At 59.0% G+C, this 113907-nt stretch overlaps 6 protein-coding genes across 9 annotated transcripts; 5 read left to right on the forward strand and 1 right to left on the reverse strand.

Moving 5' to 3' along the window:
• Nucleotides 1–428: 428 nt before the first annotated feature.
• PIK3R5 (phosphoinositide-3-kinase regulatory subunit 5) lies at nt 429–34460 on the forward strand. The gene is made up of 20 exons (XM_069032714.1): nt 429–507; nt 1987–2133; nt 8971–9080; nt 16836–16936; nt 18203–18271; nt 18937–19075; nt 21926–21995; nt 22609–22783; nt 23283–23436; nt 23898–23981; nt 24558–25314; nt 25388–25538; nt 25650–25775; nt 25990–26115; nt 26913–27006; nt 28257–28333; nt 28741–28834; nt 30181–30263; nt 30463–30572; nt 31890–34460. The coding sequence occupies exons 3-20, from the start codon at nt 8984–8986 to the stop codon at nt 32026–32028; spliced, it is 2646 nt and encodes an 881-aa protein (XP_068888815.1). The 5' UTR covers nt 429–507; nt 1987–2133; nt 8971–8983; the 3' UTR covers nt 32029–34460.
• Nucleotides 34461–39214: 4754 nt separating this feature from the next.
• On the forward strand, nt 39215–65360 carry PIK3R6 (phosphoinositide-3-kinase regulatory subunit 6). Of its 4 annotated transcripts, none has more exons than XM_069032593.1 (20): nt 39215–39280; nt 47202–47298; nt 47923–48006; nt 49017–49108; nt 51078–51146; nt 51674–51806; nt 53153–53222; nt 53594–53777; nt 54455–54602; nt 55519–55605; nt 56165–56618; nt 56823–56922; nt 57700–57816; nt 58258–58368; nt 59884–59974; nt 60302–60372; nt 60604–60694; nt 61110–61180; nt 62171–62283; nt 62931–65360. In XM_069032593.1, exons 2-20 carry the CDS (start codon nt 47286–47288, stop codon nt 63085–63087), a joined length of 2256 nt encoding a protein of 751 aa, XP_068888694.1. In that variant the 5' UTR covers nt 39215–39280; nt 47202–47285; the 3' UTR covers nt 63088–65360. The 4 variants fall into 4 exon arrangements, with proteins under 4 accessions (XP_068888694.1, XP_068888691.1, XP_068888692.1 ...); XM_069032590.1 differs by lacking the exon at nt 39215–39280 and adding an exon at nt 39321–39508; XM_069032591.1 differs by lacking the exon at nt 39215–39280 and adding an exon at nt 43545–43631.
• Nucleotides 65361–65508: 148 nt separating this feature from the next.
• On the forward strand, nt 65509–68133 carry MFSD6L (major facilitator superfamily domain containing 6 like). Its single transcript, XM_069032594.1, has one exon. The coding sequence runs from the start codon at nt 65683–65685 to the stop codon at nt 67666–67668; it is 1986 nt and encodes a 661-aa protein (XP_068888695.1). The 5' UTR covers nt 65509–65682; the 3' UTR covers nt 67669–68133.
• Nucleotides 68134–71461: 3328 nt separating this feature from the next.
• On the forward strand, nt 71462–81557 carry LOC138120243 (bMERB domain-containing protein 1-like). The gene is made up of 7 exons (XM_069032745.1): nt 71462–71855; nt 76347–76467; nt 77938–78011; nt 79310–79424; nt 79555–79628; nt 80144–80297; nt 81030–81557. Exons 1-6 carry the CDS (start codon nt 71462–71464, stop codon nt 80260–80262), a joined length of 897 nt encoding a protein of 298 aa, XP_068888846.1. The 3' UTR covers nt 80263–80297; nt 81030–81557.
• A 778-nt stretch (nt 81558–82335) lies between these two features.
• Nucleotides 82336–85873, reverse strand: CCDC42 (coiled-coil domain containing 42). Its single transcript, XM_069032917.1, has 7 exons — nt 85809–85873; nt 85400–85505; nt 85169–85273; nt 84432–84629; nt 83555–83776; nt 82896–83054; nt 82336–82404 (listed from the first exon to the last, which is right to left on the reverse strand). Exons 1-7 carry the CDS (start codon nt 85871–85873, stop codon nt 82336–82338), a joined length of 924 nt encoding a protein of 307 aa, XP_068889018.1.
• A 6420-nt stretch (nt 85874–92293) lies between these two features.
• LOC138120114 (TBC1 domain family member 24-like) lies at nt 92294–97974 on the forward strand. Its single transcript, XM_069032565.1, has 7 exons — nt 92294–92431; nt 94039–95074; nt 95354–95512; nt 95874–95937; nt 96907–97002; nt 97200–97476; nt 97747–97974. The coding sequence occupies exons 1-7, from the start codon at nt 92329–92331 to the stop codon at nt 97890–97892; spliced, it is 1881 nt and encodes a 626-aa protein (XP_068888666.1). The 5' UTR covers nt 92294–92328; the 3' UTR covers nt 97893–97974.
• Nucleotides 97975–113907: the final 15933 nt, after the last annotated feature.

The raw sequence follows: 113907 nt of genomic DNA on the forward strand, positions 1-113907 counted from the left end.
CACCGCCCATCAGGGCGTGCGGAGACAGAGCTGCCGCAGTTCCTGGAAGGAGTTTTGCAGGCGCAGAGCTGGGGGAGGAGAGCTGAGGTATCTGCGAGATGTCACAGAGCTGTGGCCAGAAGCACTTTGCACTTCACCCACGTGAGAGGTGCCCTCCCCGAGCAGCAGCGGCGGCTCCTCCGCCGCGGACCCACCGCCGGCACAGGCGAACTGCCGCTAATTGGCTGCCCCGAAAGGCACAGGGGCCAGGCCGCTTAATTAGCCGGGTCTTTATACCTCTATACCTCCCCTGTTAATTTGGAGAGTGCGGGATATTCCCGGAGGGAGCTGGGCTTCCCGGGAGGTGACCCCCCATCAGCTCGCGGCGTCTTTTGATCCCTGCCGGGGGCGAGCCGGGAGCTGCGGCTGGGAGCCACCAGCCTGAACTCCGGCAAATAACCTCGCGGCTATTTGGAGTGAACATTTTGGAGTTCAAAAGCACGGAAATAACTTGAGGTCTCCCCGGAGGTAAGTGAGAAGGGGAATAAGTTGCTGCCACCCCGGGAGTGCTGAGGTGGGAAGTCGGGATCTGTCCCGAGCCTCCCTCTGTGCTGGCAGAGTGATCTCACTTGGCTCAACCGGTGCTGTTTCTACTTTTAGAAAATTAAAGAAAGACCATCCAGGCACCTCACAGAAACATCCCCGAGTGCGCAGCTGAACCCAGGTGTGACCTGAGCTGTGAGTGCTGCAGGTTAAAATAGAAAAGGTGGAGAAGCTGAGAAAAGCACAGGATAATTGTGGTGACTGGATTTCACAGCAGCTCTGAGGGGGAAATGTTCAGAGTTTAGGGTGCCCTCGGGATCACAGAATCCCAGGATGGGCCAGGCTGGAAGGGATCCCAGGGGCGCAGCTCCAGCGGGGCCATCCCAGAGCTCAGGGCACAGGATGGTGTCCAGGCAGCTCTGGAATATCCCTCGGGAGGACACTCCAGCCCTCTCTGGTCTCTGCTCAGGGCTGGGCACTGCCTGGGGCAGAAGTTCTGCCTCGTGTGCAGGGCAATTGCTGGGAAGGTCCCGCCCTCTGACCCAGGTGTTTCAGCTGCCCTTACAGGGGGTTAAAGCCTTGTTCCCGATCCCAGGAAGCCCCCAGTGTTTCCATAGGGAGCAGGAATGAGTGGCAGCGACTGGGGAGTCCTGGAGACACAGGAGCACAGTCAGAGTCTGGGGCTTTGGCTGTCTCAGGGATGCTGCAGGAGGGCAAACCAGCACAGGAGCATCCTCAGGGGCAGCTTCCCCTGCGGGTACCACTGGTCCCAGGGAGAGCTGGCCAGCTGGGGGCTTGCTCTTTGCCGTGGGAATCCAAACTACTGTGAGGAGCAAAATGTCTCCTTTGATCAGGAATGAGAAGTTTCATTTTTTTCTGGCTCGATTCTTGCTTTTTGAATCACAGTCAGGTGACGGCAAACGCTGTTTTGAAATGATGAGTTGCAAGGTTTTGTTCTGAGTCCTTGACACCCCCTCTCTCCAGGTCTCTCCTTGTGCACCCTCTGGGCAGATGCATCTTGTTGGAATCCTCTCCATCCACTGAGGAATTCCCTCACCTCAGAGCAGTTTCTCTGTTATTTTGTTCTTTTTGCTGAGTCTCTTGCAGCCCTGGTTTTGCTCCTCCTGTGATTCAGTTTGCTGCTTTGGTTGAACCCTGGGGACAACTTAATCCTAAATTTCAGGTCAAGCATCTCCGTTATCATCAAGGCTGCTCCTGAGGCCGCCTCCTGTGCTGACCTGCAGGAGGGACGTGGCAAAGGTGCCCCCTTGGCAGCTGGTCCGTGATGCTGGGAGCCCCCACGGGCTCGTTTCACCCTGGGAGTGCTGCGAGTGCTGCTGCTGATGCTACAGCAACATCTCTGTGACTTTATCAGCTCGGGGACAGCAGATCCCTGAGCGAAGGACAGCTGAGGTGAGCAGTGCTGGGACCCTGCTCCTGACATGTTGCATTTTTTTCTTTCAGTGGAGCCTTTATCTCCAAATCTCCCAAACAAAGGCGGTTACACTTTGGAGCTGTTGATGTTTGCTTGCACGTCTTGGGTTTGTTTTTTTGGCGTTCACAGAGCCTTCACCTCCCGAGCCCAGCCTTAAGCTCCGGCTGCTAATGCAGGTAATCTTGGGGCTGGGACTTGGGAAATCCCATTAAATAACTCCCCTTTGCAGCGACACCAAGGGCTCGGATGGAGGGCTTTGAGTGGGGCTGACTCGTCTTAGGCTTTTCTGAGCCTCCTGCGGGTTTCCTGCTCGGATCCCGGAGCCGGCGCTGCTCGGGGCCGGCTGAGCGGGGCCAGGCTGTGCCGGGAGGGGCTGGGGCGATAAAACCACTCGTGGTTGGCGAGCAGAGCGCTGCCGCTGCGGGCTCCGCTGCCCTCCCACCGCGGGTTCGCTGCTGAGCCCCGGAGCCTGTCCCGGCTGCGGCTCCGCAGAGGGGTCGCAGCTCAGGGCGGTCCCACACCAGGGCCACCCCTCCCCTGGCTGTGCTCAGGGCGGGGGATTTGGGCGGTTTTGGGTGGCGTTGCTCGGGGTTACGCGATGCTGAGCGCTGCCGGTGTCACACGTGCGGTTGTTTGTCCCTCTCTCCGTCCCCTTTCCCTCTCTCGCCCTCCCCGGGTCTTGCTGCCTCAGAGCTCGCTGGGTTTGCCCTTCCCTGCGAGCGATGAACCGGAGGGACCCTGAGCAAGAACAGTCAGTCCTGCCTGGTCCGGGGAGAGGCTGTGTCTGGATTTGGGATCTTGCCTCTGCCTGGCACCCAGGGCACACAGCTGTCCGTCCCCACCTCCAGGTTTTAGCTGGGGTTTGATGCCTTGGGTGGGTTTGCTGGTGAAGACAAAGGCTTGGACACAGCTGATGACCAGAGGCCGCTCGTTTCAGGCAGACGGCAGAGCACTTCCCTTATTTCTGCCTCTCCTGGATGTTATTTTTCCCTTTGCTTGGATGATGCTCCATCCTTCGCTTGCAGAGTGTTTTTAAGCTCTTTCCTAAGCTGGAGACCTTCCCCATCTGAGTGCAGATCTTTCTTTCTGCCACATCCTGGTGCTCTGTGGCCGTGGTCAGCTCGACAGCCAGAGCAGCACAGAACTGACCACCCAGACATGCAGTTGTTAGGTCAGGCTTCACTTCCCCGCTGTCTGACAGGGATCTGGCCGTGCCCTGGCCGTGGACTGACTGTGGCCACCGTTGTGCCTTCCCACAGAGCCATCTGCTTCTGGGAATGGGAACTGTGAGTTAATTTGTTCTGAGTCCTTGAAACCCCCTCTGGAATCTGTGAGTTAATTTAACTTCTTTGTGCAAAGCAGCATCTCAGGGCTTAGATCTGTGGCTGGGCTCCTCCACTGCAGCTCTGCCACGAGCTGGGTGGTGTTGGGGATGTTGCATTTGGTGGAGAAGGACAGGCAGGGCACAGTGCCCATCGTGGGTATCCCCCACAGGGGCTGAGCAGCCCCAGGTCCGTGGCTCACAGAGCTGTGTGACTGTAGCTGGTGGCAGTTTGGATGAATCACAGCTCACCTTTCAGTTCCTCGGGCTGTGCTCTGCCCCCCTTCCTGCACTGCTGCCAAGGACACCCCCAGCCCCACGGTGCCCACTGTGCGTGCCCAGCTGGCACCTGGGGGAGCAGGAATCCAGCTCTGGGTGTAAAACCTGGGTGCTGCTTGGCCCCTGTTGAGTCACGTTCTGGAAGAGCTGTTTGACACTCACAGGACCCCGAAACTGCTTGTGCACGTTAGGTGCTTTCCCTGCCCCGTGCTGGGAGCCTCTCCCCCAGCCCAGTTCTCAGAGCCAGCGAGAACAGGGAGGGATCTCTGGCTCTGAGGGAGCTCTGCAGTTGTGGCTCTTTGAGATCTCTCAATTCTCGTATTTTTGGTGTAAATGAGGCTCTGCAGCTCAGAAGAGCTGCTGGGGCAGGGCTTGGGCCTGTTCTTTCTCTCCAGGGAGCTGCCAGGCCGGTACCTCTCCTCTTCCCAAAATGCCATTTCCCGCTTGTAAATGAGGATTTAGGTTCCTCCTGCGAGCAGTGGGATGTCCTGTGTCATTCCTGCCCCTCAGCACCATTATCCCACAGGCACAGGTGTTCTTGTTCTTCCAGAAACAGATTTTCTTCTTGTGCCAGGACTTTTATCTTCTGCTGTGAGATGAAATCAGTGCCTAAACCTCTCTTTCCCATTTCCCTTCCAAGCACGGCAGTGTGCTCAGAATCCTGCATTATGTGCCAATCCCAGAGCAGTTTTAAGGTTGATATATATATTTATATCATATATATGATTCATAAGGTTCATATCTCGCCTTGTTGCTCATCTATTCCATCACAGCTTTCTACATGTGCATGTCAAGCTGTCCCAGAGTTGGGGACCAATTGCTGGGAAAATGTTCCTTTCAGAGCTGTTCCAAGTCACTTGGCCCCTCACTTTATGGACAAGCAAAGGGGAAGTCCCATGAGGTGTCCAGGCACTGCTCTGATTGACTCCCGAAGAAATCAGACCTTGGGACAATTTTTTCCATCCTAGTCCTTGCTCTTGAGTGTCTGTCACAACCTGGGAGCAGGAGTGATGCTCCCAGCAAGCCAACGCTGCTTGGATGGGTGAGGTGGGTGCAGGTGGATCTGCAGAGGTGGGAGCAGTGACACATCCGTGGATTTCCCTTTGTGTTCCCCTCTGTGGCCTCGTCAGGGGCTGCTTTTGGTCAGTTTGTCCCTGGTCAGGGTTCAGGGCTTGGTCTGGGTTTTGGGAGTGACTGCGTTCCTTCTCTGCTGCCTCCTCCCTGTTGGCTCAGGGCGTGGGGACTCCCTGGGGGTGAGGGTTTGCAGCCCGAGGAGAGACCGTCCCTCCCGGTCCCTGCTATGGCTTGGAGTGTCCTTATCCACAGCATCACAGCAGCCTCTGCCCCCGCTCAGCGGGACAGGAACCCGGCCCTATAAGGAGCCGTGCGGTGCCGGGGGTTGGCATGGCACAGCCTCCTCTGCAGGTACCCCGGGAGGATGTTTGTCAAACCAGCTGCTCCTGGATCATCTGATACCCTGCCTTGGTGTGGTTTGAGCGAGCACCTTATCGCCCTCATCTCCTGCTCTGTGCAGAGCTCTCGCTTGGCTGATAAACACCCTGAGGCTGAAGATTTTCTTGAAAATCGCAGCTTTCTCCCCGCACTGCCCCGTGTTCTACAAAGGCTTCCTCCAGCTGCTCCCTCCCTCGCTCCGGGTTTCTATCTTTGGTTCCCGTATGAGGTGGAGGTGCAGGGGAGGCAGTAAAATCTTGCAAGCAAAGAGTTGAAACCCAAGATTTTCCTCTGTAATCTAAGAAAAACGTGGTTTCACTGGAGGAGCAGGTACCAGGCGTGTGCTGCTCCACTGCCTGGCACAGCTCCGAATCCAGCTCTTCCTCTGCAGCGAGGACGTGTCTCCCAAAGCTCCTGTGCTGCCCCTTTGGAGGATGAACTGGAGGAGGCAGGAAGCTGAGGTGGAGCTTGAAGGAGATGATGGCCCTGCTGGGGAGCTCATGTGAGGATCTCGCCTTGGAAAGAGCTCTGGGTAGGATCCCTTTGCTTTAAACCAAATTTAGGGATTTTCCTTCTGGTGCAGCATCAGCCCAAGCTCCTGTTTCCTTCAGCCTCATCAGGCCTCTCGTTCTGATCCCCCCAGTGCCCAAAGCCCTCCAGCAGCATCGATCCAGGTGCTGAGCCACGTCCTGGCACCAATCCAGGTGAGGCATCCGTGTCCCTCCACCCGCTGCTGCTGTCCCCAAACCTGGGCAGCGCGTTCAGAGCTGCTCCCGAGGGCCGAGGGCCTTGTTTTTCCTCTGCTGTTTCCTGCCCACGATGCTCAGCCTCAGAACAATCAGGGCAGGAAAGGGCGTTGTCCCGTCCCCGAGGGTACCTGGGGGCTTTCCCCAGCGCCGGTGGAGCGGTGGCTGCTTCCCCGCTGCAGGATCCCCTCTGGAAAGGTCTTTGCCAGGTCCTTTCCTGCCCCTGGCATCTCAGGGAGATGTTGCTGGGATTTGCTGTCGTGGGAGGGGAAATCTCAGCTTGTTCACCTGGGTTTGCTCACCTGGAGGAGTGGATTTTGGAGCATTTGCTGCCTGGGGTGGTGCCTCCCCAGGGCATCGTGGTGAAGCCCCCCAGGCTCCAGGGATTTGCTCCAGGGTGGGTGGGAGGTGTCCTGGGAGGGGGGTCTGAGCCTCTTCACCCCTTGATTTTGGAACACCCACTTTGGACTTGACCTTGGAGCCCTTCCCTCTGTTCCAACCTCCTGGGGGGCTGTCCTGGGCTCCAGCACTGCAGAAGGAGCTCCGAGAAGTCCTTTGAGTGTTGAGGATGGGACTCAGGTGGACCTCAATACAAGCACAGGGTTTTTCCTTGCTGGAAAGGCAGCTCTGAGCCCTGTCCCAGCCGTGCCAGAGCTGCTGATGTCACCTTGGCTGCTGAGGGACCTTCTGCTCCTGGGCATGGAGCAGAGCCTGAGCAGGAGAAAAGCCCTGGGAGGGAAGGGTTCCAGGGCACTGAGGGCAGGTGGGGGAACCCCAGTGGGTCCCAGCGGAGTGGAAAGTCCCCGTCAGGGAGCTGTGGTACCCCAAGGGCTTCCCGTGACCTCCGGTGCCTTCCCAGCTCAGCAGGAAAAGACGTGTTTTTGTTGGTAATTTTTTTTCATGCTATTTAAAAACTTTTTTTTTTTTTTTTTACACAAACTTCTTGCCTCAAGCACGACAAGGGAAAATGTAAAACCAGTGATCAGCAAGTTCCCACTTCCCACCAAGGGGTAAATGTTTACCCAGTTTGGTGTTAATTAACAGAAATATTTAATTTGTCTGATCACCTTTGTGACTGTGACCCACAGAGATGAATGAGGTTTAACTAAGCAATCTTGGATGGAAATTCCCCAGGGATCTGGCACCCGTGCAAGGACAATTGCACAAATGATCTTAGGATACTTCCCAAGCTGAGCTTTGGTGTGCTGGGCCTTTTCTCGCTCACTTTAATCAGTGCTTTTTTTAGAAAATGATTATAAATTAATTATTGTAAATTGCCCTTTTGGGCACTCACACCTTCAGAGGGGATGGGTTCAACCTTGCCCTGAGCCCCGACATTGGGAATTGTTGGGCATCTGTTGAAAATGGGGCAAAACCTTGAGGCTTTGGGTTTCTCTCAGGACATGGGGCTCTTAAAAGCAGCTGTTGTCCCTGCTGTGTGGAGAGAGCTGTGCCACCACTGGGGCGATGTCATGTGAAGGTGCTCAGCACCCTCATAAAAAGCCCAGCATTTTCCAAACCCTTGACCTCAGCACTTGTTTTTCTTGGTGTTCTCGAGATGCTTAACAAGGCCTCCTGAAGGTCAGATTATGTTCTCCAGAACTGTCCCCTGCCCTGTCATCGTGCTCAGCGTGGGTGGCAAGGAGAGGGGACAGCTGGGGGAAGACGCAGCAGGAAAGGTTGCAGGGTTTCTGTTCAGCTGTGGTGGACAAAGAGAGGCCTTTCCCACGGAAAATGCTTCCATAAGCACTGCCCTGGGAGAGGAGGTTTAGGTTCACATGTAGTCCATGGCACAGCAGAAAAAAACCACCCAAAGAGTGCGTTTTGTGGTCTGAAAGTTATGGTGATATCTTGGGTGTATTTTATTTTAAACTCCCTGCCTGTTGTGTGCTGAGATGGGGGGAAGGGATGGTGGACTTGGTGTGGGGTGAGGAGCCCGTTCCCCTCTGAGGACCAAGCTGTGCCGAAACTGAGCTGTTTTTGAGCTGAGTGTTGCAAAGGTGCCTGTGAGTCACTCGGGGCTCTTACTCACCCCTTTCTCCTGCCACAAGCACGACTGAGGTGCTGGGCTGCGATTTCCCCGCTCCTTCGCGCGGCTCCGGAGCGTTTCTCGCGTTCCTCAGATGAAAGTCCTGGTGCAGAGCCCAATTCCGGGCTTTGGCAGGGGCACACAAGAGGAGGAGCCCATGAGCCTCTCTGGGGTGAAGGGGAGCGTGTGCACCGGGCAGGTCAGTGGTGCTCAGGGTGTGTTTGCTGTCACCTCTGGGGAGCTGCTGGTGGATCCAGCGCAGGGGCAAGGCTGGAGGTGGCTCCCTGTGTTCTCAGGGAGCTCCAGCAGCCAGGCACAGCAGTCCTGAGCCCTTCTGGGGGAGTTGCTGGCAATGCAGGGTGGGTGGAGGTGGCTGTGCTGAGTGCCGGGGCAGGGAGGGCTCTGGAGCCTCTGCCGAGGTCACAGCGGCTCCTGCTGTGGGTGGGTGGGGCTGTGATGGGCACAGCCACTGCTGGGTGCTGGCACCAAATGTCGGCCAAGTGAGCAGAGAATTGAGCATTCTGGGGTGGCTTTGGGAATTATGTGGGTGTGTGGCAGAGGTGCTGTGCAGGGTGAAAGCAAAGGCTGCCTCGCAGGTGGTTTTGTACCATTGGCAGCTTTTATTGCTTCTGCCTGGATCGTTTTTGTGCATTTGTGTTGCTTCTAAACGAGAGGCAAAGAGTCTGTGGGATGGACCCATGTCTGTGCTTTGGGACAGGGGGACACCTGCCCCAGGCTCCCTCCGGACTGCAGGGGAGGAGGGAATGTCCACCTGGTCACCTCTGATTGCTCAGATCAGGAACATCGGAGCAGTGGCCCTGGGAAGCGGCTCTAATGTTCCTGCTGTCCCAGGCAGATGGATACGGGCTGGGTGGGATAAACCCTTCCTCCCCTGCCCAGGCTCTGCCAGCCAAGGTTCAGGTTGCACCCTGGGCCCTGGAGGAGAGGTGGGATGTGACATGGCTGCAATCACAATTTCCCAATGTCCTTGCTGGGCTCACGTCCCCTCGGTGTTTCCCACCGTTGCCACAGGGACACGTGGACCTTCCCTTTGTGTCGGCCATGTGGCAGCAAGGGGACACTTCCCTGGCCACTTGGGCTGGGTTTGGGACCATCACCAGTGGACATTGGAGCTGTCAAGGGCAATCCTTTATTGACTCTCCTCCTTCTTTCCTCTTTAATTCAGGAGATGAATTAAAATGCAGCACACCACGTGCACGGAGGACAGGATCTACCACGCACTGGAAAGGTGTCTCCACGGGCTTAGCAGGGACGCTGTGTCCAGCAGATGGGCTGGTAGGTGACCTGTTAACCACGGACTTCTCTCTCTGTGATCCACCAGGGCCCCTGGGAGGGTGTCCCACCCAGGACTCTCTCTGGGTAAGAGGGAACTGCTGGTGCTGCTGGAGGCTTTTCAGAGGTAGCATCCAACCTGGTCAGTCTTCCCAGACATTTTGCTGGAATAGGAAGATGTCCCAAGACCCCAAACAGGTCGTGTCAGGTCTGACCCGTGTAAGGACTCAGCAGGGCAGTCGTGCGTGCTGCCAGCTGTCCCTGAGTGAGCTGGGAGCGGAGAAGGCTTTGTTCAGCAGAGGAGAGGCTCCTTTGTGCAATCAGCCAGCCCTGCCTCGATGCTCGCGGCCCCCAGGCCAGGGGTGTGCTCTGTGCTGCATTGTCGCACACGGCACAGAGATGTTGTTATCAGTTTAACCCTGGCTCAGATACCGTGCTGGCCATAAAGAGCTGAGCCTTGGTCAGGGGGCTGTGAAGGGATTGGGGCTGACGTGGTGAGGGCAGAGCAGCAACGAGCAGAAATAATTTTTGAATGTCGTTTTGACCTTTCTGCCTCATAGCTGTGTCTATGAGCTGTGACTGAATCCCTGCCAAACCCTCTTGTGGATGAAGGAATTGGGGGCTGTCAGACTCTGATCCCTTTTTGTCTGTCAGTTCTTTCAAACCTTCCTGCTTTTCTTTTTCCCTACAAGTCAACAAAGAGTGGCAGAGAGGGTCCCACCTGCTGCCAAATCCCAGAGGAGTCCCTTTGCCATGCCCTCACGCACTGGAGCGATGCCACCTCCACGCTGTAGCATCACCTTGGGGCTTGGTTTGGGCAGTTCTGCCCAAGGTTCCTGTGTCCTTTTCTTCTCACCCACTCTGGGAAGCGGGCCCTGAAGTGTGACCCACATTCCTGGTTCCTGGAAGCGCAGCCTCGTGCTTGGCACGGTGACAGCGCGTGGCCAGAGGAGCCCCTGTGGCCAAGCAGGTCACTGTGTGCCCAGAGCTCACCTCTCCTGCAATTACCAGCAATCAGTTCCCGTGTCACTCACAGCTCTAATCCCAGCCCCTCCGCTCTGCTCTTTGGGGTGGGGAAGCCTTTAAACAACGACTTCATAATTTTTCCGGCTCATTAGCAAAGATTGGGGTGTGCAGGGCAGGGGTGGGGGCTGGGGGCTCTGCTGGGGGCAGCTGTGCTGAGTCCCAGTGAGTCCCATCCCATCCCCAGTGATTCCCTCTGGCTCCCAGGCCCCTTCCTGTGGCTCTCGTGGGCTTTGGCAGAGGGACCTGGCATTCCTGGGAGAATTTCGGGCATTTTGCACCTCAAAAGTCTCCCTTTCATCCAAAGGGTTTGTGCTGCTGCCAGGAATGTCCAGCGTGCCCTGGGTGGGTGTTGGTGGCTTTGCTGTGCCCCAGCCCAGGTGCTGCTGCTGGGGACCCTCAGGGCACCCCCCCAGTGCCCTCCCCAGGGGCTGTCCCTCCTTTCCCCTGCTGGCTCCGAGGAGCTGCTCTCCCCATCGTGCCCCGTGCTGCCGGAGTGGGAGGTGTTTGGTGGCTGTGGTGACACGAGGGATGCAGGGAATGCAGAGCACAGTGCCCACAGCCCAGAGCTGCCCCCTCCTGCCTTCCAAAACCGGAGCAGAGATGTTGTGACATCCCCCCCAAGCTACAAGTGACAGTTTCATTATTGCTGTCCTGTGTCAGGCCCAGGCTGTTGTTTGTGGCAGGGCTGATCCTCACAAGTCAGTGAATCCTTTCATCGTGCTCTTGGCTGGGCTGGAACCTTCCCCTTCCTCATTTTTCACTTCTATTTCCCAGTTTCTTTGCTTTCCCCTCCTCTTTTACCCTTTCCATGCACCAAGATAACACACACCACTCACAGCTTTTTAGGCTGAGACCTTGCTGAATTTTGTTCATTCTTTAATTATTTAAAGCTTTATTTGTCTGTGCTGACTTCACACGAGGTTGCTCCAGAGAAGGTGAGTAATTATTTCCAACGTGTTGTTCCCCCCTGTGTAAGGGATGAGGAGCTGAGGGCTGTGAAGTCAGCAAGGAGGAGCTGTGAGGGTTTGGCCATCGTGGAATTACACCCTGGATGAGGCCCTGCCCAGCTCTGGGGGGTAAATAGAAAATCTTTCTGCAGAATTTATTGGAGGAACCAAATAAAAATGAAGGAACCTCCTCAGGGCAGGCCTTGCTTTGTGCTGCAGGAGAGAGACCGTGGGCAAATTAGAGTGTGAAAAGCAGGAAAAATGTTTTATTTCTTGCTGGGGAGCAGAAAAACAAAAAGAGGAGTTTTTGGTGAAGGAGAGCCCTGGGCTTGGCTCTGGTGGTGCTGGGGGTGCCGTGCTGTGGAGTCAGAGGTGGGAGAGGGGCCTGAGGATCCTGGTGGATGGGAGCTGCTGGAGAGGCTGGAGGGCACCCAGCACCTGGAATGTCCCAGGGGTGGAGTGGAGGGCACCCAGTGCCTGGAATGTCCCAGGGGTGGAGTGGAGGGCACCCAGTGCCTGGAATGTCCCAGGGGTGGAAGGAGATGCTGTGTCTCTCCCACAGGGATCAGAGAGGATGGAGGATGCTGGTGAGGGAGGGTGGTGAAGGTCACAGGTGATCTGGAGGAGCAGTGGTCCATGGCCGGTCCCACCTGGGGCCCGGGGGTTGACTCTGCTCAGCTCTGGGGGAGAGAAGCTCAAGGTCCTGGCAGTCCTCTAAACACCCTCCCAGGGAAGGAGCAGGATCTGGTGGGGGGCCCTTCTGGCTTAGTCACTGAGCAATGTCTGAAACTCTTCCCGAAATCCCAGCATATTCCGAGTTGGAAGGGACCCACCAGGACCAGCCAGTCCAGCTCCTCAGTGAATGGCTCCCACAGGGATTGAAGCACACCCTGGATGTTTTTATCTCTGACCAGCTGAGCTCAGGGTCCTGCAGCTCTGGGTGCACAAGGTTCCTGGTTACTAAATCTGGCAGATTTTACCCTTCGCGCTGATTTCTCCAGGCTTGTGCTGGGTTTTCCTGCTGAAATCTCTGCCCGGGCTGGGTGGAAGTGCCGGCAGGTGCCCTGTGCTGGACATCCCTACCCACCTTCCCTGTCTCATGGATTGCTGTGCTTCCCAAGGGATGCTGTGGCTGCCGGGCTTGGGCTGTCCCTGTCCTTGGGCACCCCCGGCCCCTCTGTGCCAACTGCCCCGAGCTGGCCCTTCCTCTGGGCAGTCCCTGGGAGGAACCACCTCCCTCTGTGAGGAAGTGGTGGCAGCAGGTCTGGGGGAGGTGGAAGCGGAGCCTTCTGCTTTCCACCCACCCCGGGCTGTGTCACTCTGACAGCACCAGGAGCCCGTGCCCGGCTCAGCGCCGTGGGCGAGGGCAGCTCAGGAGGTGCCGTTTCCGACTTGACAGCTGCCCGCTCTGAGGGGAAATGCCACCCCCTGAGGCCAGGAAGGAGCTGGTGTGGGAGGAGGAGGAGGAGGAGGAAGAAGGCATCTTGGGGCACTTCTCAGAAAAGAAATGGCAAAACCTCATCCTTCCGAGGCCGCCCACGGGGCCGCTGTGCCCGGTCCTGGCATCTTTGGTGCTGATAACGATCGAAGCCGAGCCCAGGCTCCCTGTGCCTGCTCAGGGCCTTGCTGTGTTCTGCTCCCAAAGGGGGGTTTTCCTTTGGCTCGGCAGAGGCTTTGCTGGGGCTTTGCCCTCCCGAAGGAGGGGTTTCTGTGGGTCACTGTCATGCTGGGTTCAGTCGAGTCATTCTCTGTGGGGTGCTGGGATAAGCCCAGCATAGCCCTGCCTTTGCCCCAGCCCCACATGTCCCCCAGCTGGGGACAGGGTGTTCCCTGGGCTGCCTGTGCTGCTGGCAGATAAACCTGACTCGTTCTTTATCTTAAGAAAAAATAACTGGTGCTGGGTGGCTGCTTTGGTGGAGCACAGCCCGATGGATGAGCACTGAGGGCAGCAGCTCCTCAGTGTGGGGCTCCCACCGCCCTGCTGGGAGTCTCCTGGGCCTCTTGGGGCAAATTCTTTGGATTTAGGAACTAGAAAGGCAAGTTCTGTACAAGGTGCGTCTCTAATGGTGATCTTGGCCCCTGCAGAGCCATAGACTGCTCTCCTCTCTGCTCCTCACAGCTCCCGGGGATCCCACTGCCCACAGCCAGGCTCTCAGAGGTGAGAGAATCCTGGAATGTTTTGGGTTGGAAGGGACCTCAAAGCCCATCCATTCCCACCCCTGCCATGGGCAGGGACACCTCCCACTGTCCCAGGCTGCTTCAAGCCCCAATGTCCAGCCTGGCCTTGGGCACTGCCAGGGATCCAGGGGCAGCCCCAGCTGCTCTGGGCACCCTGTACCAGGGCCTGCCCACCCTCACAGGGAGGATTTTTTTCTCAATATCTCATCTAGATCTACCTTCCTTCAGCTTCCCCCTTGTCCTGTCACTCCATTCCCTGTCCCAAGTCCCTCTCCAGCTTTCCCAGAGCCCCTGGAGCCACTGGAAGGGGCTCGAAGATAAATCCTCCTCCCAGCTGGAGCAGGATGGGTTTTCCAAGGACCGTGTGGGTCCAGCAGCTTCTTGATGGGGTCAGTAAAGCTCCCAGCAGCTCTGACCACTCCTGCTGGGCCAGTTCTTCCCTGACTGCCTCCCAGGAGCTGGGGCTTTCCCTGGAGGATGCCACACTCTGGGGCAATATCGATTAATTTGATCAGTCTGCTGGAGTCCTCCCATGGCTTTGTGGCATTGCGCTGTCGTGTGGAAGTGGCTCACAGGAAAACTGGAGCTCCACAGAATTCCTGGATGGACGTGGCTGCTCCTCTCTGACAGATACCCCAGGATCTTGGTGGATGGCAGCAGAGCAGAGGCAAATTAAGCATTGCATCTGAGATTACCAGCGAGTGCATCTGAGCCACTTGGAACCTCTCCAGGAGGATCTTTCTCTGCTGGAAATGTTGATTCATTGAAAGTAAAAAGTCGTGTGGCAGCAGGGGGCTTTCCCTGCTGATTCAGCTGCAAGCCTGGCAGAAAGCCACGGCAAGTGTCCCACTGAGCAAATGCTTGTCCCTGCTTGGGGACCAGTGTGGCTTTGCAACCTCTGCCTCGGTTTTGCTTGTCTTGCCATTGGCCTTTCCCACTGGGCCACGGCAGATCTCTCCAGTGGTTTAAATTCACCTTCCTTAGCGCCTGGATGGGGTGTAAAGGTGTTTATATGGCATTTCTGGGTGTTTGGTGGATCTGTAGCCTCCGCAGCTGAAAGAACCTTTGTGGGAGAGGCAGAGAGCCCTGTGGGTTTGTGATGAATGTCCCCTGCCAGCCCCTGGCATTGTCTCTTCCTGGCTCCAGAGTGACAGCCAACACCTCTGCGCTGGTGTTTGTGTCCTGTACTGCTTTTAGGGTGAGTGAAACCCAGCTGGATTTATATTTTTCCTCTCTGATCTTTAGCCCCTCGTTTCTGCAGAGAGAAATGCTCTGTTTCTCTTGGCTTTGCCTTTGAGCTGAGACTGGCAGAGCCCCAGTGCCCCCTGAGCTGTGCCCTGGGTGTCTGCACTGCCTCCTCTGCTGCTGAAATGATCTGTGGCAGAGCAGGACCGGGAGCTGCCAGCGTGGACCTTTCCCAGATATTTGTGAGGCTGTTTGCTTGCAATTTCCCCGTAATTTTCCCCAGGGGTTGTGGCGGTGCCCGGGTCCCTGGGGAGGAGGAGGAGGAGGAGGAGGAGGAGGAGGAAGGGGAGAGGAGCTGCTGCTCCCTCCTCGGGCTGCGGATGCCGCGAGCTCCGGCTCTCCCCCAGGATGCAGCGCTGGGCTGAAGGAGGCTCCTGGCAGCCTTCACACATCGGAGCGTTTCCTCCAGGACCAGCTGCGAGCTGGCCCCGAGCGCCAAGGAGAGCCACGGCCTCGGAAACACCTTGGCCATTGTCACCGGCCGGGACCCTGCAGCCAGAGGCAGCTCTTTGGGGCAGGGGGGCCCTCCGACCCTTGGCATGGCAGTGCCCCTCTCTCAGGGTAATGGTTTGGTGGGGTTTTGATAGATTTAATGAGAATGTGAGGGTGCTGAGAGATGGATTGAGCGCTGGGCAGGCCTGGCAGCGATGCTGGTGCTGCTGCCTTGGGGCATCTCCTGCTGTGAGGAGCTGGGTGTGATGCAGCCAGAGGGGAGGGGTTCCTGCCTGGCAGGGAGCTGGATTTGGCAGGATTTGAGTGAGTTTGGAGCTGGGATAACATCTGGGGTTTGAGCCGGGGTTAGGGTAGGGGTCACATGGGTGGGTTCTGTGCTGGGGCAGGAGGAAGGGGGGGGTCTCACCCTGGCCAGGTGCACCCCTTTGGCCTCTGCCCGCACCTGGCTCTTGGACATCGGGCATCTTGGACACTCACCTGGCACCCGGGCAGAGGCCTCCAGCCAGGTGTGTTGGGCTGAGAAGGGGAAGGTGCCCTGTGGTGCCACTGGGATAAACCGCGGTGTTTGGGGTTAGACCCGGCTCCAGGGAGGGTGTGAGGCTTGTCCTTCCGCCCTGATCTGATACCTGTGGTCAGCACCTCCCTGTGACCCCTTCCTGGTGTTCATCCCCCTCTGTGAGTGCCCACTGCTCTGTGAGTGCCCATGGCTCTGTGAGTGCCCACGGCTCTGTGAGTGCCCATGGCTCTGTGAGTGCCCACTGCTCTGTGAGTGCCCACGGCTCTGTGAGTGCCCACTGCTCTGTGAGTGCCCACGGCTCTGTGAGTGCCCACTGCTCTGTGAGTGACCACTGCTCTGTGAGTGCCCATTGCTCTGTGAGTGCCCACTGCTCTGTGAGTGCCCGCGGCTCTGTGAGTGCCCGTGGCTCTGTGAGTGCCCACTGCTCTGTGAGTGCCCATTGCTCTGTGAGTGCCCACGGCTCTGTGAGTGCCCACTGCTCTGTGAGTGCCCGCGGCTCTGTGAGTGCCCATTGCTCTGTGAGTGCCCACGGCTCTGTGAGTGCCCACTGCTCTGTGAGTGCCCGTGGCTCTGTGAGTGCCCATTGCTCTGTGAGTGCCCACTGCTCTGTGAGTGCCCGCGGCTCTGTGAGTGCCCACTGCTCTGTGAGTGCCCATTGCTCTGTGAGTGCCCACGGCTCTGTGAGTGCCCATTGCTCTGTGAGTGCCCACTGCTCTGTGACTGCCCATGGCTCTGTGAGTGCCCATTGCTCTGTGAGTGCCCGGAGCACTGTGAGTGCCCACTGCTCTGTGAGTGCCCATTGCTCTGTGAGTGCCCACTGCTCTGTGAGTGCCCATTGCTCTGTGAGTGCCCGCTGCTCTGTGAGTGCCCATTGCTCTGTGAGTGCCCGGAGCACTGTGAGTGCCCACTGCTCTGTGAGTGCCCGCGGCTCTGTGAGTGCCCGCGGCTCTGTGAGTGCCCACTGCTCTGTGAGTGCCCATTGCTCTGTGAGTGCCCATTGCTCTGTGAGTGCCCACTGCTCTGTGAGTGCCCACTGCTCTGTGAGTGCCCATTGCTCTGTGAGTGCCCACTGCTCTGTGAGTGCCCACTGCTCTGTGAGTGCCCATTGCTCTGTGAGTGCCCGTGGCTCTGTGAGTGCCCATTGCTCTGTGAGTGCCCACGGCTCTGTGAGTGCCCATTGCTCTGTGAGTGCCCATTGCTCTGTGAGTGACCACTGCTCTGTGAGTGCCCATTGCTCTGTGAGTGCCCACTGCTCTGTGAGTGCCCATTGCTCTGTGAGTGCCCGTGGCTCTGTGAGTGCCCATTGCTCTGTGAGTGCCCACGGCTCTGTGAGTGCCCATTGCTCTGTGAGTGCCCACTGCTCTGTGAGTGACCACTGCTCTGTCCCCACAGCTGGGCTGTGCCTGAACTGCTGGAGCCTGCAGGAGCTGGTGAGCCGGGACGCCGGTAACTACCTCATCCTGGTGGAGAAGATCCTGGGCAAGACCAAAGAGGTGAGTGGGGGCTGTCGGGGGGAGCTGCAGCCCCTGAGGCGTCGGCAGCTCCGGGGCTTGCTCAGGATGGGCTTTGGCAACGCTGGGTGGGGGATTTTGGGTCATAGGATATTGCTGGGCCCAGTGCTTGGGGTCGGGTGGGGCTGGGTCAGCAGGTCCAGAGCTCTGGTGGGCGCAGGTCCCGTGATGAAAAGCCCGTATCCATTGTTTGGGCAGCTCTGCAGATCCCCAGGGATGGGTTTTGATCCCCCAAAGCGCTGCTCGGCCCCACGCAGGGGCTGTGCAGATCCTCCAGCCTTCCTCAGCCCTCTCCTGGCTCCACAGCCGAGCAAATGGAAAATTTCCTGTTGTTTTTGGTGGAAACATCGCTGGGGCTCTGCCGGGTTTCCTGCAGGGCTGGGACGCTGGCGAGCACGGTCAGGATCTGCACTGCACAGCAGCCTGGCAGGTGGCAGTGGGGTCACAGCGAGGGGACAAAGCAGAGCAGGGACAATCAGATGGACCTGCCACGGTCCCATCGTGTGCTGGGGGAGCTCGAGGCATCACTGGTCAAGCAGGGTCATCCTGGGCTGTGGCCAGGAGGGCCTTGGAGGAATCCCTCGCTGTGGCAGGAAATGGGGGTGTGTTTCCCAAATCCCCAGCGCTGGGATTCATGCGAGAGGGCAAATTCTGGCTTCCATTTCTTGGGAAAGAGGCTGTGGAGCTGAGAGCAGTCGAGGTTATTTATGTTTATATTCTTTTACTGGCTGGAACTGCTCTGGGTGCAGAGAGGGGTTTGGTACAGGAGGGTTTAGGTGAGGCTTTATTGCACTTTGGGCTGAGCTCAAAGAGGAGATCATCTGCAAGTGTCTCCTTGAGCCCTCAGAGAGAGCGTTCTGCTGGCTGTTCCCTGGAATAAAGGCTGGGATTCCATCCCCTGGATTCCACCGTGCTGCCCAGCTTCCCCAGCTGCCTGCAGCTCTGAGCCACTTCCATGGAATTTCAAGGATCAGGAGCATCAAAGGGTTGGGTGCTTGGCCAGACCCGGGAGAAGACAGAGCAGGAGGTTGTGCTGCTCTGCCTGTCCCACGCTGGGGGTTAGGGGGGCTTTGGGGGCGGTTTTCCCATGGAGATGAGGGAATCTTGCCCGTGGAGATGAGGGAATCTCCCGGCCGTGCTGATGGGATGGGGGGGCTGGGGGCTGGAGTCTCCCGGCACCTCCGGGGATATTTTGGGCGATGCTTCTGGCCGGCAGCTCACCCCTGTGCCCTCGGGCTTTTCCCGCAGGTGCAGGAGAGGTGTGACTACGACCTGGTGACGCCTCTGGCCCTGCTTTTCTACTCCGCCGTGCTCTACGTAAGTGCTGAGGCTGCTGCACCGATCCCAGCCCGGGGCAGGACCAGAATCGGGGGGCTTTGGCTGGAACATCCCAGTCTGCTTTCATCAGTTCATCCCAGAAAGAAAGATTCTGTAGGAACCCATAGGGATCAGGATCATTGCACAAGTTGAGAGACAAAGAAAATGAACTTCAGGGGTTTGAAGCTATTTTTTTAAGGCTGGGCTAATCAGAAAGGGAGACGGACAATGAAGGGGAATTTTATTCATTACGCTTTATAGTTGGGCAAAATACATGGGCAATGTGAATGGAAAGGAGCAGAGCCTTCCCAGGAAATACTTTTATTATTATTATTATTACCAGCACAATGCGTCGTTATCCTGAGGAAATCATTGCTGCCAGATCCGCACAGGCTGTGTGCAATTCATCCGGACAGCTTGTGGGGCTCAAAAAGGAATTTCTGCTTGGGCTTGGGCATGTCAGCCGAGCTTGGGGAGGTTGGGAAGGAGCTCCTTGGAGCTGTGCCCACCGGGGATCCTGTGGCCCTTCCGTGGGAGGAGATGGGGTGGCACAGGGGGACCTCTGCTTTGCTGCTCCTGCTGCCACTTCCTGCCTAAGCCCTGCAGTTCTCACACAGCTCTCGGGGTCTTTGCTCCTCTCTGACCTCCTGTCCCTGTCCCCGCAGGCTCCTCACCTCCCACCCGGCTCTGAGCTGCTCCTGAAAGCTGCCAGGGTCTACCACAGCTTCCTGACCTGGCCCGTGCCCTACTGTGACACCTTCCGGGAGCTGCTCACCTTCATCAGCAACGAGCTGAAGGCGCCAGGTGAGCGGCCCTGCCCTGCCCGGGGTCTGCAGGCACCCAAACCCAGCCCTGCCCGGGGTCTGCAAGCACCCAAACCCAGCCCTGCCCCGGGGTCTGCAGGCACTCAAACCCAGCCCTGCCCTGGGGTCTGCAGGCACCCAAACCCAGCCCTGCCTGGGGTCTGCAGGCACCCAAACCCAGCCCTGCCTGGGGTCTGCAGGCACCCAAACCCAGCCCTGCCCTGCCCGGGGTCTGCAGGCTCCCAAACCCAGCCCTGCCCTGCCCGGGGTCTGCAGGCACCCAAACCCGGCCCTGCCCCGGGTCTGCAGGCACCCAAACCCAGCCCTGCCTGGGGTCTGCAGGCACCCAAACCCGGCCCTGCCTGGGGTCTGCAGGCACCCAAACCCGGCCCTGCCTGGGGTCTGCAGGCACCCAAACCCGGCCCTGCCTGGGGTCTGCAGGCACCCAAACCCGGCCCTGCCTGGGGTCTGCAGGCACCCAAACCCGGCCCTGCCTGGGGTCTGCAGGCACCCAAACCCAGCCCTGCCCCGGGGTCTGCAGGCACCCAAACCCAGCCCTGCCCCGGGGTCTGCAGGCACCCAAACCCGGCCCTGCCCCGGGGTTTGCCAACCCCAAACCCACCCCTGCCCCAGGGTTTGTCCCCCTGCTGCTCCGGTCTCGTTCTCCCCTTGCTTCCTGAATTCTGGGAGCGCAGTGTCCATCCCAAAGCTCAGCTTTTCCAGGGGTCAGGAGCCTGCCCTCCATCCTCCCTCAGGATGGCGTTCCTGGGTGCTCCAGCACAGGGTGAGACTGGATTCCTCTGCAGGAGCAGGGCAGGATGGTGTCTGGTGGGTGCCCTGAGTGCATGGAGCATCCCGGGCCCTCCCAGCCTGATCAGAGGCAATTAGCCAGCTGGGTCAAGATTTCCTGGCTGGGTTTCAGCCTGGAGGGTCTTTTCCCCAGCAGAGCACGTGCTGGCTGCTCCCCCAGCCTGGCCTTTGTCCGAGGTGCTCAGTGGTGCAGTGGGGGGACAACAGGGGGGCCATTCATGGGCATCAGGGTGGCTGGAGCCTCCGAGCCTGCTCTTCCATGGAGATTTCCATGGGGCTGAGGGACTCCCTGGATTGTTCTTTCCAGCCCAGACGCTCCTTGTGACCCAGCTCTGGGCACATCCAGGGGCAGCACCAGTACTCCTCTTAATTAAGGACTCCTTGCAGATGTCCTGTGGTTCCCAATGGAACAGCTCTTCCAATTATTTCTCAAAGCCCTTTTTCCTAATCTCCCTGCCTTTTGGGGGCTTTTGAAGAGCTGTTATCACACAGAGCACATTGCAGCCCGTGTTTAATCCTGGGCAGGGCTTGGGAGGCCTGGGAGGGGGATGTGGCTGAGGCTGGGGGTGTTCCCCACTTCCTCAAGCTGGGAAGCTGCTTTGGGGAGCCCTGGGGGATGTGAAATGCAGGGTCTCTGTCAGGGCAGCGATCCCTGGGAGATGGGAGCTTGGAGATGGGATGGAAGGTGCTTTCAAAGGAACAAAAAGATGGGAACACCCCCACCTGTGCAGCGGGAGCTCTGGGCTGGCTGCTTTACCCCCAGCACAAATGGCCACGGCCACCACACAGGGTCTGGCTGGGCTCCTGCTGTGTCCAGCTCAGAGCTGCAGGGCCACGGGGACATGGGGACACTTGTGGGGCTCCCCAGCTCCCTCCTGGTCATTTGTTGCTGTGCCCCTGCTCAGGGCTGTGCTTCACACACTCTGGAGAGCTCCGGTGCTGGGTGGGGGTTGCTGCACCCCGTTCTTGTGCCATCCCCCGTGCCCCAGGCTGTGTGAGGGGGGACTTTGGTCCCAAAGCTTTTCCCCTCCCACAGCAGAGTGGATTTCCTCCCCCTGCCAAAGGTACCATGTGGGAGGCGTTGGCTGTGGGGTTTGGGAATCCCTCTCCAGAACCAGTGAGGCTGTGTCCCCTGCTGCTCAGATGCCAGGACCCTCCAGGCTGTTCTAGGCTTGCTGCACGGCCCCCTGCCCTGCTGGGAGCTGAGGCCAAAGCTTTTTATTGGGATGAGGGTAAAGGTTGACGGAGAATGAGCCACTGTCAATATTTGCCAGGAGTGCCAAGGCTTTGATCTGCACGCAGGGGCTGTGCCTCTGCAGGAGGGGTCACTGCTGTCCTGACTCTGTGGGTCAGGGTGGGCCCCTGTGGGTGCTGGGCCCCCCAAGGGTGCTGAGCTGGGTGGGATGTGGCTGCCTGCATGGATAAGGGGGCTGGATCCTGCTGATGCCATAAGGTTTTCCCAAGCTGTGGCCCTGTCCTGCTGGTTGGGGTGACAGGGCTCTGCTGTTGCCACCCAGCCCAGATCCATCTGATGTCACCTGGTGTCCTGGGGACAGTCCCAGAGAGGCATCCAGGGCATGGCTGCCCACAGCAGCCTCCCTCCTGCTGGATCAGCCTGGGCTCCAGCCCTGCGGGAGGGGAGGTGGCAGTGCCCTGCCAGCCCTGTGTGACATCCAGGCTGTGTGGGGCTAAAGCAAGTGGGAGAAGCTGCTAAATGTCATCCATGGAATTCCCGTCCCACTCAAGCAGTGGGGCAGGAGGAACTGGGGCTGGAGCAGTTCTCCTGTCCCATCCTGTGGGTGATTTCCCATCACTCTGGGATTTTACCCTTTCCTTCCCGAGCTCCCCCACTCCTGGACTGGCCCCCTCACTCGGTGGCTGTCCCTTGTCCCCACTCTTGGAGGACTCTTGGTGCTGCCATTCCCACTGCAGGCAGGGGCTCTGCCAGCTCAGGACTGCCCTGGGGGCAGAGCCAGCTCAGTGCCGCTGAGCTGAGCAGCCCGCGGGGACTCTGAGCCTCACTCCTCTGCTCTCTCCCCAGGGATCACTTTCCAGAGGCTGGTGAGGACGGAGCAGGGGCTGCCTGTGAAGAACTACCAGAGCTCCACGGTGTAAGTGTGGCCACGGGCATTGCTGGGGGCTCCCTGTGGCATCCCCATGGGCTGGCACTGCTGCAGCATGTCCCAGGGGCTGGGGAGGAGGGCTGGAAAGCCAGGCTGAGCTGTGGGAAGGGTGAGGAGAGCGGCTGGGGCATTTCCAGAGGCTTGGGATGGGGGTCTGTGGGCTCCCTGTGCCGGTGCTCCCTGTGCCGGCTGAGATGTGGGGAAGGCAAAGTCTCCTCCCCAGGGAGCTGCTGATCTCAGCACATGTTGGAGAACAGCTGGGAGATGCCGTGATCCATTAATTTGGGAGCCACCACCCTGACAGGAGCCAGAAGCGAGTTCATCCCAGCCCCAGAGCAGCGAGGAGGGAAAGCCTTGCAGCTCTGAGCAGTCAGACTTTGCACCTCACTCGAGGGCTGAACCTTTCCCCGCCATCCTCATTTGTAAATAGGGAAATGAGGCTGGGAAGCAGACCTGTGCCATCCTTAAAGCTCCTCCTCTGCGCTGCACCCTCAGGGGGAGATGTTGTGGTGTCACTCGTGTCCAGTGAGGCCAAGTGGCTGCTGGGCTGGAGCCCTGCCTGGGCTCGGTGTCCTGGCCTGACTGGTGTCCCTGTCCCCAGGACGGTGCTGCTGCTGAACCGCTCGGAGGTGCAGAGCGAGTTCCTGTCCATCGCCGAGAAGCTGAGCTCCAGCGAGCCCCCCCAGCACTCCACGCTGGTGCTGCTCCTCGAGCACCTCTACCAGGCCAACTTCGGCACCTGCTGCGACCTGGACAGGCTGCACCCCCTCCTCAAGGTGGGCTGGGGCAGTGCCCACCCTGGGGTGCCACGGGAGCAGTTCAGGGCACTTGGCTGCTGGATTTTGTACCCAAAATAGGGCTGGCTTGGCAAAGGAAAAGAGTTTTGATAATGCTTCTGGGAGGAAAAATAAACATCTTTCCCTTCTCGGGTTAAATCTGAGATCTGAGGTGTTTGGCGAAGTGTGTGCAGGGGGCTCACTCCCCTTTCACCCCGTCACTCCTTTCCCATCCTGAAGGGGAGAGAGGAAGGGCCCCCAGACTTGAAAATCAGCAAAAGTGTTTGAGCAGAGAAACACTTGGGGCAGAGGCAAAAAGTAATGAAGGAAACCCCTGGGGTGTTTTCAACAACATTTTGATTTTCTTCGGAAAAGTCTGGGGGGGTCTTGAGGGGATGGGGGTAGTGGAGGGGAGAGAGTCACCCCGTTAGTGATGCTGCCCGTGTGCTGCCTCAGTGGAGGGACCCCCTGAATGTCTCCCCCTGGCTCTGCTCTGCAGTCCAAGCCCCTGGAGGAGCTCTTGGAGCTCTACGCCAGCGCTGCCGATGCGCAGGAGGCGGCGGCCGCCAGCAGTGACCCCGCGCTGGCCCGGGAGCGGCTCCAGACCGTGCTGCGCGACATCGCCGGGGCCGCCTCCTTTCCTGCCATCACAGGTGAGCATCCCCCCATCCTTCCCTTCCCCAGGGTTTGCTGCCAGCTCAGCCCCGCAGCAGCAGCAGCAGCAGTGGGGAGTGGTTTTGCAGTCTCAGCCAAGGGCGACAGCTGCAATAAAAAAGCACCGCCCCAGGTCCTGGTGAGTAACCACACCGTGAGCCACAAAGGGTTTCAGTAAAACAGCAACAAAGCGAATTGTCCAGCCTTTGAACAACTTAGGGGGAGATGAGAGCGTTCGATCAGATGGTAGCCGTGGCATCTGGTGGCTCGTAAAGGTGTGGAGTGTCCCCTCCTCCCAACCGCACGTGTTTGGGGCTAAGGACAGCCCCATCGGAGCTCTGCAGGGCCTGGGCTGCCCAAAACATGCAGGGGGTGGGTGGCACCTCCCAGGCCAGGAGAGCCGGCAGGGGTGGCACAGGGGGCCCCCGCAAACCAACTCGTGTCCCTCCTCTCTCCCCAGGCGAGGCCCAGCCCCGCAAGCTCCACCCCATCCCCATCCCCCCCGCTCGCTGCTACACCTACAGCTGGGACCAGGACAACTTCGGTGAGTCGGGGGCCTTTGCTGAGCTCTGGGCTGGGCCCAGCAGTTTTGGAGAAGTAGAAGGTTCCCCTTGTGCTGAGCTGGTGTCTCCCTCTTCCCCATTCCTGGAAGAACCTTGTCTGCTCCTGGGCGGGCTCTGTGTTCGTTCCCTGCTGGCCGCAACAAGCGGGAGCAGAGCTCTGGCTCAGGCTTTGCAGTGAATTCCAGCCCTGACAGGGAGCCAGGGTGGCTCAGTTTGGGGTTTGATCAGCCAAAGGCTTGGCTTTGCTCCTGCCCTCTGGTTAAACCTGGATCAGACGTGAGGGTGTGGTGAAAGCTGGGGGGGAAGGAAGCAAAAGCCCAGCTGGAGTTTGCCTTTGGAGAACCCAACCACAACCTTGGGGAGAGAAACACATCTTGCTTTGCATTGCACCTGAGCCTTTTGTGGAAACCTAAAAACATTGGGGAGGAGGTTTCCAGCTCCTTATTTGACACCAGGAGGGAGGAGAGCTTTGGCCACGAGGAGTGGCGGTGGGGTCTGGGGTCACCGCGTTTGCAGTGGCTCTGCTGGAGACACCTTCTCCCTCTGGTTGCTTTCAGACATCCTCAACGATGTCCTCAGCAAGGAGTGCAGCGCTGCTGAGCCCCTGGCCTCGGAGAACGAGGAGGAGGATGAGGAGGAAGAGGAGGAGGAAGAGGATGTGGAGACCGACGGCGGCTCCCCCGAGCAGGACTCGCTGCTGGCCCCGCTCTGTGCCATCTCCAGTGACTCTGTGTACTCGGTGCTGTCCGAGGAGGGCTCCAGGCCCTCGCGGGTGTCCCTCTTCACCTCATCCAAGGACTCCATCTCCGAGCTGACCGTGGTCTCCAGGAAGTCCCTGAAGTCGTTCGTGTCCAGCCTGAAGGACTGCATGGACAGCGGCTACGCCGAGGACAGCGACGAGAGCTCCCTGGACACGGCGGGCAGGACGGAGCCGAAGGCGGACAAGGCCCCCAGGTGCCGGCAGTCGCTGACCAACAGGCTCTACAAACTGTTCAAGAGCAAGAGCCAGCTGGTGCTGCGGCGGGAGCCGCGGCACTGCCCGGGGCCGTGCTCGCTGTCGCTGCGGCGCTCCGAGAGCCTGTGCGCGTCCCCGGCGCAGCCGCGCGTCCCCGCGCACTCCCGCCGCGCGCTCTCGCTGCCGCAGCACGGCCCGGGCCAGCGCGGGGACGCCCCGCTCGCCCCCCGGCCCCTCGGGCTGCCCCGCCGCCCCTTCCTCAGCTATGACGAGGAGGCCAAGGTGGCCACGCTCCGCGTCGTGGTGTTCGGCTCCGACCGCATCTCGGGCAAGGTGGCCCGCGCCTACAGCGACCTCAGGTGAGCCGGGGTGGGCTGGCTGCGGGTGCCTCGCCCCGCCGGGGTGCTCTGCTCAGCCTCTGCACCTCCGCAGGCTCAAGGAGAGCTCCTGCCCCTCCCTGACACGGTACTTCAGGCTGCAGTTTTTCTACGTCCCCGTGAAGAGGAGCTGCGTGGCTCCCTCGACCCCGCAGATGCATCATCACCCCTCGCCGTCCCTGGGGGACCCCTCGCCCCGGGCACAGGTGGGTGTCCCCTCCCCATGGTGTCACCGGGGCTCAGCTTGGCCCAGGGGTGCTGTGTGACGTGGGGCAGGCTGAGGTGGACCCCGAGGTGACCCCAGCATCCGGTTTCAGGACCCTTCCCTGGCTGGGATGGAGAGCAGCACCAACGACATCTCCCACTACATCGGCCTGCTGGACCCCTGGTACGAGCGCAACGTCCTGGGGCTGATGAACCTGCCCATGGACGTCCTGTGCCAGGTGCGTGTGTGCCAGGGGCAGGGCGGGGTGTGCCCCGTGCCCAGGGAACCGGGGAGCTCTTTGGAGAACCTTCTGCTGTGCTACATGGACATGGATGGAGATGGGGCTCCTGGTGGTCAGCAGGAGGTTTCTGGCCCCGGTGGGGTGGGGTGGGCAGTTGTGGCTGGAGGTGCCACCTGCCCCGTCACGTTTCTGACCCGTTCTGCCACCGCAGTGTGCCAAGCCCGAGGCTGAGCCCCAGGAGGACTCCCAGGAGCAGCTGCCCATCCTGGCAGACATGATCCTGTACTACTGCCGCTTCGCCACGCGCCCCGTGCTGCTGCAGCTCTACCAGACCGAGGTGGGCACAGGGCTCAGCCCCAGCCTGGCGAGGGACAAGGGGGGTGGTTCTGCCTGTGCCATCTGTTAGGAGCTGCCTGTGAAGCCCCGGGGGTGTGGCACAGCCACCACGTGCTGCTGAGGCAGAGCTCGGTCCCCTCTCGTCCCCTGGCTGTCCGTGGTGCCCTGGCTGATGCTCCTGGCTCAGGGACTGAGGGCATCCAGGTGCTGCCCAGACCGTGAAGTGCCACGAGCCGTTTTCCAGCCCGGTACCCTTCCCCGTGGCACAAGGCAGTGCCTGTCAGTGCTGCCAGGTTGTTCATGTTGCTGGGATCTCTCCAGAGCTCTGCTTCCCAAACCGAGCCCCTCCATGGGGCGAGTTTTCCACACCCCGTGGTGAGCCTGGGGCAGATGTGGTGGGGAAGGTTGAGTTTGGGGCTGCAACCCCTCCTTTGGGGCTGTGGCTCAGGACAGCTGCAGCAGGGCTTGGTGAGCAGAGCTGCTGCTCTTCCAGGGATTTGTACTCCCAAAGCAATTCCCAGACCCTGCTGTTGGCTCATTGTGGGGTTTTTTTCCGGTGGGCTGTGGAGCTGTAAGTGAACGTGAGGGGTTTGGGTTATTTTGGGGGTCTGTTCAAACAATCTGAAGTCCAGCTAAAGGCGGGCGCCACCCCAAGCAGCTGCTGAAAGGTGCTTTGAAAACATGGAAGGATTTTCCCAAACTGACCCGTGTCCTGTGGGAGGGAGTGAGAGGGATGAAGGCTGCCTGGCATGGCTGGGCCCCCTCACCCCCAAATGTCCCCTCTTGTCCCCCTGGCAGCTCACCTTCATTGGGGGAGAGAAGAGGACTGAGGTCTTCATCCACTCCCTGGAGCTGGGGCACTCAGCAGCCACCAGGGCCATCAAGGCCTCAGGTCTGTAGCTGCTTCTGCACCCCCTGACCTGCTGAGGGTCTGAAACCGCAGCGGGAAGGGAAGGGAAGGGAAGGGAAGGGAAGGGAAGGGAAGGGAAGGGAAGGGAAGGGAAGGGAAGGGAAGGGAAGGGAGGGGGAGCCTGGGCTGCAGGAGGGGTCTGGGCCAGGCTGAGCGAGGATCCAGGCAGCTCCTCACTGGTTTGGGAGCGAAACATCCCAGTGCTGTATTCCCTTTGGAGCAAAACCATGGCAGTGCCTGATTGATCGCGCTGCTCTTTAGAATGAATTTACAATAAAACACCTTCAAGCCTGTTTCCTTCCTCTCATCAGCACCTGCCAAATGCAGCCCTTTATCTTTCCTTTTTGCTGCTTTCTCTTTGTGCTTTGTCCAAAAGTGTCATTTATAAAAACCCCTCATTCCATTTCCTCAGTCTGCTGGGCAAAGCCAGGTTTGTGTGTGTTCTTGGAGCCCTCTGCGTGCAATTTATGTACTTTTAGGTTACGAATTTATAACATTAGTGATATTCAGAGAGCAGAAGCAGTGGCAGGAACATCTGGCTGCAGTTCCTCGCGGGTACCCGGGGCGGGATGCTCTGAAGTGCGGCTCACACAGACACCTCATGGCCAACCCCCACTACTGCACCCGAGCACGTTCTTCAGCTTTGGTGTGAGCTCGCCTTGTCCTTCTAAACAGAGCCCACAAAACACCCCCGTGTGAAGTGTCCCCACCCCACTCCCCCAAAATCAGGCTCGGGCAAAGAGCTCTTCCCTCCAGCTCATGAAGCTGCCGGTGCTGACTCCGATGTTTTCCCCTTGGCTCCTCTGGCACCACTTCACAATAAAAAATTATCTGGGGGGGAAGAAACCAGTTCGGAAGTGTCAGGCCCGGTGTTCCAGGGCTAATTTAACGTGGGCAGAAGTCTGCCTGAGCAAACAGGAGTAGGGAGAGCACCGTGGCCTCGTGGTTGCTCTGTGTTTTCCCGGAGCTCTGACCCCTCTGCACCGGCTCAGCCAGAGCCACTCTCAGTTCTGCAGACTGGTTTTGTGTTGTAATTCCTCTCTGGATTCTTTGCTTTCTGCAGCTTTTAAGCCGCCTTTTATCTTTTTTTTTTTTGCCTTTTTACCCCACAGCTGTGCTCAGCAAACCCTTTCCCCCCTTTCTGCAGGTCCTGGCTGTGCTGCTGTACCAGCAGCCAGGGAAGGCTGGGGATAAAAAGGCCCTGTGTGACATTTGCTCCTTGTTCCCTGCAGGTCCAGGCAGCAAAAGGCTGGGAATAGATGGAGACAGGGAAGCAATCCCACTGACACTACAGATTGCGTACAGCAAGGTGTGTGCTGGCACTGCTGGGGCGCCTCCAGTGCTGGGGACAGCTCTGGGACACTCATGGCAAGGAGGACACTGATGGGCTGGAGCGTGTCCGGGGAAGGAGAAGGGGCTGGAGCACCAGGAGTGGCCCAGGGAACAGGGACAGGAGGAGAGGGAACGGCCTCGAGCTGCACCACAGGAAGTTTAGGTTGGATATTAGAGAATATTCACTGAAAGGGTTTTCTAGCCCTGGCACCGCTGTCCAGGGCAGTGGTGGAGTCACCATCCCTGGGGATGCTTAAAAGATGTAGATGCAGTGCTTAAGGACTTGGCAGGGTTAGATTTAGGGTTAGACTTGACCTTAAAGGTCTTTCCCAAGCTTGAATGGTTCTGTGCTTCTCTCCCCTGGGCTCTGGCTGCTCCCTGCAGACAGCTGCCAGCGGCAGGAGCCACTGGAATGACGTGGAGAAGGTCTGCACGTCTGTCAACCTCAGCAAGGCCTGCAGGAAGCACGAGGAGCTTGGTGGGTACCGGGGTCCTGGGGCTGTGCCCGGGGAAGGGGGGAGGCGCTGGTGGAGCAGGGGAACAGTGTGGAATTCTGGCTGGAGCAAGTGAGGGAGGTGTGAGTGCAGGAGGCACGTGGGAGGTGCCTGATGTCCCCTGGGCTGTACTGCAGTCCTTGGCTGTCCTTAGGACCACATCAGGAACAAAGGACATGTCGTGTCCCACTGTCCTAAAGCTTCCAGCTGGAAAAACATCCACTAGGGATGGGGCTGGGATGGCCCAAACACCGGGATGGTCACTGGAGAGGGATGCTTTCCAGAGCAACCCTTATTTAGCAAGGAGGAGCAACAGGTGAAGCTGTTGCTAAATGAAGCAGGGCCAAGGGCCAGGTGCCTGTCCTGCAGCTGAGCAGGATGGCAGCAGCCCCTTCCTGAGCTGCTGCTCCAGCTTGGTTCCCTTCCTGCAGCTCAGATGCAGCCTCCAGCCACCTGCCTTGGCCTCAGGAGCCTTTTTCCTAACCAGGTTTCCAATTAATCAAGCTTTGAGCCTCTGAAAAGCTCCAAGGCTCTTGGTCCCTGTGTGTATTTGGTTCGTTCTCGTGTAAGAGCTGCTGCTTTGGCCACCAGGCACATCGGGTTCTGAGGAGACTGAGGGGGTTTGGTTCCTTTTTCCTCGTGTGCCTGGCAGGTGTTTGTCAGCAGGATGAACAGGGGAATGGTGGTGTACCCAGCAGGAGGCATCCCTGCATGCTCCATGGAGCTCCCTCCTGTCCCTCCTGTCCCTGCCCATCCATGGAGCCGTGCAGCCAATCCTGGGAGAAAAGCATCAGGAATTGGTTTCTCACCCCCTCTAAATGTTGAGTTGGCTGTTCCTGCTCCAGTTCAGGGTTTGCATCAGGGGTGTCCTCAGCTCCTCTCTGGGGGGAAACCTCTCCATGAATGTCCTTCCTTCCAAGAGGAATCTGATCCCCGGGCTTGGCTCCGTTGGTTCTCCCGTTTGACCACAGGATGTCACTGCGATTCCAGGCGTGAGGAGGCATCTCCAGGTGGGCTCAGGAGAGGCCACGCTGGGACAGCCAGACTTTCCTCACGATGATGGGCAATGGTTTTCCCCTGTTTGCAGCCCAAGGTGGTTAAATGTCCTCTCCTGCCGTGTTTGGAAAGCAGCTGGAATTCCAGAGGACATTTCTCTGTGTCCCTGGTGCTTTCCATGCATTGAGCACGAGGGGAAGGAATTCGGACTGCACTGCATCCCCCCAGCAGTGGGATCCTGCTGGAGCCCCAGTTCTGGGATGCTCTGAGAGGTGCAGGGACCCCTTGGGTTCCCTGCAGAGCCCCAGCTCATGGCAGTTTCCTTCTGCTGCAGCCTCGAAGACAGAATGTCTCAACCTAACCATGACCGAGGTGGTCAAGAGGCAGAACTCCAAATCCAAGAAAAGTTTCAATCAGGTAACTCCAGTCCTGGAGCTTTTATATTTGGGGGGGACAAGGTTGGCCTGGCCCAGCTGGGAGGGGAGCAGGGCTGGACAGAGCAGCTCCTTGCGGGATCCCTTTGCTGCTGGCCCCAGTCCTGCCCCCAGCTCCCCTGCCCAGCCCGGGGAATGCGCTGAGGCAGCAGCTCCCTCACTCCAGCCTTTCCTCTCAGCAGATCAGCGTGTCCCAGATCAAAGTGGACAAGGCCCAGATCATCGGGGTCCAGTCGTCCTTTGCCGTGTGCCTGGACCAGGATGAGCAGAAGATCCTGCAGAGCGTAACCAGGTGGGAACTGCAGCCAGAGCTGCTGGGGTGGTGCATCCTGACCTGTCCCTGAGCCGTGGGTGGGAATGGGGTCCTGCCCCAGGGGGGCTCTGTGCCCCGAGCTCAGCTGGGATGGATGCTCCTGCTCAGATCCCAGCAGGAGTTTACCTTCAGGAAGTCACACAGTCTGAAGGGTGGGCCCTGTCAACTCCTCAACCCCGAAGACTCCTCTTCCAGCAGGAGCAGTCGTGAGCCAGAGGTTGTGGGAGATAAAGCAGGTGTTGGAAGAGCTCTGGGCACATGAGCAGAGCCTTCACCTTCACCTTCAACCCCATTTGGGTCAGCAGAGCCTTCACCTTCTAAACCCCCTTTGGGCTGTCCCCTCCTTTGGTATCCCCATTGCAGAGGGAACTCACAATCCTGATGGGAGAGTCTGGGCTAAACTAGGAATTGTTCATTGGACTGTTCACCCATCTGTGGTGTCCCCAGGGCACCAACCTGGCTCCCCAGGTGACAGAGTTTCCATGAGCACATGAGATCAAACCCACAGATTTAAAAAATATACAACCATTGTAATTCCACCCTCAGATTGAGCAGAACTCTGCAAAGTGATGCTGCCTCCAACAGAAAAATATTTGGTGTCTTATGTCTTTAATAACCCCAAAGAGAAGTGTTCAACTTGTTTGTTGTGAAACTCAGGGGGTTGGTGGAGTTCATGAAATGCTAAAGGAGCTCCTTCCCTCTTCCCGAAACTTGGGGGATGCAGAAGTTCTCATTTTCCCTGGTGAATTTCTGCAAATGCCCTGGGTGGGTGATGCTGCTCGAGGTCCCAGTCTGAGCCAGCTGAAAGTCCTGAACTCAGTGCTCAGCCTCCATTTCCCGTTAAAGATTGGGCTGATTCCCACTGCCCCAGCAGCCCCATTCCCATCCCCGCTGCGCCTGCAGCCCCATTCCCATCCCCGCTGCGCCTGCAGCCCCATTCCCATCCCCACTGCGCCTGCAGCCCCATTCCCATCCCCGCTGCGCCTGCAGCCCCATTCCCATCCCCACTGCGCCTGCAGCCCCATTCCCATCCCCGCTGTGCCTGCAGCCCCATTCCCATCCCCGCTGTGCCTGCAGCCCCATTCCCATCCCTGCTGTGCCTGCAGCCCCATTCCCATCCCCGCTGTGCCTGCAGCCCCATTCCCATCCCTGCTGTGCCTGCAGCCCCATTCCTGTCCCCGCTGTGCCTGCAGCCCCATTCCCATCCCCGCTGCGCCTGCAGCCCCATTCCCGCTGCCCCTGAGGGCTCTCAGCCCACACCTCCCTCAGGGGTTGTTTCCTTGTGCCCCCCTACAGGTGTGAGATCTCCGTGTGCTACAAGCCCAGGGACAGCGACCCCCTGGCCCTGCGAGGGTCCCCAGGGCCTTCCCAGGACTCCGAGTTCCACTCCCTGCTGTGTTTGCCCATTGCCACCTTCAGTGGGGCCCTGCCATAGGGGAGCTGTGTCCTTTCAGACCAGACTCCATCCCACACCGATCCAGGCTCAGGAGAAGGAAAAGGATGCCCAGCCCTGCTTGTCCAAGACCTCCTGCAGCTGAGGAGCCACTGTTGTGTCCGTGTGGTGGCTGAGCTGCTCCTGCTCCAGGCTCAGTGGGAAATGGGATCTTTGTGCTCTGGTGTCTCTCGGAGTTCCTCAGCAAGGGGGGAAGGTGGTTCCTGGATATCCCCCTGTGGATCAGCAGATGCCAGTGCCTGTGTGGGGAGGACAGGGATATTCACTGCCAGAAAACGGTGCAGATGGGACCAGGGGGGAAGGGTGAGCTCCTGGGGGGATATTTGGGAAAAGGAATGTCCTTGCTCAGTGGTGTCAGGCATCCGTCAGCACATGGGAGTTGCAGGTCACCCAACCCGTGTCCTGGTGGTATTTCACCTGTACAGGTCAAGGGTGCTCAGGACAGTTTTTTTGGGATGGGGACAGGTCTCTCAAGGCTTCCCTTCCATCCTGGAGGTCGGGTGTCCTGCAGGGAAGCAGAGCAGAGCAGGGATCCTGCAGCGTGGAGTGCAATAGGCCATCCCAGGGCAAGGACAGCTGGTGATGGATTCGTGTATTTCCTGTACATCCAGAAGAGGAATTCCTCATTCCTGCAGGATTCCAGCACTGAGCTGTTCTCCCTGTCCAGCCCCTGGGCTTGCGTCCTGCTCCCAGCACTGTGTGCCAGAGCCAGCCCAGGGCTGAACCCTCAGTAGCTGCTGGAAATCCACCAGGAGCTGTGCTGGACTCCCAGCAGGGAGGGAAGCACTGGGGAAAGCACCAGGGTTGCCTCAAGCCCACCTGCAGGGACACATTTGCTGGGGAAGGACCCAGCACCAAACCCACCGAGTGACACCTGCAGGTGACAACAGGATTTGAGATCCTCCCCCTCACAAACATTCCAACCTCTTCCCTCTCCCTGCAAGGCTGCAGGTACAGAAAGGTGCAATATTTGAGCATATTTAGGGGTAGTCTGACCCCATGAGCAAAGAAATAAGACTGGAAAAGCCTCAGGCTGTTCCTGGTTTTTTTGGGGATGGTACCAGTGCTGACAGCACAAGAGCTCATTGCCTGCTGCAGGCTCAAAGCAGCTTGATCCCAAGGTTCTGTGTTCCCTGGGTGTGTCTGGGGGCTGCAGGGCTCAGCCACAGTGGGGTCAGTCCAGGGAGTCCCTTGATCTTCCCAAAACCAGCAAACAGGACCTGGTGAGCTCTGAGCACTGTCCCCAAGGGCTGGTGGCACTGCAGCAGTGTCACCTGAGGTTCAATCTGCTGGGGAAAGGGCCAGAGCTCCTGGGGGCTTCTCAGAGGAGTGGGGGTCAGGTTTGCCTGCTGGATTCCCCCACATCCCTGCTGGAAGTGTTGGGGGATCCCTCCCATGCCCCTGACTCTGCTCCCAGCTCCGCTGGCTGCTGGACACGTTCTGCTCCCCTGTCCCGTTGTTGGGGACAGCTTGGCCTGGGCCCAGGGGTGAGCCCCCTGTTCCCCAAGGTGCTCTCTGGTGTCCTCAGCAGCTCCAGGTGCAGCTCCTGCCAGGCCTAGAGATGAGGAAATCTGAGATGTGCCCATGCTCCTGAGGCCTCTGCGCTTCCTCCTCCTGCCTGAATCCACCACCCCAGGCTGGAGCTGCCCTGGGGATCCAAGGAAAGCCCCTCGTGGGGGTGAAGCATCCCTTGGACCTGAGCAGGAGCCCTGGCCCCACCAGGGAGCAGAGCCAGCTGCGTGTCCCTGCAGGGATCCACCTTCCCTGGCCTCGCAGCGGCTCTGGGAGCATCCACCTTTCCCAAGTGTGGGGAGCAGTGTCTGTCCTTGGCAGGGACCCCCCAGCACTGCCAGGCCCTGCTGGGCTGTCTCCTCCTCCCAGCACCTGGGCACTCATTTCCATCACTATTTTAAGCCCAACAGGCTCAAGGGATCAGAAACAGATTTTAGTGGCTCTTTCCATGCACTTGGAAAAGGTTTTCTCACTGACTTTTCCTTTCCCAAACAGTTTGTGGTGTGTTTTCTCCAGTGAGGCCAGAATTTGGCAGGTGGTTATTTTTGTTCAGGCCTTTGAAATAGCACCTTATCCTGTCAAACGTTGCTCTTTGGGATCTTGATATCCGTGGCTAAATTCCTGCCAGGACATCAATCCCTCTGGGTTCAGTTGGCCCTACAGAAATCCTGGACAAGAGAATTTCCATCCCGTAGAGAAAACCACAAACTCCAGGGACTCATAATCCTGGCAAAGGTTTTGACCTCTGATGCTTTCTGGAAATAATTCCAGGGTTCTTTGGGGTCAGTTGTGTACATTTGTGTAGCCTCAGCAAATCTGTGTAAAGCCTGTGCTGATCTGTAAAATACTGTGCAGAGAACTTTTAAAGTAATTGTAAAATATTAAAAGTTGATTTATTTCCAGTACAGGAGTAGTATTTGGGTCAAGGAATTCCTGGGTGGGTGGGAGGCACGGGAGGAGGCTCCAAATCTCCACAGAGGAGCTGACCTGGGAGCAGGAAAAGGCTCAGCAAGTCATTGGCATGAGACAATTCCAGCGCCCACCACAGTGCTGGGATTTTTTCCTTCAGGTGCTCCCAAGTCTCCTGCTCACAGGTGGGTGACCTGGGATTAACCTGCAGGTAGAACCTGCACAGTCTTTATCAAATAAATGCTATTTTCCACCCTCACAGGACATCCTGAGACGCTGCCCAGACTTGAACACTCCATGGTTTATTATTATTATCTTTTATCTCCTTATTATGATTTTTTTCAAGACCAAAAAAAAAAAAAAGAAAAGAAAAAAGAAAAGAAGAAAAAGAAGGGTTGGAGGTGACTCGGTTTAGAGAAACGAAAAAGGCAACTTCAGTTCTGGCTGTCACCTTGGCTTTCCCTGTGCCCAGCTCCCCTCATCTTCTGTATTTGCTGGAGCTGGAGTAAAAATAGAACTGGGCTGGAGGCCAGGGTAGAAAATAGAGCTGCAGCATCAAAGCAGTGTTTGGTTTGTGATCTGTTCCCTCACAAACTGTAAGGAAATCACCCAGGGCTGGGCTTGGCCACCTGCCAGGGGAGCTTTCCCTGCAGGACGGGAGAGGAGCTCGGACAGCTCCGTTTGCTTTGGCCAAACACCTCCGGACCCGCGGCTGCCTGTGAGCTTCGTTATTACAGCAGCCGCGGAATGACGGCAAATTAAAGCAGGGGACAGCAGAGCATCCCTGAATAGCAGCCAGGGCGGGAGGGAGCTGTCCGAGCTCCCCTGGCCGGGGAGGGTGCGGGGCAGTGGCCGAAATAGGAACCAAATGGCAGAGCAGGACGGGGAGGAGAAACAGCGCCGGCCCCGCTCGCTGCCACCCCGGCACCGCCACCCCGGCACTGCCACTGCTATCCTGGCACTGCCACCGCTATCCTGGCACTGCCACCGCCACCCCGGCACCGCCACCCCGGCACTGCCACCGCTATCCTGGCATTGCCACCGCTATCCTGGCACTGCCACCGCTATCCTGACACTGCCACTGCCACCCCGGCACTGCCACCACCACCCCGGCACTGCCACCGCTATCCTGACACTGCCACCGCTATCCTGGCACTGCCACCGCCACCCCGGCACTGCCACCCCGGCACTGCCACCGCTATCCTGACACTGCCAACCTGGCACTGCCACCCCGGCACTGCCACCGCTATCCTGGCACTGCCACCTTCACCCCGGCACTGCCACCGCCACCCTGACACTGCCACCTTCACCCCAGCACTGCCACCGTCACCCCGGCACTGCCACCCTGACACTGCCACCGCTACCCTGACACCGCCACCTGCACCCCAGCACTGCCACCGCTACCCTGACACCGCCACCCCGGCACTGCCACCTTCACCCCGGCACTGCCACTGCCACTGCCACCCCGGCACTGCCACCCTGACACTGCCACTGCCACCCCGCCAGTGCCACCGCCACCCTGACAGCCCTGGGGGGCTCGTGGCAACCGAAGGGCTGTGAGGGGCTCTGACGGGCTGGAGTGTGAGCACCAGGAGGAGCCAGCCCCGTGCTGGTGTCGCAGCGGTGTGATCTCGGCGAGGAGGTGCCAGTGCCGGCACGGGTTCAGGTGGCAGCGGGATCTCCGGGGCAAAGAGAGCTGTGGGTGCTCCCATGACAGGACAGCCCCTGCCTGGGCAGCAAGATCCTCTCCAGGCTGGGAATCCCCTCTGGAATTAGTGCTTCAGGTGAGCTTTTTCTGTTTCATTGAATCCCAGGCTGGTTTGAGTTGGGAGGGATCCCAAATCGCACCCAGTGCCACCCCTGCCATGGGCAGGGACACCTCCCACTGTCCCAGGCTGCTCCAAGCTCCAGTGTGCAGCCTGGCCTTGGGCACTGCCAGGGATCCAGGGGCAGCCACAGCTGCTCTGGGCACCCTGTGCCAGGGCCTGGCACCCTCACAGGGAGGAATTCCTTCCCACTATCCCATCCATCCCTGCCCTCTGGCACTGGGAAGCCATTCCCTGTGTCCTGTCCTTCCATCCCTGTCCCAAGTCCCTCTCCAGCTCTCCTGGAGTCCCTTTAGGCCCTGCAAGGGGCTCTGAGCTCTCCCTGGAGCCTTCCCTTCTCCAGGTGAACACCCCCAGCTCTCCCAGCCTGGCTCCAGAGCAGAGGGGCTCCAGCCCTTGGAGTATCAGGAGATCATTTCAGGAGACAGATTTTTTCCATGTGAGGACTGCTTCAAGACCTCTCTGCACCCCACCCATGCACAGAAATGACCAGGCAGGGCTCTAAAATACCTGTAATCCCAGAGCACAGCATTTGTAGGGACAAAGAGCTGCTTTGTCCCTGGCCTGCCACACAAGAGGTTCTTTCTCTGCTTCAGTTTGGTTCTTCCCTTTTTTTTCAGTCTTGTGACTGAAGGCTTTGTGTGAGCAGGGTCATACCTGGCTCTTCCTCTCTCTGTGGCCAGGAGCTGATGTCATCTGGGGGGATTTGGCAGTTCCCTGGGCTGTTACGAGGGTTTCTGTTAGCTGTGTTTTGGTGTTCAATGCCATCAGAAAACACGGGGAACCAACCCTCTCCTCCCCCTTCCAGGGGCTGCCACAAGGAAATGTGGCCCCACGGCAGGAGAGGGTTAATGCTGCTGCTGTGGCAGAGATGGAAAAGGCAGGAGGGGAAGGGGTAGGGTGAGGCTAAAGGGTCCCAGCAGGACGCTTTAGTGAAATTGATTTTTGGGTTGGGATCCCTTGGTGGCCGTGAGCAGGTGCTGGGTGTGTGCTATGGACACTTGGACATTTAGACGCTGACCGAGGGAGCTCTCTGGCCTCTCCCTTCTCTGTGCAGGGGGACAGAGTCCAGTTCTAGGGAAAATTAGGGAATGGTGAAGGCTCGGGGCCTGCAGTGACCAGCTGGGAGGGGAGGAGTGAAAATATCCGGGAGCAAGTGGGAGATCCCGGCCCTGAAAGTGCAGCAAAGCCACAGCACACCCGACACGAGGTGCCGGGGAGCCCCTGCCCCTCGTTCCCCTCCCATGCGAAGTGTGGGGCTCCCACCCCCAGTCCTGCCAGAGCCCTCTTCCCTCTGGAATCTGCATGGAAAACAGGAGCGTGTGGCAGGTCCGGCCCGTGCCACAGCTCCTGCACGCTGGGAAATTCCTGCTGAGGACGGACAGACAGACAGAGGTGGCACCAGGACAGGGGGACAGGCATGGGACAACGCACTACTGAGCAGTGATGCCCCAAACCTTCTCCTGGGCTCCTGAAGGTGCTAATTGTGACCCTGGCAGGGACAAACAGTGCCCCGTGTGTGTCCAGGCCGTGCCCACCTGCCCGCGGGGCTGGCCGGGGGTGCCCGCGGGGCCGGGCCGCGTGTCCGTGTCCCTGATGAGTGGGAGCGCCCGTGAATGAACGCGGGGCGGGGGAAACGAGGATGTTTTCATTGCTGCTGCTGCTTCCCGGAGCCTTCCTGCCCGCGGGGCGGCTCGGGAGGGGCTGGGGAAGGGGATGCGGGACTTGGCACCAGCGCAGCGAGAGGGAATTGGCGGCGAGGGACGCTGACAGCCTGAGCTGCCTCCTGCTGCCTTTCTGTCCCGCTCAGGAAGGAAGGAGGTTATTTTTGACCTGGGGCCCAGGTACGGAGCGGTACCTAAGGCTTTTCCTCATGCAAAAGAAATGGGAAGTGATGCAGCGTCAGCTGCAGTTCCCACGCTCCCTCCAGAGGGATTTTCTTCCCCCCGTTTACTTCCCCAGCAAAGCTCGGCACCTCAGACCCTGCTCTAGGTGCCATTTGGGGCGAGGGCCTGATCCAGCATGGCCCTGGCCACGGGTGGGGACAGCTCTGGCCAGAGAGGTTGGGCCCTGGGCTGGGACTGTCCTGGGCTCTGTGCCCAGCAGAGCCTGGGGCACACACGAGGGGCACGCAGGGCTCCAGCAGCTGCCCAGGCTGGCGGGGCTGGGGGCTCATCCCACCCTGCCCCACACCCCACAGGGAGCAGCACTCATCTCCACATTTGGGCTGGGTCTGCTGCGTCCCCGCACCGCTGCCCTGTGCCACCGAGATTGTGCCAGCCTGCAAACAGATCCCAGTCCGGACCGAGCGCCAGGGCACCGCCAGAGCCCGGCAGCCCCGAGCAGCCACACCTGGGGCCCGTGGGTCTCATCCCGGCTCTCCTGACTCTGAGTCACACGCGGTGACAATGACACCCTGCTGAGCACGGCCAGACCTGCTCCAGGCTCTGTCAGGGCAGAGCCAAACTGCTCCATGAACGCATTGCAGAGGGGCCGGGCATCCCTGCCCGGGCTGCATCCCGAGCTGGCAGCAGGCAGGAGCTGCCGGGGCAGCCGCAGGGGCTCTGAGCAAAAGCAGACGTGGGAGATGCACAGGCAGGCGCTGGCAGAGGCACAAACACCGCGCCTGGAACGGGCGGCTGCAAAAGTGCCTTTGGATGGACTCCTGGTCTCCCGGAGCAACGCGGTTTGTTGGGAGGTGCGAGGATCCGGGCTCGCTCTGCCTCGCTGGGCGGCAGCAGCGCAGGGATTGCCCCTGTTTGGGATGGTTGGCAGCACAGCAGGGGCTGTGCCAGCGCCAGGGCCGGTGCCAGGGGCGGTGCCAGGGCTCACAGGCCGGTCCCAGAGCAGCCCGACTGGCGGGGCTGGTTTGAGGGGATTGGATCCAGGGCAGTGCTGAGCCTCCTTCCCTGCTCCCGCCCGTCCGGAGCGCGCCAGGAGACGGAGACCCACACGGGGACAGCTCTGTCACTGCGGGACTTCTCTGTGTAAGAGGAAGTTGTCTCGAAATAACTCGCGCTTCCCTTTCTGCTCCGCACGCTCTGAAGCGGCTGCAGAGCCCGGGAGCCGCGGGGGCTCCGCCGGCACCCGCGACCCCTCCCCGGGCAGGGCGGACCCGCGATGTCCCCTGCGGGACCCTGCTGTGTCCCCCGCGCTGGCCGGGACCTCGGAGGGGGCAGTGACTCCCTGGGCCCCCCGTGCCCGCCCTGAGGAAGGTAAGAGCCCCGGAGGGCGCGGTGCTCCCGGCTCCGGGCGCGGGGAATCCTGCGGCTCAGCCTCTCCCGTCTCCGCCGCCGCTCCCCAGGCTGCTCTGTCAGCGGGGAGGGCTTTGTTTAGGGGCTGGCACCGTGTGCACGAGCGCTGAGTGCCGGGGGGGAAAGCGCCCGGAAAGCCGTGGATGCGGGCAGCGATGCCTTTTCCCAGGAAGAATCGGGGGAGGGAGCAGCGATGGTGCTGGACATCAGGAATGTGCTGCTAAAGGAGTATTTGTGCCAGCTCCGCTGGCAGCGAGCGGGATCCTGCTGGGCCATGGGTTTGCCCTGGAGCCTGGCCCGGGCAGGAGCGTGGGGACTTTGCTGCCCGTGCCCCGGAGAGGACACGGGCGGCTTTGGTCCCGTCACAGGCCCTCGGCCACCCCCGCACACCCCACGGACAGCCCGGCTGGGGCTGCTGCAGCACCAGCCCGTGCTGGCTCCCTTTGTTCTGTGTGGAACAACTGCCAGCTGCAAGGGACAGTCACCTGCCCAGGGCCACCCCCGGCCACCCCCGGGGCTCCCTGTCCCGGCTCCCGGCTCCCGGGGGGCTGTGCCGGGGATTTTGGCACGGCCGGGGTGATGCACGTTCCGGCACCGGCTGTTTCTGCGGTCGTGTGGCTGCCCGGCTCCCCTGCCCTTGGCCCGGCGCCCCGGCTGCTCCCTGGGGCCCCGAGCAGCGGTGACAGGGCAATAAAGAGCGATGGCAGCGGCGATAACGAGCAGAGAGCAGGGCCCCGTCCAGAAAGGAAGCAAAAAGCTGCGTGCTCAGGCCCGAGCCGCAAACAAATGCACATGAGCCAGGTCTGCAGCGAGCAGGGCTTCGTCCTCCTGCCCTGAGAGCTTCCCTCGGCATCCTCTGGCTGATCAGAGCCATCTCACAGTGACCATTCACCTCCCCGGGATGCTGTTCCCTCCCATGGGAGCTCTCCAAGCGTCCTTGCAGCTCAGCAGCTCTTTTTCCTTTCTGACTTTCACTTAAAGCTCTGGCTTGGTGATCCTGGAGGTCTTTTCAAACCTAAACGATTCTGGGATTTTTTCTCTTGACTAAGCCTGAACACAGGAACAAATTTCCCTGGGCTTCCAGGACCGCGTTATCATCTCTGAGTATCACACAGAGATGTCTCGGCCCTGGTGAGACGGCCCAAGCAGCCAGCAGGGGTTTTATCGGAGTTCCCTGGACCTTGTGGGACTGCATGTCCAGGTTGTTCTGTGACACAAACTCTGCTTCCTTATTTTGCCTCGAAATGAGGGAATCTCTGCTCATGGGAGGGCCATGACTGCTCCTGCCCAGGCCCCAGCCTGCACATCCCCTCTGGAGCAACTTCCCTGTCCTCTGTTGTGTTCAGAGGGCTCCCCCTGGGCTCCTGTGAGCTCCGAGCAGCCCTGCTGGGACGCGGTGGCACTGCCCAGGTGACGGGGACATGTACAGCCTGTACAACCCAGCTCAGGTGGATTCAGGTTCCCACCTCCCCCCACCCTGTGACAGCTGGGGTGGGCACAGCTGCGGCTGTGACAGGGCCACAGTGACCTTTCATCCACTGGGTGTGGTGGGACGAGGGCAGGACCCCTCCCCAGCACCCAAACTCTGATTTTCCCTTGGGCTCCTCTGCTCCGAGTGCTTGGGACAGCGCTGACCCCGGAGGGGCCTTGCTTTGGTCATGTCCAGCCTTCCTCAGGCTGGCACAGCTCCCATCCAGCCCTGGGGCTCTCAGGAGCTCCTTTCCCTGCTGCCTTCTGGCTTTGCTGAGCGGTGCTGCTGTTCCTGGCTGCTCTGGAGGCTGAGTCACATCTCTGTTCTGAGGTGTGACTTGCCTCGAAGGCAGCACCAGCCACCAAACGTGACTGGGACAGGGGAGCTGCCGTCTGAGAGATCTGTGCTGGACGGGCTTGATTGAGGGCGAGTCTCTGCTGTGATTCTCCAGGCCAGACTGGAGTTTCAGGGTGCTGCTGAAAGCAGAGGGGGCTGTTGGTGCCTGTGCTCTGTAATCAAATCCTTTTATTGACCTCGTTGTCCTGGTGCAACCCTAAACCCTCGTCCCTTCCTTTCTAGGCTGCTTCTGTGTCCCCTCCCTGCCAGCACCTGTCACATCACTCTGTCCCCACAGTGCCAAGAGAGGGTTGGGCAGGGCTTGGAGCAGCCTGGGACAGTGGGAGGTGTCCCTGCCCATGGCAGGGGTGGCACTGGGTGGGCTTTGGGGTCCCTCCCAACCCAAACCATTCAGTGATTCCGTAAGGATTTGCTGCTAGCACAGAGCTGTTCTCTCCCAGCTGGTGACACAGAGATGTCTGTGACAGTGCAGGGCTGTCCCAGTGACTGAGCTGGTGCCAGTCCTGTCCAAGGGAGGGAATGCCCAGGGAACGGGTCTGGAGGGAGGCTGGGAACAGCTGTGCCAGCTCACAGCCCCTCCCACCCCAGGAAAGCAGCCTGGCCTCTCTCAGGTTGGCCACATTTGGAAGTCTGAGCTCTCCCTTCTCTTCTCTCCCCTTAGGTGAGCAGTGCTCGCCTGGGCTGTTTGTGAGCACAGTCCTGGCAGTGAATTTCAAATCACACGTATTTTCCCCCTCTGATTGTTTTTCCAAAGTCGGCTCTGGGGATGGAAAGAGATGCTAAATCTGAAAAGCTGCTGTTTCCGGAAAACTCATTCCTTTCCTTAGGAAGAATGAAATGTGACATTGGCAAGGAAGCCTCCAAACAGTCGGTGGTGTCCAGGAAGCTGCTGGACTTCCACAGCTTCAGCAGACGCCTGGGGGCTCATGCAGAGCTGAGGGGCTGAGGAACACTCGCTGCAGGGCCAGTGAAGGGGTTTTGTTACTGAAACGGCCCCAAGAGCTGCCCTTGCTCTCCCCTCCATGGGCAGGGCTCCCCTGGCAGGGCCGTGCCTTCCCAGAGCAGCCAGCAGGCAAATGGAGCCTCAAAGAGGTGCTGGAAAGCAGAGTCTGGGCTCGAGATGCTCTTCCTTGGCAGTAAGAGCCCGAGGGAGAGCAGCTGCTTTCATCTCAGAGCTGTCTGGAACCAGAGCCCTGCAGGGCTGGAGTTTAAACTGGAAACCAGGGCAGGAGGGGGCTCAGGCTGGGCCCCAGCACACGTGGGGCTCCCAGCTCTCCTGCGGGTCTGTCCTCTCCAGCAGCGTGTCCAAAGGGGCCAGGAATGAGGCAGGGGTCCTTTCTGTGGGGTTTGAGCCTCATACCCAAAGTTTTGCCCGGTTTTCATTTGAACTGAGGCCCTTTGTGCTGGGACAGCTGATGGAAGGGCGAGGAGCAGACCCTGCCCTCGCTGTTTATTCTTGCCCAGGGTCCTCAGGGAGCCTGGAGCTGCTGCTGCCTGCACAGCCAGGAGGGCTGGAGGCTGGAAAGCTGCCTTTGTCCTGCTTTCCTACCTGTGCAGCTGCGCTGGCGGTCGGTCGGGATCCAGGCCAGAAATAGTGGATGCTGCACTGGCAGACGGACAGGGTCTAAGAGGAGAGAGCAAACAGGATGCACCACCTGCCTCTGGTGGGGTCCCCTGCAGCTCCAGCCCTGTCTGGGGTGAGGATGTGAGGGCTGTGAGGGTGTGAGGGGTTAAGGGCTGTCAGGGATGCTGCTGGAGCTGTTTCTCGGTGCTCGGGAGCTGCCAGCTGCAGTTCGGAGCAGCCCAGAGGATGCAGTGCCAGATCCCCAGCGTGGCCCGGGGGACGCGGCCCTTCAGCTCCCACATCCCCTCCACTCCCCTCCGCTCCCATCCCATCCCATCCCATCCCATCCCATCCCATCCCATCCCATCCCATCCCATCCCATCCCATCCCATCCCATCCCATCCCCGTGCCCCAGCCGTGCCAGCTGCCTCCTGCAGCCCCGCTGGGCGGGTGCCCGGGGCCGTGCCGGGCTCTGATGCGCCGCTTTCAGAACCAGCCTCGCCCGGGGGAGCCGCGGGCAGACGGGGGAGGGCGGCACGAGGGGGTGGCGAATTTGGGCTGTCCCCAGGACATTTGTCATCCCATGACGACACTCCCTGAGCCCGTGTGCTCGTGTGTCCCCTCGGGCTGAGCGCTCCCCACGGCTCCCGCGGGACGCTCCGGCGCTGAGCCCTCGCCCCTCGCTGCCAATGGTATTTGTGAGATCCTTCCTTGCTCCGGGCGGCTGCGGCAGGGTGGGAAGGGCTGGGATCGGGGCGGTGGCTGCGGTGGGATGGGGAGAAGGCAGAGCCGCTCTCCCGTGCCGGTGCGAGGCGCGCGTTTCTCTCTCTCCGTGGTGGAGCTGATAAAGAGCCCCGGGAAAGCTCAGCCGTGCCCAGGCGGTGAGTTTGTAACTAAACCCGGGCTGCAGAGGCGCGGGGAGATGGCTTTGGGGCGGATAAATATAACCGGGAGAACGCGAGGGGATGTGCTCCGTGTGCCGCTGTGGCACCGCTGCCCTTGGGCAGACGGGGAGGGGGGACAGGGACATCCCCAGGCTGCTGTGCCAGCCCAGCTCCAGGTGGTGGCATTTGGGATCCACGGCAGGGTGTGCCGGGAGCAGAGAGGATCCCTGGACACGCTGGAGCTTCCCAGGGGAGCCTGCTTTGCTGCCAGCCCGGCTCCCACCACCGCAGGGTTTGGGGTTTTCTTTCGTGGCTTCAGCTATTTCTGCCTCGCTTCAGCTATTTCTGTGCGTCTCGTGCTTCAGCTGGTCGGGGGTTTGGGGTTTGGTATTTCCGCCGGTGTCGATAGCCTGTGAGGCAGAGCAGGAGGGCTTTGGGGGGCTGTGCAGCCCCACATTTCCAGGGGACAGCCTGAGTCACTTCTCTCCGCGGTGGGGCTGAAGTGACTCACCTGGATGGACACGTCCCCGTCCCTCTGTGTGGGATTTCCAGTCTCACGCCAGTGGCCTCACAAAGGGCTGAGCTTCAGCCCCTGCCACGGGGCTGAGAGGGAAATACCCTTTTGTGGGGCCAGGGATGAGCTGTTCCTCCCGTGGTTCCTGACAAGGGTGAGTGAACGTGGATCCCCCTTCAAGGAGGACAAGGAGCAGCCCAGCCTGGGCTCTGTGTGGGGACCGATGACCCTACAGGGACAGTGACCTGCTGGCTGTACCTGCTGGTGCCCAGGACCCTCCAGACACACCCAAAAGTGTTGTCTGATCTGCTGGAACCCACCTGGTGACAATGGCCTTGGTGCCTGTCCTGCTCATGATCAGTCCTCAGAGAAGGGGGAGGGCACTCGGGGCGGTGTCCCCAGGGATCTCTGCTTAGGAGGAAGGAGCTTCAGAGGGATGAGCAGGGGGAGGACGGAGAAGTGGGAGGGAGGCAGAGGCTGGAGGATCCCAAAATGGGACAGAACTTCACCTTGGATTAGCTGGGCTGAGACAGAGCAGTGGTACAAACTGCTCCCCACCCTGGGCCCCCTCTGCCCTGCAGAGGAGGGGCTGAGGAGGCGTTTGTGGGGTGCTCAGCCAGGTCCTGCTCTCGCTGTCTCCAGCACCTGTAGCTTGGAACAGGAGGATTCCCTTTAACCCACGGGTTTATCTGCCCCTGTCCAGGGTGAGCTGCACTTTCACTGCCAAGGGTCCTTCACTTTTAAGAATAGACCCAGATGTTCCTCACAACTGCCACAAACTCTTGGGAAAGGCGGCTTTTAGGTCACTAAGGGTTTTTGCACTACAAATCTCAGAATTATTGAAACCTGAAGGGAGAAATGGGACTTCTCTTCTTGCCCTTCCTGTTTCATTTCTTTTCCCTGCAAAAGGAATAAAATCCAGCTGATGCCATGGGTATTTTAAGAATTGAGGAGAGGAAGTGGAGATTTGCAGCTCTGCAAAGAAGTGGGATGAATGCAGAGAAGGCTCTGGTCTTGCTGAGCTGGCAGACACCCGGCTTTGGGATGAGCTGTGCCTCGTGTCTGCCGCAGGGGAGGGAGGAGATCCAGGGGGAGGAGGGGGACAGAGCAGAGAAGCCCTCCCGGTGTGGATCAGGGGCTTCTGGGGAGCAGGGACGGGTTCCCAGATAAAGGGGCTGAGTCCAGCAGGCACTGGGACCAGGGCAGGGTCCATCCCCAGAAATGGGGACGATTTCCCTTCCTCGTGCCAGGGGTCCTTTCAGGAGAGCTGTGGCAGGCAGAGAGGCTGCCTGGAGGCCGCTGCTCCCCTCCCTCTGGGCCGGCAGCATCCCCGCCTGCCGTGCTGGGGTCGGGACGGGGCACAGTCAGTGCTCAGGGTCTGGCACCCTCACCCTCGGGGAGCACAGCAGGCAGAAAACATTCCCAGGGAAAAGGGGGAATTTCTGCTCGTTTGGGTTTTTCTGCTGGTCAAAACCACCCCCGTGAAAAGGGGGATTTTCTGCTCGTGTGGGTTCCTGCGCTGCTCACAGCCGAGGGAGAACCAGCGGCCAGAGCCTGGCAGGACCCTGACTGACCCCAGCCTTCCTCAGAGCCTGTTCCTGTGCGTGTGCTTTCATCCTCTTCTCCCCTGACACCTGCCTGTCCTCCCCTGGACAGCCTGGCTGGTTCTGAACGTGCTGGGGACCAGTTTTTGTCACTTTATGTTGAATTTTCACGGGAGACCCAAGCACTGGGAGCAAGCACAGGCACCGTGGGCTCAACCTCAGCTGCTCTTTGCTGCCAGGGAGGAAGAGGAGCCCTTTTGAAGCAGACAGGTGAACCGAGAACCAAAGTTCCTCGGGCGGGAGGAGCTCACGCTGGTCTTTGCTAAATTTGGAAGCTGTGCCGGGCCGTGGCCAGCAGCGCCCGCCCCCGCACTGCCAGGAGGAGGCGGATGTGGGGAGCCACCGACACCTTTAGCCACATTCAGCTGCTGCTTCCTCCGGCAGCAGAGCCGAGAGGAGCCCGGGGCGCAGCCCTCGGGGGCAGAGCCCGGGGGTCTCCCGCGGCTTCGGGAGCGCGGTGCTTTCCCAGCAGAGCTTTAATCCCGGGAATGGCAGCGGCAGCAGCTCCTCCCTGTGTCACGCTGCTGTTGGCGTTTGGTGCCTCGCGCACGGGAGGGATTGGGAGAACCATTCCCTGTCCTTCTGCAGCCAGGGATTCTAGGGGAGATCTGTGGGTTTGGAAACGAGGAGGGTTAACTGATGTTCTCCTGTGCCCCAGACTGACATTTCAGTGAGGACATCCCGGTCCTGGCTGTTAAAGGAAACCTCTGAGGAGTGTCTGGGAGCTGCTGTGAGTGGGATGCTCAGGGAGTCGCCTGGTGCATGGCAGGGACACTCCCACACGTGTCCGTCCTCCTCCTGCAGCTGCAGAGTGTTGGATTTGGTGATGGAGATGTACAGATTTAGGAACTACCTGGGTGGAGTTTGGCCCTAATTCTTCAAATTAAAAGAAAAAATCTTAAATAAAGGGAATTCGGGCTTTCTCTCCTCCTTTTTATTCCTAGATGAACCTTGCATTTCAGACTCAGTTTGGCTTAAATTGAACATTTCTTAAACCCTGGGAGGATGAGGATCCCGATCCTGCCCTTCTCGGGGATGCTGCTGCTCATCCCTGGGGAGCTCCTTGCTGCAGGATGCTTTGGGAGCCAAATATTCCACTGGGATCAGCTTTGAGCTGGAGGTTTCTGCCCCAAACACAGCCTGTGCTCACCCCTAGGCCTCTGCCTCTGCCCCACGGGAGGTCCCATGGGGTCCTGGTGACTTTGTGCTCTCCCTGATCTCCACCCCCACCTAAGCCAAGTGTGTCCTCATTTTCTGCAGGCACAATCCCGGATCCGAGGCCATGCCCGTGTGGAGTGAGGAGCTCTGTGCAGTGTCCCCACGTGCTGCAGCCTCAGCCTGGCCATGGAGAGCCCAGGTGGGTGATGCTGAACCCCCGGGGGGCTGGGGAGGGGGGTCCTGATGAATGAACCCTCGCCCACCTCTCACACCTCGATTTCCCTCTGTTCAAGCACCTGGGTGCTTTCCAAGGCGTTGGCAGGTGCTGCTGGAAGATGGGAAATGAGGCCCAAAGCACTGCAGGGGCAGCCGAAAGCTTTGCTGAGTGGGGAGCGCTCCGATCCGACAAAACACTTTGGAGTTTTAGAGCAGCTCAGTCCAGGCAGTGCTGAGGGGCTTCTGCTCCTCCCCAGTGCCCTGTTCTGGGTTTGTTCTGGTGGTTTCTGTATCTGATGTGAGGGGTTTTATTGACCGGGGGGAGAGGAGGGCTCTGCACGGCTCAGGCATGAGCTGTTCTCGGCAGAGCTTCTGTGCCACCCATCCCTGCAGGGGCACCTCGCTCTCCAGTTGGGCTCCAGGGCCACCAGTCCGTGGGGTGGCATTCCCGAGCCGCTCCGGTGGCCTTGGGGACAGCTCTGTTGATTCCATCGCGGCTCACCCGGGCTCTGAGGGCTGTGGGAGGGTTCTGTCCCCGTGCCCCCCTCCAGGGGCTGTCCCCCCTCCGGGGTGCTGGCCTGGCTCACGTCCCCGTTGTCCCTTGCAGAGGTGGAGTCGGACATCCTGCGGCGGGTGCGGGCGCTGCTGCGGGAGCTGGACGGGCACCACCCGTCCTGCCAGAGTGACCGAGGTGAGAGGGGCTGCCACGGCCCGGGGTCCGCTGGGCACTGCCTGGCCCCAACACCCCCCATTCCCCTCTCAGTGCCAGCGGGGGGATACGGTGGCTTCACTCATTTGCCCTTCCTGACCCTCTCCCGGAGGTGCCAAATCCTAGCTGAGCTGCATCCGTGCCCCAGCAGCCTCTGTCACCGCCGTGTGGCTGTCACCCCCTGCACAGCCCCAGCAGCCTCTGTCCCCCCCTGCACGCCCCTCACTCGCCCGGGGCCAGCGTTAAGCTGCGACATAAGTGCAGAGCCCCCAGCTGCGACACCGACCCCTCCCACAGCCCTGTCCAGCTCACCGAGCTCCGAGCTGCGGTGCCGCTGTCCCTCTCCTCAGGGATGTTCCTTTGCCGTGCCCTGCCCGGCTCCTCCCTGAGGACTCGGTTATTTCCCTGCGTTATGGGTTTGGAGGATGAAGCTGTTACAGCCTGGGGAAACCTAACAAAGTTGGAGAAATTGAGTTTGCTTGGAGCGCACGGAATATTTCACAGTTAATTAAATTCAATTTTGCCTGGAATGAGCCTTGGCATCCTCAGGGCTGAGAGGTTTTGTGGTCCCTGCTCTGAGGGTGAGCTGTTGGCAGCCAGGGGCTTGTGCTGGGACCAGCAGGATCCCAAAATCCTTGGGGCAGGTGGGGAAAGCAGCTGGGCACGAACGGAGCAACAGAGGAACAGGAAGCAAACTCCACATCCCTGCTTTTCTCCAGCCCTAGGATCTCTAGGATCCATTCCCAAGGGTTTCCCAGAATTAGATCCAGTACATCAATGCTGCAGCCAGGCCCAGGGCAGGGGCTGGCCTGACCCTTGCAGAGGCTCAGAGGTGGAGGCAGAGGGAAGAGGAGCCTGGTTTAGCTCTCACTGATGCCTGAGCAGTGTCCCAGGGGGGATTTTTGCAGCTCCAGTGCTCAGGTCCCTGATTCCCCTGTGAAACCTCACCCTGATCCCTCCCTTGGCGACCTTTCCTGGCTCTCACTCCTCAGGAATGCTGCGATGGACCCTGCACAAGAAAATCGACCAGAATCCCAGCACCAGCTGTGTCCTGGTCAGGATCCTGGTGAAGGAGCTGGAAAGGGTGAGTGCCACCTCGGAGAGGGGAGTGCCACCTCGGAGAGGTGCCCTGAGTGCAGGGCTGGCCCCGCTGTGCCATGAGCTGTGCCATGAGCTGTGCCATGAGCTGTGCCATGAGCTGTTGTGCGCTGGGGGAGGCAGAGCGATGGGGCTCAGCTCCACCTCAAACAGGGGTTTCAGGGCTTTGAGGCCTGGCTGGGCACTGGGGCTCAGCACAGAGTGAAAACCCCTGAGGGACACCAGGGCTTGTCCCAGCTGATGCCGCAGGGGCCAGGCTTTGTCCCTGCAGTGTCACTGAGCCGCGGCAGAGCCAGGAGCCCCCTCAGGCTCCTCCCTGGCACAGCAGCCCGAGGCAGGCAGCCCTTACACTGCTGATAAACCCTCCCAGCCACCCCAAACTTCCCCCAGCCCTCCTTCCGTGCCCTCAGGTAGAGCGGAAGTTCCTCCCCCACATCTCTCGTTTCCACCCCTCCCAAGCCCGTGCCCTGCCCTGGAGCCACCGGTGGAAGCCTGCGAGGGCTTTTGGTTTCATCCATTTCTTACCTCATCTTCTGGTCTGTTCGAGCCTTCAGCAGCCTCTGCATCCTGGTGTGACCGGGTTTGTGGTCTGGGGATGTGTCATCTTCTGAGCCTGCCTCAGTTTACCCAGGGCCCTCGTTCCCCTCCTCCTCCTCCTCCTCACCCCATAGATGAGCCCCCGCTCCTTGTCCCCCATCCAGAAACCTCCCTGGGCCATTTTCTCTGCATCTTTGCTACTTCTCCTTTGACCTGGGAGGCTGGAGCAGCCCTGTGGAGCTGTCACCTCCCTCAGCACTGCCGTGTCCCCCCGGTGCCAGCCCAGCCCAGGTCCCTGTGCACACACCCAGCACTGTGAACATCCGGCAGTGATCCCAATCCCAGTTCCCAGCCCAGCCCTGATCCCAACCCCAATCCCAGTTTCCTTGCTCCGAAGCAGCTCTGGGGTTGTTTGCAGGCTCTCTGTCTCGTGTTGAGGCAGTTCAGCTTCCATCAGTGCCCTGGAGAGGGATTTTATCCAGGGGCTTTCACAAATCCAGACAGGAACACCCACATCAGCCTTGGCTGTGGATTCAGGGATTGTCCCTGAGGATTTGAGGGCTGCTTTCCTCTGCAGAAGCCAGGCCAGTCCTCCTCTCTAGCTGTTATCACTCTGTCACTCTTACCTTCCCTTGCCCAGGAGGGTGTCAGCCCTCTGGCTCTGTAATTCCCTTCATCTCCCTGAAGCTCTTCCAGGAAATCCCTGTCACTTGGGGCTTTTGTGGGTTTTCTCACTCCTCAGCAGCTCTGAGCCATCAGCACCAGGCAGGGATGAGAATTTAGCAATTTCATGCCTGAGTTCCTCCAGGGCCGATCCCAACTCAGCAGTTCCCTGCTGTTCGTTTATTGAGGTTTTCTCCAGCTCTGCTGCCACCGGCTCCGGTTAGCTCGGCTCCACCAGCACAGCGGCCCTGGGGAAAGGGGCCGGAGTTATCTTAGGGGTGGGAATTTTTCCCTAGGTTTATCCAGGGGCATTCTCAATGCTGGAGCTGTTGTTAGAGCCAGACCAGGCTGCAGGGCGGGGCTGGAGCATCCCTTGGATTCCCATGGGCCGGGAGGGGGACCCAGGACAGGAACACCTCCCTGTTCCCTCTGCTCCCACCCCACCAAACCCAGGCCAGGCTTTTCCCAGAGGTTTTGTGTTCATGCAGGAGTGGAAAGGAGCTCCCCAATGAGCTCAGTTGGAAACCTTTGCTCACCCTCTCCCACCATCCCTTGTGCCCCTCCCCAGGGACATCCTGCCCACCCTAAAAGCCTGTGGAGGGATCCCAAACCCCACCCTGACCCAGGGATCCCCCCCTAAGCCAGGATGAATTCCCGGGCTCAGAGACAGAGCCCGGCATGCGCTGGGGGCTCTGGGGCTGCTCTGCCCAGCCCAGCGCCCTGCCAGGACCTGACTGTGCCCTCTGCTCCCACAGGCAGAGCGAGGGGACCTCCGGCACTACATCATCCCCCTGCTGCACACGCTGATGTACACCTTGATACAGGTGAGCTGCCCCTTGATAAGGGAGCCTGCGCCTTGATAAGGGAGCATACACCTTGATAAGGGAGCCTACACCTGGATACAGGGAACCCACACGTTGATACAGGAACCTACCCTGGGCCTCACTGGGGCAGCATCCAGGGACATCAGGAGTCACAGCAGGGGCCACCTGAAGCCACTCAGAACCTGGAACAGCCGCTCAGAGCCAGCGAAGCCCTGGGACTGCCCTGGGCGGGCTCAGCTGTGCATTTCCCATGTCCCTGTGCCACGGGCAGTGCCAGGTCCTTCCACCTGACCCCTTTTCTGGAGGCCTTTCAGTGCCTGGTGGCACAGGAAGCCCCAAACTGGCCAAAAAAAATGTCCCCAAGCTCCAGTGGGTATTGCTGGAGGTTCCCAAGCCATTGCAGGGCCTGATCCTGCTCCATCTTTGCATTTAAACCCGTGGTGAGTTTGGGGCAGTGAACTTGGTGCTCTCCCAGCCCGGGGGCTGTGTGGGAGCAGATTTAGGGATCACTCCCTGTCCCTCTGCAGGCTCCCTGCATCCCTGACGAGCTCTGTGCCAGGGTTTATGACTTCTGCAAGAGGCTGCTGACCCTGCCCAAGCCCTTCTGCACCATCGGGCTGGCCTATGCCAGCAGGCTGAAGGTGGAGAGGACAGCCCCAGGTAAGGGGGTGCCCCTGCCCCATCCCTGCCTGGCACAGGGGAGGGCTGGGCCCTCGACGGGTGGTGTGAAGAAAATCAGCTCCAAACCAGCCCAAAGCAGATCAAAACCTGGCCATACCCAGCTCATTTTGGGGAGTTTTCGGGGATTTCCACACCTGAAGAGCTTTGCCTGATGCACTGAGCCATGGCTGGGATTCCTATGGGACTGGACAAACATTTGGGGTTTTGGGGATGTGTTTGGGTGGGAGGGTTCCCCTCTCCTGGTCTCAGCCTGCTGAGCCTCTGTTACCATCAGAGGAACTTGGGATCATCCTGCTCTCAGTGTAGGCACAGCTGAGCCAAGTCCAGCCCCCCTAAGGCCAGAGATATCAGTATATGTTTATATACACATACATCCTCTTTCTCTGTGGGAAACGAGCTGTTCTGCTCCCAGCCTGGACATCCCAGTGCATTTTGAGGTGTCTTCTTCCTGCAAAGGGAATTTTCCATCTGGGATTGCGGCTCAGACCCCAGGGCTCTCCCCCAGGCTGTGGCCACTGAGACGTCAGTGCTGGCTGCAGGAACAGCCCTGTGAGCAAAGCAAGCCCAAGCACACCTGGTTTCCTTTTTGGCTGTGTTCTTTTCCTCTGTTCTCATTAAAGTCCTTCTCGTTAAAGTTTTCTTTAACAGGAGCCTTCCAAAGCAATCCTTTAAAGCAGAGCAAGGTGCAGACACCCTGTGAGGGGGAGGTGAAAGAGGAGAAACCTGGTGGGGAATTTTGGTGCCATTTTGGGCAGGCTCAGCCCACCCCCGTCACCCCAACCGCTCCTCTCCAGCGCTGCTCTGGCCGGAGCTCCACGGGGCACCTTTATCTCCCCTGACTTTTGGTGGAGGAACGGTTCAGTGTGGAGAGAGGGGATCTCCCCCTCAGAGCACCACAGGGCTCACAGGGTGATTGTCCCTGAGCCAGGGCAGGTGGAGGGATCCTCACCCCTGAGCAGGGGGAGGGGGAAGTGCCTCTCTCCTGATCCGGACATCCCTGGTGCTCCTCAGATGCCCCCAAACACCAGGCCAGCAGTAGGGCTCTTCCTCCTGCTTCCAGCTCTGCTCCCAAGCTCAAACAAAGGAAGGGAAACACAGGAAATTGTCCCAGAATAGAAGGGGGTTTCTTTTTCTGGAGCCTGGCCTATCTTTGTCCTTGGCTATTTTTAGCTCTGGCCCAGTTCTGGGCTGTTTAACCTCATCTCAGTGGGTGTTCCCTGACTTGGCAGAGCCACCTCAGCCCCTACACCTGGGAGCAGCCCTGGCTGCTCCAAGAGCTGCGCTGCTCCTGCTGCTCTGACTCCGAGTGTTTATCCCCTTCCCAGGAACCTTGTACCAAAGGATGGTCATCTCCGAGCAAAGCCTGCGCAGCGCCCCGTACCCCTACCAGGAGAGGTGAGTGCTGCCTCTCTGCAGGGGCTGTGGCTTCTATTTTGTGGCCTCTTAGGGAAACCTGTCCTTTCCCAGCACTCTGAATTAATCTCCACTGGAACAGACAAGCTGGGCCTAAACCACGTGGTTTTGGGGGACACGACTGGGACACGTCCAGTACCTCGCTAAAACTTTGCACTGGAAGAGGCACGTTCCTCCTGTGTCCCAAATTATTTTGGGAGGCAGGGAGCTGCCCTTGGAGGGGAGACAGGGTGGAGAAGGGGAATATCGACAGCAATAATCAAAAAAGAGAGACGTGAGCTGCTCCTGCCAGCCCTGGTGTCAGTGACGGTGGATCTGCATCTCCCTCTTTCCCCACCCTCCTGTCCCCACAGGATTTTCATCTTTGCTGACCCAGAGCTGCTGCCCGAGGCCATCTGCACCGCCCTGGTCACCGACACCGAGGCGGCCCAGGTGTCCCAGAGCCCCCGGGGCTGCATGAGCTGCGTGGTCACCCACGCCCTGCAGGCGGCCCTGGGTGACACCTGCGACATCCACGGCCTCAGGGCCCGACTCCAGGTAGTGCAGCAGCTCCTCTGGAGCTTTTCCAATGGTCCTGCTCTGGCTGGACACCTTGGAGGGGCAAAAGGTGTTTTGGCAAGTGGAGAAACCCCCCAGCTCCTCAGCGCTGGTCTCCAGCCCTGGCTGCCCCAGTGCTGGGCTGGGGTTGAACTCAAACATCCTTCAAATGGAAAGCAGTGGCTGCAGCAGAGACAGAGTTTGGAATCTTTAGTCTGAGTGTTGGCTTTGCCACTGAAACAGCTCCTCTGAGAGCCCCTGGGCACTGCAGGAACCTCTCAGGGGAAACGTTTCCATCAGTGTTCTCCAAAACCTCCTGGAAGGAGCTGTGGGGCCGCAGTAGCGCAGATGTCCGGCTCAGAAACTTTGCAGGGGCTCTCGGCGATTCCCACCCCAAGGACACTTTGTGTGCCTGCTGTCCCCATCTCCTGAGAGCCACCTGAAGTGCCAGCACTGCTGAGATGCCCCAGGGGACGCGGTGCACATCAGCTGCAAAGCTGCCAGAAAAGGAGCTTCGAGCAGCCAGCACAGCCAGCGTCCCTCCTGGAGCCAAGAGGACATTTGTGTCCTGCTAGGAAATTATTTTTGCAGGACTTGTTTGCTCTTTCTGCCCCTCCTGCTGCCCTGGCCATGGGGCACTCCCTGTTCCCAGGTGTTCACAGCCCCTCTCCCAACAGGCCCTGCCCGCGGGGGACGTGGAGCACTGGTTCCAGCAGGTGGTGGCGGCCGTGGAGTGTGCGGGGAGCGAGGGGGGCTCGGAGCGGGGCCAGCACACGGCCAGGCTGGAGAGGATCTACCACGGCCTCCTGGGCTCCCTGCCAGCAGGTGAGCCCCAGCCAGACATTCCCACCGGGGCACGGAGCCCTCGTGACCCCCCTGTTTCCCCGCCATCCCCTTTAGCAGCAGGATCAGGCTCCGTGCAGTGACCCCGTGGCCAGCAGGGAGAGCTGGCCCTGGCGAGCAGATTTGTCGCTGAGGAGAGGGACAATGGGAATTCCTGCTGCTGATTCAGCGCGGGACTGGATGTGCTTTAAGGTCCCTTCCTGCCCAAACCTTTCTGTGGTGTGCCGGACGGTGGCACTGCCATCTCCTGCCATCCCTGCCATGCTCTGTTCCAGCCCGGTGCCACTCAGGACACACAGACTGTAACAAATTCCCCATCCACCACAGCTCCTCACACAGATCAGGGGTAGCCAGAGGGAAATGGGGTCGTGGTTCCTCTCCTGGCTACTCCCTGTGTCCCAACTCTTCCCCAGAAGAGCTGGAGACTGTCCCAGTGCAGGGTATGGGGAGGAGTGGCCGGTGGTGCCAGGGGGGAGCAGGACCATCACCTTTTGGGGGCAGTGAGGGGTGTGGGACCATCACCTTTTGGGGGCAGTGAGTGTTAAAGTGTCCCACTGTTGTCCCAGAGCTCTCCTGGGTTTAAAGGGTCGGTGCTGGTGGGATCAGAGGGTTCAGATCACCATGAGCACTAGAGGCCCAGTGCCAGAGGAATGTTCATTTATTCTGCAGTCCCTCTGCTGGCTGCAAGGCGAGGTCCTTCACCCCTGCCTCAGTTTCCCCATTTTCATTTCTCCCTCCCACCAACCTTGTGGACACTTTGTGGTGGCTCTGTTTGTGAGAGCAGAAGCCTCACAGCCTCACATCTGGGGAGAGCCCCGGGGCTGCCTCAGCACTGGGGGGTTCGTGCGCCTGTGTGGGGAAATGCTCCCTCGTGCTCCAAGCATCCTTGTTTTCCCAGGGAATGCTCCCCAGGAAGGGCTGCAGGGGACCCCTCTGCCCAACCCCAACATCAGCTTCCACCTGTGGACAGAAGATGAGCAGCTCTGTGAGTGCCCCGGGGCTGGGAGGAGCTGGGTGGGGTCTGTCCCAAAGGGGTCACTTAGCCTTGACCCTTGGGCAGGGAGTTTTGGAACCATTGTCCCAAGGCCAGGCTCGTGGAGATTCGTGCTGACTGCTCCAGCCTTCCTTCCTGGGGTCAGGTCAGGGGATTTGGGGAGTGAAGGGGTGAAGGAGCTGGGGCTGCAGCAGGATGTGCCCAAAGGACCTGATTTTGTTGTGGCCTGATTTTGTTGTTGTCCCTGGCAGTGTCCAAGGCCAGGCTGGATGGGGCTCTGAGCACTCTGGTCTGGTGGAAGGTGTCCCTGCCCATGTCAGGGAGTGGGAACAAGATGATCTTCAAGGTCCCTTCCAACCCAAACCAGTCTGGGATTCTGGGATTGGAACGGTGCTGAGCTCTCTCGGTGGGAAATGGGACTGACTGCCCTTGGGCCTGCTGCTGGAGATCTCTGCTCTGCAGCTGGCCTGGGGAGAGGGCAGCCGGGACAGGACGGGGCTGAGGCTGGCAGCGGCCGGCTGTCCCTGCTGAGGCCGCTCTGTGCCCGCAGGGAAGGAGCTGGTGCTGTTCCTCCGCCCGCTGTCGCAGAGCTGCGAGCCCGACTGCCTCGGGCAGGACCTGGACCCCATCGAGATCCAGGACATCCTCCCGGACTGTGCCTGCTGCGGGCAGAGCCGCTTCTCCGTGCTGTCCACCGACAGCGGCATCGAGCGGGACCTGCCCGCCCCGGAGGAGCCGTGCGCCCCGTGCGCCGCGGACACCGAGCACTCCCGGCTCCACAGGAAGGGCGGCATCAAGAAAAAGCTGTCCCCGCTGGACAGCGTAGCCTTCCTGCAGGCTGGCAGCGGTGGCCCCGGGGCGAAGTCCCCCGGGAAGCTGCCCGGGAGGTCGGGAATGGCCCCGGAGCCCGCGGCCCCGCTGCAGAGGCTGCACACCGCCCGCGTGGTGCTGCTGGGGGACGACCGCATCCTGGGGCGCCTGGCACAAGCCTACCACTCCCTCAGGTACTGGGGCCAGCCGGGCTCGGGGGACAGCAGGACAGGGCGGCTGCTTTGCCCTTCAGGCTGTTGGAGCAGCCGGGGTGGCTGGGGACGGGGGCAGTGACGGGGGCAGGTGGCAGAGCAGCTGCAGTGTCCTGGCACTGCCCAGCCTTGGCCAGGAGCCGCGTTCTGCCCCTTGCCCTCGGGACATTCTATTTTTTGTTTCAGGAAACGGGAAACCCGGCGAGTGTTCCTGACGCCCAGGCTGAACCTGCAGTTCTACCACATCCCCGTGGTGCCGGGGCAGCCGCAGCCCTCGGCTGCTGCGGTGAGTGCCTGACAGCGGCCGGGGATGGGCATCTGGGGGGAAGAGCAGGGGGATCCTGCAGGAATTCCCACCCGCTCGTGCCCCATTCCCAAAACAAGGAGGGTGGGAGCCAACACGGAGCTGCTGGGCTCGGTTTGGAGTCACAGCTGCTTCAGTTCTGCTTCCAGGCCCCCGATGCAGGAGGATCCATGAGGTTTAGCCAAGGATTGTTGCTTTTCCCACCTCCCCAGGGCTGAGGGGAAGCACTTGCTGCTCGTTGAGGGCTTTGCCTCCTTGGCCATGGCCCCGGTTTATGTCAGTGAGTCACTACTTGCAGTTTATGTTGGGCACGTCCCCTCCCCTCTGACAGCCCGAGACAGAGAGAAATAAACAGTTGCATTTAGGATCTTTTAAGCTCAGCTGGCTGTGACCCCCGACCAACAGGCCAATATAAAAATCAGTATTTCTTCTTTTCATTCCTCATGGCATTTTTGTTCTTGAGCACCTGTTAAATGAGTTTGCCAACTTCTCTGGACCGAGCAGGGAAAGGGGAGGGATGGAGAAATGTCACAAATCTCTCCATCTCCTTATGGCTCCTGATATGGTGAACCCTGCTGTTCCTCTTTGGCTGCAGGAAGCTTCCCAGGAGCATCAGCCAAATCCCACAGGAGCTGGATTTAGGGCTGGAAGTGGCTGGGAGAAGTTCTCCAAGTTCTCCTCACATTTTGCTCAGTGCAAGCCCAGGAAAAGCAAACAATCCCTAGGCTGGAGTGAGTCTGAGCTGTGTTTCTCCCCCAGGACCACGCTGGCCCCGAGGAGCTGTGTGAGGTGGCCGGGTACCTGGGCAGAGCCGACCCCTGGTACGAGAGCAACATCAACACCCTGTGCCACATGATCCCCAAGCTGGCCACCATGGTACGAGGAAAACCTCCCCATTTCCCAACCAACCTGCAGCGCCCGAGGAGGGTCCTGTGCCCTGCAGGGCTCTCCATGCCCAGGCAGAGATTTCCTCCTGCAAACCCTCCCCAGGGCCCTGCCAGGAGCTGCCTGTGGCTGCCACTGCCCCAGCCCACAAGAGCCATTTGCTGTGAGGGGTTTTTTTGACCAAGGGACAGGAAATGGCAGATTTCAAGAAAGAAAACATTTGCTGAAATCCCCCCAGCTCTCATTTCCCGGCAGTTTGAGCCACCAGTGACAGAAACAGGGCTCAGAGGCGGGTGCAGCTCCCGTTCCCTGAGAGTGGCGAGGGCAGAGGACAGCTCATTGCTCAGCCCGTGCCCAGGAAGGTGTGACATTTTGTGGCAGGGTTTTTGAGAAGTGGCAGGGGCTGACGCAGCCGGTGATTTGCCCCCCCAGCCATCGTCGCCGAGCAGGGCCCTGGTGACCGACCTGTTCCTCACCGATGTCATCGCCTACTACGCCCGCATGGGCACCCAGCCCGTCTGCTTCCAGGTGCACGCTGTCAAGGTGGGTGGCACAGCTGGCACAGCTGGCACAGCCCCTGGGCCTCCAGCAGCCCTGCAAGGGCTGGCAGAGCTGTGCAGAGCCAGCAGAGCCAGGAGGGGCTGGGGGCTCCCAGCAGATCCAAACCTGGATCCCCGTTCCCCCCAGCCTGTCCCTCCCTGCCAGCTCCCAGTGACTCTGGAGCCCAGCGCTGCTGGAGCCAATGATCCTGGCAAGGCCATTTCAGGATCTCAGCTCAGCAGCCCACAGGGATGCAGATTTCCTGTGCTGCTGCGTTCGGGGGAGCCCTGGTACCTCCTGCTGCTTTAGATGCTGGGAGCAAGCGGGGCTTTGCTGAGCAGCTTTGCCAAAACCTCCCTGTACCTTGCAGGGGCTCTGCAGGGTTTCCTGCAGCGCATTTGATTGATTTCCTGCCAGCTTTGCTGTGAAACGGTGTCAGAGCGAGGCCTGGCATTCGATAGAGCAAAGAAGAGCTAAATTTGGGCACATGACATTAACCCTCCCCTCCCTGCTCCTCTGGCAGCCCCCCCAAAGCTCAGGCTGATGCAGAGACCTCCGTTTATCTGCTCACAGGCACTGTGGCACCTATTGCAGCACAGGAAGAGCCCCTGCCTGGGCAAACTGGCACGAGGCTTGCAAAGAGCTTCGATAATTCCTGGTGGAGCATCCCCAGGACTTCCCTAAAAACCCATGGCCTGCCAGTCCTTGGAGCACTTGGGCCTCGGTTTGTGGCTGGGCATTTTGATTTTCTGGTGGAATTTTCTTCCCCTCTTTTCTCCTCCAAGATAACACCCGCCAGTGAGAGTGTGGGTGATTCAAGCAGGGGACGAGGAGCTGGCTCCAGATGTGGTTTCCAGACAGAGGCCCCTGAGCTGCTCTCCTGGCACCCAGGGCGTGAGGCTGCCTCGGCTGCAAACACTGCCCCTGTTTCCCTTTGGGGCTCGGACCCCGCTGTTCCTCTCTGGCTGCAGGAAGCTGCCCAGAGGTCTGAGCCAAGCCCCACAGGAGCTGGATGTGGGGCCAGCAGTGGCTGGGAGAGGTTCTCCAGGATCTGCTCTGCACATCTTGCCCAATACAAGCCCACGAAAAGAAAAGAGTCCATAGGGCTGGAGTGACCTGGTGATTTGGGTTGGATCAGAGAGAAATTGCGTCCCCTGAAGCTCAGCAACACCTCAGCCTGGCTGAGCACCAGGGCAGTGCTCCCGGTGATGTGGGTGGGTGGCTGGGAGCTGACTCAGCTCTGAGGGCACAGTGACATCCAGTGGCAGGGGACACTGCCCGTGGCTCTGCTGGCCAGGTCCTCGGGGTTTCTGGCAAGGCCTGCCATGCTCCTGGAGCTCGGGGAGCAGAGCCAGGGCAGTTCCCCCATCCCACAGGAACCCTGAGTGCCATGATGAGGTCCCAGCTCTCCCTTGGGTGCTCTGGAGGAGCAGTCTGTGCCACAAGCCTCGTGTGACACCCCAGGGTGACAGAGGGATCCTCAGGGATGCTTCTCTCAGGGGTGCTCCTCTCTTTCAGGTCCTGTTCCGGGACCCGGCGCAGGAGCCGGCCGAGGACGTGTTCCTCACGGAGCTGCTGACGCAGGTGCAGGACAGCCCTTCCCACAGAGGTGGGTGTGTCCCACCAGCCCCAGCCTGCACAGGGCTCCTGCCATCCCCAGAGCCCACCCACCCCATCCCTCAGGCTGCACAGCTCCAGGCCGTGGGCAGTACTCCTTGTTCCTGACTTCCCTAAATGCCTGGTATTTGTCCCTGAGGTTGGGCACAGACCCTGCAGTGAGTCCATCCCGCTGGCACAGAGCCTCAGCTCCTGAGGCAGGGACAGAAGGGACAGTGTGTGACGCTGGGGTGGCTCATCCCACGGGAGGATCCCTCTCTGCTGACCACAGACAGGTGGGATGAGGGAAATTCAGTCCCACCTCATTCCCTCCTTGCAGAGCTGAGCACAACCAAGAGGAAAACCACCCTGGATGGCCCTGGCATCGACCTCACAGTGACCTACAGGAAGGTGAGTGGGGCTCCCGGCACCCCAAATGTCTCTGCTCCCAGGGATGCCCAGCAGGGCACAGCTCCCCTAAAAGGAGACTGACCCTCCCTCTTTCCCTGGAATTGCTCTCCAGGCAAGGCCAGAGAGGTTGTGGTGACCCTGTCAGGTCACCTCTGTGAAAAGCAGTCCCCAGCCCTCCCCACGCCCAGCCCCCGTGCCGGGGGCACTGACAGGGTCCGGTCCTGCCCGCAGGTTGTGCTCAGTGACCGGGAGAAGGAGCTGGCCCTGGCCCTGCGCTCCACGGGCCTGCTGATGAAAGCCATCCCCGCTGACGAGGCTGCAGGTGGGTTCTTCCCGCTTTGCTGAGGTTTCTGGTGCTCAGTGGGGTAAATCTGGCCATGGTCCTTGGTGCCAGCTGTGTCTGGGCTGTGGGGGTGGAAGCAGTGACAGGAATATCGGTGTCCCCACGGTCTGGTTGGGGTTTTTCCCAGGAATGCCATGTCTGAGGCTCACACACGATTTAAGCATCTTCGCTCTGCTCCAGCCTTCCTCTTTCACCCTGCCTTCAGCACAGCCTCTGAGCTTTCTGCCCCAAGCATGGTCCCACGCAATTCCTTTGCCCATGGAGCTGCTGGAGCGCCCTTTCCTGCTGTCCCGTGTGCCCACAGCCAGTGCACCCCAACGTGGGGCAGGGGTCCCCGGAAAGCTGAGCCGAGGTTGTGCCACGGCCCCAGACCAACCCTCTGTTTCTGTCACAGAGCGGGGCTGTCTGAGCGTGACCATCACCGAGATCGTCAGGATCAACAACCTGGCAGGACGGTCCTTCTCAGTGAGTACCCGTGGGGTCCCCAGGCCCTGCAGGGCCAAATCCCCTACAACAGCAGGGAAAGGGGCAACCCTGTGGAGAGGAGAAGGCTTTGGGGCCACCCTGCTCAGAGGGTGTTTCGCAATTGTTTTCCATGGAAAAATCTGGATGTTTGAGCCAAAGGCCCAGATGCCCTCCCTGCTGGTCAGTGCCCTCCCTGCTGGTCAGTGCCACACTGAATCCTGTCTCAGGAGCTCCTGAATGCCTGAGCTGCTGCTGGGGTTACTCCGTGACCACAGGGACAAAGTGGAGGAATAAATCTTGGCCCCACTTGGGTCCAGGGCAGGGGCTGCAGTTCTGCCATCAGCTCCACCAGCTCCACACCTTCAGCTGTGGTGCCCCCCTGTGTTAATCCCCCCAAAAGACATCACAAAAAATAATTCAACAAAGCATAAACGAGGAGCAGGAACTTCACTGAATCTGTTTATCAGCTCGGAGAGATGGATTCATAAGAGAGGGGATTGAAATTTTGGCTTCTGTCCTTTTTGTTTTGCTTGAGAGTTTCAGCAGACCCCAGAGGAAACGCTGCCCATGGTAATGTGCCACTGCAGTTTGGGTGGCACTAAACATTGCTGTGCCTTGGTCACTTGGGCCCTGGACCCTCTGGCTCCCCGCTGGTGTTTCTAGCCAGCACATTTTGCCCATTCTTGCCTGGCTTTTGGGAGCACCGAGGTGCTGCAGCCCCACTGCCCACAGAGACCCTCCATGGCCACGGAGCACAGACCTTGCCCTACAGCTGACACCCCAAACTCACAGCCTGTGCAGGGACTGCCAGTTTGGAATGTTTGTCCTTACAAAACACGGCCAGGTTGTGAATACAGAGAAGGGATTTGCTTTGTGTCACGTCTGGGGTTAAAGAATAAAACCAGAGAAATGTCATTTTCTGTCCCTTTCACACCAGCCCAGGGAGGGGAGGGACGCCCTCAGCAGGCTCTCCCTCCTCTCCCCATCCAGGCTGTGGCAAACAGGTTCAAAACACGGAATATCAAGATCAGGAGCCCAGAGCAGAGACCCTTCACCGTGCGGCTGGACAAGGACAGCAGGAGAACCTACAGGGACGTGATCGGGTGAGAACCCCCCCGGGTGCCTGGCTCTGCACACCTCCCCTGCATCCCCTCCTGTTTTCCAGGGAGTCCTGACCCTCATACATGACAAAAACCCCACAGGCAAACCCGTTCCTTCTGCAGGGAAAGCAGGGCACAGCGGGGCTCTCCCACATTTGTGTTTTCAGGTGACGGTGTGAGGAACAAAAGGGTTCTTTACACAAAAGGTGCTCTCAGTGAGACAGCAGAAAACCAGGGACAAACCTCCAGGGACAAACAGGGCTTGGCTCTCCTGAATTATGAACTATCTCACGATGCTGCTGCTGCTCTCTGCACGGGCTGCATCCCTCCCCTGGGGGTCTCCAGCACGTGCAGGCAGGGGAGAGAGGATCCAGCCCTGTGGGATGGCAGGGATTAGTGTGCCTGGAACAGTGACATGGGATGTGCTGATGCTTCGAGGTCCAGCCAACACAAACTGTGAATTCCTGAGCTTCACACTGGGCCAGGCTCAGGACACTGGGTTTGTGTCAAACACTAACACGCAGCAGCTCATCTCTGCAGCCAAACCCAGCTGAAAGGAGCATAAAGGCAGTGTGAGAGCCCTCCCTCAGCAGGCAGTGCAGAGAGCTGAGGTTTGAACACGCAGAAAATGTGTTCTTGTGCTCTTCCAGCCTGGAGGTGTCTCCCTGCCTCGAGCCCAGCTACTGCCTGCAGAAGACAAGGACCATGAAATGCAACCCTCATGAAACAGAAGATGTGGGGCTTGTGAAATACCTGCCCAAGTCTCTGCTGCTGCCCATCAACACTTTTGCGGGAGTCATCCAGTGAAGGAAACAGGAAGAAGGTGGTGTGAGTTATGACACTGGGTTATGAGAGGATGCGGGAAAGAAAACACACTAAAAGCCACCAGTGGTGACTTTAAAAGGCAGTGGTGTGAAAAGCTGCCCCAGCAGAGGTGGATAACCTCCGAGGGGACAGCCATGCCCTGCTGGTGACAGTGCGGCCACGGCTGACAGCCAAGGGCACAGCCATGCTGCAGGACTGAGCTTTAACCTTTTGCACAAGTCAGGGAAAAGCTTTGAGCTCCTCCATTCAGGAAGACTCAGGAAATCCCTGTGAGGTGGTGCTGGCTGTGCTGGCGATCCCGGGGCAGTTGGCAGCAGCAATATTTATTTTGGAGATCTCTCACAGCCCAGCAGGGATCAGGGCCTGACCGTCGGGTTCTGCACGGAAAACTCATTCTGGCACAGGGTATCGCATTTGGGTAACTCGTTCCCTGGGCTGCCTTCACTCAGGGGTGATTGTTGGCTCATCACCCCAAAGGAAGTGTCCTTTAGCAGCTATTCCCAGTCACCTCTGGTTGACACTGGGGAATCCCTGGAGATGTGCCACAGGTGCTGCAGTGGCACTGGCAAATCCTTCCTTAGCCCCATGGCTGAGGACAAACCCTTCCTTCTGCCCTGTCTGTGCCAGGCCTGCCCAGCTCTGGGGAGCAGCACCTCTGGAAAATCCCTTCTGTTTGTCCACCTGCAACAAAGAGCCCGCCCCAGTTATCCCAGTCTGGGGTCCTGGAGCAGTTTCCCCTCAGCAGAGCTGCCCTGAGCTTGTGGCTTTTCTTGGCTGCTTGGGCCACCTCTGTTTCTAACACATACCCAAGGCTTTGGGGTTCAACCCTCAGACTTCCCTGGTCTCAATCTTTGTCAGCCAGCACAGGGCAGACCTATTCCTGTTCCTGGCACAGCAGGAATTGTCCCTTCCTGTTCCCAAGTCAAAGGTTTATTCATTCCCACTCCAAATGCCACCCAAAACAACCCGTGACCCACTCCTGGGGCACAGCAGCTCTAGAGCTGCCAGCAGGATCTTCAGCAGTGTGAAATCCTCCAGGTCTCATGAAATGTTTAACCCCAAATCTGCACCAACAATTGGAAGACCACGCTGGGCACAACATGGCCATTTCCCAAGGAATCTCCATTGGAATGCTGGCAGATGCAGCCCCTCGCTCTCCGCAGAGCCAAGCACAGCCCTCAAGCCTTAAAATCCCCCACAGGAGTCACAACTCTGCAATATCTCAGCAGCAGAATTCGGTTCTCCAGTTTTCACCTCACGACCCAAACATTGTGCCCCCCTGCGCCAGCCTGGGGCAGCAAACACTCTGTCCCTGAAGGGAGCTGAGGGGAGGCAGGAGGCTCACAGGCGACTCAGGAATGCCCTGCACAAGCTGCTGTTGTTGTTGGGGTAATATGGGGCTTTAGGGGTGACCAGTGGCTCTGTACCCTCTGCCTCTTCAGGGCTTCACTGTGGGCTTTGTACACACAAAGAAAATGCTCAAAAAGCCAAGAGGCTTTGGGCTGGGCTGGAGTGTGGGCTGTGTGTCCAGAGTTTGTTCTGTACAGCTGTAAATTATGTAGATGGATGATAAATTATTTGTATAGATGTCCCGGATGATCTGTACCACAGGGTGCAATCCTTTTAATGCCAATTGAAAGGAATTAAGACCAACCCAAGCTGAAACTGCCAGTTGGTTGTTGTGTGTTTGCACGTGGCTGGGGAAGGACGCCCCGCAGTTCCACCTGAACACGAGGTACGATTTCTTCCCTGTGCGAGTGACCGAGCCCTGAACAGACTGTCCAGAGAGCGTGTGGAGTTCCCCTCACTGGGGACATTCCAGAACCACCTGGACACAATCCCGGGCCATGTGGTTCCCGTCCGTGTCCCCCGCGCCCCGGCCGGCCGGGATGAGGGCGAGCCCCGGGCTGGTCCCTCTGAGCCCACGGAACAGCAGCCGCCGCTCCCCGGCTTGCGCGGGGCGCCTGGGCTGGGTGATCGCTGCGGCCCCTTCCAGCCCGAGCCATCCCGGGGTCCTGCGGGACGGGGCCGCGCCGCGCCATTCCCGTGCCGGTACCGGGCCATTCCTGTGCCGGTACCGGGCCATTCCCGTGCCGGTACCGGGCCGTTCCCGTGCCGGTACCGGGCCATTCATGTGCCGGTACCGGGCCATTCCCGTGCCGGTACCGGGCCATTCCCGTGCCGGTACCGGGCTGTTCCCTTGCCGGTGCCGGGTCATTCCCGTGCCGGTACCGGGCCATTCCCTTGCCGGTGCCGGGCCATTCCCGTGCCGGTACCGGGCCGTTCCCGTGTCGGGGCCGGGCCATTCCCGGGCCAGGCCGTTCCCGTGTCGGGGCCGGTGCCGTTCCCATTCCCGTGCCGGGCCATTCTCGTGCCGTTCCCGTTCCCGTCCCGGTCCCTGTCGGCAGACGGCGCTGCGCCCCCGCCATCCCCCCGGGGCGGGGCAGGTGCGGCCGGGCCGGAGCCGCCGGAGCGGTCACTGGGCCCGGAGCGGTCACTGGGCCCGGAGCGGTCACTGGGCCCGGAGCGGGGCCGGCGGGGAGCGGCGGCAGCGGGTGAGGACATGCGGCGGGGGCCATGAGCGAGCGGTGGGACGTGGGCCGGGCCCTGGCGCTGGCCGCGCTGTTCCGGCTGCTGCAGGGCGCGGGCCGGGGCTGCGCCGCGCCCTTCGTGCCGCTGTACCTGCGGCTGCTCGGGCTGCCCGCGCCGCTCGTGGGGGCCGCGGCCGGGGCCCGGCACCTGGCGGCGCTCGCCGTGCCGCTGTGCTGCCCGCGGGGCCGCGCCGGCCGGCGGCTGCTGCTGGCGGGGTCGGTGCTGGGCTCGGCCGGGGCCAGCCTGGCGCTCACCCTCATCCCGCCCGCGGGGGACGCGGGCTGCGACCACAGCGGGCAGCTCGGCCTGCCCGGCTCCCTGCCCTCCGCGCTCCCTTCCACTCTGCTCGTCCCGGTGCCCACCACAGTGCCCAGCCCGATGACCAGCCCGGTGCCCAGCCCCGGCACAAGCAGTTACACAGCGTTAAGCTCGAGTGCTGCGACGGACGCGAGAGCTGTGCCAAAGGGAACGGGGAGAGCAGCTGCTGACGTGTTGGCAGCGAGCAGGAAGCCCGCTCTGGGCATTTCAACCTTCCAGGGGTTATTGGGCACAACAGGTGCACTTCAGGAAAACGGCAGAAGACTTGGGGAAGGTGATCCGAAGGGAGATGGCTCCTTGGATGGTCCCTCTGGTTGGACAGTGAGAGCCATTGATCAGCGGACACAGGAGCCAGAAAGGCCGGCTTCCTACGGACCTCCCTCCCCTGGACTCCAGGAGGAAACTCCGGGTTCTGCTGCAACAGATCTTGCTGATGATGCTGAGGAAAGCCTAAATGCTACTGAGAGTAATGAGCCAGCTTTGTTTAAAACAGCTTTTCCCACTGTTGGAGATGCCTACGTGTCTGAAAACCTTTTGGAGTCTCGAGATGTCAACTTCAAGGCAGCACAAAGCATCTCCCAGGACAGAGAGTATCAGGTTTTTCTCATGGTCCTGGGTGCTGTGGTGCTTTGGGAGCTGTTGGCCACTTCCTTGGAATGGACCATGGATGAGAGTGTCTACGAGTACCTGGACTTTGTGGACGCCACAGACAGGTTCGGGCGGCTCTGGCTGTGGAGTTCTGTGGGCGCGGCCGCCGGAGCCTGCGGCGTGTCCGTGCTGGTGGATCAGCTGGATTGCTCCCTCGGCCGCTCCATCCCCCGCCTCGCCGTGCACTTCTACAGCTACGCTGTCCTGGCAATGCTCTCACTGCTTGTCAGCGCCTTCTTTCCCAGCCACATTCCCAGGAAAAGCGCCTGTGCTCCCAGGCTGGCCAAAGCGCTGGCCCTGCTGTGGGGGGACAGCCGGGCACTGCTGTTCGCAGGCACCGTGTTCCTCATGGGTGCTGCCAGCTCTGCCGGGCACAACTTCCTCCTGTGGCAGCTGCAGGACCAGGGCGGCAGCGAGCTCCTCATGGGGCTCTGGGTGGCCCTGGGGCCGCTGGCAGAGCTGGGCCTTCACCCCTTCAAGGGGCAGCTGCTGCGGGCGCTGCCGGGCGCCAGGATGGTGGTGCTGAGCCTGGGCGTGCTGGCAGCGCAGCTCCTCAGCTACTCCCTGCTCCGGGCTCCGTGGGCAGCGCTGCCCGTGCAGGCGCTGTCCGCCCTCAGCAGCGGGGCCCTGCGCTGGCAGCTGGAGGGGACAGTGGGGGACATCGCCACGCCGGGCACGGAGCGCGCCCTGCACGCCCTGCTCGGGGGGCTCTGCGCGGGAGGAGCCAGCCTGGGCAGCGTTGGGGGGGGGTTTGTGGTGCAGCACTTGGGGCTGGCAGTGCTGTTCCAGGCCAGCTGCGTGGGGCTCGGGCTCTGGATCCTCTTCTTCATAATTGTCCAATCCAGACTGCCCCGGCAGAGGAAAATTAATTATTCCCGACTCCTGGCTGCTGATTCCAGTGAAATGAGCGACTCTGAGGAGGAGAACGAGAAGGACTGGCTGGTAAAGGCCATGAAGGATGAGAGCTTTAACAGGAATTGGATACAGCAGCACGGGGTCAACTAATCTGAACCTAAATCTGTGGGGTGGCATGGGAAGCTGGTATAATGATAATATCCAGGAATCACTGTTAATTCTAAAGTGCTAACTATATACAGGCTGTATCTGACGGGAGAGATTTTTATTTTTTAAAAAAAAATTATAAATCTTATTTTTTACTTTATAGGCTTCTTCCTTTTTTTGTAATTTTTCCTTTTTAACTTGATGATTTTGCTTCCAAAATCCCCAAAGGATGTTTCAGGTGTACATTGGCTGAAATGAATGTAGATGAGTTTTTAGTCGAAAAACAAACTTGGATTGTTGCTGCCAGTGCTGCAGCCGAGGCTGTGAGTGACAGCTGTGACCTGGGCTGTGACACAATCAGATGGAAATGATTGACGTGCTGACAGCACACGGAACCCTTCCAAGGCGGCTGTGAACTCTTTGCACTCTAAGGGCTGTGAATAAAAAACTGGTTCATTTGTAAAAGAAGGTTTTGCCGCAGACCATCTGCCTTGTCGCGTTTTGTGATTTCAGGGTGCCTCTGCTTGGAATCTGCTGGGGAAAACCTTCAGGTGTGCTCAGAGGCAGCGCCCGTGGCTGGCCCAGCCCTCCTGGGCACTTCCTGGTGGCGACTTAAGGCGTCCCCCGGCATTGCAGGTGACAGGAAGCAGCCGGGCCTCCCGACTGGTGTCACTTCTGTGGGCTGGCAATTACCGGAGGGCGGGATGGGATCCATCCAGCTTGGCACTGCTGGAAGCTGCTGATCCTGCCTGGATCCTGAGCAGGGATCCTCCAGCTGCTGTGTGAGGCAGCCCGGCAGGGACAGCCACAACCCCACAGACAGAACGGGGAATTTATTTCTGTTCCCTCACTACCCAGGGGACCCCCAAGGCAACACCTGGGCACAGGTACACAGGCAGAGAGCAGCACTCAGTCCGTGCCAGAGGAGCTCCTTCACACCGAGTTATCCCAGGTTACTCCCAGTTGGAGGTCACTGATTTCCAGCCCTCCCTTTTTAACCCATTCCTGGGTTAAACCTGCCTTACCTACCCTGCCTTCACCTCCAAGGCACAGATTTCAACCCCTCTCTGGGAGGTAAGTTTTGCCTTTCAATGAAAAATCGGTGGTCTGGTCTCATTAAAAGATCTTAAATGGGGTTTAAATGAGCTTTGGAGTCCCTTCAGCCACCAGCAAAGGCTGCTGTCAGTTTATCAGGTATTCCTTGGTCAAGGAATTGCATCATTGCTGAGCAGAGGGATGGATTTCAATAACATCTGCGTGAGTGGCTCACAACCCCGAGACAGGCAGCTGCAAAAAGCAGAATATTTATGGAAACGCATATTTAATGTGGCATATGCAAATGTGTCACCCTGCCGTGTTGTGGGCTCGGCAGGAAGCGCTGGAGACAAGGGAAGGACTCCTTGGAGATAATTCCTTTCTCTGTATGCACCGATCCCGCATTATCTGTGCATCAGATGCTTTCAGGGTAATTAGCTCCCTCTCTTCCTGGCACCGATCCTCTGTGCCAGCAGAGCGCTCGCTGCAATGGCTCTATAGATAGAATTGTCCCCGTGCCAAGAATAGCTGGAACTTTTTATTAAGATGTTACCTTCTCCCGGGAGTTCAAACACGAGCGGAGAGCAATTTTAGTGTCAAGAATCTCTCCCGGCCTTATTATCATGTAATACCTGAGGAACAAAGCTGGTTAGTGGGGGATCTGCCTGCAGTCAGGCTCATCCCCGCACGCAGCACATCCAGAGCCTTTGTGAGAGGCACAGAAAGAGCTGGAATGGTTTGAAATGCAGCTGCAGCTTCAGCTGCCAGCTCTGCCCTCGTTAGAAGCCTATTACCTGCGTGAGCTGTGCCCTTTTCCTCTGCCTCAGCACAACAGCAGCTGCTGGATTCCAGTTTGGTAGAGAGAAGCCTTGGAATGACAGGTGCCTGTCCACCCTGGAGCTGTGGAGAGGGACGACTCCCCCGAATCAGCAGCAAATGTGTTTAATGGATTAAAAATCTTTTAAAAATAACCTTATTGTGCAAGATTATTACACTGACGCCCCGTTTTGGGCATTCCCTTAAATCCTGCCTGCCCACAGCACGAGCACATCTCCCTAAGAAGGAGCAGGGAAAGATCCCATTGAAACTCCTCAGCCCCAGAATTCCAGGACCTGGGTGAGGAAAGAAGCCCAGGGTCCTGTCAGGTGTAGAGCACATGCTGCTCCCGTCCCCGATTTGCACTTCCCTGTGCACAGTGGATTTGCCCAGGACGATTCCATCCAATCCAGCAGATCCAATGGTGTGTGAATTGTATCCTGACCCCGTGGGTGCCTCTGGACTGTCTGATTTACTCCCGTGCTTTTTTAGGGATTAAGTGAGCCTATAAAATGCATTAAACAGCCCCCAGAAGATCTGGCTGCTCACAGTGAAAGTCATCCTGGAGAGTATTTGCCTGAAGAACTAATTAAAATATTTACAGGTTCATTTTCTCTGCGCTGTGGAGCGACCAAAACAAGGTGAGTCACTGCAGCCCCGCTGGTTCCAGGGCTGGTGGGTGCCCATCATTAATGAGCTGAGAAGCAGCCACTTCATGGTTCTCCTTCCTCGCACATCCAAACGCCCAAACCAATCCGGGGTGGCCCTCAGCTGGGAGCCCAGCAGTTCCTTACAAACCCAGGGCACTCCTGAACAATTCACTGGAATACTGGAGCTCCCTGTTTGTCACGGATCACCGTTCCAGCTCACAGCCCACGGCCTCGTGGCTTTGTGCTGCTGCTCCTGGGAGCATTTTCAGAGGAGTTCTGGAGCAAGGTGCTGCTGCTGCATTGCCAGCCCAGAGCAGCAGCTCCCATGTCCTGTCTTTCCCCCGTTTTTACACAGACTCTTAATTTTTGCCTCCTCATTGTGTTTGTATTGCACAGTTCTCCTCAAAGAATGGAGCACCATCCCTCTGGCCTGTGTTCTGCTTTAAATCACTTGACTGGATCAAAAGTCAAGAGCTCCTCTTTGGCTGTAGGAGATGGGAATTCCCAGATCTTGCTCAGGTTTGTGTTTCACTGGCTGGAGGTGAGGCTGCTGCGAGCAGAGCCCATGGGCTGGTTCTGGGCAGGCGCTGATGCCCAGACCCCTCCCTTGTGTTGCTGTGTCCCTGCTCTCCAGCCCTGTGGCACTTCCCAAAGTGTCCCTGAGCCGCATTGCCAGGCTGGGGTGTCCCTGAGCCCCTGGACCTGTGCGTGGGGACATCAGTGTCACCTACAGGCACCTCCTAGCAGAGAAGTGTCCCAGAAGAGGACCCCTCCGTGTGCTTTGGGGCGGGGGGTGTTGAGGTGCGTCCCTCCACAGCTGGGAATCCCCAGCCAGGTGCTCTGGGAGCACAAACCCCTGTGAGCAGCAGGGTTTGCAACCCACGCCCATCCCCACCTTCCCTTGTCGCTTTGCTGGGCCCAGCCTTCAGGACAGTGGCAGGGGTCAGTGCTGTGCTGGCCGGAGAGAGGAGAGACCGTCGGGGTCCTGCTGGGGTGGGTGCCGCCACCGTGCTGGATTTCAGCCCTTGGAGCGTTGTCAAACTCTCGCTGTTGGGTTTTTCCATGGAGAAAAGTTGCTTCCACTGGAAAACGCAGCTGCCCTGGCTCCGCACCTCGCAGCAGTTTTGGGGGGGGGGGGCTCTTGGGTGCTGTGCCTCACTGCCGGCACCCCGTGTCCCATCCCCGTATCCCATCCCCGTGTCCCGCAGAGCCTGGGCGCCTTCAGTGCCCGGGCCCCGCTGTCGGTGCCGCTGCTGAGATTTGGGGGCGTGAAACGGCCGGAAAGGGTCCGGGGAATGCCCCAGGGGAAACTGCGGGGGTCGGGGCCTGCAGGCGGAGGACTCGGAGCGCAGGGAGCGGTGGGATCGGAGGGAGCGGAGCGGTGGGAACAGTGCGAGCCCCCGCCCAGGCGGAGCGGCGGGATCGGAGCGGTGGGAGCGACGGCAGTAGTGGGAGAGGAGGAAAGGGAGCGGCGGGAGCCCCCGCCCCGGCGGAGCCGTGGGGTCGGAGCGGTGGGATCAGTGCGAGCCCCCGCCCCGGCGGAGCGGCGGGAGCAGCGCGGAGGGAGCGGCGGGAGCCCCCGCCCCGGCGGAGCACAGCGCGCTGGGCTGCGGATGGAGGGCAGCCGCGCTTCTCCCCGGTACGGATCCATGGAATCCACCCGGTGGCCGCCGGCCGGCGCGGGGCCAGGTGAGCGCGGCGGGACCGGGACGGGACCGGGACGGGACCGGGACGGGACCGGCACCGCCCGAACCCAACTTCCCCCGGGGATGGATGGATGGATGGATGGATGGATGGATGGATGGATGGATGGATGGATGGATGGATGGATGGAGTGGCTGGGGGAGAAAAAGGACGGGGAGAAGGGGCTGGGCGGGAGGGGGGGGGGATGTCTGCAGGGACACACCGGGGGAGCAGGGTCACATCTGGCCGCTGCTGCCCAGCTGGACACGGCGCCGCTGCGCTGCCATGCCCGGCCGTGGGCACGGCTGTGACGGGGGCCTGGAGGGCTCGCCCTGTCCTTCACCGCCTTCGCCCCTCTCTGACCAGTTCCCCCAGCAGGACCCGGGGTGAGAAGAGCGGGGGATGCCAAGCAGGGGAATTGCCTTAAGGAGAGCCCTCGACCTTGGGCTGGGAGGAAGGGTCGCAGTGCTGGGCTGTGCGGAGGGGAGGCGCCTGCGATCCCTCTGCTCTGCCACCCCTCCGACCTCTCCCCTTCCCGTCCCTCTCTGTGCCCCCTTCGCCCCTTGCACGCAGTGGGGCAGCGACAGGCAGCTGGAGAGGCAAGGGAGGAGGGATGGAGCCAACTCCAGCACCCTGCTGGTTACTGCCTGGGAGGTGTGTGGTGCCCACGAAGCTGCTCAGCTCCTGGGTGAGCTGTGGGAAGTTTTGATCCGTTTCCTTTGTGCCTTTCCTGGCAGGGTGTATCCTCCCCTACAACCCCCGTGGGGGTCTGAACACCTTCATCACCCGGGTCCTCTGCTCCAGCAGCTGGGTGACATCGGGGTGGCCCAGGGGCTGGACGCAGGGTGCTGGGTATGGCCTGGACATCCCCCGTGGGTGTCTGTAAGCAGGACTGTAGTGGCTGCGGTTTTGTTGATTCGGTGCAGTTGTGTGAACTCCCAGCTCCTGGGGACCTTGGGATGGGTGAGGACACTGCAACAATCCCTGCCTGCTGTTTGGATGCTGCTCTGCTGCTTGCTCCCAGCCAGGACAGCTCAGGCTGAGCCTGTGGAGCCCTGAGCTCCTGGAGGAGCTCCTGGAGCCTCTTGTCCTGCTGCTGTTCAGGCTGAATGTGCCCTGTCCCTGCTGCTCTCTGGAGCACAGGAAAGCACACGGCTGAGTTAGAGGCCATTTGGGATGGTGCACCCATAAAGAGCTCTGACCCCTCCACAGGGGGCTGTCAATCGATTTCCCAACTTTAATCATGAAGAAAATTGCATGAAACTCACCCTGCACTGTTGGCTGCCGTGACTCATCCCAGGCTCGCTGCAGACTGTCCAAATGTTTTCCCCAAACCTTCTGGAGTGGAAGTCTCTGGCCATTACACTCCTTGTGTGTAACACACACCCTGGGCTGGATGTTATTAGAGCATCTCCAAATTTCAGTCAAAGCTTTCTCCCCCTCCTTGGTTGGCCATGTTGAAGTGGTGCCGGGTGGGATCCCTTTGGCTCGGGCACTGGGGGGTTTCTGTGTGGGGGTTTCTGTCTCTGTGGGTTTCTGTGTGTGGCTGTGCTGCTGTGGGAGCGCTGTGGGAGCAAAGGGACCCCTGGACAGTGTGGCCACACCTGGGGCCATCCCTGTCTGTCCCCAAAGGGAGATTTAGATTGTGAGCTTGATCACAGCTTTAATGAACACCCTGCCTGGGGTGTCTCCTTCTCCAGGTGCTCCCTCCCAGGGTTCGTGGGCTTCATTTTCCAGTTTTCTCCTGGCACTGCCCTCCCTCTGCTTCTGCCCTGAATTCAGCAGCTCCAGGGACACGAAGGTCCTGTCAGAACTTCTTGTCCAGCACTGGCTGCTTTGGGGAGCAGTTCCCTGGGATTCCTGAGGGATGCAGAGTGTCAGGACCTGACCACAGCACCAAGGGCTGGCACCCTCCAGCTGAGCCCTGCGGCCCTGGCCGGGCTGTGCTGCAACCTTCTCACTGTCCCCACGTCCCAGCACACTCCTGACCTGGGCAGTGTCCAGGAAGGTGACTTCAAGGTGTGTGTGAGGGCAGGGTGGTGCCAGCCACACCTGATGGGAACCATCCCAGAGCTGAGCCAGGAGCTTTCCTCAGGCTGGAATTACAGCCCAGCCTCCTGCTGCAGGTGGGGGAAAGCAACTCAGCTCTTCCACCTCCTCCCCTCCCAGCACTGCCACCTCATCCCTCTGCCTGTACAGGCGAGGATTCACCTCTCCCACCTGGAATGGTTGTGCTAACAACATTCTGGGATGAGAGGGAGAAGAAGGGATGCTGACAGCTGTTCCAAACCCTGGTGCTCCTCCCGGGAAATACCTGGCTGGGAACCTCAGCCAGATGACTCTGCCAGCAGGGATAGGTGACATTCTGGGTTATCCCCCACCCGGGCAGGCCAGGAGTGACAGTCCCCCTGCCCAGCCCCGCCCCTGTGCTCCCGGGGCTGGTCGGTGTGTCCTCGGATGGAGGCTGCAGGGAGCTCCGGGTTTATCTGTCCCCGTGTTCATTGGCACACCTGGGCAGCCACCAGCCTTGTCATCTCTGCCTGGGCACAGAGGGGACACAGCAACGCAGCTTTCCATGACAGCTCTGGAGCTGAGCTGAGGTACAGCCCCAGGGAGCGGCTGCCCACAGGCACATCCAGCTGTGCCACCTGCGCCTCCAGCTGTGCTGGCACCTGCACATCTGCCAGCATCTGCCACGGGTCCCTGGGCCATCCCCAGCTGCTCAGCTGGGTGCAGCTGCAGCCAAATATCCCAGGCCAGAGGAGCTTCGGGGTGGCAGAGCCCCAGGATGCTCAGGATGAGGGACCTCAGCATCCCGGTCCCCTAGCAACCGCACTCTGGTCCCTTAGCAACCGCATCCTGATGCTGTAGCAGCCACAGGCCGGTCCCTTGGCAACCTCGTCAGGAAACGAGGCAGAGGGAGGGGGCTGTGCAGAGCCCGGGGCAGGAGCTGCTGGAGGGCTCATCCAGCCTCACACCCTGCCCAGCCCAGGGATTTGTCTGTCCTGATCAAGCACTGGCTCCTGGCAGCATCCCGACGGCTCTGAGCAAGGAGTCACGCCCTGGCATCAGCTGAGCCTTCGTGCCTGGGGGAGAGGGAGACAATCTCTGAGAAATCCTCATGAGTTTCCCAGCCAGAAACAGCAGAAATTTCTTCTCCAAGCCACTCACAGGAATCCAAACCATCGGATTTCCACAATAAAGCTTCCCTGCTGGAAGTCTTGGAAATATGTCCCACTCTGGGAATGATTTCCCGGGCAGTGTTCTGTGATGGGGAGAGGACAGGGAGCGCAGAGTGTTTGGTCTTGGGCCTTAGAGTTTGTCTCTTCCTGCCTGTCACCCTCAGCACTGGCCTGGATCCCATTTGGAATGCCCAGACCCCATACCCTGACATCTCCCATCATCCCTGCCTGGAAAATCCTGCTCCTGGAGCAGTAACAGGGTTGTGCTTTCCCCTCTCCCTGCACGGGGAAAGTCCCAGGGCTGCAGGAAGGCAAAACCTCAGAGGGGAGAGGTGCCCTGTGAAGGCTCAAAGGAAGCAGACTTTGCCCTGATGTGGTATTTGGAAGGGTTTGGAATGTTTTCCCACAGCCTGGCTCTGCTGCAGCCCACTGTCCCCAGCGCATCCCAGGATTAGCCGGGATGTGATGAAGGTGCTGCTGCCTGGCACTGGTCCCAGGCTCAGTGTCGTGTCTGAGAGCCAGACTGGGCTGGCTTGGAGCAAATCCTCAGCTCTTCCCATAAAAGTGGCTGGGAGCCACTGTGGGATCCACACAGCACCCACGAGTAAATCCGTGGGATGGTCTGGAGCAAAGGAGTGGGATCTGTGTGTGTGAGTCACGGAGGGTGAGGAGGAGCTGCTGGTCAGAGCCATGGACGGGGGTGGATGGGCTTTCGTCCTGTCCATCCCCCTGAAATACAAATTACAGCCCCTTTATCCCACATTTTGCTGGGAAGCTCCTGCCCCTTGCCCTGAGCAGGTGACCCCCCTTTCCCTGCCTCAGTTTCCCCGGGTGGGGATGGATGTGATCCTCAGCACTGCAGAGGGTGAGGGAGCAGAGCTGAGCTGCCCTGCTGGGTCTCAGGGGGGCTTCTCCCCTCAGAGAGCTGGGAAGGATGGGCGGTGTTCATCCAGCGTGTGAGGGAGGGGGAGCAGCAGAGGGAATTTCATCCCCGTGACCCCTCAGATCTGAGCTTTGTGTGCCCAGGATTTGCTCCTGGCCATGCAGGAGGAGGCTGCTGGGCAGGCTCAGCTCTCTGTGCTGGACATGGCTCTGGAAAAAGAAAGGGACATTCCCACTCTTCCCTCCAGCAGTTTCCAGCTCCCTTGGCCTCCTGCTGTTGGGAGAGGGGGAGACCCCTGGGGATGTGGGGCTTTGTCCCAGCACAGAGCCTGGCACAGGGGCCAGGAGCAGGAAAAGTGCTGCTGGGCCCAAGGCTGCCCTGAGGTCCCTGCTGGTCTCCTGCTGCCTAAAGTGGCTCCCATTCCTTTTCCAGAGGACGAGGTCGTGTCCATGGCTGACTCCACCACCACCATCGATGACATCGAGGGAGAGCTCTTCAGGATCGAGCGGATCCGGGAGATCCTGGTGCGCAGGGAGTCGGAGCTGCGCTACATGTGAGTCCCTGTGCCCCCTCCTGCTCTGCTCCCTCCAGGGACACCCCAGCACCTCCTCCTGCCCAGCCAAGCACAGCCCAGCCCCAGGGATGAGCAGGGCTGTGGCTGCTTCCCACCTTGTTTCCCAGCTGGAAGTGCAGCCTCTCGCACGCTCTGGCCTTGCTCTCCTGAATGGGTCCCTCTTACGAAGCCGCCCCTGTGGCTGGGGAGCTCTGAGCCAGCTGAATTCTGTGCAAGCAGAGTTTATCACACAGGTTTGACCCCTCAAGTGTGCCCACATCCCACCAGCACCAGGTGTTCCCAGCCGGTCCATGCTCTTCCTCAGTGCGAGGCTCTTGGGCTGGGCTTGGGAAGGGACCTGGGATTTGGTGCTTTGGGGCTGCTCTCTGGAGATTTGCCCCAGCAGGAAGATCCAGCTTTGTCCCAGCACCAGGATCTGCAGCTGCTGAGCAGCCACACAACCACAGTCTGCTCTCCCCAGTTTGAAGTATTGCTCATCCTGTCACCTCCCCTTTTCCTCCTCCATGCCCTGGGGCCACCAGGACGTGCTGGAATTGGCCTGGCACCAGTGCCTGGAATGTTTTCCCACAGCCTGGCTCTGCTGCAGTTCCCTGTCCCCAGCGCATCCCCGGAGTGCTGGATTAGCCGGGATGTAGCATCCCATCCCTGTATCGCCTTCCTGCATCCCGCTCTCCACTCCCAGCACAGCCTTTGCAGCCTGGTGAGGAGGGGAGGATTTTCTCCAGGGTCCATCTCAATAACCAAAGAAGTTTTGGAATAAAATTCTCCAGGGTTTTCAGATCTCAGGCAATAAAACAGCCCCCAGGTTGCAATGGTGCCCACCAGCACTTGGGGAGATAAAGGACATTTTCCATGGGTCTATCAGGAGATTTAATGTGTTTGGAGGAGAAGACCTGACTAACATCCAGAGTTTGGGTTGATTAGGCTTTTCAATATCACTAAAGGGCCGTAGTCAGCCCAGTCCTCAGATCCCACCCTGCCAGCCCAGCACCAACTGGGATTTTGGCAAAGGTGACATTTCCTGGGCTGTGGCACTTCCTTTGCTGCCTTTGGGACGTGACTGGGTCCCCACTGGTCCCTGCACTGAGGGACCCCACAGCCTGGGAATCCCTGGGTAAACCCAGCGTGAGTGGAAGCTGGGAGCTGCTTCAGAGGCTCGCATTTGGAGCCCCTCAGAGGCACAGTTCTCCCTGAACTCGTTGTTGAAAAGGATTTTTGGAAATCATCAAAAGTATACTTCTTAAAGGCTTTCCATAGCAACAGTACCCGATGCTCTCCGGTGCCGTCGAAGCTCACAGCTCTTGTTTGGCTTCTCCGTTGTCTTGCCTGTGGAAAACAAAGGGAAATCTGGGATCCCCACCAGAGGCACTGGCTGGGTGTTGCTCCGGGGGTTTGGAACCTCTGCTCTCCCAGTTTTCCCCCTCAGAGGTTCCGTTTGTGTCTCCGCAGGATGGATGACATCCAGCTTTGTAAGGAAATCAGCCGGCTGAAAACGGAGCTCCAAAAACTCCTGTCCCTGCCCGGTAAGGCTTTGGGGAGCTTCAGAGAGCCCCACCCTGCTGCCTCGTGGGGGCTTTTAATGCCAACACCTTCCAGTCCATAAACCAGGACTTTCCCTAAACCATGCCTCAGAGCAGAGATAAACTGGTCTTCTCTGCTACTGGAGAAATGAGTCTGGCTTTCCTTCCTGCTTTGGGTTTTCATTTCTTGCCTTTTCAGCACTCCCAGACCCAGCTGAGAGCAGAAATTCTGCTCTCTTTGTCTCCTTTGTAAGTTGACTCAGACCAGTCTGAGCTGGAAAAATCCTGCACATCCCTGCTCTTGTGAGACAGCCACGGCAGCCTTGGGTTTGGATAAAGACCGGAACACGTCAGTGCTTACTCAGAGCCCAGCCAGGGCTGGGGCTCGAAATGTCCCCAGTCAAGGTGCTTTTAATGATTCAGATCATCACCGTGGTCATGATGGGCTCTGACATCAGCCAGGGGGGAGAAAGGGACAGCGTTTGTCTCGTGGGACCTTAACTCTGACAGATTCTTCCTCATGACTGCAGGTTGTTAATTAACTGCAAGTGGCCGTTGTTAATTAACCCCGAATAGCCGGGGCTTGGGCACAGCCTGACGTGTGGCAGCCAAATGCCACTTGAAGTGCCCGTGTCCCCAGCAGGCAGGTGGGGGCTGCTCAGAGACAGTGCCCAGGTGACCCTGCGTTAATTCAGGGGGTGGGAGAGCCCAGCCCAGGCCAGAGCAGCTCCTGTGCCAGGGAATTCATTCTCTGCACGACACCACAGGAAAACCCTTCGCTTGCTGGGGACGTTTTACAACAGGATGGGTCTGAGGCAGCACCTGGATCAATCTCCCAACTACAAATCGGTCCTTGGTTTGGGAGCTGCTGAGACCCGGCTGGCTCCATCCTGTGAATTTTGCTGTGTTTTTATTTAGCTGACGGAACACTCGTGGTTGATCCAGTCTGGGCTGGGCTGGTTTTGGAGCTGGCTGGAGAATTCAGATGTGGCATTAAGCAGTACAAACAGCCAGAGTTCCCACCTCGGGTGGCTCCCCATTGGTTTCCCGCTCCTGGCTGTTGTCTCCGTGTACCCCACTGTATCCCATTCCATACCAATTCACACAGGACAGGCATTCTTAGTGATGGGAGAGCCCTCCAGGCCTTCACTCGCTGCTCACTGAGCAGCCAGAGCCTGGATCCAGCTGCTCCCTTTGGGTTGGCTTTGCTCCCACGCTCAGAGCTGGGCAGAACAGAGCAGGGCTGGCCTGGCAGGAGGGGCTGGCCCCTGTGGGGGTGAACTGTGCTCCCTGTGCTGCAGAGAACCAGAAGTCCAACGAGGAGAAGCAGAGGGAAGAGGAGCTGGTGCAGCAGATCCACAAGCTGGTGGAAACGCGGGATTTCCTAGTGGATGACGTGGAGTTTGAGAGGCTCAGGTAGCTGCTGTCACTCGTTCCTTGTGCTGGGGACAGTGCAATCCACCCCCTGAGCCGTGTCCTGCCTTGCCAGAGCTCCCGGGGGCCTCATTGCTCCTTTCCTGAGCAGAAACCGAGTTCTTTGTCACAGGGAAAGGGAAGAAGACAAGGAAATGGCCGAGTTCCTGCAGAGCAAGCTCTCCAAAAGCTACCTCCAGAGAGCAGGTAGGTGCTGACAGGATTCATTTCTGGCACTGAACCTCCCTGGCATTTCTCCCCTTTCCCGAGCACTCTGTCTCCAAGATTTGACTGCCTGGGACTGGCTTACCCGGAGGAGGGTGGGGAAGTGGAACTGGGGGATGCTGGTGCTTGAGATCACATCGTGGGAACATCTGGAATTGGAAGAGGTGTTAGGAATCCATTTCCCAGCCTAGGAGAATGGGATAGGTTATTTTAGAGTTGACAGACTTCCTCTGACCCTTTAATCTTGCCTCACACCTCAGGTGGGTGCAGGATGGACACCATGTCCTCTGATGAGAGCCACCCTGTGTTCTGTCACCTCCCCAGGGCCATGGGAAGCATTCCCAGCCCTGGGGACACCCCAGAGCAGCCATGGCAGTGTCCTCATGGTGCAGGGGCTGTGGCTCTGAGGGGGCCAGCAGCAGCCCCAGAGGAGCTCTGAGCACCAGCCCTGGGCTGTGCCCTGTGCTGTGGGCAGACCCCGATTCCTCTGCCCGCAGCTCCTGTCCGAGAGAAGAAGATGACATCGAGGGGACAGCAAACCTCCACTCCCTACGTGACCAAGACAGGCCTGACCCTGCTCAAGGAGTGCTGTGGCTTCACCTGCTCCATCATGTAGGGCACTGCCAGCCCCTGGCAACAGGACATGCCGTGGTAGGGGCAATTCCTGGGAATCTGGGACAGGCAGGAGGGGCTTCCTTGGAGCTGGGCCTTCCTGGGCAGGCCTACAGGGATGTGCCATGATTCTGGGAACAGGGATTGCCCAGGGAGCTGTGTCAGTGGCACAGGACAGTCCTGTGGCTGCTGAGCCAACCAGGCAGTTCCCATCCATCTGCCAGTGGGTCTGGACAGAAGTTATCCCAAATTCTGTGGGAATGGCAGACGCACAGAGGTGCTGCTTGCCAGTGCTGGAGCGGGCTTCCCAGCTCATCCCGGGAGGAGCTGCAGTGACCTGACAGAGATGGGGGTGGGATCCCCACTGGAGCGGCTGTGCCTGGCTCCAGCTTCCTCCCCGCCCTGTGGATGGCTCTGCCCCACAGCACTGCTGCCAAAATTGGGGTTTGGAGCTGCAGACAAGGCCAGCAAGGCCTAAACAGCTTGGGGTGGGCTTTCCCCAGAGGGTGACGAGAACAGAGCTGCAGCACCCGACTGACGCCGTGTGGGACAAGCTCTGTGTGAGGGGAGGGTGATGGGGACAGAGGTCCAGGGGGTTGTGGCTCTGTGGGAGGATTCATCTCACCCCAGAGGAGATTTCACTGGGGCCAGTGGCAGCAGGAGTTCCCCCAGGGGCAGTGGATGCTGGCTCTATGGCCGCTGAAGAAAGGAGCACAAGGCGATCCCATGGCTGTAATTCCTGATTTCCCACCTCCTGCCTTTGCTCCCCAGGTCTGCAGCCAGAGTCCACTCCCTGTTCTCCTCTGAGAGACCCAGCATCCATCATTGTCCACAATTTCCCTGCAGCAGCACCACCGAGGCTCCCAGGCTGGCTGGGCAGGTCTGGCTGCTGGCACAGGTCCTGGTGGCCCCACATCCTCCATGGCAGCACAGACACCACGGGCCACCCTGGCTCAGCCTGGGAGCTGTGACAGCAGCAGGGAGCCCACAGCACAGCACTGGAGCATCCTACACCCAGACCCAGGGATAAAAAGCACCTGGAGCTGCTGTTGGGAGAACATCCTGCTCCAGCACCCAGGACACGCTGTGGTCACTGATGATGATCTCCTCCTCACCCTTGCCCCACCCTGGGAGTGCCCATGGGATGGTTCCTGAGGACTCCTGGTGGGGAATGTCTGTGTGTCCCAGCTGTGTCCCTGTGGCTGCTCCTGGAGAAGGGCTCAGGCTGCTCCCCTGGGCACATGGAACTGCTGGAAAAGGTGCCCAGCCCACGGGCGTGACACCGGTTCATGTGCATTGATCTCGACCCAAACCAATAAATGTCTGTTGGAAGCTCTGTAGCTGTGTTCCCACCTGGGACCTTTTTAGGAGATGGCTCAGCTGTGTCACAGTGGGGAGGGTAAAGAGGAACAGAAACCTGATCCTAAAGAGTCAGGCTGGACTTTGGAGTTCCCTGGAAAGCCCAGAGCAGCGCCTGCTGCTGCAGCAAGATCCCCAACCCTTCCATTTCTGGTTCTGACCCACATTGCACTTTTGGTCCCTCAGTGTCCTCCACCAGCCCCTGGGGACAGCCGTGTCCCCAACTGTCCCTCACAGGGCAGGGGCAGAGCTGCTCCTGTCCCACGAGCTCCTGCCACCGCCACCACTGAGAGGCGTCCAAGTGGGTGACAGGGTGGCCGTGGGTGGCCGGGGAGAGGACAGCTGAGTCACCTCTCAGGAGGGGTGTGAAATGTCACAGCTGAGATGTGAGGGCACAAAGGCACAGCATCCTCTGTGCTCTGGGATGAGTCAGGAGTTGACTTTTCCAGAGCAGGCAGCACCTCTTGGTGGCACCATCAGTGTCTCTGTGAGGTCCCTGGGACCACTGAGGGCCACACAGAGCTCACTCCCTCCTGCTTGCTTTTCTGTCTCTTCTGCTGCTGAGTATTTGGGCTCCCAGAAGAGCAGGGAAGGTCTGCAGGAAATGAAGAATGCCTTAAAATATTTGCTATATTTTTAGTCGGCAGTATCTGCGGGGTTCTCTTGTCCTCTCCTTCCCCTGCCCGCCCTGCTGCTCCCTCGCTGGCAGGGCAAGGCCTCACTGAGGTTGGCTGCGGCTCTTCATGTCCTCGGTGAAGTCATGGAGGTCATTGATAAACTGCTGGATCTAGGGTGGGAAAGGGAGATGGCAGGGCCAGGGCAGGACTGGGAACAGGAGGCAGAGGGGAGCCTGTCCCTCTTGGAGGGCAGATGTCCCCAAGCTGAATGACAGGACAATAGGGCTTTGCTGGGTCTGCAGCACCAGAATGGGCCTCTGTGGGGGAATGAAACCAAACCTTGGCCATGGCTGGATCTGCATCCCCACATCCCTGCACCCCTGTCCCTGCACCCCTTTGTCCCTGCACGCCTTTGTCCCTGCACCCCTTTGTCCCTGCACCCCCTGTCCCTGCCTGGCTCCCACCCCTTCTGCCCCCACGAGGCCCCACTCCCTGCTCCACCTCCTGGGAAGGGACAGATTTCCCTAGTGTCCCCACCATTCCCCATGCCCAGGGACCCCAGGGGAGAAGGGAGGCTCTGTTGGGCCTGGGGGCTGTCCCCTCTCTTAGGGAGAACCATTCCTGCTGCTTTTCCTGGGCAGGGAGCGGGCTCTGCCTTTACCATGTCCAGCTGCCTGTGGCTGTCACCAGCTGCCACCTTGCCCTTGGGCTGGAGCTGTGTGCTGGCGGCCTGGAAGAGGCTGTGGATGGCCATGTTGAGGGACTTCAGCTCCACGGCTTTCCTGGCAGCCCTGTCCTGGAGCTCGGCCCAGCGACCCTCCTGGGGGACACGAGACACGTCCCAGAAAAGCTGCTTCAGCACCAGGACCCCGGCTTGGACACCCCAAGTTCCACTCTCATCCAGGACGGGAAGAAGCCAGATGTGCCCAGGGCTGGGCTGGAGCTCGTTCAGCCTGACGTGGTGGGAGCAGATCCAGGAACCAGCCCCGCTGTTTGCCAGCCCCTGCCGTGGCACCCTGGCACGTCCTCCCTGCTGTCCCCATGCCCTCCCCGCCGCAGGGACAGATCCCCTGCAGCAGCACTGCCACTGTCACCCTCCCAGAGCCGCTGCTTTCCAGCTCTTCTGATGACAAACCTGCCCCACACCTGGGCTCTCACTCCTCCTCCTGCGCCCGCGGAGGGATGGGATCAGGCATCTCCGCCCACCACAAACTCTGCTGCTGGGCCCTGCCACGAGCCCCTGGCAGCAGGAGGAGCCAGCAGCCGGTCCTGCCCCAGGCAGGCCTGGGAGAGCCCCCTGCCCACCCCACAGCTCCTTACCCACTCCAGGATGTCACTCTGAGCACGGTCAAGAGATTCTTTGAGCTGCACCAGCTCATTCCTGCACTGCAGCGCCTCAGCTTCCCTCTCCGCCCTGAGCTGCTGCAGCAGGACCGTGGCCTGCTCCGTCAGCTGTCTGTGTCCCCACTGGGACTGCACCACGTCCTTGCGTGTCCTCACCAGCGCCTTGTAGAAGGAAATGACGTCCTCGATGTCCCGAAACTGCAGCACAGGATCCTGGGGTCAGTGCCCCCCTGCCCTCCCCTCGCTGGGATCCCCTGCCCTCACCAGGGCCAAGGCCTCCCCAGCTGGCAGATCTTCCCTTCTCCATCGTCCCTGCTGGTCCCTGAGCATGGCCACCTTCCCTGGGCCATGACATCCACAGTGCCAGGCCTGGAGCTGGCACTGCCACAGGGCCACTGGCACAGCTCTGCCCCAGGGGAGCAGTGCTGGGATGAAACACAACAGCTCCATGTCCCCAGGCCCTGGGAGGCAGCAGGAGCACAAGGGATCATGGAGAGGAGTCCCCTCACCCTGGAGGGAAGGCACAGCTTTCCTGACACTGCCTGGGTCCCACTCCTGGGCAGTTCTCACCTCTCCCAAACCATCAGTGTGACCTGGAACGGTGACACCAAGGGGGCCCTGTTCCCCTCAGCCCTAAGCTTCCCTCATTCCCATGGTTTTTGTTCAGTTTTCTCAATCCTTCATCTGTTCTGGTTCTCCTCTCCTGACCCTGCTCCCTGTGGCTCACCTTGGCTGCAAAGGAACCCTTCCCATCCCCCCAAAGTCTCTGGGTCTGATCAAGTGTTGAGTTCCCTGGCCTCTCCTCTAGTTTAACACCCAGGTAGGGCCCTCCCTGAGCCACGTCCAAGCTCACCTGTGAATTCTCCACCACATCCTCCAGGTACCTCTTGAACAGGGAGTACTTCAGCAATTTTTTGGAGAGTTTCTGGTGCTGTTTTGTGAGGGCTTCCAGTTCCTTCTTAGCCCCCAAGAGCTCACTCTCCTTTTTTGTGTTCTGCTCTTTCTCTTCTCTGGCTTTCGTCAGAGCTTGGGTCCGCAGCCTTTCGTTCTCCTGGTGAGGTTTTCCCACCACCACACACAGCCAGAAGGGAAGGAAGGCAAGGGAAGGTGGAACTGGGTGACTCAGGGGCACTGGAAGGAAACACCTCCGGAGAGGAGCCCCCGGCACTGCAGCACCCTGGGACCATTTTCCCCCCTGTTCCCCAGGGCCACCCCTCTTGCACTGCCCCTTTGGCCTGGGGGCAGCACCTGGGATGGGGCTGTGCCCTTCAGACCTCCTGGTCCCTGTCCCTGGAACATCGCTGGGAGTCCACAGTGGGGACAAGGCTGAGACCCTTCCCTGGGGACATTTGGGGCCCTCAGGAGATCACAGGGCACAGGACAAGCTCTCTCCTACCCAGGGTACAAATCCCTGCTCCTCACAGCTCCGGCCTCAGGGGAGGCTTGCCCGGGAGTGCTGACCCAAGGTTCTTCCCAAGGGAGAGGAGTTGGTGCTGTGGCTGAGTAGGGGCAGTGTGCCAGGTGTGCCAAGTGCTCCAGGTGTGCCAAGTGTTCCAGGTGTGCCAGGTGTTCCAGGTGTGCCAGTCGTACCTTTACAGTGCTCCCAGACCTCACCACGTGGGCTTTCAGCTGGGCCCTCCTGGCGTGCAGGTCCCTCCACTGCTCAGCGAGGGCCTCCATCCTCTCCATGAAGGCCTGGCAGCACCAGGGCAAGGGTGACACAGCTGTCACAGCCAGAGCCACTCCCTGCCTGCTCCTGCCACCCTCCAAAGCCCCACCAGCCCTCCCAGCCATGTCCCAGCACCCTCCCACCTTCCTCACCTCCTCTTTCTCCTCCACAACCTTCTCCATCAATCGCACTTCTTTCATCTTCTTCAGGAGGCAGATAAACGAGTTTGTGGAGTCCTCCTCTCTCGCCCGGAATTCCCTGACACAGATTTCCTCAGGTTACACTCTGGATCCCGTTCCTGGCAGGATGCTGGATTGCTCTGGGAGCTGGACTGTGTCCCAAGTGTGGCGACAGGAGCCCAACCCCAGCTCAGAACCCCTCCGGCAGCGTGGCCTCCCCAGCCCTCCCCTGCAGGGACCCTCCAGCGCAGCCAGGGGGGCTCCAGGGAATGACGGGGTTGGGAAAGGGAGGTACAGGAGGAACAGAGAAGGGATGGGAGGTTGCCATGGCAGGGGAAGGAGGGATGGGGAGACAGGAGATGAGGGCAGAGGAGCCCCTCACCTGAGCAGGGGCAGGAGTCTCTCCTTGTACTGCCCCCGGTAATAGCGCACGTCCTCGTGTGCCATCGCTGCGGCCACGTCCAGCCGCTGGCCCTGCCCTGGCCCCTGGGCAGCCCAAGGGCACTGCAACACCTGCAACAAGCCCTGGGGCTACTCCACTCCACCAGGACAAGGCCTGGGGCTACTCTCACTCCCAGAGAGAGACTCCTCCAACCATTGTGAGAACTTCAGTGGCTCCTCCAACCATTGTGAGAACTCCAGTGGCTCCTCCAGCCATTGTGACAGCTCCCGTAGTTACTCCAAGCACTGTGGCAGAGCCAGGGGCTACTCCCAGCACTGTGACAACTCCTGTGAACTCCCTGGCACCACAGGGACTGACGACTGTATCCAGGACCAGGAATTTTTTCATTCCCTTCTCTTCTTCATTCATCTTCTCTGCTTCTTCCTCTGCCCAGATCTGGCCCTTGTGCCGTGTGCCCTCTGCTGCCCTGGGGGCTCTGTCGGGGCCCCTGGCAGCCACATCTCCCTGTCCCAGCAGTCCCAGGCTCCTTTCCCGCAGCCCAGCTGGGAATGCAGCCCAGGCCCATCCTCAGGCATGGCTGAGCACTGCTCTGCTCAGACCGAGCTTTCCCGTTTCCCAAAGTCAGCTGATTGGTTTTTAACTGATTTCGTTTCTCCCTCAAAAGAGGGTCCGTGACCAAGGAGCACCCAAAGCAAAGGGGTGGGGCTCAGGGGGAAGCTGGGGAGAGCCCACAGATGCTTCCCAGGGGATTGCTCCTCTCATGCTCACTGCCAGTCCTGGCTTCCCCCTGGCTGAACCCAGAGCAGCTCTGTGAGCTCAGAACAGGGCACAGGGGCGACAGCAGCAGCTGCAACAGAGGGATTATGGTGGTCCAGGCCCCTCGGCACCTGCAGGGAGCATTTTTGGGTACAAAGCCACAAAAGCCACTTTTGTGACTGTCCCTGCTGCTTCTTCTCCCACCAGGGTCAGTCCCTGGATTCTTCACAGCACCTCCTGTGCACGGTCTCTGTTCAAAGAACAACCAGCACAGGCCTTGAGATAGTGAAAATATAAAAACCCTCCCAAAATGCATTTTCAATATTCCCCCTTCAGGAATACTGTAATATTGATACAACAAACACTAATGCTAAAATATACAAAAATATCGATTTATTTGAATATATAATAATATACAATAGATTATATATGATACAGCTTTATAGACACACATTAAAAATATAAAATACAATCTATAGTATAAAAATGTCTAAAAAGGCAGATTTGCTGAATTTATAAAACTTTTCCCTGCTCTTTCCCAAAGCACTTCCCCAAACAGAAGAACTGAGAGGACTCTAGAATCTCTTAAATTCTCGATGTTTTTTAATTACACCAAGACCTAAATTTGCATGTTGCAGTTGTTTTGGTGTTTTTAATCGAGTTTTCAATCGAGCTGTTCTCCAGGAGATGCTCTGATGCTGCCCAGTGCCCACATCTGCTGGACATCCCTCTGTGGCCAAAGCCCCGGGGCAGGAGGTCACTCTGCACAAGGACAGCGGGGCCAGGAGGGGTCAGGGCCCTGCTGACACTGAAGGGTGTCCAAGCACAGCCCCGAGCTCGGGCCGGAGCGCCGGGAGGAATTCTGGGGAGCTGGGGACATCTCCTGGCCGTGGGATGGAGCAGCACGGCCGGAAAATCCCCGCACAGAGCTCTGAAGCTCCTCCTCTCCCCGGGCACTGGGACAGGGCCACGGGACTCCAGCTCAAGGGAGCACACTCGTCTGAAAGAAAAATAGAAAAAAAAAAGGTTTTTTTGCTAAAAGTGACTAAAACCCACTTGTTTTAAATCACAACATCTCCCTTAAGTACCCTGAACACAAAAGCAGAGCCTGCCTGGTGCTCCTGGCCACATTTTATTTCACAAGTCTGACCTTCCTATTCAACCCCTCTAAATATACACCACAATCAGCATTTCCAGCGAATTAATCCGTCTATCAAATAGCGATGTCTTCTTTCCACACCTCTCCTGGTTTCTATGCAAGATTCCTCACAAATGTGAGTGATATCCAGAAAGTCAGCATTCCTGGCTGCTTTTCCACCCCTGCCTTTGGAATGGAGTGAAACCCTGGGAATCCTGCCCCATTAACGGCCCTCACAACCCGCACAGGTCTCTCCCAAGGAGAAAAGGGGGCAGAAGATGCTGAAATTGTGATTAAAACCCAATTAAAGGAAATCTGACTGGCCCTGCTCACGGGGAGTCACGCAAACAGCACAACCTTTCCCTGGAAAATTCCAGCGGCATCTTAATTAAGGCCGGAAGGGGCCGGAAGGGGCAGGAATGCCGTCCCCAAGCCACGGAGCGTCCTGCCCGCAGTTGTCACTTGGGATCAACCCTGAGAGCATTAAACCACAGCCCTGCGCCCCAGAAACGGCTTCAGAGCAGCTTTCAAAGGAGGTGAAACTCACTGAGTGGTGACCAAACGTAAACCAGATTAATTCCAGGGAAACCCTCCCAGCCCCAGGCCCTGGGACAATAAATTTGTGATCAGTGGTGCAGGAAGGTTAATGAAAGGAAGGGCTGCTGCAAGAACAGGACCTGGCCGACGTGGGCTGTCACATCAGGGCTGGATTAGATATGGAAAAGCAGCACAAACCAGGGAAGTGTCACTGCTCAGCTTCATCAAACTCCACGCGCCGATTTTTCTAATGCAGGACAAGCTGAGTGTCAGCTCCAGGCACATTCCAGGGTGGGCTCTGCCACCTCCAGAATCCCAAAGCTGGGCCAGGACTCTGCAAGGATTTCAGAGGGACCCCGAGCTGGGAATGGCAGCTGAGCCCTACAGACCCTGGGGGCTCCGGGCCTGAGACCAGCCCCTGCCAAGCTCCTGCCGAGATCCCTCCAAGGTCCCTCCAAGATCCCTCCAAGGTCCCTCCAAGATCCCTCCAGGGTCCTCCCAAGATCCCTACAAGCCCCCTCCAAGCCCCTTCCCTACAGACCCACAGAGCCCAGGCTCAGGCAAGAGAGGGAATTTGGATTCACTGGCACAAGATTCAGGCCCTGAGTTGTCTCTGCGTTCACCCCTGAAAACCAGACCCACATGGACAATAGGGAAGGGGTGGGAGTTCACACCGCAGGAGGAAATGGCAGAGTCATTTTGCTGCCCATAGCCTGGCTACCAGCTCAGGAACGAGGCTGGGTTGTTGTTACCCCTTTCCTCCTCTCTCTCCTCCAGGAATTAATTCTTCGGGCACTTTAAACACGTGGAAGGAACAAGAGAATCATTCCAAGTCTGTGCCCAACAGGGTTTGTTATGGACACAGCACCTGTGTGGCTCCCACCAATCCCAAAAATGTCCACGTGGAGAACGCTGCATTTAACTGACCCAGAAGAGCACAAAGGGAACACAGCCAAGAAAGTCACTGGACACAGACCCCACTGCTGGCTCCCACTGCAGCCGGAGAACAAAAGATTTCACGTCCATTACAGAAAAAAAAAGAAACCAGTGGAAGCTTTAGGACCAGCTCAGCGGAGCAGAGTTCACAGATGGTAAGTGCTGGATTCTAATCTTTCCCTACAGGTTTTTGTGTTCTATTTTAGATTTTGTGCTCTATTTTTGGCTCAGCAACAAGCAAGAAGTTTGTCATCCATGCTAATGGCAAAATACTACAAAAATAAAACCCTGTTTACATTCTCCCCAACAGGCCAACATTGTACAAAGACATTTTCCTGCATTACAGCACTCAGGAGGCACAGGACACACGACTGCTCAGCCGTGGATTTCTCAACAGGCATTTCTGTTATGAAAACACCTCTCTCGTTGTTGGAAACTTGTTTAGAGTAGAATCAAACACTGCCAAATATTCCTCTTTACCTGTTAATGGATTAAAGGAAACTGGAAAACACAGGGCATGGAACAAATGATTTTATGGAGAAGTCAGTCAGCCATGCAATGTTTCCATAAAACACAACCCCGGAGAGCTCCAGCCCCAGAAAGGCTCCCAACAACACCAGCACCACGTTTCATTGGGGCTTTGGACTCTTCAGAGGTGGCACTGATGGCAATAGAGAACTTTGCCCTCTATAAATACCGACAGATTGAGCAGCAATCTTTTATTGGTCTGCTGTGGTTCAGGTGTATCTGTACAATTTCGGATACTTCACCATCCTGAAAGCAGGAGTTTAATCTGCACCTCCAAACACCCCAAAGCCAGAGAAAACACTGCCCTCAAATCCCACTGATTTGGGCCTCCTGAGACCCCCAAAACCCCAGCCCAAAAGCCCGCTGAACCCCCTCCCTGCCCAGGGCACAATGATAACCATAGTGATAACGATATTGATAACGACAATCAAAACAATATTGATAGCGATATTGATAACGACAATCAAAACAATAGTGATAACGATAATGATAACGACAACGAGCGCATCCTCGTCAGCACGTTCCCGTCGCCGGGGACCGATCCCCGCGCTGCTCCCGGCGGTGCCCCGGGGCCGGGGCTGCCGAACGCGGAGCGAGAGGAGCCCCACGAGCATTGGGGACCAGCCCCGATCCAGTCCCCAACGCCGGGGCGGCTTTGGGGAGGCGCTGAGCACCTCGGGCACCCCTCGGTTCCCGTCTGCTGTCCCTAGGCTGGGCAGGGCTGGGGACACGCTGGGGTGGGCAGCAGGGACACGTCCCGCTCCTGCCCACGAGGACCCAGTGCCAGCAGCGCCCTGAGGGGCTCGGAGCCGCCCGCCGGCCCCGGCAGCCCCCCGGGGTGGGCTCTGTCCCCCCGGCCCGGCTCTCCGCACACCCGGAGATGCTCCCGCAGCCGCGGCCATCAAACATTCATGGCCTTGGCTGCGCTGCTCAGCCGGAGCCCCACGGCCTCTACATATTTCATTTTTACGCCATTAAAAACGCATGAAGCGACATTTCCTTTCGCCCTGTCCCTAATTCGCTTCCATCTCCCATCTCCCATCTCCGGAGCGGCTGCCGGAGGTTTCAGAGCTGCGTCGGGCTGGCAGGAAGAGGCGTCCGCTGTCCTGGAAAAGGCAAACGAGGATAAGGCGGCTGCCAGGGGCCGGGGAAAGGCAGCGGGAGCCGCTGCTGGCAGAGTTGGGCAAAGGCTGGGAGCTGGAGAGAGAACGAGCGGCCCCTTGGCACCGGGAAGCAGAGCGGGGTGCGGTGTGGGGACCCCCGGGCCCCAGGAGCGGGGCTGGGGCCATCACTGCCCCTTCGGGAGCAGCCTGTGGAGCAGAGCCGCCCATCAGGCGCCCCGGCGGGCTCCGGGAGCGGATAAGGAGATAAGGATAAGGATAATTCCCACTAGGAGACCCCCTCGCCTCCCTCCCACCCGGCACAGCCCCGGGGGTCTTTGCTGACACAGCCCCTCGCCCCCACTCCCTGGGCTCCCAGCTTGCCAGGAGCAAAGGCGGGGAGGGGCGCCGGGACAGCCGAGCTGCTCCCAAGGAATCCTGGCACACACGGGAAGGTGAGGAAGAGGAAAGGGTCCGCAGGGAGACTTGCTGGGAGATGCCCCAGGCCCGCGGTGCCAGCGGATGCTCGGGGATGTGCTGCGGGGCAGACGGGCCTGCGGGCAGGGAGGCCGGTCAGGAGCAACCTGCGGCTGCTCTTATCACAACAGAAACAATCCGACTTTCAAAGGCAAATAAAAATCCTTTCGCACGTTCCGGTGCCTATAAAAATGCCCGCTGAGCGCAGCCTGAGCTGAGAGCTCTGCGGCAGCAGCGTCGGCCCGGGCCGCCGGCCTGGGAGCCTCTCCCAGCTGCTGGAGGCTGCTTTTCCTCCAGCTCGGCTCTTCTGCCCGTGAATACAACGCTCAGTTTGCAGCTCTGCAGCGCGTTTGGAGGCTAAAATCAATCGATACCAACCATTCCCGGGGGCAGGCTGGGAACGCCGGAGCCCCGCGGCCGTGCCCGCAGCAGGCGCAGCCTGAGCTCCGCCGGCAGCCGGGGCCGCGGGGCCGCATCGCCCCGAATTTCCCCGCGGTTGTGCTGCAGCAGCCCCGGCCCCGGCGCCGGGCAGCGCCCGAGGGCGCACACGGCGGGGGCAGCCGGGGGTCGCTGCTCCCCGCGGCCCCGGTGTCCGCCTGGCCCCGGCTCCCGGCCCTGCTGCTCCCAGCTCCTCTCCCGGCTCCCCGGGCCCCGCAGCGGGAAGCGCTGCCAGCCCCGCTCGCTGTGCCGGGGGTTCCCTGCTCAAGGACGGGCCATGGCCGGAGCCCCGCAGCAGCTCCTGCGAAGGGAGCGAACCCCGGAGCGGGAACGTGAAGGTTATCCTCGGGAAAATAAAGGATTCGTTTAGTGCTCGTGCTGCTGTTTGATGGTATCGCAGCCCACGGGGTGTTTACAGCCCCCCCCGCCCGGGCTCGGAGCGGAATTGGGGCAGGAAGGGGCGATGCGGGCGCGGAGCTGCTCCACCCCTCGCTGTATTTACCCCAAACAAAGCCCGGTGCCCTCACCTTAAAAGCGCGGGCAGGTGACGGGGCCGGAGGGGGCCCGGCAGGGGTGGCCGAGCTGGCACATGCTGCAGGTGGGGCTCAGCCTGCCCCGCTGCCCCGGGGGCGCGGCCGGCGCCTTCCCCATGGCCGAGCCGGCCGCGGGCGAGGACGCGGGCACCGGGCGAGGTGAGTGCGCCGAGCGGGACCCGCCCGTGCCGGGACCCGGCCGGCAGAGCGGAGGGGCTGGGGCAGACCCAAATTCCTGCCCCGAGCCCCCCGGCTCGTCCCGGGGCGGGCAGAGCGGGAGCCTCCATTCAGCACCCGGGGCCGGGGCGCCGGCGGTCGGGCGGGCTCGGGCTGATGCTCCTCGGTACCCGGGCACGGCAGCACCCTGGGGAGGGGACGAGGTGAATTTGGGGATCGTGGGGTGCAAACAGCCCCTGACTCACCCCCGGTGTTGGTTCTGTGGCCAGGAGCCCCCGTGACTGTGCTCGGGTCAGGCTGTGCCCAGGGCAGGGAGCGGGGCCGAGCAGCCCCGCATCCAACAGCTCCTGCCCTGAGCCAGACTCAGCCCGATCCTGCTGGCCTTGGGCAAGCGCCCAGCTGAGCTGGAGAGCCGGAGCCGGAGCCAGCCCGGGCGTCAGGACCGTCCCGATGGGCCACCACGTGCTGTCCCCCCGTGTCCCCTTGGCTCAGTGCGAATCCATCCTTGGCTCCCCCGGCAACTGAGCGCATCCACGATAAAAACATCCGAGAGTTAATGAGTGCGCTAATTGCCTTTATCCCTGCCCGATAGTCAGTGCCCAGCAGAGCTCCCCACGCGGGGACAGCTCCCGTGTCCCTGCAGGGTTTGGATCGAGCTCTCCGGCGGCCCCGGGGAAATGCCGCTCCCGTCTCTCTAGGAGGAGCTCAGACTCTGCTCTTCCCAGCGCCGGGCTGGCGGCTGCCCGAGCCCGGCACGGGGCTGTGAGCGGGAGCCTCCCCCGAGGGTCCCCTGCTGTCCCCAGGGGGCTTCTCAGGGGCTCAGCAGCCCCCGCTGCGTCCCCGGACAGGGTCCCTCCAGTGCACGGGGGCACGTGGGGAACGGGGACCCTCTGCCCCCACAGACCGGCCCCGCACCCCCGGCGAGCCCCTCGGCTGCAGCAGCTTCTGCTCCCTCCTCCTCTGACACCCGAGGGGCCGGAGGGCCGGAAGACTTCGGCAGGAGGCCCAAGAGGAGGGCAAACACCCGAGGGCGGCTTTGCCTGCTCTGCTGGGCTCAGAGCAGCCTGGTCTGGGCTGCCAGACACGGACAGGAGCCTCCTGCCCCGTGCTGTCCTTGGGAGGGGACACGATGGAAATGGTCCCTCTCAGCCTCAGCATTGCTTGGGACCCCCCTGCCCGTGGGGTCCCTCCTTGTCCCTGCAGAGCTGGGCTGGGACAGGGCTGCTCGTCCTCCTGGGAGGTGTGACAATGTCCCACGGTCATCCCCGGGGCACAGGGACTGTGTCCCTGCCCTCTGCACCTCCCTCTCAGCAGGTCACAGGATGGGAAGTCCGGAGCTTTTGGAGGGGTGAAAAGCCCCTCACAGAGGGAGAAGAAACCCTGACACCCATTTGGAACCTGGCCCCACACATCACCAGGGCCCTGAACCGACGGGAGCGGGAGAGGGCAAAGCCCAGAACCCTTCCCTTTGCAGGGGAGAATAAAGAAATCCAGGACGTGGCCGTGAGACTTCGGAGCGCCCTCAGCCAGGGTGAAGCGCTGTTGGTGGGGCGGTGAAAGGTGTTCAATAAAAGGTCTTTGTCCTACAGAGGCGCCGGGCTCGTGCCCAGTCACCATCGTGGTCACGTCCGAGGCTGACAGCTGGGACATCGACACCTCGTCCTGCCTGGGCTGTGGGCAGTTCGTGGATTGGGACAAGATGCCGGAGCCGCAGCAGCCGGCGCAGATCCCGCGGGACGTCCTGAGCAGGCCCCCGAAGGAGCTGAAGAGGCTGGCGAGGGAAGGCTGCTGGGCCGGGAGCCACGCGGGCCGGGCCCGGCTCTACCCCCGGCTCATCCAGCAGGTCTCCTGCCGCCTCGTCACCCCCGACGCGCTCGTGTACAGGGACGTGGCCGCCCGGCTCTTCGGGAAGCCCAGCGTGAGCTCCCACCCTCTGCCCGAGTTCCTGGAGGGCTGCCCCATGCCCACCTACTGCCTCAGCCCGCACGGGGTCACCGCCCTGAAGAAGATCCTCATCTGTGTGGGCGCCCTGTTCCCCGACATCACCCACAGCCCCCTCCTGCCGGCCCTGGCGGCGCTGCTGCTGCACTACAGCGAGGACGAGGCCCAGTGCTTCGAGAGCGTCTCGCGCCTCATCGCCAGCAACGCTCCCCACGCCGGCTACATCGACCAGTCCTTCCTGGCCCACCAGGCCTCCTGCATGACCTTCGGGGACCTGGCCAACAAGCACTGCCCGGCAGCTCACAAGCTCATAGCCGGCGCCGCCGAGAACGTCCTCGAGGTCTACTCGGAGTGGCTGTCGTGGCTCTTTCCCGGGCTGCCCTTCGGCTACGCCGTGCGGGTGCTGGACGTGTTCCTGCTGGAGGGCCAGAAGGTCCTGTACCGCATCGCGCTGGCCCTGCTGAAGCAGTTCCGGCTCTCGGTGACCCCGGCCGGGCTGCAGGGCTCCGACATCAAGGCAGAACTGCAGGCTTTCGTCAGGAACATCGCCGAGCACGTGACCGTCGACAAACTCCTGGAGAGGGCCTTTGGCATCCGGCTGTTCTCCCGCAAGGAGATCTGGCTTCTCCAGATGGCCAACAGGAAGGCGCTGATGGAGAGGGGCATCACCGTGGTGCAGAGCAGGTGAGGAGAGCTCTGCGCTCCCCAGCCCTGGGGCTGAGCTGACAAAATGTGAGTTCCGTGGAGAACGCCCGGGGGGAGCTCCAGGCACCTCCCGCAGCTGTGGCTGTGCTGGGCCCTCCCAGCCCCTCGGGGGACCCTGCCAGGGGTCACGGCACAGCCGGAGCCGGGGATGTCGGCAGAGAGCTCGCGGTGCAAAGAGCAGGACAAGCCCCGCTGCAGGGGGCTGTGCCCCAAAAAGCAGAGGGGCCCCAGCCCGGCCTGATGTTCCTCCCCTCGCAGGCCGTCCTTCCACCTGGCCGTGGACATGCAGAACTTCAGCTCCAGCACTGTCACAGCGCAGGAGATGCGCCTCGTCTGGTCCTGGATCCCCGAGCGCTTCTCCCTCTTCCCCCCGCTGCTGCTCTTCTCCACCTCCGAGCACGGCTGCAGCCTGCAGAGGTGAAGCCTCCCCTGCCCCGCGGGGCCGGGCGGGTCGGGCGTGGGGAGAAACCCGGGCAGGGCTTGGTGCTGGAGACAGGAGCAAACACGGTGACCAGGGCACATCCAGGGGCTGCTGGGGACCCTCCCGGGCTCGATTCAGGGTCCTGAGTGGGGCTTAGGGGAGAGGGCAGAGGCTGGGCCAGATGGCCACCAACACCTGGGCACCGCCCGGGGCACACGGGGCCCGTGGATGTGCCACGCAGGGATGTCCCCGTGTGCCACACTGTGCCAGGCACGCTGTGAGCGCCCAGGGACAGCCAGCACACCCTGCCCAGGGCTCCAGCTGCCCCCAGCCTGACCCCCGTGTCCATCTCTGCAGGTTCTACACCTGCTGTGAAGGCTACGAACCCACGGTGCTGCTCATCAAAACCACCGAGGGGGAGGTGAGCGTGTCCCAGGCAGGGCTGGGAAGGGGACAGGGTGGGTGACCCTACTGGCACTTCTTGGAGCAGCCACGGGCTGTGTGGTCCCTGTCCTGCCCTGCCCCGGGTCTGTTCCAGCTCCCAGGACAGAACAAACTGCACCTCTGGCCCCCAGGACACACCTCAGCCGGGGTGCCGGGGGAAACGGGAGGAGTGGGCGAGAGGGAGAGAGGCCCCGAGTGAGACTTTAATTGCAAATACAGACTGACTCATGAATCCTTGCTGAGCCGACTCTCCTGAAGTCAGCAGATGCTTTGTCTGAGCCAGGACTTGCTTTCAGAGCACTAAAGGCAAGGTTCTCTCCCTGACTGCACGAGCAGCCGCACAAGGGAAAGGAGGAGAAATAAGGACAGTTCCTGCTGAGGTAACTGCAAAGGCCCCTGAGCCAGGGCTCTTCCCTGGGACTCTGAGTGCCTCATAAACCCCTAATTTATCTCTCCACTCTTCATCCCACAGTGGAGGAAAATTCTGTGAATTGTTCAGGCCTCCCAAAGATTTACTGACCAACAGTGCTGATGTCCCAGGCCTGACACTTCAGTGGTGTGGAGATAAACACCTGCCACCCCAGGGCCTCGTGCAGGCAAGGGAAGGTCCCTAGAAAACCTTGTTTGCTACAGGTTTTAGCTCCTGTTATCCCTTGGCTGTGCCAAGGACAGGCAGGAGTTCCCAGCCCTCGGCAGGGCCCCTCCAGCCATGGTCAGGTCAGGGGTGTCCGCAGCAGGGTCAGCCTTGGGCGCTGGGCTGGGTGGGCTCAGTGCAGGGCACCAGGGATGGGCAGTGCAGGATGGAGCTGGCACAGCAGGATTTGGCTCTGATTCCCGGGGGCAGGGGCAGAGCCCCTGCCCTGCTGAGCCAGGGCGATGCCCGGCGCTCCCGGGGCTGCCTCTGCCCCGGCCCATCCCCTGACGGCTCCCTGTGCTCTCTCCCAAGGTGTGTGGGGCGTTTCTCTCCTCCGACTGGAGCGAAAGGAAGAAGAGCGGTGCCACATCGGGCTTTTTTGGGACAGGGGAGTGCTTTGTGTTCACTGTAAGTCACGGTTTATGTCTGGGTCTGTCCCTTCATGACTGTCCTGCCAGGTCGCCCTGTCCCTTCCCTGCCCCAGGCCCAGACCTGGACGCAGCACTTGGCCCCAGCCCCCTGAGCAGCAGCAGCACCTTCCCACCGCGGTGGCGAGGTGCTCCAGGGGCAGGGACAGGGCTCACCGGGTGTGTCCCGCTGCCCAGGTGCGCCCCGAGGCAGAGAGGTACGAGTGGGTGCTCATCAAGAAGCCGGAGCTGGCCAAGGCCGTGCCGCGCTCCCGGCAGCGCTCGCCTTCCCCCGCTCCCGAATCCCGGCTCGGCTCCTCCCGGGACAGCCGCAGCTCCAGCCCCAACCACCTCGCCGTGCCCTCGCCGCAGAGGAGAGGCCGCCTGTCCCCGTTCCTGGCCATCAGGCACTTCCTCCTGCCCTCCAAAACTGCCTCCATGTTCATGTCCGGCTCCCGGGACGGGATCGTTATCGGTAAGGGGGGATCGTTATCGGTAAGGGGGGCTCGCTATCAGTAACAGGGCCCTTATCGTTCAAGGATCGGTATCGGTGACTCCCCAGGGTGGCACCCACCGCCCGCCGCTGCCCCGCTGGAAGGGCCCCGCTCCGGGTTAAACCCGGAGCTGCCTCCAGAGGCACAGAGCTCCCGGTTCGGGATATCGGGTTAAAGTCAGGGGAGGAGAGGACAACCCCCTCTTCCTCCAGTCCAGGGAGCTCCTTCCGACCCTGCGCTCGCCCTTGCAGGTGGAGGGGGAGGCCAAGCCCTGTCCCTGGACGCCAGCCTGCTCTGGGGACACACGGAGCGCTGCGAGACCTTCGACAACCCCCCGCTCTGCCAGGAGAACTTCCAGGTGCAGCTCTTGGAAGTGTGGGGCTTCCAGAGCGCGTAGTTCCCGTGGGGACACCCCTCGTGTGCCGCCCACGGGCACGGGGACCCCTCCCCGCGCTGGCCACCCCCGGCCGGGCTGTGGCCACCTCTGCGGCAGCTCCACTCTCCATCGTCCCCTCCGCGCTCCGATCACATCAGATCAGATCAGATCAGATCAGATCAGCGCTCCTGGTGCCGTGGAGAGAGGGCGAGGCAGTGCCAGGACCGGGACTGCGGGCGCTGCCCCTGGGGACATTCGAGGTCCCCTCCCGCAGTTTAAAGCCAGCCCACTCCACCCAGTCTGTCCCAGTTTGGGGTGCTGGAGGGGAGGGCAGCCAGTCTGGAGTTTCTCACACCTCCCGGGCCTGTCTGCAGCGTGGGGCTCAGCAAACCAGTGGCAGCACGGGCAGATTCTGTGGGAATTCTGAGCCCAGGCAAAACCCAACACCGAGCTCCAAAGCTCACCAGAAACACTCTCAGATCCGCTTCCCCCTGGCCCCAAGCCCAGCACAACCCTCCAAGCATCCACGGAGCTCTGCAGCCTCCGTGGGTATCCAGGACTGCCCGGGATCCACCAGCACCGGGAGAGACTCTTCCCGTGCCTGGCTGGAAGCGCTGCCCGGGGATGGCAAAGCCCTGCCCGGAGTTTGCAGGGCAGCGACAGCCCCGGGGGGACCCCACGTTTGGGGCTGAGCCCTTTGCTCTGTGCTGAGCCCAGGCGGGCATGGGGCTGCAGGGCTGGGCACGGAGGAGATTCCCCAGTGGGATCACCGGGATGGGCCATTCTAACGAGGAATGGGAGCATTTGGTGTCGCTCTGTGAGACACAGGAGGGGTGGAGGCCACGGGGAACGCTCTGGCTGCAGCAGGAGAACCTCTCCCACCCCAAACACACTTTCCCAGGTGGGGTCACCTCCCATCCCACCCGTCCCAGCTCTGCAGCCACTCGGGGCAGGAGCTGTGGCTGCCCCTGGATCCCTGGCAGTGTCCAAGGCCAGGCTGGACACTGGGGCTTGGAGCAGTCTGGGACAGTGGAAGGTGTCCCAAACCATTCCGTGATTCCATGATTTCCATGCGCCCAGCGCTGCCCCTGGTCAGAGCTGTCAGTGTTCACAGCAGTCCCTGCCCGAGCTCTGCTGAGCCTTTGCCATGCTGAAAGGGACCCTGAAAGGGATTCTTTCTTCCTGCCCCTTATTCCATTGCTGAATAAAGTTCAAAACTCTTGGAGAATTAAAAAAAAATCCAGCACAAAGGCACGGTGGGGGAGCAGCGGGGCTGGGAGGCAGAGGGAATGTGTGGTAGGGTATGAAGAGATCTGTGTCCTGCTCTCACTTCCCTGCAGAGGGTCAGCACCCCAAACCCTCACCTTACGGCCCCACAACACCCCAGCCCCTCACCCTGTGTCCCCAGGGCATCCTAACCTCTCACCCTAGAGCCCCACAGCACCTCAAACCCTCACCCTACAGCCTCACAGCATCCCAGCCCCTCACCCCATGGCCCCACAGCAGCCCCGCCCTGCCACCCCTTAACCCATTTCCCTTGACCCAGAGTCTTTACTGAAATCCAAGGAAACTTCAGCCCCTATGTGCTCTGACAGGAGCCAGAATACCCCTCAGCTCATCCCTTTAAGACATTTCTGCTCCTTGTCCACACAAAAGTGTTCTCAGAGCAGCACAAGGGACCCGCCTGGGTCACTCCTGTTCCCTGAGCAGGACGTGGGGCTCGTCTGGAACACGGAGCTGCCGGTGTTGGCACAAGGAGGGCAGCCCGGGGGTGGCTCGGAACAACGGGGAATTAACGAAGGAACAATCCCATCCTGCAGGTCTGGATCATCCCCCGCCCCCACGAGGAGCGAGGGACAATTGGCCACTGTCCTGTAACACAAATTGCTACAAAAGGCACGTTTCGTGACATTCAGACCTGATTTCCCTGGCGATCTGGGGCAGCTGTGGGTGCCCTTGTCCTTCCGAGTGCTGGGCTCGGCAATTTTAGCGCTTTAAACAAGGGGGGCAGCGCAGGAGGTTCTGCTGTGGCTGCCGCGGTGCAGTTACCTTGTAAGGAAATGCTTCCAAGTGTCCCAAAGCACTCCCTTCTCCTTCCAGAACTGATTCCTACAGGGGCTGTCTCTGAGAAGGGAACTCACTGATGATTTGGGTAGAAGGGAGAGAAGAGACACATGGGGTGGGAGGAACAGGCAGAGCCTCCAACCTCCTCCTTCCCTGCTGCCTAAACCAGACGTTTCTGATCAAAGCAAGGATTTTGGAGCAGACACGGGCTCACCTTCACCCCTTCTCCTCTCCCTTCCTTCCTCCCTGCCCTCTTCCCCCACTCCTACCAAATGCAGCTTCCAAAGGCCTGAAATGGGAAATTCATCAGGCCCAGCTTGTTCTTGCAGTCAGGGAGAAGGTCCTGGTACATTTTTATCTCCCACCACTGTCAGATCCATTTTCATCCTTCCCATTTTCCTTTCCCAGCTCCGTGCAGTGATTCCCCTCCCACCCACCTGCTGCACACACAAACAATTCCTTGTCACCACACTGTCACCAGCTCCTCGTGGAACACACATTTAACGTCTCATAGCAGAAATTTCCAGCTGCAGCAGAGCCTTCAGTGCCACAGGAGGGACTTTGAAGATGTTTTTTCCAGTCAAACCCACAGCATTTATCAAAACAAATGTGTTTCCATCCTTGTTTCCGCACAATTTAGTCCCTGGAATTGCTAACCCTGGGAGAAGGGTTGATTTTATTTCCCCCCTGCAGAGCTGGGTGATTTCACCAGGCATCTTTGTACTTTTCCTTGGAAATGCAGCAGATATTGGCACTTCTATGGAAAATTCCCCCCTTTGGTGCCCTGTGGAGAGGAGCTGCCCTGGGCTCAGCAGGGAGCTGTGCTGTCAGCGGCTGGGCTGCTCCGAAGGCAGTTTGGGGATGGGCACTGCCTGGCCCAAGAGGGAATTTCCCTCCCTGGAGGGGAGCTGGGCCAGGCAGCCGCCCCTGGTGGAGCTGTCCCTCCCTGGGGGATTGTTTTCAGCACGTTGTCGCAATTTATCTGAAAAATACAATCCCAGAATGGTTTGGGTTGGAAGGGACCTCAAAGCCCATCCATTCCCACCCCTGCCATGGCAGGGACACCTTCCACTGTCCCAGGCTGCTCCAAGCCCCAATGTCCAGCCTGGCCTTGGGCACTGCCAGGGATCCAGGGGCATTCAAAAGATGTGTTTCAGTGAACAACCATCACCCTTTATCCCCGAAACCTTGCTCACACTGGGAATTAGGTGCCCCTGGCACCCCATGAAACTCCAAACCTGGAATCCACAGCCCCCCACGAGGAGTTTGTCTTTAAAGAAAGGGTTTAGATCTGCTGGGGGAGGGGAAGATGTTTATGAAAATAAGTTGGGTCAACCTTAAAGGAATTCTGCCTTTAGATAGAGGAGAACGTGTTTATTCCCTGGGTGTGATCTGAAGATTCCTTTGTTTGTGTTTTGAGGAGGAGTGGCAGAACTCTTCAGTGGGATGATGCTGCTGCTGCTCCTTGTTTTCCACCTACGTGGAATTATCTGTACGTGCATTTCTGGGAGGTCTGTAAATGCTGGGATAAACAGCCAAATTCATTTTGATCCCTGTCACAGCTGAGCAGCTCCAAGGCTGCCGAGGCAAAGGGGGATGCGCCATGGAAATGCATTTCCAGAAAGGGTTCATTTGCACTCTAAAAAAAAAATAAAATATATATTTAAAGGAGGTGAGCTGGAAGAGTTCACAGGAGATCAGAGCAGGACAAAGAACAAATATTCCTGCAGGGGAAGGGGTGGGCAGGCAGGGTTTCTGATGGTGTTTTTATTTATAATCACACTTCAAAGCATTGAGCTCTTGCTGTAAGGAGTAAATAATGAATGGGGATATTTTTAACCTCCTACACGGACTCCGTGTTTCATCCACAAGAGGTCTGGCAGCATTAATGGAGCTGCCTGGCTGCTGGGATAACGAGAGCAACCCAAAGATCTCTGTTTACTCCGGGGGACCCAAAGCACAGCCTGGGCAGGAGAGAAGAACAATTACAGAGTTAATGTGGAGATCAAACCCTGGTGAATTCTGTGGGGGCAGGCTGGGAGAGCTGGGGGTGCTCACCTGGGGAAGAGAAGGCTCCAGGGAGAGCTCAGAGCCCCTTTCAGGGCCTAAAGGGGCTCCAGGAGGGACCTTGGACAAAGAATGGGGACACAGGACACAGGGAATGGCTCCCACTGCCAGAGGGCAGGGATGGATGGGATTTTGGGAAGGAATTGTTCCCTGGGAGGGTGCCAGGCCCTGGCACAGGGTGCCCAGAGCAGCTGGGGCTGCCCCTGGATCCCTGGCAGTGCCCAAGGCCAGGCTGGACATTGGGGCTTGGAGCAGCCTGGGATAGGGGAAGGTGTCCCTGCCCACAGAAGGAGTTTGGAACTGGATGGGCTTTGAGGTCCCTTCCAACCCAACCCATTCTGGGATTCCATGATTTCATGAGCCTGGCATTGAATCCTGTCCACTTCAAGGTGGTTTTTTTCTGTTTTATTAATCCCCTATTCCCTCACAACATGAAGAACTGAAGAGAATTCCTTGGAAAAATCAAAGCAGCCTTGGCAGTGCTGCAAACCCTCTGATGTATCAGCAGGAGCAGGGAGCTTTCATCAGAGACATTCCATAGCCAAGGGTTTGATTTCTAATCCCAGCACCTGCCCCAAGGCCAAACCCAAAGGTCATGGCAGGGGGAAGCCTTTTCCAGGGAAAACTGCAAAGCTCCAGATCAAAAGCAGCTGATGGGGCTGTGATAACTGAGGACTCCCAAAGTGCTGCCAACACCTCATAGGAGATTTTTTAAGACATTGTTCAGGAAGGGTTTGTTGGTGGATCACGTTCCTGATCAAAGGAATCCCTTTGATCTCCTGCTGTTGCTCAGAGCATCTGCCTGAAGCTGCTCCCTGGCTGCTCCTGGTGGGGCAGTGAGGCAGGAAAACCCTACTGGGGGTTCTGCTTTCCACAGGGATCGATCTTGGCATTACAGGAGACCATGGAAGTGCTGGAGACAGACCAAGGAACAAATCCTGTGCAAGGAAATCACAAATCAGGAATTATTTTCTTTCAATATTTGTTTCTGCCATCCTCATTTATTCGATTCCTGTGTTAAACAGCCCTGGAGCTGGTTTGGGTGGGAAGGGACCTTAGGGATCATCCCATTCCAGCCCCCTGTCATGGGCAGGGCCCCTTCACTGGACCAGGTTGTTCAGAGCCCTCTCCAACCTGGCCTTGGACAAGAGTTTGTCCCCAGCCAAAGTTTTAATTGCTTTAATTTTATTATTTGTTGTTGTTGATCCCTTCCTGGCTTGGCACAAAGGCTCAAACCTCACCAAGATCTGGCAGTGCAGGAGGCTCTCCCCCCTTGGCACAGCCTGAAAATCCACGTCCTTCCAAAGCAATGAGGGAACCGTTTGCAGTTTTGGGTTAATCTGATGCCAGCATCCCTGACTGGTGCATCCCTGCCCCAGAGCTCCCCGGAGGGGCTGGGTTTGGGGGTAATTGTAAGGACCACATTGCACTGAGGGTTCATTGTTAACCTGTTAGCTGCTCCTGAACAGAGCACACCACTGACAGGGAAATGCAGCCTCAGTTTCCCAGTTCTGGCTCATTTCAGGAGACTCGAATTGCTGCCGTTCTCCTGCTTTACAAAGCACCTCAAGAGCTGGGCTTGAAGGGGGCCCCCCTTTTGTTGTGCCACTTTTCCCTGCCCTGGTTCATCTTTGCGGCATTTAGGGCACGTTGAACAAAAGCCAGAGGTTCTTTCTAGATTTCCCTTCCTGTCATATCCCTGGATTTGTGTGCTTTGGAGCTGATCTGAAATCTTCAGCCCCGTGGCAGCTCGCTCTTTGTTCCACCAAGTAGAACAAGTGTGTCACAAACAGGCTCCTGCCATCCTCCCACTGCCCTCAGCGATGCTGAGCAGGAACCAGCCAGGGACAGAGATACAAAACGACATCTTCACAATGCGGGGCTGCCGCGCATCCCCGGGGTTAAAGCTGGGCGGGCAGCACCTCCACACCCACTGGTGCCTGTCATAACAGCACGGGAGGGGGCTTGGGAAAGGGAAAGGCATCCAGTGGGGGGAAAATGCATTCAAGATGGGAAATGCATCCAGTGGGGGAAAAATGCATTCAATATGGGAAATGCATTCAATATGGGAAATGCATTCAATATGGGAAATGCACTGAATATGGGAAAGGCATCCAGTGTGGGAAACACATTGAATATGGGAAACACATTGAATATGGGAAATGCATTCAGTGTGGGAAAAATGCATTGAATATGGGAAACGCATCCAATATGGGAAATGCATTCAATGTGGGAAATGCATTCAATATGGGAAATGCATTGAATATGGGAAACACATTCAATATGGGAAATGCATTCAATATGGGAAATGCATTGAATATGGGAAATGTATCCAGTGTGGGAAAAATGCATTGAATATGGGAAATGCATCCAGTATGGGAAACGCATCCAATATGGGAAATGCATTCAATATGGGAAATGCATTCAATATGGGAAACGCATTCACAGCTTCCAGAAAGTGAAACCCACCAGGGAGATTAATTTCTCCCTGGCCAGAATAAAAAGGGAATTAAATGGAATGGTTTATCTGGGACTCTGTCTCTGCGGGCTCCTCTAGAGAACAGAGGTTTTCATGTGTACACTGCTGGCCTACCAGGTGCAGCCTTATAAAACCTTAATTAAAAAAAACTTAATTAAAAAAGGGTTCATTGGGAAAGGAAGAAGAGGCAGTAATATGAGGAAGGTCTGTGGGCCTGGGTAATCTGTGTCTTTATGGCCTTTAGGTTGGAATGGCAGGGAATTCCATGCCTTGAAGGACAGCCAGTGTGACTGACAGTGCCCATGGCTTGGGAGTGGCAGGAGATGCTGCTACCAGTGCCTGGAAATGGATCATTAGTGGAGCAGGTGAAGGGCAGGAAATTCTTGCTTAAACCCTGGGGCAGCTCTGTGCTCTTACCACAGAATGATCAGTGCCTGCTCAGTCGGGGTGAGCTGTTCTTATTTTCCACTTCAGCAAGGTCTGAGCTCAAACCCCTGGCTTTGGCAGATGCAAACCTCAGGGCAGGATGTGAAACAATGCCCTGATTTCTTCAGCCTCAGGAAATCCTCGAGGTGCAGAATCTGCTCCTCATTGTCACTGTCCATTTGTCTCTCCCCTGGATTTGCCTCACCTGCTTCAGTCACATCTTCCAAGGCTCCATCTGTGCTCCAGCTGAGACTTCCTCTCTGTCAGAGCTGCACAGCTCCTCATCCCATCCACAGTGACCTGTTTGCATTAATTTCACAGCACAGAGCTCGTTTTATATCTCTGCACTGTCTGTGGGGTGAGTTCCCAATTCCCTGGGATGGCACTCCCTGGTTGAGGTGGCTGTTGATGAGACTCTAACAATAACAACTCAATTTCCAATACAATATGGAAACATTCCAATCCAAATAACAATAAAAATAAAAACCACCTCGTAGGCATCAGCATCCAGCCTCATTTCTCCAGCCATACAAAACAAACCCTGTGTACTTTGGCTGCTTCACAGAACAGTGGCTCTTCTCAGCCAGTGAAGTGACACTCCTCTCCTAATGTTTAAATAATCCTAACACAGGGGATTATTTATATTCAAAATAAATAATTATGCTTGGAAGGCTCCTGTTCAAATGCTTGCCTTGCTTTGGGCTTCCTCCCTGCGTCTGGTGAGAGGCAGACACTGAATTGTGATGGATTTAACTGAGATTTTTCTCCCTGTGCTTTGCCTATGTGCCCTGAGCTGAAGGGCTCGGAGCTGTGCTGGAGAGGGCACAGGGAGGCTGGAGGAGTGAGGAACTGGCTTCCAAAGCTCAGGCTGATGTCCCAGCCACTGAAGCATCGTTCTGAGTCACTCTGCACCCCTCGTTCGAGCAGTAACAGCAGTGCCTCCTCTCCCTGAGCAAAGGCAGGAGGGAGGATGAGCCACTCCAGCCCTTCCTGGGAACAGCACGGTGAAGTGCCTCGGCTGATTAATGCTGGATGAGGCCCTGGATCCTGTTTCCCACACAGAGACTGGCTCAGGCTCTGCTCACTTCATCCCAGAATCGACAAAGGCAGCTGAGACCGAATTACACCGAAAGGTTGGTTAAATAGAAATGAGAACTGCAGGGGAGCACTTGCAGCATTCACTGGGAACACAAAAAAGCTCTTCTGAAACGCCCGTGGTTCTGTCCAAATCAGTCCCTGAAAGCTGCCACTTCCAGGGGCCCGTAAAGGACCTGGATGCTCTGATCATTTCTGCAGGGGGAGCTGGATCCTGATCCTGGGGTTAGCAAAGCATCGGGCTGGGAAATGGGGACAATCAGCTCCCTCTGCTTCTGCTGGCAGTGCCTGCATTTCTCCATTTCCCCTAGGATTTGACCTCACTGGAACGTAAAAAGGAATGAAGTTGGCACTAGTGGGACAGCAAATGAAAGGTGTGAGAGATCAAGTCCTCAGAGCAAAAGGATTTTTGCTGTTACCACCCCTGGGAAAAGAGGTGCTTTGGGGCCCAGATCTCACATCAGAGATTTCAAGGCAGGTTTGTGTTTACTGGCTGGAATTGTGTGCAGCACAAACAGCAGCTTCTTCATATTCCATTTCAGCAGCTCTGCTCTCTTGCTCTTTAAAGCACCACTGGAAACGCCTCATGGACTGGAGGCTCTTTCCTAATCGAGGAGTGAGTAAAGCGAAGCACGGCAGAGTGGGAACACAGCCGACAAGGGCTGGGGTTAATGGCCAGGAATTTGTGAGCCAAGTGGAGTGGCCTCAAGGACTCAGAGAAGTGGAATGAGGCAGATTTGTGAACAACCCCCGGAAAACAAAGGCACTCGCAGAGACTGAGCTGCTGTTTGTGTTCTAGGGAGAAAGAAGAGTTCAGGACAGCCTTGGGCTGAGCTCAGCCAGGACCAGGAGGGACAAGGGCAGGGCAATGTTGGTGATTTTCAGCTGAGGGTCTGGCAGGTTGGTGGGAAGAGCCACAAACTGCAGGGAGTTCTGCAGGAGCCTTCACTGTGTCCTGTGTGCAGATGAGGAAGGACAGCCCAGCGTGCCACAACAGCCCCGGTGGAATGTGCAGCATCTGGGATCTCGTGAGGGAGACAGATGAGGATTCCAAAGGATTTAAAGTGCTGGGAAAGTCTCTGTTGGGTCACTGTGACCTGTTTGAGACAACTTGCAGTGAGGAGGAGGGGAAAAGAGCATTTAGAAAGAGAAGTTACCATAAAGAACCTCCAGTGCTAGAAATGTTTCAGAAAAGTTTGACAAACATTTATCTCAAGTTGTTTTCTATTGGATCCTGCTTGGCCAAGTGGTGGACCAGGTGATTTCCTGAGTTTAGCTCTGTTTTCCAGGATTTTGTGACTTGTTGAGCTGTTCCCTGGTTCGGCCCCGCCGTGCTCTCTTGCACTCAAGAGCTGTGTTCCAGTGCTCTCCTCCAGGATGCTGGCAGGCTCCAGGGACAAGTGGGAATGGCTGCAGGCTCCAGGCAGCCTCGGGCTCTCATGTTCCCACTTCTGTGACATCTCCTCCGGGAGCTCCCCAGGCACAGGGGAGCCGTGGCTCTGTGTGCATTGCCTGTAGCTAAATCCCTGGATTTGCTGTCGGTTCTGGTAGCTTAACCTGGGGAATGGATGCTGGGTAAGAGCCTTTTGCAGGCCCTTTGTGTTACTGGCCCAGCTTCTGCCACAGCTCCCTGGGATCTGCTGGTGCAGGCTCTGAACTCTGCTGGGCACCGACTGCTTCAGCTGAAAAGGAATAATTGTCACAATTCCCCCGGTGATTATCCCACCCTGCCGAAATCAAAGGGATATCTGAGTATTCCCCTGCCATGAGGGGACGTGGGAAAGGGCCTTAAGCAGAAGAGGGAAGGTTTAGATTGGATGTTTGGAAGAAATTCTTTACTCCAGGGCTGATGAGGCCCTGGCACAGAGAGGCGTGGACTCTCCATCCCTGGCAGTGTCCAAGGCCAGGCTGGACACTGGGGCTTGGAGCAGCCTGGGACAGTGGGAGGTGTCCCTGCCCATGGCAGGGGTGGCACTGGATGGGCTTTGAGGTCCCTTCCAACCCAAACCGTCCTGGGATTCTGGGATTCCGAGTGTTGCCAGCCTGGAATTCTCCAGACTTGCACATGCAGCTGGAGCAGGAGCTGTGGGGCTGCTGCTTCCTCAGCCAGTCCAGGTGATTGATCCTTTTCTTACAGCTGAGGTCACTTTAAAGCATTTTTACAATTAGAGGAGACTCTATTTTTATATTTCCTGTCAGGCATTTACCAGATTCCCCGACGGCCTCCACAGCACTGAAGAAATGGCTCTGACTCTTTCAGGGGGACCGGGAGTCTGCTGTTCCTTCCAGATTGGCGTGAAGGATTCCTCACTTCTGAGAATCATCTTGGCTGTTGCTATAACACTTCCATGTTGTCGCTGCCACCTTTCCCGAGAGGCTCCTGGCTCGGATCTGCTCCGTTTTGGAGGCTCTCTCGCTTTCACTCCTCTCTCTTCCCTCCCCCCTTCTGCCCTCCCTTTAATGAATGACTTGTTGTGTAAATTCAGTCTTCTGTGTTTATTTTAATTTGTCTGGTCCTGATTAAGGACCAAGCCCTCAGCTCCAACTCCTGGCATTTACTGGGAAGCTCTTTTGAGCCAAGCTCTTAACCCCACGTTCTCAAAGGAATTCAGGGATGTTGGGGCTGCTTCTTTTGCAGTGTCCAATTTAAAGCTCTCTTCAGGGACCTGGTTCTGGGGAGTGAGAGTGCAGTCCCTGCTGAAAACGCCTGGGTGTTTCCAGCCAGACACACTCAGATTCCCGGGCGCTGGCCTAATTCTTCAAACAGGATCCAAATTTCCATGGAAGAAGTGCTTATTACTAACTCAGTATCACATCTAGGATTAAAAGAAACAGCTCTCAAGTACTGTTTGTGTAAAGATCAGAGCAGGCAGCAGCCTGGGAGTGATGCAAGCGAAGGGAGAATTTCTCTTGCAGGCACTGGAGGCCTGGGAGAATTCCGTCATCAATTAAAATGCAGCAGAACGCTGCAGCCCTCAATGCTGAGGATCTCAGATGTTTTAGTTAATGGAGATGATTTATCTCTCACACCTGCACTGACAGTTCTGGTAGGCACTGGGGGACAGGCATTTAAAGGTATCATTGCTTATTTTTCCTCGTGTGTCACTAAAAACGCTTCCTGCTCACAGCACAGCAAAGGTGGATCCTTTCAGACTGTGCCCCTCTCTTGTCCATCAAACACTGAACAAATCATCTTCCCTCTGCCTGGAAATCCCCTGCTCTCACTACTGGAGCCTTTAGCACAGGAATTCAGTCATTCCATCCCCTCTCCCTTTGGAGTCCCTGGAGCTCTGAGCCATAAACGCTCCAGCAGGTTCCACAGGCTCTGCAGCTCGGCTCGCTGGGCTTGGGATGCAGGATCCAACCACTGGAATGTGGGACAGGCCGGCAAAACCTCTGTGCTTGTGCAAGGGACTCAGGAGGGCAGTGGGGCCTGTGAGAGCCACCCAGGGGTCCCAAGGAGCTGTGTCACCACCAGGTCCCCGTGGGGCAGGGTTTGGAGATCAGGAGTCTGCCTGGCACAGCCCCACCTCAGCAGAGCCATTCTGTCCCCATGAGTCACCCCAAACCTGTCACTGCAGGAGGGGGAGGATCCAAGGACCCACTGGAGAGCCAGTCCTGTGTTGTGTGGCTGCTCCCAGCATGTAAAGACCAGAGCCCTGCACTCTCCTCCTGCCCCAGCTGGTTCTTCGTGCCCGGGAGGCAGCAAAGTGAGACAAATGTTCCTGACTCTGCCACCCTCTGGCCACTGCCACCCTCTGGCCACTGCCACCCCCCTGGCTCTGCGGAGGGCGGGAGCTGTGGCTGCTGAACCTCACCTTCTGTCTGTGACAGCAGCCAGCTGGCTCTGCCCTGGCCCTGCTGCCCTCCAGATTGGAAAAGTGAGAGCTCAGGTTCCCTGGAGGAGCCCTGTCATGCCCATCCTGCTCTTCAGTTGGAAGCAGCATGGCTTGATGAAACCAGCCCCAATTTTAAGCACAGACAGTGGCTGAATTCACCTGTAGGAGCCAATGTAGGTCACAGCAGCAGGAGCAGCAGCCCAGCAGCTCCTCTGTCCCATGGCACAGCACACCCTGTGTCCCTTTAGCCCCCAGCCCAGTGTCCGTGAGCGAGGCCGTGCCCCACACCCCTGCTGCTGCAGGGACCGGTGGTTTGGGGCACATTCCCACATTCCTATAGGAAATAGAGGCCATAACTCCCCAGGCTGTGGCTGTGAGTGGCTCTGAGACCTTTCAGGCTCGTGCTCAGCTCCGAGGCAGGACCCGTTCCCCAGCACATCCTTGTCCCTGCCGGCACAGGTCACATCTCCCAAGCGCTGAGAGCCGCACGCTCCCGCCCGGCACACGCCGGGAGCCCCCGGGGCGGTGCAAAGGGCTGTGACCCGCATGGATCCCTCCGGACAAGCCCAGCAACCCGAGCCTCTCCCTGCCGGGGCCGGGCTGAGCAGGAGCCTGATGCACACATCTCTGCAGGGTGTTTATTTATCCCTGAGACACCCGAGGTGTGAGGCTGGTGCCAAGCCAAGGCCTCTGAGCTCCCCCAGCCTGGCTGAGCCCCCGGGGGAGCCTGGGGCAGTTTCCAGGCACAAGCCCTGCTCAGCTCCCCCTCCCCACGGCCGGGTTCAGCTCCTGCTGAGGGGATGACATCGTCTCAGTTCGCAGGGATAATGGGTGGAAAGAGCCTGGAGACACCTGCTCAGTGAAGCAGCCAGGGATGGAGCAGATGCATTAAAACCCGAGTGAAATTGCTGCAAAGAGCAGGAGTTCCTGCAGCTCGGGTTATCCGCTGCCTTCCCGTTCCGAACCGATGGAGCATGGCCAGCTCTATTCATCAGGGCGAGCCCAGAGCCCTGGAAAAGCAGAATTTCCCTGCCTCGATGCTGTCCCTCCTCAAACAGACTCCCAAAAAAGGCAGGCCCCATGCATCTTTCATGGGGCACTAAATAACTCACTCTGCTATCTATAATTTAATCCGAGCTGGAGAGGCTGAGCAGGGAGGGGTTTCCAGAGGGGGGATTTCTCTGCCTGCCTGGGGCCCTAAAACTGCTGCAGGCAGGGAGAGGGCAGGGAGGGGGCAGTGCCAGCCCAGGCTGGCTCTCCCAGCCCCACCCGGGCTCCCCCAGCTGCCCCCAGGCCGGCAGCAGGATGGGGCTGTTGAAAGCACATTTCCACTCCACAGCACAGATGTTCCCAGCCCGTGCCAAGAGAGCGGGAGAGGCTCAAAGAAAGCAAACATTGTCCCATGGCAGAGCGCAGCAAGCAGGGAGGAAGGTTTCTCTTTTTTTGTTGTAATTATTATCACGACGATTTGGCAGCGTGGAAATGGATTTCTCTCGGGCCTGAGTCAGTTCAGCTCAGATCTATTCAGGGTTTCACCCCAAAATCCAAGTGTCTCCCTGGCACAGAGACTCACACCCAGCCAGAGAGAACATTTCTGGTGCTGCCCTGTCCCCGTGGCTCCCTAATCCAACCCAAACCATCCGTGTTTTTATATCCATCCTGGCTGTCTGCTGTCCTGGGCAGTTCATGCCATGAAAACAAGGAATTTTCCATCATAGTGACCAAGCATTTCCCTCCTTTCCTTGTATTTGACACTCACATTTTGCCCACCCCACCTTTGCTCCAAAGCCCAGCCCTGGTACTCAGGAAACGGCAGCTTGGGAGGCAGGAGCTGGAGAGAGCCAGGAGATCCCAAAAAAGGCATTTTAGGGAGTAAGTGCTGACGCAACCCAGCAGTGCCGGATGCTGCAGCATTGATAAATATTTGATTTTGCCTGAATAGGAAGGCATCACGTTCAGAATGATCTGAACAAGAGGGAAGATGACAAATACAGTGTCAGTGAAAGGCAGATCCGCACAGGGAGCATTCCTGGAGCTCACTCCAATGTGCAGATTGCCTTAAACTGGAATAAATTGGAGCTACCTGTGGGAAAGGCTCCTCTGCCTGCTCTGGGCTGGGTGGGATGCCTCTGCCTGTGCTTGGAAAGGCACTGATACAGATTTCAGTCGCTGGCTGATGTGTGCTGTCAAAATTCCTGCACTGGCATCGCGGGAACACACTTCCACTACCCAGTACTTCCTAATTCTGATAGGTTTGGAGTTTTTGACATGACTGAGTTTCACTGCCTCATTTCAGACCATTTTCCTTGGCTGTGTTTGTCAGCTCTCCCTTCCCATCTATCCCCCTCTAACAAACACCAGTTCTGATCCAACTCTCAGTTCAGCTCCTGCCTCTGGACTCTCCATTCCTCTCGCTTTTCTTTAGGCTTTTCCTCACTTTCCTTAACAAGCTGCTTTGGAATTTTGGTTCCACTCAGCTCAGCACGAGGCCTGCCCAGGTTCCCTCTCTCCCTCCCTCCCCTGCAGCTCTGGCTCGCGTGGGATGCTCTGGGCTTGGGTGTCCAGCCAAAAGCAGCCAGTGAGAAACAACAAGGGCTTTTCTCTTCAGTGAGCTGGGAGCTGCTCTAGATAAACCCATTCTTCCCACACTGCGTGAAGCACAACCTGCCCTTGTTAGAGAGTTCAGAGAGAAAAGCCCCATATCCTCACACAAACGCTCCGGTGGATCCCAGTTTCCATCTCCTCGGGGTCTGCAGCGGGGTTTGCAGTGGGTGGTGCTGGGAGCAGGGCCAGGAATCTGCCCGGGGTCCCAGGGAACACTCAGGACTCTGCTTTATGGGTTGTGACCTTTGGATAGGAGAAGGGAGCCTGGTATTAAGGATGTCTTTCCCAAAGGAGTGTTTTATCCGTTGGCTTTGTAATGATGGATTGCACAGCTCTGGCCAGGAGGATGCTGAGAAATGAACTTCAGCAGTGGGTGCAGAGCCAGGTCAGGAGCCAAACCTCTGAGCCTGGGGGTGTTTGTAGCTGAGTCTCAGCTCAGCGCTGACTGCCCTGAGTGCCTGGGCCAGCGAGAGCCTCACAGTGCCAGCAGCTTTCCTTGGGCAGGCTGGGCGCTGGGAGCCACCGCGGTGCTGGGGGGGCTCTGCAGGGCCAGGGGCTGCACGGAGCCCCTGCACTGCATCCCCAGCCCAAAGCTGCTCCCCGGGCACAGCAGGGTGGGGACCGCCCTCCCCCGGCAGGGCTGCTCCCCATCACCATTCCCACCGCCCCAGGAGGAAAGGCTGAGTGCCCAGGGTGGCCCCGGGTTGGATCTGCACAGTCCCTGCAAGGCGGCTGCTCCTTCGGAGGGGCAGGGAGTGACCCCAGCCAGGCTCTCAGGGGGCATCCCGTGCCAATCAGGGCTGGCTGCGGGCGGGAGGAAACTTGGGCTGGGCTCAATCCTCTCTCCTCTCTGGATAAGCAGCTCCTGAGCCCGGGGCCACTCGCGGTGGAACCGTCCCTGGGGATCCCCGGGCGGCTGATCCCCCTCCATCTGCTCAGCAGCGGCAGCGCGAGATGGATTTAGCCTGACATCACTCCAGGGGCAGCACACGGCCCTGTGCCCTGTCCGTGCCCGCCACAGCGCTGGCTGCCAGCCTGGCATCCCTCAGGGAAGTCACCATTCTGTCACCTCCCCGTGAGCTCGCACCCGGCCCAGGCACTGCCACCCCCGGCCCTGCAGCAAGGTGACACAGCGGCACTCCTGCCTGGCAAAGGAACCTCCTTCCCAGCCTGTGCCTCCCTGGACAGGGACAGCGGCTGCCGGGATGTGCCAGTTCCTTGGCACAGGGTGGCCCTGCCGCCTCCCAGCTCCGCTCCGGGCCGTGCTTCCAGCGGCTTGGTGGGAGCTGTCGGAGCATTCCTGGGTGAGAGCTCAGCCCGGGGCTGCTGGCACAGGAGCGCGGGTCCCAGCCCCGTGTGGCCGGACTGGGCCGGGGGGTTCGAGCCCCCTGCAGCTGTTGGAAGAACAATGGTGCTGCCACTGCGCTGGGGCTGGGTGGAGGGGAGGCCACTGCTGTCCCAA

Source organism: Aphelocoma coerulescens, chromosome 18 (assembly GCF_041296385.1).
Source record: "Aphelocoma coerulescens isolate FSJ_1873_10779 chromosome 18, UR_Acoe_1.0, whole genome shotgun sequence".
NCBI classification, from domain to species: Eukaryota; Metazoa; Chordata; class Aves; order Passeriformes; family Corvidae; genus Aphelocoma; species Aphelocoma coerulescens.

Excerpts from the sequence above, each read along its gene's own strand:
- PIK3R5 (XM_069032714.1), top strand. The coding sequence starts at position 8,984 with ATGCAGCACACCACGTGCACGGAGGACAGGATCTACCACGCACTGGAA. Across the intron at positions 25,315-25,387 it reads CGCGCCTACAGCGACCTCAG|GCTCAAGGAGAGCTCCTGCC; the intron begins GTGAGCCGGGGT and ends GCACCTCCGCAG. Across the intron at positions 28,835-30,180 it reads CAGGAAGCACGAGGAGCTTG|CCTCGAAGACAGAATGTCTC; the intron begins GTGGGTACCGGG and ends CTTCTGCTGCAG.
- PIK3R6 (XM_069032593.1), top strand. Across the intron at positions 54,603-55,518 it reads CCTGGGCTCCCTGCCAGCAG|GGAATGCTCCCCAGGAAGGG; the intron begins GTGAGCCCCAGC and ends TTGTTTTCCCAG. Across the intron at positions 57,817-58,257 it reads TCCCCAAGCTGGCCACCATG|CCATCGTCGCCGAGCAGGGC; the intron begins GTACGAGGAAAA and ends TTGCCCCCCCAG.
- MFSD6L (XM_069032594.1), top strand. The coding sequence starts at position 65,683 with ATGAGCGAGCGGTGGGACGTGGGCCGGGCCCTGGCGCTGGCCGCGCTG.
- LOC138120243 (XM_069032745.1), top strand. The coding sequence starts at position 71,462 with ATGCCCCAGGGGAAACTGCGGGGGTCGGGGCCTGCAGGCGGAGGACTC. Across the intron at positions 71,856-76,346 it reads GCCGGCCGGCGCGGGGCCAG|AGGACGAGGTCGTGTCCATG; the intron begins GTGAGCGCGGCG and ends TTCCTTTTCCAG. Across the intron at positions 76,468-77,937 it reads GAGTCGGAGCTGCGCTACAT|GATGGATGACATCCAGCTTT; the intron begins GTGAGTCCCTGT and ends GTGTCTCCGCAG.
- CCDC42 (XM_069032917.1), bottom strand. The coding sequence starts at position 85,873 with ATGGCACACGAGGACGTGCGCTATTACCGGGGGCAGTACAAGGAGAGA. Across the intron at positions 85,274-85,399 it reads TTGTGGAGGAGAAAGAGGAG|GCCTTCATGGAGAGGATGGA; the intron begins GTGAGGAAGGTG and ends TGGTGCTGCCAG. Across the intron at positions 83,055-83,554 it reads AGAGTGACATCCTGGAGTGG|GAGGGTCGCTGGGCCGAGCT; the intron begins GTAAGGAGCTGT and ends CGTGTCCCCCAG.
- LOC138120114 (XM_069032565.1), top strand. The coding sequence starts at position 92,329 with ATGCTGCAGGTGGGGCTCAGCCTGCCCCGCTGCCCCGGGGGCGCGGCC. Across the intron at positions 95,075-95,353 it reads ATCACCGTGGTGCAGAGCAG|GCCGTCCTTCCACCTGGCCG; the intron begins GTGAGGAGAGCT and ends CTCCCCTCGCAG. Across the intron at positions 95,513-95,873 it reads CACGGCTGCAGCCTGCAGAG|GTTCTACACCTGCTGTGAAG; the intron begins GTGAAGCCTCCC and ends CCATCTCTGCAG.